Raw genomic sequence first — 123,029 nt, 5'->3', positions numbered from 1 at the left:
GACATATCAGATAAAGGGCTAGTGTCCAGAATCTATAAAGAACTTAGCAAACTCAACACCCAAAGAACAAATAATCCAAACAAGAAATGGGCAGAAGACATGAACAGACATTTCTGCAAAGAAGACATCCAGATGGCCAACAGACACATGAAAAAGTGCTCCATATCACTCGGCATCAGGGAAATACAAATCAAAACCACAATGAGATACCACCTCACACCAGTCAGAATGGCTAAAATTAACAAGTCCGGAAATGACAGATGCTGGCGAGGATGTGGAGAAAGGGGAACCCTCCTACACTGTTGGTGGGAATGCAAGCTTGTGCAACCACTCTGGAAAACAGCATGGAGGGCCCTCAAAGTGTTGAAAATAGAACTACCCTATGACCCAGCAATTGCACTGCTGGGTATTTACCCTAAAGATACAAACGTAGTGATCCGAAGGGGCACGTGCACCCGAATGTTTATAGCGTCAATGTCTACAATAGCCAAACTATGGAAAGAACCTAGATGTCCATCACCAGATGAATGGATAAAGAAGATGTGGTATATATACACAATGGAATACTATGCAGCCATCAAAAGAAATGAAATCTTGCCATTTGTGACGACGTGGATGGAACTAGAGGGTATCATGCTTAGCGAAATAAGTCAATCAGAGAAAGACAACTATCATATGATCTCCCTGATATGAGGGAGAGGAGATGCAACATGGGGGGGTTAAGGGGGTAGGAGAAGAGTAAATGAAGCAAGATGGGATTGGGAGGGAGATAAACCATAAGTGACTCTTAATCTCACAAAACAAACTGAGGGTTGCTGGGGGAGGGGGGTTGGGAGAGGGGGGTTGGGGTTATGGACATTGGGTAGGGTATGTGCTATGGTGAGTGCTGTGAAGTGTGTAAACCTGGCGACTCACAGACCTGTACCCCTGGGGAAAAAATATATTATTTGTTTATAAAAAATAAAATTGAAAAAAAAAATGTACTATGACAAATGTAGCTTGTATGATGGTTCTAGCCAGGAGTCCAAACCTGAAGGTGACTAGCTAAATGGGTTTAAAAAAAGAAGGTGTCATTAGGTGCAATTTGTTGTAACCAATGGACTTGTTCCTTGATTTTGTGTAATTGAATTTCTACCTCTCCAGAGGCATTTATCCAGGTGCAACAGGTGGGATTTGCTTTACATAAACATCTTATTTAGCAAGTAGGTACTCAAGGGCAATACAGCTGTCTAAGACCACTTTAGCCAATGAGTCAAGTGATCAATTTTCGGCTGCTACTGCTTTGGCTGTGGAATCAGCTAGCACACTTAATGTTAGGGAGAGATTTCTGATCATCTTTCATTGGCACTTCAATATAGGGGAGAAAGTTTCTCCTGGTGGAAGCAAACCCACAGCCATGTATACTTCCTGGAACTTCCTGTTTAAGACATCTATGAAGGGTTAATGAGGGAAACCAACTGGAGACTTCTGATTTATTATGGATGTTGACAGGGGCAGTTAAACATCCCAATAAATATTGACCTTCAGCTCACCAGCTATCTAAATATTCATATGCCCACAACTTAAAGCAGGTAGAGTGCAGAGAACTCCCACTAAGGTTGGTTATTGATATATCCATTAGCTGGAATTTCCTGATTGAGTTTTTCAAGCCACAGATTAGAGAAATTTGGATGATATTCTGTGAGGTGCCATTCCATCCAAAACGGGTCTCTGAAAAATCTTGCAATGAGAAGTTAGCCCGTTTGTATTTCCCTTGGGTACAGGGAACAGATCATGGGAAAAATTGGTTCCAAATAAGGCTAAGGAATCTTTGGCATGAACAGAACAGAATTTCTGGTGACAAGTCTAATAGTCAGAAAAGTCACCCCCCTTAACAGTGGCCAGGGAAACATGGATAATGATGTTCTCTTCCCAGGCCAATCCAAGAGTAAAAGATGTAAAGAAAAGAATAAAAGAGTTTGTGTTTAGTTAAAGTAGGAAGTCCTGATCCTTCGAATTGGGAGGAAGCAGTCTACCTTGATGTCAGGTTATTGTCTTCTTCATCGATTTGATTTGGAGGCCACTGGCATTTGCACAGGAGGGAGAGGATATCAGGCAGAACCTTCTTCGGGTGTGAGATGTGTAGTCAAGGCTCAAGTCCCTGAAGTTCGGCTGCCATTTCAGTAATGAACAAGACCTGTTATTGTGCCCTCCAAGACTTAGGAGCAGTCTTTGTTCTTACTGATTCCAAGTCAGAAGAGTGGGACAAACCTGGAAACATTAGTTTGGAGAGTTGTAGCCAGATATATGAGGAAACTAGAAGAGTTCAGGATCCAGTCCAGTTTACTGGTATATAACAAAACCTCAAAGACAAGTAACAGGACTAGAATCTAATAGAGACAAAGGTGCAAACACAATTTTTCTCTCTGTAACTATGCCCATATTTTGCCAAAGATAATCATAGTAAAACTCACGTGTTTGCATTAAATTTGCCCAGGTTATTCACATAGTTGTACTGAAAATAATGACTGACCATGTAAGTTCTTTTTAAGACTGTTTTGCTGGAACTTTTCATAAGGAGTCTCGGACTAAACTATCATAGGCACTGAGGCCAAGAAGTCACACCAAGGACTGGCCATCAGATTTACCTGTAACTACATTCCAGTCAAAGCCTTGGCAATATAGCCAGTGTCTCTGATTGTGTCCTGTTATAAGGAGAACATATTTTTATTGAACTTACACAAGTAACAATAATGTCATGAAAAAAAATACTCAAGAGTTTCCAAATTCCAGAAGGACCAGGGAGGGAGAAAAAAATAAATGTTTTCATCTTTCTTTACAAAGGTATACTTTATCGAATTGCTGTAAATCATAGATAACTTAAGAAAAAGTGCTCCTTAATCTGAAAAAACCAAAGCATCAAGGAAGGAGCAGTATTTCAAAGAGTCATAGTAATTATGATCACCCTCCTTAGTTCATTTAGTCCCCTATAATTAGTACTTGTTTTGCCTGAATCTAGTTTGTCCACTAGTTCTGGAAAATTCTTATCAAGTCCAGTTTTATCATCTTAAAGTTATCAGAAACCTGTATTTGTCCAAAAAAAAAAAAAAAAAAAAAAAAAAGAAGTCCTCTCCACGAATCTCCTTAAAGATCAGGTACTTTTTCAGGAAAACATGTAAAAGCTTCAGAGAAAAGCAGTAACTATCTGTAAAAAGACTTAAAGATGCTTATTTTTAAACATCTGATGAGAGTTCATTATAATGGAATTGACAAGTAAATTTGCTTATTTCTGTAACATGCAACATTTGAAGATAATAATTAGAATTTATGACTGATAACATTATACTGGAACATACCAGATTTCCAACATTTCACACAATTTCAGAAATGCTTATAATGTATACCTACACAAATAAAACATAAAGAAGGCTTAGTATTACTTCTCATTCAACAGCACTTCCTACATAGTTTAACATAACAAATTAACATAATTAGTTTAACATCTTCCTTTTTATAAGAAGAGAGAACAAATCTTTTGAGAAGCTCCATGGACTCTCTGGAAAATCCAAATGTCAGTTTGACTAGAAAAGACAGTATTTAGAATTTTATTTGAAGGAAGCTATAAAAAATATCAAAAAGGTTTAAAACATTTGATCAAATAGCATCACAGGTCACTGTGAAACAATACTTAGTTACACATTTAAACCATAGGGACAACTAAAGACTTCATGAACAATTATCGAAGATTACATAGTTCTGAGCAGAACTTAGCTCTTTTAATATAGTGAGTTCTACTAGATTTAAGACAATTAAAGACCTGATTCAGACAACAAATACAGAAAACTATTTTGATATAAAGATCACTCAAAAGGTAAGGAAAACCCTGTTTACAATTTCTTATTAAAAGTTGACCAACAGGATCACCTGGGAGGTTCAGTCAGTTAAGCCACTGCCTTTGGCTCAGGTCATGATCCCGGGGTCCTGGGATGGAGCCCCGCACTGAGCTCCCTCCTCATCAGGAAGCTTGCTTCTCCCGCTCCCTCTCCCCCTGCCCCAACTCGTTCCCTCTCTCTCTCTCTCAAATAAATAAATTTTTTTAAACAGTGACCAGCAATTCAAGAAAACTTGTCCTTTCAGTAGATGAAAGAAAATTAAGGTTTGGTTTTACATAAGTACACTATCGATACCAAAGGTTTTTTCTTTTTTTAAACCTTGAAGTTCATTTAGCTTGACCATGCATGAAATTTCTTTCCCAAGATTCCTTTCCACGAACCTTCTACAAGTTTTTTCATCTTTTTGTTTTGTTTTGTTTTTTACATTCAGGTTTTGATATATGTTTTTCCCCTCTAAATAGTCTCACTTTAGCACAAAAATACTTCTTTTTCCTTCAACAAGAATGCATCTCTATTCTTCATACCTTCTCTTACTGAAAACACACATCCTGCTTTCCTTGCATAAGATGTTTTCCCTATTATTTCCAGTAGACTTAATTACATTTATTAGAATTTTTTTGTACCTCACAGTTGCATTTATTCACACCAGAAAGGAAACAACATGTCTACAGGCACAGAGCAATGCTCTGTGTTGCCATCTAACAGAGCTTACTGAGATTTATAACAGGCTGATGGTCCATCTGATGTGCACTCTAAGTAAAGATGGTTAATGATGACTACAAGCAGGTGCAGGACTCAAAGCTTTCAAAGCTTTACTTCTTTTATCAGCACTTCTGATGTTATAAATGATGACACCCATCAACCCCATTCCTACACAAAGCTGGTAAATTTGAGTATAGTAGGGCTTCATGGGAATCCAAACTTTTTTAACAAGGCTTTGGAGCATCTTGACCCAGAACCCCCAGATCAGGCTGCCCCAACCTGCATTGCCAATGACTTGCAAAGGTCACCAAGTGCCTATCATTTATTAGAATTATTAACCCTTTGAAAGCTTAATTTCTAGTGAAAACTAAGAAGTAAGCAATGTTACATCGGCCTTCTTTAGACTGGCAAATTTATTAACACATTTTATAATTTCTTAAAGTATATGCTTTTTTAAATTTCATAACACAGCACTAACACATCTAAATATCTTTTAGTTTCTTTGTCATAAGAAACCAAAAGTAGATAAAACTCTGTTCGTAATTAATGTTCCAGTATTTTATTTTGTTTGGAAATGATCTAGATATTTAGTTACTATCCATCATCTAATTTAACTTAGCAAAATTCTAAGGTTTTAAGTTACCAAAAAGACTTGGATAATCTATTTAAGTAGACATGAGTATTGCTGAAAAGTTCATTTGTAAACTTCTTCTTGCATCTTTTTAATAATAAATATTCTTAATATTACATTAAGATTAGTCATGAAAATCTCATGGGATATTAAACAGCTAACCATAACCTTAAATTATCTTTTTTGCTGACAAATTTTTAATACCTAACATGAATACATTTAACCTTTAGTAAGTCTGAGATAATTAAAAGTATTTTATTTACTATTGAAAAGTCTAAAAAGTGCCTATTTTAATTAAAGCAACAAGCTTAAAGTAGCTTAAATAGTGAATTTTTTCCTAAATCACATGAACCTGAAATTCATTTGGATTAAGTTTCTATTATATTTCTAAGAACTTAATTTATTTAAGTGCTTAGTTTTCTTTATGTTAATTAAATAGATCTCTTTTATTTATTTATTTATTTATTTTTAATTTTATTTTTTATAAACATATATTTTTATTCCCAGGGGTACAGGTCTGTGAGTTGCCAGGTTTACACACTTCACAGCACTCCCCATAGCACATACTCTCCCCAATGTCCATAACCCCACCCTCCTCTCCCAACCCCCTCCCCCCAGCAACCCTCAGTTTGTTTTGTGAGATTAAGAGTCACTTATGGTTTATCTCCCTCCCAATCCCATCTTGCTTCATTTACTCTTCTCCTACCCCCTTAACCCCCCATGTTGCATCTCCACTTCCTCATATCAGGGACATCATATGATACTTGTCTTTCTCTGATTGACTTATTTCGCTAAGCATGATACCCTCTAGTTCCATCCACGTCGTCACAAATGGCAAGATTTCATTTTTTTTGATGGCTGCATAGTATTCCATTGTGTATATATACCACATCTTCTTTATCCATTCATCTGGTGATGGACATCTAGGTTCTTTCCATAGTTTGGCTATTGTAGACATTGCTGCTATAAACATTCAGGTGCACGTGCCCCTTTGGATCACTACGTTTGTGTCTTTAGGGTAAATACCCAGCAGTGCAATCGCTGGGTCATAGGGTAGTTCTATTTTCAACATTTTGCGGACCCTCCATGCTGTTTTCCAGAGTGGTTGCACCAGCTTGCATTCCCACCAACAGTGTAGGAGGGTTCCCCTTTCTCTGCATCCTCGCCTGCATCTGTCATTTCCTGACTTGTTAATTTTAGCCTTTCTGACTGGTGTGAGGTGATATCTCATTGTGGTTTTGATTTGTATTTCCCTGATGCCGAGTGATATGTAAATAGATCTCTTTTAAATATTAACTTTGGCAATACCATCTGGAGGTAAAAAACACCACATATCTACACATCTACATATATAGACACACATGAACATACAAGAGAGATGCAAACAGAGACCTTAAAGTTCCCATGTTAAAATTACTGTCATGAATTAATTAAAATAATACAAAGCTCACTAGTTATAAAAGAAATCAAGTCTATTCAAATAACCTTTCCTCCTTTCCCTAGCCTTCTGATAAAAGTTGCCTCCTTGAAGTTTGCATATCAAAGAGATTGTCCAGATAAGAGCTCTGGAGAAGACCCTGGGTAGAATCTTGACATCTCAAAAGCACATGGGGAAAAAATGCAAGATTTTGGTTTCCTTGGGACAATATGTACAAGCTTTTTGGGATGAATGATAGAGGTTTGGGGATTGATAAATGGGATTGGTGGGCTTCAATTTGTTTTTGGAGTCCCACCTCTGGTCTTGCAAAGACTAAATTTGTACAAGCACAGCCTTTTTAATTCATGGAAGAATTCAGTTGCCATCTAAGTGATATCAAAGGATTGACACATCCATCCACCATTCACCTGTTAGCATGCTTTTTTTTTCCCTCTGAGTACATTTACCTTAGAGAAGAAAATCTAAAAACAAAATTCTATCAGGCTCTGAATACCAGCTTCCAATCTGACCAAATTTCTGATCACAAAGTTATTAAATCCTTCCAAACGTCTTGCCAGGTTGTACCTGGGGACAAACTGTACATATTTCTGACAACATTAAACAACTCTATGGACCCAAGAAACATCCTCAAGGAGAATATAAAGATATTATTGTCACAAGATTGATAGTCACTCCCAAAGATTACCAAAAGGACTGACAACCTGCACATCCCAGTCAGGCAGAAAGCCAAGCCAAGTTTGTAAACTGAGGCAAACAAGGAGGCCATAGTCATCCCTGCCTGGGAGAGAGAGTATCAATAATGAATTTTTCTGGATTTGGAAAGGAAGGAAGAATGTGAAATTTTATTTTCCTCTCAAGATGAGGTGCAGTAGGTAATCAGTTTACAAAAACTTTCAAGAATCCTCCCTCGTTTAAGAGATTCTTTAACTATGGCTCCTAGTTTGGCATTTGACCAAGGATTGCAAAATATCTGAAGAGAATCACCCATAGCATTGGGTGGTCTTATTTCAAAAGGTAACCGTTTAATTATCTCTTCAGAATAGAAAGGCAATTCTAGACAATACTTAGTACTAGACTGAGTACTCAAATAAAGAAAGTAAAGGGGAATTACATCAGTCTTATAGGTCAGTCTTATAATCTTTTGTGTGAGATACCTTTTATCTCTTTACTTTTTCATGAGCCTTTTGCCATGAATCTTTCAATGAAACTATTCTGAAATTTTGAAATCTTTTGGAGGTTTCTGTATGCCAATTAAAATAGGTATCTCATTCTCTTTGTCTTTCAATTTTGGAGATGCAGCTTTCTAATTTGCTTTTGAGAAAAACAAGTTTGACAAGATAGAAATTTCCCAGGGTGCTTGGGTGGCTTAGTTGATCATGACTCAGGTCATGATCCCAGGGTCCGGGAATTGCGTCCTATGTCAGCAGGGAGCCTGCTTCTCCCTCTGCTCCTCCCCCGTGCTCTCGCTTTGCTTTCTCTCACACACTCTCTCTCAAATACACGAAATCTTTAAAAAAAAAAAAAAAGAAAGAAAGAAAGAAAGTCCCCCATAATGACCATTGAAAATTTAAATTATTTCTCGTTAAATTGGACCATTTGGTTAAAAATATACCTGAGAAAGGACCGCAGTTTTTAAACATAAAACCAACAGGAACCCTTGAAGTGGATGTGGGGGACTCTCCACAAAGTATTTAGAGGATTGAGATCCCATTACTCAAAACCAGAGGTTCACAAAAACAAACAAGTACTCCCCAGAAAGGACAAAGCCCTCATGAAAACAAAGAGGACAAAGCCTTTGAACAGATTCCTAAATACAGTCTACAGAGCTCAAAACACAAAGAGAGTACAGCTTGAATACAGGAGAAAACATACCCTCAAATTCCAGGGTCAGGGACAAAGCAGGGAGTTCAATGGCCTCAATGGGTACTGGCAAGTGTTTGATCACCAGCCTTGGAGTGGTTATGGTCTTCTGTGGATATTATTTCTCTGACACCAAGTAATGTCAACCTTAAAAATAGAACAGCCCATTATTTTACCAGCCAAATGGGTTTATTATTATTAAAAGGTAACCGTTTATTATCTCTTCAGATATTGAAGAGATATCTGAAGAGATAAAAAGGAATTGCAATCCAGGATGTGCAAGCTGTGGCAAACCACAGAAGAGATATCTGAAGAGATAAAAAGGAATTGCAATCCAGGATGTGCAAGCTGTGTCAAACCACAGACAAGTCTGAAGATCAAAAAAGAGGTGAGAAAGGAAGAGAGTTGGGAAGAGTTGCATCCCACATAAAACTGAGTAGTGTTATTTAAGAGTGGACTCAGATTAATCAAAACTATGTATTGTGAACTCTAGAGCAACCATTAAAATTTTTTAAGAAGTATAATTGACACACTAAGAGGTGATAAAATAGAATTATATAAAATGTTCAATTAAATCAAAGATTGCAGAAAAGGATGGAAGGAAACAAAAACAAATGACAAATCAACAAATAGAAAATGCTTTATTCATCTACATAAATAATCACTTCAGATGTGAATAGATAAATACACCAATTAAAAGACAGAGATTTTCAAGGTGGATTAAAAAAGAATACAGCACAGGATTCAACAATATATTACTATAAATATACTTCAACTATAAAGACTCAGGATAAAATAAAGGGATAGAGAAAGATATATTATACTAACACTAATCAAAAGGAAGCTGGCGTAGCTATATTAATTTCTGACAAAGCAGACCTCAGAACAAGGAGGTTTACCAGGGATAAAAAGAAGCACTACTTAATGATAAAGGGGTCAATTCTCTTTGAAGATGTAACAGTCTTAAATATGTATGCATCTAACAACAGAGAACCAAAATACGGAAGGCAAAAACTGATAGAACTGAATGGAAAAATAGACAAATCCACTATTATAGTTAGGGCTTCAATAGCCTTTCATCAGTAAGTGTATAGATAAAGTAAATGGTAAATCAGTACAGATACAGATCACCTGGAGAGCACTATCAATTGATCTAATTGGCATTATAAAATACACCATCCAACAACAGGAAAATATATTTTCTTCTTAAGTTCATCTCCATCTTGGAACAACCACCAAGACAGACCACATCCTGGACTCTCACACACATCATAATGAATTTATAAGAATTAAAAACATTAAAGTATGTACCCTAACCAAATGGAATTAAGCTAGAACTCAATAACAGAAAAATATCTGCAATGTTCCCAAATATTTGAAAATTAAACAACACACTTCTAAAGAAGCCATGAGTCAAAGAAGTCTGAAAAGAAACTTGAAAATATTTTTAACTAAATGAAAATGAAAATACAATTTACCAAAATGGATGGAATGTAGCAAAAGTCGTGCTTAATGGGAAATTTACATCATTACATGTATCCATTAAGAAAAAGAAGAAAGTATTTTCAAGTCAATAATCTGAGCTTCCACCTTAGGAAACCAAAAAAGAGAAGAAAATCTTAAACCTAAAGGTTAAAGAAGATAAAATGGAATCATAAAATGCTTGCAATGAGAAAAGAAAGTAAAAGAAATCAGCAAAATTGAGAAGATTGTAGTTGTCCTCATATCTCATAGAAAAGTCCCAGATGCATTTTTTTTTTAAGGTTGGCAGATTCTCATGGAACTTAGACCTTAATTCCCCCATTAAAGTTTTAGAGGCAGTATATAAAAGTTCATTTAAAAATCTAACTGGATTTTATTTTTATATTGAGCAACCAACCCATTTATTGAGTGGTGTGAAGGCTAGGAGTTTTAAGTCGTCCAGAATAAGAAAGGGCTCTCCAGCAGAGTGGTAGAAAGATGGGTTTCTTAATTAATGGCATTGGAACAACAGGAAAACAAATAAGATACCTTACACTATAGTAGAACAAACTGCAAATAAATAAAAGATTTAAGTGTACTAGAAGAAAAATATGAGAAAATTCAATTTATTAAGAAAAAGATGAGAAAATTTAACTAAAAATACATAAAGGTACTAGAAGAAAAACATGAGAAAATTCAAAGAGAGTCTTAGAGCAGGGAAAGCCATTCTAATTAAGATTAAAATCTGATTAAGACTAAAAGGCTAGTGAGTCCCAGTAGATAAATATAAAAAACTTCTTTATAGTGAAAAAAGTTTTATATTCATTTTAAAAGGAATGTATATAAAGCTTTTGAATAAGTAAATAGTTCATATACTTCAATATTTACCATTCAGTGAATGTGAAATCTTTTGGCATATAAAATTTATCAAGTGAAGAAAGTTTTCTTACATTCCTAATTTATCAGAAGTTTCTTTTACTAAGATCATAAATAAGTGTGTTTTTTCAGTTTTCTAAAATAACTTGCATTAAACCAGAATTAGCTCTTCCTTGAAAATTCTATAAACTGTACTTATAAAACTGAATGGGCTGGTGGGTTTTGAGAGGGAGGATATTGGCATCATTTCCATATATTTAGTTCTTACTGGTTGATCCAAGTTCCCTATTTCCTCTTTTTTTTTTTTTTAAAGATCTTATTTATTTGAGAGAGAGACACAGCAAGAGAAGGAACACAAGCAGGGGGAGTGGGAGAGGGAGAAGTATTCTCCCCACTGACACAGCAAGAGAAGGAACACAAGCAGGGGGAGTGGGAGAGGGAGAAGCAGGCTCCCCACTGAGCAGGGAGCCTGATGTGGGGCTCATCCCAGGACCCCAATCATGACCTGAGCAAAAGGCAGTTCAGATTAAAGATTTAAGCCACGCTTAAAGATTGAGCCACCCAGGAGCCCCTCCTTATTTCCTCTTGGATCAATTTCGTCTTTGTATTTCTTTCTAGGAATGCTGTCATTTCATTCAAGTTTTCCATGCTCATAAAACATATATCATTGGTAATACTTATATTAATTCTAAATCTCTTCATGTCTACAATCATTTTTCCTTCTTCTGTATTATAAATGATACTGAATCCAGCTCTTTCTTCTACACTCTTATTATCTTTATTAGGAGTTGATGCTTTTCTATTTACCATCTACACAAATTTTTTTTTAGAAAAATATCAGTAGAGTTTGGGATTGGCCAAAGAGGCTACCTTTAATAGAAGTGTTCCTTGTAGAAGTTTCCAAGGCAAGTTGCACGGCCAAGCCATGAGGCTTGTTTGAAGCTGGGCTGAGGGTAGAAACTGGAGTGAGAACAATTTGAAATTCAGAAAGGAGGAGTGAGATTAAAAGATCAGGCAGCTAGAGGTTGTTATTGTACGATTTTATTACTTCATGTGTCAGATGATGTAGTATGTCACTTGAGGCCATCCTCTGAGTATGAGAACCTCATTCTGTCTCTGCCTTTACCCAAGCAACGCAAAAGTTAATATGAACATTACAAAGGAAAGCCATCACTCATTGATGATTTTTCCCTAAATTCTGTCCGAAGAAAATGGGCCCTTCTTTAAAACCCAAATTTTATACACACACACACCAATTCTGGATTTTAGCTAAATTAATCAGAAAGTGTTGTGTAATGTGCTTTGGCAAAATTCTTCCATGTGCATGTACACTTTATCTTGGCCCACTGCTTATGTATTTGTGTTATCTGCCATCCTAGGTAAACATTTGAATTATACCTAGTTAATATAGTATATAATATACCTAGTTAATAATAAATATACCTAGTTAATATACCTAGTATAATAGGTCTGTGAATATGGTCCCTTTGCACTCATTACAGACTTGTCACCTGAGAATAAAAGGTTTTCTGGGCACAGACCCACCAGGTCATGCCCCTTATGCACCTACCAGTGCAGTATCCATCTTCTCTGCTCACACCTGACCAGCAATAGTTATCAACCTATAACAAGCCCTAGCCAAACCCTGAATTTTGAAAATATCCTATGAAATCAGAGCTTGCTATTGCTCTTACATTTAACTTTTCATTGTGATGAGAAATGTCTAAATGTATTGCATTAAAATTTATGTTTCTAAAACTCTTATAAGTGAAAAGTGCTCCTAACAACTGATCCAAGGCTACAAAAAACAGGGTAACAAATTGTGTATAATCCAAATGATATAAAATTTAAAATCATTTGGAGAAGACCTTAGGGGTGGACATGTACCAAAAATATCTTAGGCGTTGCCTCCATGGGTAATATGACTGAGGGTGATTTTTTTGGTGGTTGTTGCTTTTTACTTCTTTTTCCTGTATCTTTCAAATTATGAGAATGTCACACTTGCTGTGGGTGATGGCTCAGATCTCGCTTACTCCCTATACACCATCCCAACTGCTGTAAGTCATTACTAACAGCTTGAACCTGTGACCTTCTCTCCGGACACCATTTGTTGAAGAGACAGTCTTTTTTCCATTGGACATTCTTTCTTGCTTTGTCAAAGATTAGTTGACCATAGAGTTGAGGGTCTATTTCTGGGCTCTCTATTCTGTTCCACTGATCTATTTGTCTGCTTTTGTGCCAGTACCATACTGTCTTGATGATGACAGCTTTCTAATAGAGCTTGAAGTCAGGAATTGTGATGCCACCAACTTTGGCTTTCTTTTTCCAACATTCCTCTGGTTCCATATAATTTTAGGATTATTTGTTCCATTTCTTTGAAAAAAATGGATGGTATTTTGATAGGGACTGCATTAAATGTGTAGATTGCTTTAGGTAGCAAAGACATTTTCAAAATATTTGTTTTTCTAATCCATGAGCATGGAACATTTTTCCATTTCTTTCTGTCTTCCTCAATTTCTTTCATGAGTACTTTATAGTTTTCTGAGTAAAGATTCTTTGCCTCATTGTTTTGGTTTATTCCTAGCTATCTTATGGTTTTGGGTGCATTTGTAAATGGAATTGACTCCTTAATTTCTCTTTCTTCTGTCTTGTTGGTGTAGAGAAATGCAACTGATTTCTGTGCATTGATTTTACATCCTGACACTTTACTAAATCCCTGTACAAGTTCTAGCAGTTTTGAAGTGGAGTCTTTTGGGTTTTCCACATATAGTATCATATCATCTGCGACGAGTGATAGTTTGACTTCTTTGCAGATTTGGATGCCTTTAATTTCTTTCTGTTGTCTGATTGCTGAGGCTAGGCCTTCTAGTACTATGTTGAATAGCAGTGATGATAATGGACATCCCTGCCGTGTTCCTGACGTTAGCAGAAAAGCTCTCAGTTTTTCTCCATTGATGATGATATTCGTGGTGGGATTTTCATAGATGGCTTTGATGACATTGAGGTATGTGCCCTCTATCCCTACACTGTGAAGAGTTTTGATCAAGAAAGGATGCTAAACTTTGTCAAATGCTTTTTTAACATTTATTGAGAGTATCACATGGTTCTTGTTCTTTCTTTTATTAATGTGTTGTATCATATTGATTGATTTGTGGATGTTGAACCAACCTTGCAGCCCTGGAATAAATCCCACTTGGTCGTGGTGAATAATCCTTTTAATGTACTGTTGGATCCTATTGGCTAGTAATTTGGTGAGAATTTTCACATCTGTGTTCATCAAGGATATTGGTCTGTAATTCTCTTAGTTGATGGGGTCTTTGTGTGGTTTTGGGATTGAGGTAATGCTGGCCTCAAAAAATGAGTTTGGAAGTTTTCCCTCCATTTCTATTTTTTGGAACAGTTTCAGGAGAACAGGAATTAATTCTGCTTTAAATGTTTGGTAGAATTCCCTTGGGAAGCCATCTGGCCCTGGACTCTTGTTTGTTGGGAGATTGTTGATGACTGCTTCAATCTCCTTACTGGTTATGGGTCTGTTCAGGTTTTCTATTTCATCCTGGTTCAGTTTTGGTAGTTTATATGTCTCTAGGAATGCATCCATTTCTTCCAGATTGTCAAATTTGCTGGCGTATAGTTGCTCATATAATTGTTTGTATTTCTTTGGTATTGGTTGTGATCTCTCCTCTTTCATTCATGATTTTATTTATTTGGGTCCTTTCTTTTTTCTTTTTGATAAGTCTAGCCAGGGATTTATCAATATTATTCTTTCAAAGAACCAGCTCCTAGGTTCATTGATTTGTTCTATTGTGTTTTGTTTTGTTTTGTTTTGTTTTTGGTTTCTATTTCATTGATTTCTGCTCTTATTTTTATTATTTCTCTTCTCCTGCTGGGTTTAGGCTTTCTTTGATGTTCTTTCTCCAGCTCCTTTAGGTGCAGGGTTAGGTTATGTATTTGAGACCCTTCTTGTTTCTTAAGAAAGGCTTGTGTCACTATATATTTTCTTCTCAGGACTACCTTTACTATGTCCCACAGATTTTGAACCATTGTGTTTTCATTGTCATTTGTTTCCATGAATTTTTTCAATTCTTCTTTAATTTCCTGGTTGACCTATTCATTCTTTAGAAGGATGCCGTTTAGTCTCCATGTATTTGGGTTCTTTCCAAATGTCATCTTGTAATTGAGTTCTAGCTTTAGAGCATTGTGGCCTGAAAATATGCAGGGAATGATCCCATTCTTTTGGTACCAGTTGAGACCTGATTTGTCACCCAGGGTGTGATCTATTCTGGAGAATGTTCCATGTGCACTAGAGAAGATTGTGTATTCTGTTGTTTGGGGAAGGAATGTTCTGAATATATCTGTGATGTCCATCTGGTCCAGTGTGTCATTTAAGGTGTTTGTTAATCTTTTGCTTAGATGATCTGTCCATTTCAGTGGGGGGTGGATATTAAAGTCCCCTACTATTATTGTATTATTGTCGATATGTTTCTTTGATTTTGTTATTAATTGGTTTATGTAGTTGGCTGCTTCCATGTTAGGGGCATAGATATTTAAAATTGTCCAATCTTCTTGTTGGACAGACCCTTTAAGTATGATATAGTGTCCTTCCTCATCTTTTATTATAGTCTTTGGCTTAACATCTGATGTATCTGATATAAGGATTGCCACCCCAGCTTTCTTTTTACGTCCATTAGCATGGTAAATTGTTTTCCATCCCCTCATTTTAAATCTGGAGGTGTCTTTGGGTCTAAAATGAGTTTGTTGTAGACAGCATATTGGTGGGTTTTGTTTTTTTATCCATTCTGATACCCTGTGTCTTTTGATTGGGGCATTTATACAATTGACATTCAGGGTAACTATTGAGAGATATGAAGTTAGTGCCATTGTATTGCCTGTAAGGTGACTGTTACTGTATATTGTCTCTGTTCCTTTCCAGTCTACTACTTTTAGGCTCTCTCTTTGCTTAGAGGATCCCTTTCAACATTTCCTGTAGAGCTGGTTTGGTGTTTACAAACTCTTTTAGATTTTATTTGTCCTGGAAGGTTTTTATCTCTCCTTCTATTTTCAGTGATAACCTAGCTGGATATAGTATTCATGACTGCATATGTTTCTCATTTAGTGCTCTGAATATATCATGCCAGTTCTTTCTGACCTACCAGGTGTCTGTGGATAAGACTGCTACCAATCTAATATTTTTACTATTGTATGTTACAGTCCCGGGCTGCTTTCAGGATTTTCTCTTTGTCACTAAGACTTGTAAGTTTTACTATTAGATGATGGGGTGTAGACCTATTCTTATTCATTTTGAGGGGGGTTCTTTGTTCTGGATTTTGATGTTTGTTCCCTTTGCCATATTAGGAAAATTCTCTACAAAAATTTGCTCTAATATACATTCTGCCCCCTCTCTCTTTCTTCTTCTTCTGGAATCCCAATTATTCTAATATTGTTTTGTCTTATGGTATCACTTATCTCTCCAATTCTCCCCTCATGGTCCAGGAAGTTATTTGTCTCTCTTTTGCTCAGCTTCTTTATTCTCTGTCATTTGGTCTTCTATATCACTAATTCTCTCTTCTGTCTCATTTATCCTAGCAGTAAGAGCTTCCATTTTTTTATTGCATCTCATCAATAGCTTTTTAAATTTCAACTTGGTTAGATTTTAGTTCTTTTATTTCTCCAGAAAGGGCTTTTATTTCCCCAGACAGGGTTTCTCTAATATCTTCCATGCCTTTTTGACCCCAGCTAGTACCTTGAGAATTGTCATTCTGACCTCTAGATCTGACATATTACCAACGTCCATATTGATTAGGTCCCTAGCTTTTGGTACTGCTTCTTGTTTTTTGTTTGTTTGGTTGGTTGGTTGGTTTTCTTTGTGGCAAGTTTTTCCACCTGGTCATTTTATCCAGATGAGAATATATGAATGAGAGAATAAAAACCTAAAAGGGTGCAATGACCCCAGTATAATGTGCATTAACCAAATCAAAAGAGACCCCAAATCATGGGGAGAAGATAGAGGGTAAAAAGAAGTTACAATAAATAAATAAGAAAAAGAAAATATATATTAGACTGGTGACTAGAACAGAGCCACCCACTTGGTTTTGGGAGTATTTCAGTCTCTTAGAAGAAGTTACCTCCCAAAATTTTAAGTAAGAAAAGAATATATATATATATACATACACACAAAAATAAGGGTAAACACGATGAAGGGATGGAATATGACTGTAAAGATAATTTTTTTTTAATTCTAAAAAAGGAGTTGATAAGATAGGTTGGTTGGAAAAAGAAAGAAAAGAAAGTGGAGAGAAATTTGCTCAGGGCGGAGACTAGAACAAACTCTGAGCTAGATTTAGGGTATAGTTTGATCTCTTAGAAGTTGTGTCCCAAAATTTTTTAGAAGAAAAAAACCCTATGTGTATACAAAAGATAAGGTTAGATACAATGAAGGATAAAATATGACTATAATAATAAAGATTCAAAAAGAGTTTTTAAGAAAGTTACTGTTAAGATAAACTAGTTATAAAACGTTAAAAGAGGAAAGAGTAAAAGTTAAAAAAATTAGAATAAGAAAAAAATAAAATTAAAACAACTTAATTAACTTTGTAAGACTAAAGAATCATGGTGAGAAAGCCATGAATCCCATGCTTTGCTTTCCCCTACTCTGGAATTCCCCTGTTCTCCTTGATCAGTGAGCTTGGTCTTGGCTGGATGTTCTTGCTGATCTTCTGGGGGAGGGGCCTGTTGTAATGATTCTCAAGTGTCTTTGCCTGAGGAGGAATTGCACCTCCCTTGCCAGGGTCCCAGCTAAGTAATCTGCTCTGGTTCATTCTCAGAAGCTTTGGTTCCCTGAACGCTTTCTGTAGAGCTCTGGAGGATGGGAATGAAAATGGTGGCCTCCCAATCTCCGGCCCAGAGGAGCCAAGAGTTAGGGGCCCCACTCCTCAGTGTGCCCTTGAGAAAAGCACTCAATGACTCCCGTCTCCCTGACCTCTGGCTGTGCTCTGAGCTCACCTGGCCTATGACTGACTATCTCTGTCTCACCCACAGAGTCCCACCTGGAGTCTCCAAACCCAGCAGATCCCTACCACTCTTCCAGGGGGTTATTCCCAGATCTGCCACTTGTGAGGTCCCTGCTCAAAGAGCAGTGGTCTGAGTGTGCCACGGATCACAGTTTAAGGTAACCCTAAGCTGAGAGCTCACTCCTGTGCTCCATCTCTGTAGCCAGCTTCCCCACTCTGATAGCTGCAAGCTATGCTACACTCAGACACCCCCAATACTTCCGTGACCCTGCGGGACCTGAGACCACACTGTTCCCACAAGGGCTCCACCCCTGCTTAACCTCTGGAGTGATGTCCCTCAGTGGTGCAGACTTTTAAAAGTTCTGATTTTGTGCTCCATTTCTCCACTGCTTGCTGGGAGCCGGCACCTCCCCCCACAGTCTATCTTCCCATCGCTTTGGATTCACTTTTCCACATGTCCTACCTTTCAGAAAGTGGTCGATTTTCTATTTCTAGAATTGCTGCTCTTCTTCTCTTTGATATCCTGTTGGGTTTGTAGGTGTTCAGAGTGGTTTGATAACTATCTAGCTGAACGCCTGCTACCTGATGTCATCTCAGCCTGCTACCCCTCTGCCATCTTAGGAAATTGAGCCTTTTTTTAAAACATTTTTAAAGATTTTATTTATTTGACACAGAGAGAGAAGGAGAGAGCACAAGCAGGGAGGGGTGACAAGCAGAGGGAGAGGGAGAAGTAGGCTCCCCACTGAGCAAGGAGCCCAATGCTGGACTCAATCCCAGGACCCCAGGATCATGACCTGAGCTGAAGGCAGATGCTTAACTGACTGAGCCACCCAGATGCCCCGAAACTGGTATTATTAAAGCCCCAAGTTTATCTAATATGCAGCCAGGATGATGACTTACTGACAGTATTTAAGGTTGAGCTGCTCTAAGAAGTAACTATACAAGTATGATGCGCCTTACCTCCATTCCATAATATTCCCTATCTAGAATGTAGCTCTGCTGTGATATTTGCTGAGCTAATACCTCTTAAGACTTGGCTTAGCTAATGTTGATAACCCAGGAGGCTCTCCCACACTCCCTTCTGCAGACTGGGTTTGGTCCACTTTCTCTGGGATCCTGTAACACCAAATACATTTTTCTAACATTGTAATAACTATCTTTGTGTACACAATATAATTGTTTCTCTTTATCTCTTCCAAGTAATGTTGAGCTCTTTAAAGGTAAAGACCGTAATTCATGTATCTCTGCCTCCTTTGAGGTTAGTGGTGTCTGGAGTGTGTTGGTACTGAATAAATAATTGTTGACTGAATAAATGAGTGAATGAAAAAAAGAATGGCTTACTCTCCTTGAATCATAGTTGGAGTAGCATGAAGTTAGAATATTGGAAAGAAGACAATATTTGAGAGTGTAGCTGTGAATTACCAGGAGATGAGTGGAAGAATTGAATTTTGCGAATATATTAAAGCGTGGGAATCAATTTCTTTATTGTATTTAAAATATTGGCTTAACCATGCAATGCTCTCTATGTGCAAGGTACTGCAGGTGCCATACAACTGTATGAATATAATTAGGAAAGACCCAAAGAGGATTTAGTTGTTGTTGTAATGGGTTGTCAGCCCTTTACACCTTAGTGTAAATAAAAGCTTTAAAGGGAGAAGGGTGCCATCTACTGAGAAAATGGAGCATAACAGAGAAGCAAAAGCTTCAGAGATTTCTCATTTATAAATTGTTCCTAGAAATTGTCTTATGTAAATCCTTGCTCTGTCCATCACATATTTTATCAAGAATTTTTCTAGGTCATTTTAAACAGATTCATATTTAGGAAAACTTCATATCTCCTCAATAAATATTCCATACCCATTTTTTAAAAAAGAATTGTTATTTCTTTATTTGAGAGAGAGAGAGCAGGAGTGGAGGAGAGGGGCAGAGGGAAAAGCAGACTCCCCACTGAGCAGGGAGTGCAGAGGTGGGGCTCAAACCCAGGACCCTAGGATCATGACCTGATCCAAAGGCAGATGCTTAATGAACTCAGCCACCCAGGCACCCAAAGTGTGATGTATTTAAAAATGGGTATGGAGGGGCACCTCGGCGGCTCAGTAAGTTAAGCATCTGCCTTCAGCTCAGGTCATGATCCTGGGCCCCTGGGATAAAGTCCCTTATTGGGGAGTCCCTGCTCAGCAGGGAGTTTGCTTCTCTCTCTCCTTCTGCCCCTCTCCCTGCTCCTGCTCTCTCTCTCTCTCAAATAAAGAAATAAAATCTTTTTAAAAAAACATCACACTTTGTTCATGTTTTCCTTAAAACATAGTGTTTTTTTTCCTAAATACCTTTAATTAAGATTTTAAAGAATAAAAATTAGCAGCTAGCGCACCTCCAATGCCCAAGCGGTTATTCATTAACAAATAAAAAACACTGCCACCTGTTCTGTGAATAAATTCAGGGGAGGGGAAGCATTTTTGACACAAGGCAAGGACCGGGTATATTCCCATTTATTGAATACAAAAGGCAAATGATGCTCAACTAAATGCATCATCGGAGTCTTTGCAAGAGGGTATCTGGGACATTGTACAGTGCAAGGATAATAGCAGAGGGAATCACCTGGATCACACTGGAAGGAAGGGCCATGTGAAACCCTGGTTTTTTGGTTCCGAGGGGCAGAGTATGGCTCATACGCTGTTAGTTGCAAAAGATTTTCTCAGGATCCTTCCTTATTCACAGGAGACTTGGTTATTATTCAGACAGGACGCTGAACCGAACAGAGTCAATTCTGTGGCATCCCTGGTCTCATCCAGTAAGTAACCCAGTAGCCGAAATTCCAAGGCCAGTCTCTTTGACCCTCAGACCTAACTTTTCCCCACATGCTGAGCCTGCATTGCAAGGGGAAAGGAGACAGTCTCCCCAAGAAAAAATAGCTGTTGGGCAGCATTAAAGAGAAACTAATTCTTAGCCTGGGGATACAGAGTTGAGCGAACCCCCATTAATTTGAATTGTTTGTCCTTTCTGTGGGGAAGTGTTTCTCAAAAGGCTTGATGGTAAAATTCATCATTCTCAGGGTCTCCAGGAAAAAAGGACACTGCGAGTTCAATTGAATTTGGGAACTGCTGCAACCCATATCCTCCCTTGAAGAGTCAAAATGTTCATTTTATAGTAAGAGATCCGAGAGGTAAAGAACTCTGTTTAAATTGATGTATCTGGGGTGCCTGGGTGGCTCAGTGGGTTAAAGCCTCTGACTTCAGCTTAGGCCATGATCCCAGTGTCCTGGGATTGAGCCCCACATCGGGCTTGGGCTCTCTGCTCAGCGGGGAGCCTGCTTCCCTTCTGCTCTCTGCCTGCCTCTGGGCCTGCTTGTGATCTCTGTCTGTCAAATAAATAAATAAAATCTTTAAATTGATGTATCTAAGGCTTTGTGCAGATTTTTTTCTTGTAGCACATCTAACACGCAGTGAAAGGAGTTAGAAAGTATGTCCTAGCCAGTCATTGTGAGGTGTCATTATTGGGTTTTAAGCAGGACATTGACGTGGTCTTATTTGCATCCTGACACAAGGACTCTGGCAGGTGGGTTTGGGACTGGGAGGGACTGATTATGAAGAGCAGCCACAACCTGAAATAAAATATCTGGGGGAATAGGTATAGACAGAGAGAGAAAAAAAAGTGGAAAAATATTTAGGAAGTAAAATCAATAGGACTTGGAGAAAGATTTGATATGGGAAAGTAATAAATAGTGAAATAATCTGCAGATTTCTAGCTTGGGGGGCTGAGTGGATGTTGTAGAGAAATTGGTCTAAGTTTTAAATTCAGTGCTTTCCAAATGTGTTTAAATCTAGCCTTTTTATTTGTTATTATTATTATCATCATCATCATCATTATTATTTGGGTATCCAATGGAACTGATGTTCTAACAAACACACTTTCAGAAGCACCGCTAGGGGGCGCCGAGGTGGCTCAGTGGGTTACACCCTCTGCCTTCAGCTCAGGTCATGATCCTGGGGTTCTGGGATCAGCCCCACATTGGGCTCTCTGCCCAGCAGGGAGCCTGCTTCCCCTCCTCTCTCTCTGCCTGCCTCTCTGCCCACCTGTGATCTCTCTCTGTTAAATGAATAAAAACAAAAACAAAAAGGGGCGGGGGGGGGGAGGTTGAGGGAACAAAGTGGTGGGTATTAGAGAGGGCACGGATTGCATGGAGCGCTGGGTGTGGTGCAAAAACAATGAATACTGTTACGCTGAAAAAAAATTTAAAAAAATTAAAAAAAAAAAAAAAAAAAGAAGCACTGCTAGGGGAGGTTTATGCCTCAGAAAGGCAACTGGGCCAGAAAATCTCCTTGACATCATCCAAATTTTGCAAAGGAAATCCTGAGAAAAATCTTGTTGAAACAAACAAATTTTGCAGTATAAGTTAATGGTGCAAAAATAATTTAAAGCGACCTGTAAATCTAACTGAAGAGAAAAATGATCATCTTTTCTGCCACTCTGAGATCTAGAGCAAAGGGTCCGCAAACTAGAGCTCTCGGGTCAAATCCAGACCATCACCCATTTTGTAAATAAAGTTTTTTTGGAACATAGCTGTACTCCTCTATTTATATATCGTCAGTGGCCACTTTCATGTACCAGTGGGAGCACTGAGTAGGTGTCACAGAGACTGAATGAGCTGCAGCGTTTAAAACACTTACTATGTGCCCCTTAACAGAAAAGTTTGTGAAACCTTGAGACAGGGAACTGTGAAGCACATCAGAGATATTTGTAAAAAAAACAAACAAACAAAAACCCAGGAAATTGACATATTGAAATCCAAGAGTAGGAACACCAATACATTTGCAGCCCATTTCCTCAGGTTATACTGGCTGATGAGTACAAAGAAATCACCACGAAGAAATCCCCAAAGTGGAGTTCTCTGGTCCAACTTCCTACCCTGCTTGCAGAAACTCAGGAGCACACACCTACCAAGGCTTATACACACTTGGTATTTGCCGGCTTCCCCACCACCATTCTTGTCATTGCTCCCCACATCCCTGGTTCCCACTCCCCCTAGCAGGCTGTCCCAGGTAGCTACTAATAAACATCACCTTGGTGCTTCCTGGAGCCTCCATCAGTTAGGAATGCATTCCGCAGCAAATAGGAGATTCCTTCTATACAAAGGTGTCAAAAAAAAAAAAAAAACCCACAAAGGTTTATAGGCATTTATACATTTAAAAAAAAAAAAATCTAGCCATAAGCATCCAGGGCTGGTTCCAACGAGGAAAAAGAAAGGAGGAAGAATGGCAAAGGGCTGAGGGAACATTCCAGCCCAAATTGTCTTTTGCAAGGACTTTTCTGGTAGCCCAACCTAATGGCTTCCACTAACACCTCATGCTCAGAAATAGCTCACATGAGAACCTCTTCCTGCAAGGGAATCTGTAAAGATGAGTGGGTAAGCTTTCCAATCCATATAGTAGAGGAAGGGAAAGGACACTGAGAATGGCTTTGGGAGTTCCCAAACTACAACATCTGGCTCAGTGCCTTTGCTTTGTTCCAGTTTTCAACACTTCTCACTATTGTTGGTCCAAGTGAAGACAGTGTCTCCCACTTCTGTTGGTGCCCCCACATCGATATGGGCCCCACAGAGTGATGTGGGCCCCACAGAGTTCTGTGGGTCATACTCAGCAGCTTACAGAGATGTAGGGGCTGTGGGCTTGTGTTTGCCATTGGCCTTGACTTTGCCATTATCTCCCTTCCTTTCTCATTCTAAAGCTTGAAAGAATCTCATATGTGTACCAGGTCTCTTCAAGAAAACTCTTTCTGACATCCTCCCTACTATCTCGTGTTAGTTTATCTCTGGAAGGTCTTCCAAATATCTCCAAAACAAGGCTGAATCTACCGGTCGTTTACAGCTTGGGATCTCCCCCTGTGATCCTCATAAATCAAAAGTGGATGTATTAATAGTACTGATTAATTAATCAGCACTCAGGGCTTAGGTGAGGCTATGGAAGCAAGTATTTATTAAATGCCTACCATTTGCACAATTTTAAGGCCTACATTTTAATGATAAAATGTTGAATATTTAATATAAAGTAAATTATTGAAGTCTGTATTTTAATTACAGACATTTCGTCTTTTTAAAAACCAGACCAAACAGAAATTCTTGGAAACGTGGTGACTAGTATAATGTCATGTTCTTAAATTTAATAAGAATCCGTACTTTGAGGGTGCATGAATGGTTGGTTGGTTGACCAATATGTTTGGTTAAAGTCTATACTAAAAAAAAAATACAAAATATGTACAATTTATTGCATATTCTACAAAAATAATCTGCTTCAAATCAATCAGATAGCGTTTTTATTCTTTAAATTAAAGAAGTTGTACTCAACTCAAAAGCATCACAAAAGAAACATTTACACCTTTACTAAATACATTGCTTTGGTCACATGTGACACTAACTAGGAATCTAACATTATAACATAATAATAAATTTCGGTATAGAATATTCAAATTCAATTTATATGCCTTATCTCACTTGATTTTCACAATTATTAAGTCACTCCACTTTCTCCAGAGTACATCATGGCTGATCTCAGAAACATGGCTCCAAATTTAAGGGGCACTAGTTAACAGCTCCCTACCTCTCCCCAATACTGCAACCTACTCACTATACTTGACACATTTTCATAAGAGATAAATCTTTCATTCCACAATTAGAAAGAAGACCAAGCAAAATGTCCACAGAACTGGTAATAGTCTATTCAATTTCACACAAGCTGTGAAGACTAAGCACAGATGAAGGGTTCGGGCTCTAGACAGGCCAATGATCCAACATGAGCTCAACCATTTTTATGTTTTCTCATCTGTAAAGTGGGATGATAATTCTCTGTATTTCATGAGTTCTTTTTCCACGATTAAATAAAATAATATTACAAATCACTTAGTGAGCCTGGTAGCTAGGAAGGACTCCATAAATGCTTAGTGTTCTTATTCTTGAACTGATGGGGAAAGGAGAGACAGTACAAAGGCCACCAAGGTATCTAAGGGGAGAAGACATTTATTCCACAACGGAGAACAGAACACCAGAAGAGCAGAGAAGTTGCTGTGGCACGTAACAGAAAACAGGCCAAACTTGCCGATTTTTACACTTCTGGCAGTGCGCCAGCCAAGGGCTCAGGGGCAGTGGAGTGTGACTCACTAGAGGAGGCAGTGCAGCAATCCACCACCAGATGGCAGCATAGAGCCACTACCATTTTCACCCTCCGGTAGCATTGCAATTTCATTCTGCTGAGCTGTATATGACGTTCCAAAAAATTGGGTTCACAGCAGTGCAAATCAGAATTATCCCAGCCAGACTCTCTAATGCACCATCTAAGCACTGGGTACTAGTGTTCCTGAAATCCTATTTCCAGCCACTTTCCCTTCCTCTACCTTTTCTTCTTGCTGTTCTTGGGAAGAAAGAATGGCCAGTAAATCTGATTTATTCAAACAAGAATCGATCTACATCCAAAGTAAAGAATTGTAGGGTCCACTCAGCAGTAAGCATTTTAGCTATTCTTTCTAACCCCATATACTTAAGCTATGGCTAAAACTTTTATTAAAACAAATCACCCTTGGGGCACCTAGGTGGCTCAGTCATTAAGTGTCTGCCCTAAGGCTCAGGTCATGATCCTAGGGTCCTGGGATCAAGCCCCGTGTTGGGGGGGGGGGGTCCGTGCTCAGCGGGAGGCCTCCTTCTCCCTCTCCCACTCCCCCTGCTTGTGTTCCCTCTCTCACTGTCTCTCTCTCTGTCAAACAAATAAATAAATAATAAAACAAACCTCCCTTTGCCATGCATAATGCACCCCCAGGGACAGGCAACCCACATTCCAACAAGAGCAGTTCAAAAACAAAGATGCCACAGAAACCCAATTGCTTTTTTGTAGGAAACTCAAGCATTATTCCATCAACATCTTTTAAGACCAATTTTCTTATACTAAGTAGCTTCTAAATGGATCCCTACAGATAAAGTATATTTCATCCCCAAAACCAAAATCTTTATGAATTTTTGTTGTTGATCCAGAAAAACAGGTCCTTTTCCTTTCTAGCCACAGTTAGGAATAACACTGTGATCTATCCACCTGCAGAGAGTCTATCAAAATATTGTAGGGCCGAGGTGCCTGGGTGGCTCAGTGAGTTAAAGCCTCTACCTTCGGCTCAGGTCATGATCCCACGGTCCTGGGCTTGAGACCTGCATAGGGCTCTCTGCTCAGCGGGGAGCCTGCTTCCCCACCCCTCTCTCTGCCTGCCTCTCTGCCTACTTGTGATCTCTGTCTGTCAAATAAATAAATAAAATCTTAAAAAAAATATATTGTAGGGCCATCATACTAAATCTGTTTATTTTTAATTGGGACCAAGGAGGTCATTCAAGGAGAAGTTCACAGATATACATAATATACCCTGAATGCTATAATTTACATTTGGTGCTTAGATTTAGTCAACAGATGTGAAAAATATATGTATCCAAATCATTCCCTAGAAACTCTACACATACAGAAGCTGAAAACATTATTCCTGCTTAGGTCAACACTCCCTTAGACTTGAAACTTTCCCCTTATCTGAATTTTCACCATGATAGTACTATTCTAGTACTGTGTTATATTCCCATTTCTGTAGGCATGCCCAACCTGAATGTGGATTAGATGTGAGTTCGTGTCAATTTAAAAAGAAATCCACTATTTGAAATACGTGTTCTTACCCTAAAGTTAATATGTAAAGTTAATATCACCAGTAATTAACTTTTTTAGCAATAATAACAAGCCACAAAATGTTTCCCCTAATACAATGCCTGAAGTAGGCTGCACGTGATCTCAGGTGGGACTTCTTGCAAAAAAAAAATGACCTGAATCCGGTCATAAGAAAATCATGGGTAAACCCCAACTGAGAAATATTCTACAAATAATCAGGCAGTACCCTTTAAAAATATAACGCATGGAAGGCAAAAGAAGGAGGAAAAACTGATCCAGCTCAAAGAAAACCAAAGAGATATGAAAACGAAATGTAACATATGATTCTAGATTGGATCTCAAACTAGAAGAAAAGAATTGCAGGCTAGGACACTCCTGGGATCATAATGTGAAATTCACACAAGGTTTATGAATTGGATATTAATCGTGTATCGGATAAAGTTTCCTGATTTGGAGAACTGGACATGGTTGTATAGTGGATCTCCTGTTCTTGGGAAATACACACTTAGAGCATTTAGGAGTAAAAGGCTATGAACTCTCCAATAACTCAGAAAGAATATATAATTTTTATGGATATAAAACACATAAGAGAAAGAAAGTGCAAACATTGCAAGTGTTAACAATTGGTGGATCTAAGTGAAGAGTATATCAAAGTCCTTTGTACTATTTCTGCAATTTTCTCAATTTATCTGAAATTGTCTCAAATAAAAGGTAATCCATTTTTTAAAGTAGCCAGAAAGTCATTCCAGATTCAGACCTAATAAAGCAATTTTGACTTTATTCTTTTCTTAATAAGACAACATGTACCAAGGCAGGAAAAAAGGAAAATTTTAAAAGAAAATAAGATCACCCACAACCCACGTCCCTACCCTGCAGGTGCTCCCCTGTCTCCAGGGTTCTCCCCCCATTTTTGCTGCCATGCACCTTTTGTACCCTCTGTGTGGTTGCTCCAAGCCTCCACCCAAGCCTCCATCATCTCTTGACTCTTAAGATTGGGCTCTCTGCCTCCGCCTGTCCCCTCCCATCTATTCTCACCAGAGCAGCCAACGTGTGTCCTTTTGTGTTCAGCACTTTCAGTGAAGTTGGACACATTTGCCAAAAACAAACAAAACTCACTGAAGTAGAGATTTTGGCAAAATATGTAATCAAGTGTCTGGATAAGCATTTTGGCATTTGAAGACATCCAACTTCGTTTATGATCAGTAAACTCCCTTCTACTCTCTCTCATCCCTGAAGTTCACCTTCTGCCAAATGCCCTTGACTCTAATTTCATCCTCCTCTCTCCACCCTGTCTTCAGTGGGCTGACCGGATTCTACCTTATGTTGTGACTTGCTCTGCTTGGGCATTTCTGAAGCCAGGCAGCTGTGTCTTCATCTCTCCAATCAGGTCAGACTGGGCTCTGCCGTCTGGTGGAGCCAGAGCCTCCTGGGTCTCCCTGAAATTTGCAGGTCATGGGTTAGGCACCCAATATTGAGTGTAACTCTGTCACTAACCAGCTAAAAGCCTTTGGCAAACTGTATGATCTTTCCTGTTCTCAAATTTCAATTAAGTAAAACAGAGAATTAAATAATTCCTAAAATCACTTTTAGTTCTAAAAGACTATAATTCTATGATTCTACAGCAAGGAAAAACAGAAATAATCAGAAAATCAGGAGCAGAAAAATTTTGAAATGCAACAGAATGAAAGATGATCACAAGCATGATGGGTTTATTTTAGGGCTTTGAGGCAGAGGATAAAAGAGTAAGACTCCCATCCCACAAGCTGGTAGAACAGAATTAGGTGATTAGAGACTAGTCATTACAGAATGAGATAATAAATGACTTAGTAAAAATGGCTGACCATCACTCTGACCAGCGATGGATGAATGATACATCTCCAAATGTTGTAATTAAATCTCTCTGAAACCAAATTCTAGCAGTTAGTAAGCTTTTCTTCCTTTATACTTTCAACAGCTTGAGAAGTACAGTCAGTTTTTAGATTAGGTTCTCAAAGCATCATCTGCGAGTCTAGACTAGAGATCAGAGCATTTCCGTGAGGAGGGAAGTGTTGATGAACAGCAAGTCTAACCTTTTATTAAGTAGATGAGGAACATAAAGACAAGACTCGTTGAATGACTTGTTGAAGGTCACACAGAGTGGGGGCTCACTCCCAGAATGTCTGACTGGTTGTCTCACTGTCATGTCCTCATCTGTGAAACACTTCGAAACGGTCAGTATTAGGCTGGTCTCGATGATTTTACCGAAGCCAAGGCCATGCTTGACTTCAGGCATTGATTCACACATTTCAGCTCTGTCCAAGCCTCTGGGACTGCATGTCAGCCTGGTTACATCTGTACAAGACCATCTTTTGTGGTGTTGGAGTTACGTCACCCCTCCGGGATGGGGTCAAACATGCATCCCCCTGCCTCCCTGCTGTGGGTCCCTATCTAAAGTGGACCTAGTGAATACAATCGCAGGCAACTCTTCATCTGCAACCACCCAGGTGTTTTCTTTTTTTGCAATGGCAGTAAGACACTAGGGTTACTTATTGCCCCAGGAGCTTATCTCTCCATCAGAGTGCCTCTAGAAATTTGGAATGTTGGAAAGCCTTTGCGCTATAGCACCCTGTGCATATGCTGAGTTCACACACACATGTCAAAGTAGAAAAACCAATTCCCTCAGAGGAATCCTCAACAACATCTCTTCCCGGGGTTTGTCTTGAAAGACAAGATCAAGTTAAGGGGAACTCCATGAGAGAAGATAATTCCCTTCATTTCAGCTATTGGCGATAATAAAGATAGCCTTCGTCACCTGATGGAGTGATGGTCACTTCCATTTTACCATGTGAGAGAACAAAACAGATAGGCATCATGACTGGTGTTGGCTCTGCAGTGAGCCTTCTCCAGCACCTCTTGAGTTAATCCCTAGACACTGCCAAGGCTGAATGAGAGCTATACCTTTGTATCTCCTCCTGCTCTGTGCCGGGACCACTTCATCCAAAGCCCTAGGACCCAGCAGAACTTGCTATCACATATCCTCTTGTAATATTTTCTCATGAAAACAAATAAAACATTTTTTTTTATCAGGTAGGAAGCATCTTCAAAACAAACAAGAATGTAATTCCTTGAACCTCAAGGTCTCATGTCTTGACACTTAATAAAAACCTCCCCAATCGTCTAGAAGTTTTGGGGTTTTGTTTTGTTTCTGTTATTTTTAATTGTGACTCTACACCTGGCAGGTCTCTCAAGCTCTTTTGTAATCCATTGCATTCCAGAAGAATGAAAGCGATTCTTTATCAGTTCAAAACTTTGAGAATTCCTAACCTAGGATTTTGGATTTAGGACAGAAGGTCTGAGGTCCCTGTTCTAGAGAATCTAGATGCACAATTTAATTTGTGAGATTGTTCACAGAAGGGGGAGTGTTACAATCAGGAGATTGAATTTCTCTTTGTTGGAAATCAGATTTGAATCCAAATACATATTCCTTACTTACTAGCCATGGGAACGTGGGCAAATCACTTCACCTCTTCAAATCTCATTTAGATCTTTGGTAAAAACAAGTCTGATGACAAGCTGGATAATGACACACTTCAGTTATTATTATTATGGTTTTTAGCAGCTGCGGAGAAAGCAATGTTGCATAGAATTTAGGCTTGTGGCCTCTGAAATCACTTTGCCTACATTAAAATCCTGCCTCTATCCCATAGTAATTAGATGACTATGTGCAAGTCATTTTAACTCCAAGTCGTAGGTGTTTCTTCTATAATGTAAAGTTGAAGGTTGTCATGAAGAATAAGTGAGAAAGAAAAGCCATGTATCCACAGAAATTGCATGGTGCAGTGCTTCATGCAGAGTAAGCATTTAAAAATATTACTGTGATTACTAACAGAAATGCAGCATCAGCAACAGCAGCAGCAATGGTAATAATATTGCTTTATTATGGAGACAACTTGTAGTTATTTGAGCAGTGGAATATCTTCCCCAAAAATATTTTTGGCAGAATGAATGTTTCCGTCTTTGACTAGAGCTCATTACAAATACCGATCTTCTCTGAATGGTACAAGGACCGTTGAAAGAACATTCTAGAGGAACCAGAAGAATATGTTATTCAGTAATATTCTAGACAAGGAAACATTTTTCCCTCCTGAGCCGATCTGTGTGTTCTGATTTTACTAAAAATCCTTCTTGTGTCACTTTAATAGGACACCGATAAAAGCAATAAAAATTCCTGCCAGTATTTCTAATAATAACAATTTTCACTGGTCTAATATTATTAGTATTTTAAGTATTTACCTGCAGTCAACTGATTCTCAAGGAGCACAATTATATAATAGATGTGCACGGGATTTGAAGCAGAAACAAAACCAGACACATTGTATATTAACTGCACCTCCATCTACCATCTTGGACAGAATGCTGTGGCTCTAGACTATTGCTAAATATATATATATATTTTTTAATCTAGTTCCTCTGCTATGAAAATAGGAACCTTAGGAGCTGCCCTGCCTGTCTTCTAAGGTTGTTATTGGAGATCAGATGAGGGAAAACTTGGATTGAACTGCAATTGAAGTCCTGGTACAAATTTAATTTGTTCTTATTTCAAAATGTGAGCTCACTCACCCACAGAAACACGAATTCTTGGATTTTTGTTTGTACTCACTGAAAAACAGCTTCTTTGGTTAGTACATTTACCCCATCGTCTGCGCCTGGATTTGGCTCTGGAAAAGGAGGGACAGGCGGCTGAGGAATACGCTCTCCGGTATTCAGAGGCAGATCTATCTTCTCTGGGAACAGGGAGGCCTGCTCCTGCCCCAAGAGCTTTTCAAAGACTCCTTTAAGGAATTTTACCAGGCCTTCTCAGAGCTGTGCACATGCCAAAACATATATTGACATGATAAACCACAATGGACTTAAGTGTTTAAAGTCAAAAATACACTGTTAAAAATAAGTACTTTAGTTAGCTGATGGAGCAATCATACCTGGATGCCGAATTGAATTTGTTTAGCATAAACCACAGAGTAAACTTTTTCTCAACATGTTGCATGGAAGCAGGGAAAACAGAAGGCGAAAAACACAATCCGTGAACCTTTTCCTCATTGCTACATTATGGAACAATCGCAACTCGTAGCAGAGTAACACAGCTAAGCCAATAAACTCTGACATCTCTGTGAAAATGTTTAGGTTCAAATTAAAATTAAATATGCTTCCCGTGCCCCTGGCTCTGTCTGCTTACTTCTGTCTCACACTTGTCCCTGATGCTTCCTGTTCTCCTCTTTCTGACGTCCAGAATATCTGCTACAAAGAATCCCTCAAACTTGGAAAAAAAAAAAATTGGTGTAAACGCCAGGTGCCTATTTTTCACCTGTGTTCTGCGTTTGCCTGTTAGTGTTACGAATGGAGTCATCCAGACTCTTTTCTTTTCCTTTGTTATATACAGTGCCTATTATACGTTCTAGTTGTCTCTATTGTTTCATTTATTTTTTTTTAATTTTGAGGGCGTGGAGTTGGGGCTAGAAGTTTGCCTGCTTTGAGTTTTGGACCCATTATTCAGCCTCTCTATGCCTCAGTTTCCTCATTTGTGACATGGGAGTTTTTTGGGGTTTTTTGCTATTTTTAAATTTTTTAAATTTTTTATAAACATATAATGTATTGTTTGTTTCAGGGGTACAAGTCTATGAATCATCAGTCTGACATAATTCACAACACTCCCCATAGCACATACCCTCCCCAATATCCATCGCCCAGACACCTCATTCCTCCCATCCCCCTCCACTCCAGCACTCAGTTTGTTTCCTGAGATTAAGAGTCTCTTATGGTTTGTCTCCCTCTCTGGTTTCCTCTGGTATCCTCTCTTCCTCTCTTCCCCTATGATCTCCCGCCTTGTTTCTCAAATTCCACGTATCACGGAGATCATATGATAATTGTCTCCATTGTTTTAATTTGGCTGTAATATTGCAAAAGATTTTGACCTGAGCAACTTCTTGTGTGGGTGCAGTATCTCGGGTGTTCTGAAGGGTACAGGTGATTTTGTCGCATTCATTCAGTTCATTCGGGGAAACAGCTCTGCCTCCAGCATAGTCTAAGAAGCAATAAATTATTGTATTATTTTGCAAGATTTCAAGCACGAGCATGAAGGATCAGAGGAGAGAAACTTTGTTTAAGTAGATAAGTAGCTCAGAAAACTCTAGCTCCTATCATGTCCCAATTCAAAGACATTTACACTGCAGGTTACCCCGAGAAGATCTCAGCATTTGCCACAAGGGCCCTGGCTCTTCCACTTCTCCTGAACTGGTTTTCTGGTCCAGGGTTGGGAACTGAAGAGAAGTACTCCAGTATGGCCTGAATATACAGCAGCAGATCAGAAGTTGTCAAATTCTCCCTGTGACTTACAGGGACCGTCCACATACTGAGATGTGGATTTATTAGTTTTGCTCACTTTGTCAGAGACACAGGTCAAATACACAATGTGTTAAGCCTGGCAGGGCCCCTGGCAGCCAGGACAATGGACAGCATGTTTCCAAAAAGAGGGAAAAGTGTTTCTTCCTCCTACCTGAGGTTATATGACTCCAAGCTCAAATTAGTATCTTCATTATTTTATACTCACCTTCTGATACAGTTCCAAGCTTGACTCTGAGTACACCCATGCAATGTCATGAAGAAAAGTGAGAAACTGGGTCAGCCATCTAGGTACTTGACAAGATAGCCATGGACAACTAACTGAATTTTTCACCTTGGATCTTAGGATCCCCTATGGGAAGAGTTTTTTCGGAGTTATGTAGCATTCTCTAGATTCAAAATTGAAAGTGTTTTTGAATTCAAAAACTTCATGCACGGTCTTCGCTTATTTTATTTTTTGAACTTCATGAGCTTTTTTTTTTTTTTGATATTACAAAACAAAAATCCATTTCCCAGAATTTGACTCTAAACAAGAACAATAGTATACATTAATCAATAAGAGTATCCAAAAAGATTATAATGGGATATTGATTTGATATGTCTATGCTCATTTTATATATGACAACAGCACCCACTCACCCCTTGCTGCTCATAAGTTTAGGATTCACTCCACTAACCCATGGTCCTGCTCCCACTGTTGTCCTTTGATGCCTGAATCCTGGAAAACGTTGACACTACTTTTCACTGGTGCATTTTCATTTCCTCCATCAATAGGATTTTCAAGTTCTTTATATGACTATTCCTGCTCTTACCAAGACATTCATATGACCTCTTTTACTTCCACATCCTAAAACCCAGCAGATGTTCATTAGAAAAGTAAAGTCACCCATTTGGGTGGTGCCCTGAACCCCCATCAGGGAGGACTGAGCTGTGTTGTCCGGGCCCCTTACCATACCCAATACATCCTCCAACCCCGCCCCCCTCCCCCGACATCCCATTGCTCCTCCCCCTTCTCTTGCCTTTGTCACAGCACTTACGACTTCCTAATATGCTATCTTTTTCATTTATTTATTTATTGTGTTTATTGCTAAATCTCCTTCTCTCTCTCTAATCAGATCAGCCCCAGGAGAGGTCTTTGCCTATTTTGCGCAGTAATAAATCTCATTTGCTTCAAATCTCTAAGGACAGTGTAGTAGCTATAGTAGAAACTCAATAAATATTTGCTGTACAAAAGAACAAATGCCAAGAGATAGGTACTTCTCTAACGCTCAAGTCATGAAACCTTCCTTATTGACCGCTCAAGCTTTTCCTTGCTTACTTTCCTCCTCTCTGAGTGCTGAACTCTGGCAAAATTTTAAACTCTGTTCATGTCTTTCTTCTACAACCCCCTATGGCCCAGAACTTTAATCTAAAAACACCCATTTCTTTGATCCATTTCGACCCATATTCTTCAAAGTGCCTTATGTTTCAATATATATATAATTCATTCACCCATGGTTATTCACCCTTTCTAAGTAAATCCATCCCATCATTTGTTTTCTTGTTTAGGGAGATATTCAGAACCCTAGAGCCATAAGCATTTCAGGAAAAAGTCTCTATTCAGATTAACATAATGCTCTATTTTTGTAAATATGCTATTGTCTTCTTGAAGATTATTAAGTTGCCAAACCATACAATTTTATGTATCTGACTCTCCCCTTAGAGATATCCAGATAGTAAAATTACTATAATTAGTTTGGTAATCACTCAGCACTAAAAAACTCTTACTCAAGAGTTCTATTTGAGAATATGAGGAGTCCAACTACATGGAAGTAGATAGTATTGACCTACTATCCCAGCAAATGAAAGACAAAGTATAAGATCCCTGATTTTCAAAGTTTAAACCCCATTATTCGATGGAGATTTCATAAGGTTTTTGTTTGTTTGTTTACTTTTTCTTCTCCTGAAAAGGTAGGAATAGAGAATAAAAATAAATAATATCTATTGGGGCTTTCTATGTTTCAGTCACTGTGCTAAAGTTTTTTACAGATATCGTCTTATTCAATTCAACCACCCTCTGAAGTTGGAATTTTACAGTCACAGAATTGGATACTTCTACAGTGAGCACTTTGCCCAAGGCTCAGGGCTTAGGATAGTTAGAAAGAAGTGGGGATATACATCTAGCCAGTGCAAAGCCAAGCACATAACTTCAACCACCGGCTGCACATGTCCTATTACCGTACCTCGTTTCTGCAGCTTTTCACGTCTTCTCTCCACTCCTCCATACCAAAATTAAAAATAAAGGATTTTTTAAAAGAGATAGAGGTAAGTGACCCTCACAGTACTCTAAACCATCTTGTGCTAGATCTGAGGGGTCAAAAGGCTGTGAAGGGCTGGGACCGTGGACCCTATGGTTGACAGGAAGCAGAAGAAATTAACCAGTCTGGGTTTTGTTTCCGTGTTGTCATTGTTCGGTTTTGTTTTCCCAAGAGGTAAAGAAATGTAGTCTATTGAGGTTGTGCAAGACATTCTTCAAAAGTGGGAATTATATACAGAAGCTGTCAAGGGTTTGGAATGCTGTTCTACAAGATGACATATACATCTGAAATGAAAGAAACAGAGAGACAAGATGACACTCCAGTTGCCAAGTATAGGAACTATAAATTGAAAACACCCCCACCCCAATCCACAATTCTCTGAGTCTTTAAGGAGCCTATGTATGTGTCAGGAAGCTCTTCAGTACAATAAAATGACAAAACCAGCCTTTTTATCGGGGGTGGGGGGGTGGGGGGGGGAAATCCCCTCTGCAGATCACCCGGATCTTTTGTGTTCCTTTCCCTTGCTATTTCAAAACAAAGAGCACTGTCCTCTCTCACTAATGTCACATCTCACTATCACTTCAAGAGCAGAAACGGAGACAGGGTTGACAGAGCACACAGAATCAAACATTTTGAAAGAACTCCTTAGAGTCAATAAAAGGTTTGGGAGAGAACCCGCTCTACAGTCAATGATGCTGATTAATTTGTAAATTTCCTCCTAGAGTATAAATTTTCTCATTCACTTTTACATCCCCTACAGAAGCCTTTTATCTGTGTGCAGACTCAGTAAGTGCTAAATGGCAAAATGAACAGTAATCTGAATAATAGCCTCGGTCAGGAGCCACAAAGAAACTGAAAGGACTGGGGAGGCAGAGTCCACCACGGGGGGGGGGGGGGGGGGACGGGAGTGCACGTGGAGGGCAGGCGACGTGACAACTGCGCTCAGTCGCAGGTTCCTTAATCCACAAGGGTCTCTGTCTCCTGTCTGCAAGCCAAGGAGAATGCTGATTTCACAGCACTGGGGTGGGTTTTAAATCCGATCTTGTTTCTGACAATATCTTGCGAACCGCAGGGTGCTGCGCAAAGTGTGAAGGACCATAACGGTCTCTGCTTTTGCAATTCAGTGCAGGAAATGACTGATACCACCTACGTGTACAATGCAGGGACAAAATGACAGGCACCAACATATAATCCGGGACACAGTCAGAGTCCCACAAGGGCGCCAAGGCACAGGGAAGGTGCAAAGAGGGGAAGCTGCGTGTGAGGTTGGAGAGTTACCTGGGGAATAGGAGTGTGGCATAAAGCTGACATACACGAAGATTTCAGGATGTCAGAAGAACAAGAGGAGGTCCCTAAAGGGAACGGAGGACAGTTTTTGAAGGGAATGGAAAGGAGAGGGCTCTTGTTCCCGGGTTGAGGGACAATCTAGCCCGGTAGTCAGTTTTATTCATACGTCTGTCATGCCCTGAACATTGATGGAAAAGATTTTCTTCTGAGTGATGTGGTAAATGTTTCCAGTTCTTTCTATAATCTCCCTCTTCCAAAATGAATTTTCCTGTTCTTGCTTTTTGGAGGCTTCAGGTGTATATGAAGCATCTAGGGTAGTGTCATGGGCGTGAGTGAGAAAAAAAAAATTATAAGGAGAGAACATTCTGAACTAAATTACATTATGAAACTATTAAAGTGAAGGAGTGAAACAAAACAACAATCAATTTGGCTTTTCATACTCGCTTCTAGAACAGATGGAGTTTGGGGCATTATTCTGGGGGAGCTTCCGAAAGAGGGGATCAAGTTGAGAAGATTATAGTAATTGAGGTTATATAGCTTTACCTAAGTAGACCAAGAATTAGCTAGGCTTTCACATCTTACAAATAAATTCAGTCTATTTCTTATAAGTGTGTTTCAAATATTAATATCTACTTTCACGACACATGTGAAATCTTCTTTGGGCTTCACAGTGACCTGTAAGACAGAGCATTAAAAAATACATATCCGTGGGGCGCCTAGGAGGCTCAGTCAGTTAAGCATCTGCCTTCCACTCAGGTTGTGATCCCAGGGTCCTGGGATGGAGTCCAATAGGGCTCCCTGCTCAGTGGCAAGCCTGCTTCTCCCTCTGCCTCTGCCTGCCACTCCCCCAGCTTGTGCTATCAAATAAATAAGTAAAATCTTAAAAAAATACATATTCACAATAGGAAAGACACTAAAAGCTGAAACGATTTACTGTACAGGCAGTAAGTGGCAGAGCCAGAACTCAAACCCAGATATTTTGACTCCAGACACAATGCTGTTTCCAATCGTATCATGTTTTACTTCTGTGTATTAAGGGGGACTTTTTGTTACAGATTCTGGCATTGGAAGCTTTATTTTCATCATTACTAATCTTTTATTTCTTATTCTTTGGTGTTCATTGCCAGTGCCAGCTCCCTGCACCCATGCGAGCACTCCCAACTTTTCTCTCAGCTCCTCGTCAGCTCTGTCAGGTCGTCTTCTCCCCCTGCCAAAATGTCCCTGCAACCTGCCTTCTCCCCCTCCTCCTGCCGACACCAGAGTACGATACTGTGAAATGATTTTTGCTTTCTTTTCCTTTCTCTGGAGGGCTATCAATATCGCTGGAGGAACTGGAGTTGGTCCCAAGCCGATTGATTTGTGGACTCTAAATGTAGTGATATGAGAAACCAAAAAATCAAGCCCCTGCACCTGGGTGATGTTGCTGTGTCGCCCGGTGACAGTTTTTGTAGACAGATTTTTACATGTAAATTTACAAGCTTCCCTGGAAGAAAGCAGGTGCTGTGAAGCAGATGTTGCATTTCAGTGTGCAAGAGCTTCACCCAGTTGACAGAGGCAAAGCTCAGCACCCTCCAAGAGGTCCGGCGGGCCTGCGGAGTCTAAAGGCGGGTGAGAGGTGGACCTCACACTGACCACTGCACGCTCAACCACCCACAGCAGAAACCGCTCATCATCTTCAACCTGTCAAGGGAAATTGTTCCTGTGTTCGCAGCTGAAAAGCAAACCAAGCCCACGTCTTTGTAGGTCCTTTTCAGAATAAAGCATTGGACGCTTGGGCCACATTTCTCATTTTCTTATTCTGCAAAATAAAAACAGAGAGTGAGAAATTAAAAGAACATCTAGGTGACTTTGTTTGCCTAATGTCACCACATCCGATGACGTCCGCAGCTAGCCAGGGAATACATGGCAAGTGTCACCCTAGAGATGGGAGGGGGATGAAGAGGGGGCATTCATTCTGACTGGTGGTGCTGGCAAGGGGTACTAGAGACGATCCACGTAAGTGGAACCTGAAAGCAGGACTTAACTGCAGCATTTGAGAGATGGACACTCAAGTTGAGAAAATTGGGTGTGTTCGGGCAATGGAGAAGGTGGCAGCAAGACATCCCACAGGGAAAGGATACAGTCTAATATTTCCATGTCTGCCTCCCTCGCTGAGATGGAAGGTCCTTGAAGACACAGGTTTGGTCTTATGTTTCCAAAAGCAGACCCATTCCCCACTTCCTCAAGTCTGCACCCTTTCACAAATGTCCTCAGATCTTAGAGGACCCTGTGAACCAAGGGAAGGAATTTGGACATGTGTCCTGAGGCAATGGTTTTGGAATTTTCAGAACTGTATTTGCATTTTGGAAAGAATCTCTGGCCTGCTGCATAGCAAAGGAATTGGAGTCAGGCAAGAATGTATGGAGGAAGACAGTGAGACAGTTGCAGTGATCTAGGATCATTGTAAAATCCTATCTCAGCACCTCCTGAATTTTTCTTCCAAACACAAACTGATTGTGTTTAACCCTCTCCATCACACTTCAGTAGCTTTCCTTTAGATACTGAACAAGGTTTAAAGTCCCAAGCATAGAATTCAAGGCCCCTCGTAATGTAAACCTATTCTACCTGTTCTACATTTCTTCCTTCACATACTCTGGTCTCAGTCAGTAGAGACTAATCCCCGATACCCCAAAAGCATGTGTCCCTTTTTTATTAAGGTATTTATCCTCTTAGAAGTTTGCTCTTGCTCCTACTGAGGTACTCACTTCCTCCTCCCGGCTTCTTCCTCCCACACAGCACAGTGAAGTGTTTTGAGGGCCAGATGGTGACTTACTCATGCATGCTCCTCCACCCCCTTTAGCCTAGCACTTTGCACATTATAGACACTTGGCAAATATTTGTTGAGCAGAATTGAACTGTAATAGCAGTACTTGTAGTTGGATTCATTTCATATTTATTGAGCACCAGAAAACATAAACAAAAAGGTCGGTCCATCTAATTACATTAAAATGTAAATCACTGTGCAGAAATTTTAAGTCGAGAGACGAAAGATACAGAATATAAACAGCAAAGAGGTAGTTTCTTTACAAAATCAAGACTTCCCCAGATCATTCACACTAATAATCTAAAAAAAAAAAAAATGGACAAAGGAATTAAGTACACCCATTCCATTTTTCATTTGACAGTTAAGGATGAAAGGGTTTTCAGGTACCCATTTGGGGGGCACATGGGTAGCGTAGTCTGTTAAGAGTCAGACTCTTGGGTTTTGGCTCAGAGTCTTGAGATCCAGCCCTGTACTGGGCTCCACACTCCCTCAGCGTGGAGTCTGCTTTAAGTTTCTCTCCTGCTCTCCCTCTGCCCCTCCCTCTGTCTCTCTAATAAACAAATAAATAGATCTTAAAAAAATATATTGCACCAGTAGGACTGAGGATGTGAGGAAAAAACACTCACAAGCTTTGTTCACTGGAGTAGAAACTGGTGTGTTCCTTCAGGGAGGGCGGCTTGTCAATACCCACAATATTTAACATGCAGGAGCCTTTAATCTAGAAATTCTATTCTTAGCAATGTATTATAGAGATGAAAACAGAACAGGCAAAGAACCATACACAGTAATGGAGGTTGCAACCTTGTCTCTAACAGCGAACCCATCAGCGGGAGGCTGGTTCAGTGACAATACAACTACATAAAGGAAAACTGCAGTCATTGAAAGAAATGGAGTAAATCTAGGATTACAGGTGGAGCATTATTCCCAATTGTATCAATAACAGAAAAAAGCAAGGTACCCCCGGCTTATACAATAGGTTGTTCCTTTTGTGAAAAACAAACATACAGATATCCTTTATATGCATAAGAACCTTGACATGGAAACTTGATGAAAACTTGACATGGGCTGCTTCTGGGCGGATTTATCTTCTTTTGCATTATTTGGACCTTTGAACATCGTGTACCCTTTTGTGGTGTTTGAGCATGTTTTTCAATGTGTTCAATTTTAAAAACCACCCCCATCCCCCACACATACACATTTGTTGATCAATTACACACACTAGACGCTTACCTGGTATTGGGGATATAACCATGCATGATATAGCTTATATCCACCAGGAGCTTTCAAGTAGGTAATGATCCTCAAAAGGATTGCTTCTACATACTACCTCACAGCATCTCTCCCACGGCATGGAGAATCTGCAGTGAGATACTTTCTCTGAGAGATGTGGGTAAACACAGTAAAATATTTGATAGTTGGTATCAAAGGCTTGTCTGAAAATTTTCTCACTGCACCAATACACATCCTGATACAAATGATTTATCACGTTAATTAGCTTCACTTTTCCTGTAGTGTCTTAGAATGAGAATGACAATACTGGCAAATGTGACAGTGGGGATGGGACTCTGCCCCTCCAAAGTAGTACAGCAAAGTCTTACATAATCTGGGTATAAGACGAGTATGCTGAAGTTATCAGGGTATGGTGTAAAGAGGCAAACAAGGAATTGGGGAATTAGTGAAGAAAAATTTAGAACTGAACATCCTTGCCTAAGTAGAGACACATTATGATTACACACATTAATGATTTGCTGGTCAAAAGTCCCCAATTAGTTTGTCACCAAGAATACTTCACAGAAAACACACTTACAGAAACCATTCATCAAAGAGCTATGCCATTACTACAAAGCTACAATAATCAAGAGAGTGTGACTTAAGACAGACATATAGATCAATGGAATAGAATTCAAAATCCAGAAATAAACTCTGACATACATAATCGATTTGCAGTAGGAGTATCAAGACAATCCAATAGGAGAAAGCACAGCCTTTTCAACCAAAGGTGCTAGCTAGGACCTGGACAGCCACATGCAAAAAAAAAAAAAAAAAAAAAAAAGGAAGAAGAAGAAGAAGACAAAGACGAAGAAGACAAAGACGACGACAAAGAAGACGACGAAGACGAAGAAGAAGTTGGATTCCTATCTCATACCACATACAAAAATTAACTCAATGGATCAAAGACCTAAATATAAGAATTAAAACTGCAAAACTCTTAGAAGATAGTTGTAAGTCTTTTTGACCTGGAATTAAGCAATGCTTTCTTAGAAGAGTCACTGAAAGTAACAAAAGAAAAAAGAAATAGGACTTCATAAAAATTTAAAACTTTTGTGTTTCAAAGGATAATATAAAGTGAAAATACAACCCACTGAAGGGAAGAAAACCTCTGCAGACCTCTATCTGATCAGGGACTTGTATTTAATATATATAAAGAACTCTCACAATTAAGTAATAAAGATACATTACTCAACTTAAAAATAGGCAAAGGATCTAAATGAACATTTCTCCAAGGAAGACATATGACTGGTCAGTAAGCACATAAAAAGATACTCAACACGAGTAGCCTTCGGGAAAACGCAAATCATAACCACACTGAGATACCAGCTCACACCCATTTGGATGACTGTAATCAAAGGCAGATAATAAGTGTCAATGAGATTGTGAAAAAATTGGAACTCTTATACATGGTAAAATGGTGCTGCCACTTTGGAAATGTTTCTCAGTGCTCTCAAAGTTTAAACATAGTTACCATATGACCAAGCAATTCAACTCCTAGGGATATATTCAAAAAGAAATGAATAACCACACAAACACTTGTACACAAATATTCCAGAAACAGCATGACTCATAATAGCTTCCAAGTGGAAACAACCAAAATGCCCATCTACTGATGAATGGATACAAAAAATATGGTAGATCCATACAATGGAATGCCTTTCAGCAACAAAAAACAATGAAGGGCTGATACACGTAACATGAATGGGTCTTGAAAACATTAGACCAAGTAAAAGAAGCCAGTCACAAAAGACCACATACTATACGATTCCATTCCTATAAATGACCAGAATAGCCCATTCTAGAGATAGAAAATAGTTGTTGGAGAGGTGAAGAGAAAGGGAGGTGTTAAGAAGAGATGAATGTGTGCTTACGGTTTCTTTCTGGAGTGAAGGGCTCTAGAATCAATTGTGGTGGTGGCTGCACAACTTTGTCAATATACTAAAAATCACTGTATTGTATACTTTAAGTGGATGATTTATATGGTATCTGAATTTTATCTCAATAAACTTGCTATTTTTTTTTTTTAAAGGGCTAGGCCAAGACAAATAGCTCCTGGATAAATGTTGATATTGGTAGGTACATTTAAAGAGGTGACAGTAAAATTCCAAATCCTTGACCAGCATGCTTAAAATACTGAAATGCTTGTCACACAAGTATTAGTTTCTTGTCAGGTCCTATTTTAAACCATCATTTTTAGAGCAATCAATACAAATCAAGGCATTTCTCAAACAATCCAACTTTTATTCAAATAGAATCACATTTAACAATCAGGGTCATATGGCTTAAAAACATCTGACCTGAGTTTTGGACTAGACCAATGAGATGGATAGTTTGTGGTCAGCAGCCTTTAAAATAACACTCTTGATCCAGCACCAGATAAAGAGAAGGGACATGAGCTATTTGTTTTCATTGATTTTTTTAGTATGCATTAAATTTTATTAAATAATAGGTTCTAAAACTGGCCTATAAATGAAATAAATTGGATTTAAAAACATGGTAGCTATGAGAGCTGCCACACAACCTACCCCAATCACCATACTGAATATTTGTGTGTTTATAGCACAAAATGAAGTGGAGCTCTAGTCTCATCCCAGTGTGTTCATACTTTTCCTTGCCCACCTCTTCCTGTGAATAGAAATCCCCCTTCTAAGAAAATCTTTTTCTCTCCCATTACTGTGCTTCAAGAGTATAGGCCTTCAGGTTATCCAGTATGTATGGATTTTAGTCACAGAATATTTTAACTAAAGCCTTTCCCTAAAGAAAGAAAAAAAAAGAGAAAGAAAACCAGTTTTTTTGCAGGCCATTTATTCGACAACCCTCCCACACCGCTTCTTCCCTGCCCAGTTAATGTACTACTCTGATTTAAACAAAGACAACGGAGTGAAATGAGCATGGAGGTCTTACTTTGCTGAGCCTGAGATCTGAGGCCCACTGCTCATCCCCCGTGAACTTACCTTCCCAGTCTCTGTTCTGCCACTCCACCAACCACCTTAAACTCTATGTGAAACAGCCTATAGACCACTCTCCAAAGTTAGCTTGAGCTTTCTTTCCACCATGTTGTTGCTCGCGTCATTTCCCATCCTTGGAAACCACCTTCCTTTCACTGCCAGTAAGTGTTTACTTGTTACCTTTGCTTGTTAGCCAGGTGAAAGGCTCCACTCCTCCCATCACCTTTCCTAATGCTCCCTTACCTTTGGCAAGTCATGTGAACTCAGCGGCATGGCACAGTCAGCACTGGCAGACTATCTCACGGCACTGAGGGCAAAAACAAAGGACGCAAGGCTAAATTAACTCTATCTGCCCTTGTAGAATTTAAGATCTGTCTGGGTAAGGCCTAAAAGGGGTTAAAAGATTACAGTAATCTTTGTTGAAAGTATTCATCTGCTTCTAAATTAAATAAACAATTTTAATGCAAACAGTCAGTAAGGCATCTTTCCCATCGCCCCCAGGATCTCATCTCTTTCTGCTGCTGTAGGCATAGACGGTGTCACTCCATTCTGTCTTCTCTGGACCATGATAGAATTCTGCACGTAAGTATAAAAGAAGAAATCCAAATCAGTCATATATCAATTGCTACTCATTTGCCAGTTATTGGCCACTACTTCCTCAAAGAGGAAATTCTAAAAACCAAGTGTAAAGAGGAACCAAAAAACTAATTCTAGGACTTCAGATTATATTTTCAAACTAATTAAATAGAAGTGACCATTCCAACTACGTTGATGGTAATTGGGATGGGAATATACATTACTGAAGTACAGGAGCACAAGAGTCCAGTCTGTCCAGAGGATCTACTAAATAATTACTACATGAAAGCAATAGTTAACTTAGAAGATCTGGAAAGGAAGTAGCTAGATCTAGTGCTCAGATACAGAAGTCACACACCAATGTCTCAGGAAAAATGGGATCATTTTAACAACCATGAGAGGTGGTGGGAAAGGAGAAGGCAGAAATGGAAACATAAAATGCATTATGACAAAGCAAGCTCTCCATTCTGTTCATCCCCAGAACTAAAATTAAAATAAGGTTATTGTGTTAGGGCTGCAGCTCTTAAACACTCATAGGAAGACCCACCCATAGGAGACCTGCATTCTTCCAGCCTGGAGAAGGAGGAGGCAGCCACTAAAAGCTCGCAAGGATCCTTCAGGAAACACAGAGGAGAGTGAAAAACTTGTTTCCCCAGGCATCACCAAGAAGGGACTGTGGGTATATACTAATTTGGGGCTTCAGTTTCAAGCCCAAGAGAGGAGTTTTAACACAAAGCTAACCAAGCTAGGCTTACCCAGAATTTCCGGCAGTTTTTATACTTCAAGAAGTAAGTGGAACACTGTTCCCTGTCGTAGTTATTTTCATCCATACATCGGGTAGAAGCATCAGATTCCTTTAATATGTAAGAAAGGCATCATTTAAAGAGGGAGGAATGGGATCTAAAAAAAAAACAACAAAAAACCCCCAAACTTCTGAAGCCACTTCCCTCCAGAACAGATAATACGAACTCATTCCCTTTTGCTCCTTTTAACGAGCATGTAATGAACAGAAACTGAATAATCTTCCCAACCATCCCAACACTCATTCTGCTCAGGGCAGACATCTTCCTTTTCATAGTCTGGGTCAGTTTTCTGAATATCTGATCATGGGAACTTGAGCCAGAGTGCAGACTGAGATCATTTACCCCAGTTACCGTTTAACAAAGAAGCAGAGGCAAGGTGCAAGGTGCTGAAAATCACTACTGCACAGCGAGAATCAAAACCCAATCTCCCAACGCAGATTGCAGCTGTCCTGCTTTTCCAAGTTCTCACTTTGACTTGACTGTTTCAAGATCCTAAGTAAGTCGCTAATAACTGGTCTACATCAAGGCAACGTAAATTAACACCACTCATCTCAATGTATTTTTGGCTATCATTCCCTCCATTATGCAAGTACATATACTATTATGCATGAAGTTTTAATAGATATCATTAATACCACTTCAAAACCTAAGTGAGCAACACAGGGCTGTGAGTTCAAAGGTAGGAACCATTTGGGAATTAAAATTAAGCTGTCTAAACTGGAAGTAGATTGGATAACAAACTTCAAAGTGAAAAGTATGATTCTGAGAAGTCATCTAAAGGAAAGCTTTAACTCAAGGGGTAGGTAATTTGCTTCACGGATCTAAGAAACACGGTCTATCTAAAGAAACTTAATAAAGCTGTTCAAAACAGATCAAATATACAAAACAAAGCTAAAATTCTATGCGAAATATTTAATGAATGTGTGCACTTGAAAAATGCCATTTGGCTCAGGGAATGGCACCAGTCTGATGAATGCGTTACTCCAGGGTGACAAAGCCACAAGTCAGTATTGCTAGTCATACCAAACAGATGCCAGTAAGACTTTATTGTTACAACAAAACATTCTGTGTACGTGATACCCTTGTGGGAAGCTTTAGGCTTTAAATAGGCAAATTCCATTATAGGCCCTATTCGTCGCCAAGCTGTCTCAAGGACAGGATGAAATTATTGCTATTAAAACAAATTTCAGTGGCAGTTGAAAAATATACTTTGCCACTTTCCACTTTTGGATTACAGACTTTCCCTGGTGTTACATATTCCGTCTGGTGTTACAGTGGCAAATATATGCTTGCACATTATACAAATGGAAACTTTGAGGGGATGGATCTTTGTTACCTAAATTATGAATACCTAAAACTGCTCTGGTGAAAGAAGGATACGCTGGCCAGGAATATTTTTGTATAGAAATAACTTTATTCAAGAACTTTAGAAAATGGATGTCCATAAGAACACAACAAGTCTCTTTTTCCAAGTTAATACTTGTGAAAATTAAAAGCAAATCACCTTACCAACAAGCAAGGGTTTATGTCAGGATCTCTCAGCCTCCGTGCTACCATGGGCATCCTAATAGTTTTCTTACTGCAGGGAGATGTTAGAAAAAAGAGTTACACAGTGAATGACAGAAAATAAATCAATACATCTCATTAGACCCCTGAGTACTTGAAAAATTAATATTGGGATGCTTATCCAGTAAGGAACTTTGTATGCTCTCTCGATTATGAGAATAAATATTTGGTTGGGTTTTTCCTTTGAATTGCCATGGTGCCTCAGGGCCGTATTTAAATTCATCCACTGAAATTTGATTATAATGTCCAGGAAGAAAGTTCAGTTATAGTTCAGTTTTAGTTTATCTTTACTTCTAAAAGTTAAGCTATAAACACATTTAAAAAAAAAACTAAGAATACAGCATGCATTCTTTTTCAAAAAAATATTTATTCATTTATTTGAGAGAGAGAGAGAGAGAGAGAGAGAGCAAGCCAATATCACAAGTGTGGGGAGGCAGGAAGTGCAGAGGGAGACAAGTATACTCCTGGCTGAGTGGGGAGTGTGCTTCCCTTCCAGGCTTAATCCCAGGCCTCTGAGATCATGACCAGAGCTGAAATCAAGGGTCCAATCCCTAAATGACTGAGCCACCTAAGGCTTCCCAAATATAACATGCATTCTAATGATTACTTCCTTATTATACATTTGATCATTATACAAAATAAGTGTGGAACAAATAGTACAACCCAACATTAGCAAAAACATTTGTTTACTAAACCTAACTGCATACTCTGTAGCCAGCACCAGGGTGGTCAATATACTAAAAAACAAAGTTATTGCTTAGTTGGCATTTTGAAAAGCTAAAAAAGAAAAACTGAAACTTTACTCCCAATGGTACCTTCTATTTAACTGATACTTCCCTGGGTTAAAGGAAGTCACAAAATGCTACTGTGGTTCATTAATCTTCCAACTCAAGCCTTACACATGGAGAGCTCTGCAGAAGTCCTCACCAATTAAAGATGATCACAGTTCCCTAAGAGCCACCTAGTGATTCCAAGTCAAGTCACACAGTACTCATATATGTTCCAGGAAAACTGATCTCTATAACGGAGTTCATCTGAAACTGGTATGCCTATTATCTTTGAAAACATGTCATAGAAAGGAACTAAAAGAAAATTAAAAAAACAATAATCAACAAACTATTTAATATTTCAAAGTGATTTTTTCATTCCACTATACCAGTATACTATTGATGAGCTACCCACAAACATTTTTAAATGCTCTTCACTAAGTTTAAGGAGCTGAGCTAATATGTACTCTCGAATTCTCTTCTAGCTTAACCATCTCCCACCTAAAACTGGAAGGAGAAACAAGTGGCAACGCAATATGACCTACGCAACACCACCCAAAAAAAAACTGCATCAGTCAGTATAACCAGACAAAGGTCAGAATTTTTGTATGAAATGGTTTCTACTTTTCTTGCCCTAGATGACACGGTCAAAAAATATCAGTCATGGTAGAAGAAATAAGGTACATTCAGGAAAATCAATCAAACCCCATCAGCTCCTAAAAAGTGGAGATATTTGTAATCAAGAGTCACCCAGTTCAGAGACCAAGGTGTCCAGGCTAAAAGAGAAAAGTTTAGTCATTCCAGTATCCTTTCACTTTTAGGAATCCTCTAAGTAATCCTTACATTTCATGATTTTCGCTGAACAATACATGAATACACCTAGCTAACAAAAGCATCTAGGTAAAAACGAAATTCAAGGTGCCATTCAATTTTATCTAGAAGCTTCTTCCTCTCCTGAACACAATTCTTTTGCTCGCTTGACTTCTCACTAAGAGGTAACAAACAGTACTAAGTAAATCCACATCCTTCTTTTACATCCATCCTATGATGTAAGAACCCAGAATTCTACTTAGCTGTTTATATTCCTTATATATAATCTCAACAATAATGAGACATACACAAAACTCTGATTGCGTGCCTTATATGAAAATGCACTTTCACTGCATTTTATTATCATTATCAGTCAAGAATTCTTTTAAAATAACATCTAGGTAACATTATATATACACAAATCAGGTTTGAAGGATTAATTTATTAAGATTTCCTTTCCTTTCCTTTCCCTTCCGGATTCTACATACGAGTCAATGTAAGTTTGGATTTGTAAATGTCACCTTCTTTGCCTGAATCCTCACGTATCGACTGGAAATGAAGAGGAAATGCCTGTTTACAAGGAGGAGAAGGGCTAAAGGGAAGATCTAGTATTCTGCCAGAGATGGCTTGCCTGCTTACTTTCTGAAGGTACTAAACAAATATTACAGAGCTCTACATGCAAAGGACAGCCAGAAAGAAAACCAAAGATTTGAGGGAGGGGCCGCAAAAGCACAGCACAGTTGAGGAATAACTCTAACACCTTCTCCAAAAGGCAAATTGCTTTAAAAAGTATGTGTTGATTTTCCATCCAGTTCATATCACCACAGTTCACATCCCCAGAGAAGAAAACGTTACTGAACACGTCCATGCTCACATGCTGGTCAGAGCCAAGGCAGGGGTCTGTGGCTCTGATAAAACGCAGATGCGACTAGCAGGAAACTGAAATATGTTATGCGAGAACCTAAAGCCCTTACCCCACTGCTGAGTGCAGAAAGGCAGGGTCAGGAAGTCGGCATAGCATGGCGGGGAGGGGTGGGGAAGTCGAATCAAGAAACTGGAGGTGCGAGTCGGCAGTCTCGCGACCTTCCGCGATGCTGCCTGTCGGTCTAACGGTGGACGACGGGCACAGAACACACCTTACTTTGACCTTCGATGGAGCCGAGTAGGGTAGAGGGACAGGAAAACGCAGGAAACTGGGGGGCGAGGGGTGGCAATTACGCCCCAAAGGTTAAGAAGCAGGGTAAAGGAAGAGCTGGGGTGCCCAGGCAGAGCGAGGGTCACTTTCCTCGTCTCCAGCCCGAACAAACCGGTGTCGTGGAAAGGAGAAGCGACAGGAAAGGGCCTGCGCTGAGGCAGGGCCTGGTGGCAGCGGCTTCACGCCGAAAGAAAGGATTCGGGCCCGCGGTGACCCAGGTGCACATTCCTCTCTTTTCGCATCCCCGCAGCCGCCGCGAAAGGAGGGGCGGAGGACCACTCACCTCGGACAGCCACCCTGCCAGCGACCAGGCCTTCTCCAGCTCCAAACACGTCAATGGCTCACGCAGCAGGACCTTAAGTAGCGCGCATCCCAACATGCTGCCCCCGCTCCCCGGCGGCCGCCGGCCCAATCAACGCGCGCCGCCGCCAGATTGACAGCCCTCCCGGGCCCTGCTGGGCGGGGGCGGGCGGGTCTCGCCCCGCCTCCAGCTGGCGGGAGGAGGGCCGAGGTGGGAGGAGTGGGCGGGGCTGGGCGCCCGGCCACGCCCCTATCCCCCGCCCCGCCGCGCCCCCCACGCCGCGGCCCGCCTCTTAACACTTTGGTTTGATGGGCGGCACCAAAGCCCAATCGGCAAGCCCGTCCCTGGCGGCGGCGACGCCTAGTGGCCGGCCCCGGGGCGGAGCCCGCCCGGGGGGCGGGCACAGCGGCGGGCGGGGACCGGGGGCGGGCCGGCGGGAGGCGGGGGCGGCGGCCGAGGAGGCCGGGGGAGGCGGCGGTGGGCGCGACGTCGGCGGCGGCGGCGGCGGCGGCGGCAGCGGCAGCTGCAAGTTGGGCTGCAGGGGCAGCGCATACACTACAATGGCTGCTGGAAAGAGGCGTAAGGAAACAATTTCCAGGCCCGCCGCGTCCAGCCCGAAATATGAGAAAAAAATTATTAGAAATTCCGCGGGCGGTGTAAAGGCGGCGGACGGGCCGGAGGGAGGATGTTAAAGCCCCGCGGTGAGTTCTCCCGGGGTCCGGGGCGGCGGAGAGGCGTTTAGCGGGAGAAATATCAGGGTTATTTAAATTATGGGACTAGCCGAGGGGGCAGAGGAGCAGCAGCGGCGGCAGGAGGAGGAAAAGTTTGTGCTACTCTCAGCCCCTGCTCAGGACCCCAGAGAGAAAAATAATAATAAAAAATAAAATAAAATAATTAAGCGGGGGTGTGGGGACTCCCGAAGTCGCTTCTGACAGGGCAGGGGGCGATGCTGCTGGAGACCCAAAGGTGAGGTCGGTGGGAAAAAAAAAAAACCCTTTATTCAGGGTCTGGAAAGTTTGAAAAGTTTTCCTCCTCCTCCTCCTCCTCCTCTCTGGTGCTGTGAATATTGTGACAGCGGCAGCGGCAGCAGCGAGAGCGGAAGACATTAGAGACCCGAAAAATAAGGGAAAAATTAATATAAATTCAGTTTTGAGAGTAAACTCTCCGCATTTTCCACCAAAACATCCCGGGGGAAGGTCGCTTCCCAAAGGGCCTGGCGGAAACCCGCAGTCGGCAATATTTGGGGGGCACTTTGAGTGACTTGGGGTAACTTTGCCCCTTTTTCAAAAGAGGTTTTTCTTTTTTGGAGAAATGAATTTGTTTTTGCCCTTTCCTCAGGTGGGCGAGTCGGGGTCGGGGTGCGGGGTCTGCGGGGAGGTGTGAGCCCTGGATGTGTGGCTGCGAGGGCGGGGGTAGGGGGAGGGGGTGCTAAATGAAAGCAGGAGATCTGCACAGAGCAGGGACAGCTTGTTGTCAGTATCATAAACAACCAAAATGGAGGGAGAACTCAGGCATATAACCAAATAAAAATTTTTTAAAAATCGCAAAAAATCCCTAAAAATCCGGGATGCTCCCCCTTTTCTCGCTAAAGGTAGAAGTGTGAACCGCCTTTCCCCTGAAGTCCATTTTGACTTTGCAGGGACCAAGGAGTTAATATTTATTTATTTTTTAAAACTTTCGAAGGGCAAAAGCCTTTTATAACTCAACCGACAATGAGAAAACGTGAAAATCCGATGCAAGAGAAGGAGGGGGAGGGAGGGGGGAGGTGGTAGTGCAGAAACTGCTAAACTTATTGGTAATGTGGACTGATCTGAGATAAGATAAACACTATATTTGCTATTTTATAACTCTCTTTTAATGATCTTTGCGGGGTGGGTTTTTTTTTTTTGGTGGAAAAAAAAGTGATGCCATTTTCTTAATAGAGTTAATATGTGTGATTGGAAGAATAAACCTTTCCGGCTTTAGATTGCATTTTCGTCGCATTTATGTTTCAGGTTTTGTTAGTGGCTCCCTCTCTTTAAACTGGGCTCTACAGAGGAGGGGTAGAGAGGTGATGTTGCACAGAGAGACTGGAGTGCAGGACTGGAGCACCTTTTGGGGAGGGGTGGGGCGTTGCTTGGTTTCTCCCTTCCTGACCCGTTTGCTTCACCTGTTCATCCTCTGTAAAGAATATTAAGCTGAAGTTTTCTGGTTTTACGTATATAAAAGGATGGTGCCTCTTGAATCACATTTTAAGTTAATGGGAAAGTGCTGCTGATGTTGGTTCCACGTGGGATATGGGACAGAGCAGGGCATTTTAAAGAGACAGCTTCTCTTTTCTTATGATTTTCATCACCTGCACAGAATCACTGTCTGAAGACCAAAGGCAGAGGTGCTGGGAGGGTGTGGTGGTTTAAGAGCCATCTCTTTCCATTACTCAAATGCACCCACCTTTAGGAGTGATGGAGGGAAAGGAGAGATAAACAGGCTCAATAGAAGATGGATATTGTGTAGATTAGTTTGTATCCAAGCTGTTCTTTTGTGTAACAAGCCTCCCAGGAACTTTTCATGTTACCTTTCTTTGCTTTGGAAGCTGATTTTGGAAGGATTTGTGGAAAAATGGAAATAGTTTAAGGTGTGTGGTGTAATGGTATAGCATTATTGAACAGTTATGAATTCTGTGCAGTAAGATCAAAGAGCTGTGTATGCCCATAATGTGATTTTACAGCCATTTTATAAAAGCTGTAAAATACCTAATATTCTATTTGGCTTAAGGTACATTGAAGACTTCTGGTTGAAAACTGCAGACAGAATGGTGGAGATTCTTTTACACTGTAAGCAGTAGGCATTTCCTTAAGGGGAGAAAAAAGCACATACACCAACACCATGGAAAAGTTTACGCATACCCATTTTTAAAGCCCATCCTATACATGTGCTGTAACTCTGCTACTTTGAAATTAAAAGGTTTTAAAATCCTGAGACCTGTCAGTTTGCATCTTTTAAGTTGAATTTATTTGTGTTATTTAACAGGAAATGTTTACTGATCATATATTACTGTTGACTTTAATGGTTGACATTTTCACAATATTTTCAAAATTTAAAATATGTTGTTAGCTGAATTGTTTGAGATTAAGGTTCATCTCAGATAGAATTGACTTGTGCTCCATTTTCCACAGGTATATGGAGTTTTGAAATAAATGCCTATTTTCCTTTTTTTTTATGAGTTATAGAAATAGATTAAAATTAGAGCTGGGTTTTTGTACATCTTATACAGACTATTTTTTCTTTCCCTACTGTACAAACAGATTATTGTTTTGAATCCCATTTTATGTTAACATGTGTTCACAACTGAGCTCCTATCTGCACCTTTCTGTAAATACCTCCCAAACAACGTTACATCGGCATAGTGTTTGAGTACATCATCTTGTGGTTTCTGATTTTGGAAGTAATTACACCTTTCTAAGAACTCATTAAAAATTATTCCCATGAACCACTGTTAAATCAAAACTGATTGAAAAGTGATTAAACTATCAATGGGAAAGGGAAACTTCCCCTTCCCCCAAATAATCATCTGTCCAGAGGTTTCAGAATGCCATTATTATTTATACAACCTTTGAAATTTCTCTTACATTTTTATTGTACTTTGGCTGAAGAAAGTTACATTAACTATAAGTAGTCAGAATTAGGCTCTCTGTTTAAAATAAATGAGACTTTTGGATCTTAATAGTTGCCACTTCGACAGACTAGATACTAATAACAAATAAATTCAGTTTCTGTAAAAGTGAAGGAAAAATATTTCTTCCAATTACATTAGACCATTGAGTTATTCAGTTTGTTTGGACACTTCAAGTTATGATTAGTTTATTGTCAACCTAAGTAAAAGTGCTGTCATTGGGATTTTTTTCCTCTCTCACAAAGGGTAGTATAAAAGTTTCTTCGTGTTTGGGTTTTACACAACTGGCTGATTATCTGAATTAGAAAATGCATTGAGAGTGCACAAAGTATAAAAACTTGAATTCGTTGGAGAGTCTTATTTAGGTAGAGCATAGCATAATATCTAATTTGAATTGGTTGTATTGGGCTTTTTTAATGTCTCAGATATAATGTCTGTTGAACATACTTTTTCTAAAAGCTACCACTAAATTACACCTATTTAAAGAAATAATCCAAGGATATTGTGTACTCAAAATCTTTATTTCAATTAGAGTTAGCAAAACCTCCTACTTTGAGATTCTTACTTGAAATTTATATGCCTTATTCTGCTATTTGAAATTCTATAAGGAGTTTAGCTGTTATGGAAGATAATTTATAGATAAATAATCCAAGGATATTGTATATTCAAAATCTTCATTCCAGTTACAGTTAGCGAAACCTCCTACTTTGAGATTATTACTTGAAATTTATATGCCTAATTCTGCCATTTGAAATTCTATAAGGAGTTTAGTTCTTGTGGAAGATAATTTATAGATATAGGCTAGTACTGAAAAAATCCCATGTCTGTATGTTTATTATAACCAAAATATTTTAATAAACAGATATCTACAGCTAAATAAATTAGTGAATTTGCCTTTATCAATATAATTTTAAATTTTTAAGGGTACTCTTTGTATTTTAATATACTACAAAGGTGGGATTTTTTTTCCTTTATTTTTAACATAATGCTGGTTGTTGCCATACACATTTTGGTTGGTATTCTGGAAATTTTCCTTTCTAAGGATTAAATTGTTGTTTGCTAAATGAAATGTAATGCTCCTGTCTTAGATATTTGAAAAGCCAGATAACTTTAAGCTGTATCTGTAACCATCTTTAAAGTTTTGTTTCAATAATCATTTGCCCCTTGAGTTGTGTAATCAAAATAGTGGTTCCTTCTAGGAATGTTTTAATATTTTTTATTTAGAATTCTGTTCTTTGGGAAATTAAGATGTACAAAAAATTACCTGTTACACACACATTTACGTACACACACACACACACACACACACCCAGGAAAAAAGTTTTGCTGAAAGTTTACTCAAACTACGTGGAATACTCGTTCTTTTTGATGTGTTTCCAAATGCATAAGGAATAAATATAAATTTTTTCTCTGTGTTGATAACATCTTAGATTCTTTAGTTATTTGAGTAAGGGAAGAGTTTCAGAAGAAGGAAAAAACAACTGAATGTGTTCAACAAAATCCAAGATAGTGAATATGTTAAAGGTAAAAGGGCTATAAATTGTCCCTTGAGCCATGTTTTAAATGTTTTAAGGACCTGATAAACACCTTTTCTGAAACATCAAATACTTCGATATATATCAACCACTGTGAAAAAACAAAAGTGGACCTTTAATTTCTTTAATTTTTACAGGAATTAATGTAGGCAACATATTTAACCAATTAGTAAATGTTTAGGTAGCCTTGTGAAAGTATTTACAAATAAGTTAAATATGAGGGCAGGTTACATCAGATTGATAAACTGTAAAGTTAACTATGATTTTAGGATTCATGTGTGGGAATTCTTTCCCATTTTATGATAAGATCACTTTGGAGGTAGCTAATTTTTACTTTTTGCCTATATTTCAGTGTCTAATTTTTTTGAAATGCCTGAACCTGACATCTATTCTTTTACTGCTTTTCATTTATAATAGGACAAGTTTTATATTTTATTAACAAATTTAATTTTCAAGTTTAATTAAGAGAAATTAAATGAAAAAGTATAGGTCATAATATTTTATAAAAGTGTTAGTGTATAGTTATTAACATTTGATGTTGTAAGAAATATACATGTACGAAAGCCTTCTGGAAATTATGACAGAGACATAAGTTGGTTTTTACTTTTAAATCACTTGGCCTGCTGTCCAGTGGTTTGCATTCTACTCAGTTTGTACACCTGTCCCTGCCTCCTCTTTCCAGAGTGGTATTGACAAGGTTAGGGTGCTGGGGAACTACCAAGGGTGGTTTGGTATTTTTGTTTTCTGTATGTTTGGTATTTTTGTTTTGTGTATGTATTGTTGTTTGTAGTCCTTAGGGTGTTAAGACTTTTGCCTTTTTTTTTTTTAATGCTTATCAGAAAACAGAAATCCATTTTTATAAAACAAATAATTTCTCATTTTGAAAAAGTGAAGTGGTGTGATACTGCATTAAAATTGTTAGTGTTTAAAAGTCCCTGGATGTCTTGTAAATAGAGTTACTGCAGGATCATGGTATTAAAACTAACCACAGTGTGTGTTGGGAATTTGAGAGGACTACCTAAGAAATGTGTGTGAATATGTAAAGTGAGTGAATTTAGGCAATTAGGTCCTAGATTAATAGGATAAACAGTTTGCTTGAAATGTTTCCTTGCATTTTTTTAAAAGTGGAATTTTTTTCCTAATCTAAAAACAGAAAACCTAGAACTATGAAGGTGTTAGAAAGTTTATTTGATGCCTTTTAAAAATAAGAGTTTAAAGAATGAAAGTGTGTAATGAGAATATAAGAATGGACTAAAATGTCCAAAATTAATAGGAAAGAAATAGGGAGATGAGAATTTCAGAATAAAATAAAAATCATGGCAAATTTAAAAATTGACTTACGTTGAGTAAAGAATAACTACATACAAAGCAAAAATAATAAATTTAGCCCCTGAAAGGGAAGAGATAATTGGGGGAATCTATAAGAGAGTATTTCCAATACAAATTGCTGACTTTATAATAACCTTTTAAAAATACATTTCCCCAAAGCCTTTCTTCCGTATCTTCTTAGGTTTGAATTAAACTAAATTAAATTCTAAGAATAATTTGTAGTGGTTATTTTCAATTCTTTATTTTTAAGTAAGGAAAAGTGATTTTTTCATATTTTAAAAATATTTTAAAGATTATTTTAAATGTGTACCTAAGGGAAATGTTCTGAAAAATCTTAGAAAATATTGAAAATTATCGTCTCCATTCTTCATCAGAAAGTTTAAAGCTTTGTTAGGTTAATGAAATGGATTTTAAAAACTTAATCTAAGAACAAGGTACTTTGTGGGCTTTTTTAGGGCAACTTATATCATTTCCTACACACTTAATAACATTTAAAAAGCTTTTCAAAAGGTAAAGATAAGAACAGTCAACAAAATTCTTAATTTCTGGATTGTTTTTAGGTGTATGCTGACAGTTAAAGGAAATTTTTCTTTCCAATTTATTAATTAGCAATTGACTTTCTGAAGGAGGATCTAGACTTCTTATAGTGTTATGTTCTGGTGTGGAAGTTTCCTTTAGTTTAAGAAAATATTTTGAGGGTAGAGGAGGCATCTTTTCCTAAAGGGTAACCAAATCCCCTACAGATTGTGAATGATGATCTGCCCTTGCAGTCTTGAATTCTACCTTTTTTGGGAATAAGAGGCTCATTTTAGACTTGGAGTTATCAAACACTTGAATTATTGTCTCAAACCTATACTGAAATTGCATGTATGCATATTGATTACTTATGATAGCCTATCTTTTGGTTTCTGAATATGGAAATATTCTCAGATTAAATGTTACAGCTAAAGGGCTGCCATCAGTTTTTTTTTAATTTCTATGATTTTAATCAATAATTAGATATTAGAGCCTTTAATTATGAGATACATTTTTGGAGACTGTTAAACTAGAAATCGATCAGAGAATGAGGGATTTAGCTTCTTTGGCTAGAAGGCAAGCTGAGAAAATGTTTTAATCAGTTTTGTTCACTTGAAGGTGTATTAATAAAAAGCTGAATGAATCGTTCTCCATCAGGAGAATTTTAAGAAACTGAACCTGGCAGATTAAGGTCGTTCAAACGTTCAGGTTAAAAATGACACCAGCTGAATTTTAGTCTGCTACATTTTCTAAGTAATTTGATTTTATTTTCTTGTATTGTCTTAAAGCTGGAATTACGTAGTGCCCACATCACTTTTCATCATACCCTAAAAGAGTTAGAATAACAGGGTTGTTTTTTTAAATCAACTTTAGCAAATGAAATGAAAATACAGTTTTATTTAAGAATATATTGCCTTTCTTAAGCTTTTTGTATTTCCTAAATATAATTCCTATACCTGTTCTGTTCCAAAGAAGAGAAATTAGCTCCCTTACTTTAAAATTGAATTTGTTCTAAATTTGCAGTTTTTGAGAGTTGTGTCTTTATATAGCTAAGATCTATTTTAACCTTAAAATTAATATGACCAGCATATCTGATTAGAGACTATATCTCAAACATGAATTTACTTTCCTTGTATTTCTAAACTTATTTTCTAAGTAAATCTGAGAAAATGTTTTTCATGTGTTTTTCTAATTTGTTATTGTCTGAGGCCATTTAATTGGATAAAATTTCAACCTTGGTTATGTTACTTTTCTAATATTAGTATTTTGTTTGCAAATCACTATTCAAATGCTAAGGGTTTCAGCTCTAAAATAGAATTAGACATATAAGAAAATAGGTAGGTAAATTATACCAGGGGTTGTGGAAGCAGCTCTAGTAGTTCTTATTTGAAAGAGTTTAAAATGTTTCAAAGAAGGAAAATGCCTACAAATACAGGGTACTCTTCTAACAGCAGTTGGTGATATTTTATGTTTTTCTTTTAATGCTTCATAAAATTTGAGCATCCTCAGAGCTCCTGTCATATAAACAAATAACTGATTTAACTATGCCCAGTGTAAAGTGTGTATATATCAGGCTTAACTTTTAAGGTAATTTGCTTCAGTTTCTTTTTAAGAACAAAGAATAAGACAAATATTCCTTAGCAATAATTTCACATACAGTATATTTTAAAAGGTAATACATGTAAAATATTTAATTATAAATCAAAATAGAAATAACTGTCATGTAACAGATATAATTAGATATAGAATGAAGGTTTTAAATATTTGGATAACTTGATGTACTACTGAAATGAGGGAATTTTAATTGAAAGCTTTCTGTACCTGAATTTATTTTTATATGCCTAGAAGTTTGTAAACAGAGTGAACACATATAATTATCTAACAGTTCGTAGAATTTCATAAACATCTATCTTTTCACACAATGAGAATATGTTTTTCAAATACAGGCACAAAATTACTTAGAGAATCAAATAATATTTGGTTATTGTAGTTATTTTTGAAGGAAGAATGTGATAATGTGTTAGAACTGTTTTTATCTATGTCACTTGAATATCCACTGCATTTGAAATTTTTAATCATTAAGCATTTTAGACTCTTAGGGGTATCTTAGTTCATTTTAAGTAGCATTACAGATGTTTTCCTTAAAAGTCTCTCTTTTTGAACATTATAACATAATAAAGACAATTACTTTAAAACTTGAGCTGCTTGTATTTAATAATAGCAGTTTTGTTCCCAAGATCATATTCTTAAAACAAGTTTCTACTTTGGAGCACTTTTAATCATAGCTCAGGTAATCTTTTTAAATATGCACTAGACTTCTCTTGTTTTTTGAGGTAGGCATTTATCGCTATGAACTTCCCTCTTAGAACTGCTTTTGCTGCATCCCATAAACTTTGGTAGGTTACATTTACATTTTCATTTGTCTCTTTTATTTCTCTTTTGATTTCTTCTTTGACCAGTTGGTTGTTCAGTAGCATGCTGCTTAATTGCCACATGTTTGTGAATTTTCCAGTTGTCTTCATGTAATTAATTTCTAATTTCATACCACTGTGGTTGGAAAAGATGCCTGATATGATTTTAATCCTCTGAAGACTTTTTTGTGGTCTAGCGTATGATCTATCTTGGAAAACGTTCCATGTGCACTTGAGAAGAATGTGTATTCTGTTCCTTTTGGTGGAATGTTCTGTGAATGTCTGTTAAGTCTGTCTGGTCTAATATATTATTTAAGCCAGTGTTAACTTATTGGTTTTCTGTCTGGATTATCTCTCCATTGGTGTTAGAGAGGTATTAACGTCCCTTATTGTTGTATGGCTGTTTATTTCTTCCTTTATGTCTGTTAATATTTGTTTTATATATTTAGGTGCTCCTGTTTGGGTGCATAAATATTTACAAATGCTGTATCTTCTTGTTCAAATGAACAACCTAGCTTTACACCTCAAGGAGCTAGAAAAAGAACAAATAAAGCCCATAGCTAGTAGAGGGAAGGAAATAACATATATTAAAGCAGAAATAAATAGAAATTAAAAAGACAATAGGAAAGATCAGTGAAACTAAGAACTGATTCTTTGAAAAGATAAAATTGACAAACCATTACTAGACTCACCAAGAAAAAAAGAGAGAAGACTCAGAATGAGAAGTGAAGAAAGGAGATGTTAAAACTGATACTGCAGGGGCACCTGGGTGGCTCAGTGGGTTAAAGCCTCTGCCTTCAGCTCAGGTCATGATCCCAGGGTCCTGAGATCGAGCCCCACATTAGGATCTCTGCTCAGCAGGGAGCCTGCTACCTCCTCTCTCTCTGCCTGCCTCTCTGCCTACTTGTGATCTCTGTCTGTCAAATAAATAAATAAAATCTTTAACAACAACAACAAAAAAACTGATACTGCAGAAATAGAAAGGATCATGAGAGACTACCATGAACAATAATATACCAACAAATTGAATAACCGAGAAAAAAACAGATAAATTCCTAGAAACATACAATCTACCAAAACTGTTTCATGATGAAATAGAAAATCTGAACAGACCCATTACTAACAGACCAATTACTCGTGTGGGGATTGAGTCACTAATCAAAAATTTTCCAGTGAACAAAAGTCCAGGACCAGATGGCTCCACTGGTGAATTCTACCAAACATTAAAAGAAGAATTAATACTAATCTTTCTCAAACTCTTCCAGAAAATAGAAGAGGAGAGAATTCTTCCAAATTCACCATATGAAGCCAGCATTACCCTGCTACCAAAACCAAATAAGTTGTCACAAGAAAAGAAAATTACAGGTTAATATCTTTGATGAACATGATATAAAAATCTCCAACAAAATGTTAGCAAACTGAATTCAATAATACATTAAAGAAATCATACTGTGCTCAAGTGGGATTTATTCCAGGGATGTAAGACTGGCTCAATATCCACACATCAGTCAAAATAATAACCACATTAACAAAATTAGGTATAAAAGTCATATGATCATCTCAATAGATGCAGAAAGAGCATTTGAAAAAATTCAATATCCATTTATGATAAAAACTCTCAATGCAGTGGGTATAGAGGTACCGTGCTTCAATATAATAAAAGCTATATAGGACAAACCCATAGCTAACATCATACTTAATGGTGAAAAGCTGAAAAATTTACCTCTAACATCAGGAACAAGACAAGGATTCCTGTTCTTGCTGCTTTTATACAATATAGTACTGGAAGTTTTAGCCAGAGAAATTAGGCAAAAAAAAAAAAAAAAGGAGAGAAATAAAAGGCATTAAAATTGGAAAGGAAGAAATGAAACTGCCCACTATTTGCTGATGATATTATATATGTGGAAACCCTTAAAGACTCTGTCAAAAAGCTGTTAAATTTAATAACCTAATTCAATGAAGTTGTAGGATACAAAATCAATATACAGAAATCTGTTGCATTTCTATATGCTAATAATGAACTATCAAAAAGAAAAAAAAAATTACCATTTACAATTGCATCAAAAAGAATACCTAGGAATAAATTTAACCAGGGAAGTGAAAGACATGTATATTGAAAGCTAGAAAACGTGAAAGAAATTGAAGAAGATATAAATAAATAGAAAGATACTCCATGTTCATGGATTAGAAAAATTAATATTCAAATGTCCATACTGCCCAAGTAATCTACATATTCAGTGCAGTCCCTTTGAAAATTTCAGTGGCATTTCTCACAAATGGAACAAACAATCCTAAAATTTGTATGGAACCACAAAAGACATGAGATAGGTGAAACGGTCTTGAGAAGAACAAAGCTGGAGGCATCACATTCTCTGATTTCAAGCTATATTACAAAGCTGTAGTAATAAAAGCAGTATGGGGTTGGCCTAAAAACAGACACATAGATCAGTGGAACAGAATACAGAGCCGTGAAATAAACCCACACATATATAACCAATTAATTTATGATGGAGGAGCCAAGAATATACAATGAGGAAAACACACTCATTGTAGAATTGAATATAAGACCTGAAACCAGGTTTAGAAGAAAACATAGGCAGTAAGTTCCTTGACATAGGTCTTTGGTGATGATTTTTAAAATTTGACACCAAAAGCCATGCACACACACAAATAAATAAACAAGTGGGACTACATCAAACTAAAAAGCTTATGCACAGCAAGAAAACCATCAACAAAATGAAAAAACAACCTCCTGAATGGGAGGAAATATTTACAAATGATTTATCTGGTAAAGGGTCTAATGTCCAAAATATATAAATTCATACAACTCAGTTGCAAAAAACAAACAATTCAAGTAAAAAATGGGTAAAAGATCTGAATAGACATTTTTTTCAAAGAAGACATACAAATGGCCAACAGACACACGAAAAGATGTTCAACATCATTCATCATCAGAGAAATGCAAATCAAAACTACCATGAGATAATCACCTCACACCTGTTGGGTGGCTATTTCAAAAAGCCTAGAAATCACGTGTTGACAAGGCTGTGGAGAAAAGAGAACGCTGTGCACTGTTGGTACAAATATAAATTAGTACAGATGCTGTGGGAAATAGTGTGGAGGTTCTTCAAAAAATTAAAAATAGAACTACGATATGATCCAGCTATTTCACTTCTGGGTATTTATCCAAAGGAAATGAAAATACTAACTTTGAAAGGATATGTACACCCCCATATTCATCACAGCATTATTTGTAATAACCAGCATATGGGAACAACCTAAGTGCCCATGGATGGATGCATAGATAAAATGTGGCATTTATATATAATATTGTATATAATATAATATATAGTATTATAAAACTTTATATTATATATAATGGAATATTATTCAGCTATAGAAAAGAATGAAATCTCACCATTTGTGACAGTGTGGATGGACTTTGATGCTATTATGCTAAGTGAAGTAAGACTGAGAAAGAAAAATACTGTATGATCTTTTTTATATGTTAAATTAATTTAAATATCTCAAAACAAAAATAAAACCAAGCTCATACATACAGAGAACAGATTGGTAGTTGCCAGGGGCAGAGGGTGGGGTGAGGGTGGGAGAAATAGGTGAACTATTTTTGTTTTTAGTTTAAATAAATTGGGGGGGAAGAAAACCCACAAAACAACAACAACAACAACAACAAAATGGGTGTATGTGTGTATACACACACACTTGAGATACAGTTGCTCTGCTTAAACACTGAGTATGATGTGGTGCTTAAATTTAATCCTACTCAGTTTACCTTTTATCAATGCAGGAAGAGGAAGAGAAAGCAGTTTGTTTTTAGAAAAATGCAATTGATCACTTTCAGAGGCTGACTCATGAGAGCTTTTCTAAAATGCAGAATACCTCTGCCAGAATTAAAAGGAATTTCTTAATTAAAACCAAAATCCCCGTGTGTCTAAGAAGCGTTTTCATAATCAGATTCCAGGCACACTTGGGAGGCTGCATTGGCCATTCAGGCGTTCTGCCGTCAGTCTGGATTTCCTTCTCAGTGCTGCCACCCTGTGTATGGCAGTGCCTCTGTACTGTGTGCACTCCTTTTCCGTGCTTTGTGTCAAGCCATGACGTCCAAAACCACTTCTGAAAAATAAGCACACATATTACTATAGATTTTAAAGATCTTTTTGTATACCTGCTTCTGTGTCTGAGGCTGTACTAAATCTAGATTTTTGAAGTTAAACAGTTCAGAAGGATGGTGTTCAGCTGCCAAAAATGAAATTTGGGAATTTTTAAAGGTAAACACCTTTATCATCGGCTTCATCAGTTACTTCACTAAAATAAGGTCGAATTGTACGAGTATTTTTCAGAGAGCTTGAAACTGATCAAGTACGAAAGCGGAGGTTTTGATCCTTTAAAGATGAGAGCTATGAGAAGCATTTTTTTTTTTTTTTAGCCGAGTTTTAGTGAAAAGTTCTTCCCGGTAAAAGCAAAACCAAAATGAGCATAAAAAGAGACTGTTTCTGTTTAAAAGAAAAAGAAACTTAACTGGATTGGTTAAAGTACTCCCCGAATCATTAGCCAACATGACTTTTAAATTATATCACCCAAAATATTTTGAGTATTAATGCCATGCATCTATTATAAAGGACTTTGGCTGGATTAGCAGTCTTTGCTCTTACCTGTATTCTCTTATTTCATTCTTACCGCAGTCTTGTGAGATAGAAAGTGTAGGCATTATGTGTATTCAAGGAGCAATCATTATTTCAGAAACTGGAATTCTGTGACTTTGTATAAGTAAGTCTTTAGGATGGGCAGGCCATGTAAGCTAGTTATTGATACATTAATTTGCTAGCATAAGCCTAAATTATATCCAGATTGGAATTTTTATATTTATTTAAAAAAATAATTTGTAAAAATAAAATTTTCAGTCATAAAGTTGACACTAACTCAAGTTAGAACATGTTACATGTCCACTTACTTTTTTTTAAGATTTTATTTATCAGAGAGAGAGATTGATAGCACAAGCAGGGGGATCGGCTGGCAGAGGCAGAGGGAGAAGCAGACTTCCTGCTGAGCATGGTGCCTAAATCAGGACTCGATTCCAGGACTCTGGGATCATGACCGGAGCCTAAGGCAGATGCTTAACCAACCGAGCCACCCAGGCATCCCTGTCTATTTATTTTTAAGCCATGTATTAGGAATTGGGGGGAAATTATATATGCTAAGTTTAAGGAGATTTTTAAAAGTATAAACCTAAGCTTTGTTTTATAGGATTTAATGATCTCAGTAAGAATAGTTTTGTCAGTTTTTGCTTCAAAATACATTTACAACAAAACCATTTCCCCTCAGAATGAGTGTCTCTTTTTGAATGGTTTTCATTCAGTAAACAATATAATTCTTTTTATGACAAAAGAAAATAGTATTTAGTTAATTTCAGATATTAGGCTTCTAAGATGGAAATGTCACTGGCGCTCTTAGCATTCAGGAGAATTGAAAGAATTTAATGCAGTATACAGGATCATCCCAAGTTCTCCAAAATTCCAAGTTAAGTTCCAGATCCAGATTTAGAGGATTAGTGACATACCCCACATTGACTGTGCATGTTTTTTACTTTGGCCAGTCCCTGCAAAGCTTTCCTCTCATACCTGTCTGCATCTGGTCCAGTGAGTCCCGTCGCAAACCATCTTCTTTTTGAAGTTTCTTTATTCTCCAAATGGGAGCCAGAAGTAGGAAGAGTACATCCTGCCCCTCGTGGGGTACTTATATTTGCCGTCTACCTCTTCCTTGTCTTTCTTCTATGCCTCGTGGATGATAGGTTGGTATATGAAAGAGAACACAAAGCAGCGTATCTTAAAATGCAAAATGAATGGTACGGTAAACATGACAGGTGTTCCAGGGAGGGAGAGGGGGAACTTGAGGTGGGCTTTGAACATGTGTGTGTTAAGAATGGGCAGAAAGAAGGGAGGGCCTTCAGGTCACATGAATGGTTGTAACAGAGGTGAGCAGGCAGAAATGTGCTTATTGTCCTCGGCCACCAGGAATACCAATCTGACCCAAAGGGAGGGTTTGTTGGGGGCAGCACAAGGTGAGAATAGAAAGGTATGCTGAGGCCTGATTCTAAATAGTCTTGATTGCCAGCCCAAGGAGTTTGCACTCCACGCTGTAGAAGGCACTCTAGCTTTTTGAACAGAGGAGGATGAGTTAGGAAAGTAAAGTCGACTCAGAATCCAGAATAAATGGAGCCCATGGGTGTGAGACGAGAGTTACAGAAATGTTACTATAATCCAGAACTGAAGTAGTGGTCCTCTGTCGTGTATATAACTCCAGTCCTTATCACTGCTAGTCCCTTCCTCACTGGCAAGTTCTTGATGTACATTTTCAAGGGCCTCTTTTGACATGGTTGTCTGAACAGAAGGCTGGCATCTCAAACTCTCAACATCCCTAAAACTAGCAGTTCAGACTTCAGAAATTTTATTAATGACCCTACCATTCCTTCAGGCCCCTAGGCACAAAGCCAGCCTGTCTACATTCACTTGGAATTTCTGATGTGGATCTAGTACTTCCATTCTAGAGACATGAAACAGAGGAGACATATAGAGGAAGAAGTAGTTTGATAGCAGTAGGTTATTCTCGCCACAGAGGTGGTCCTAGAGCAGTATTTGGGAGGGGTGACCCTTCTGGGCATGTGGCACATGCTGGGCCCTCACCTGGAACTGGAGTCTAGGTGTCAGGGGTGAACAGAATGATGGCAGGTGAGACTGGAAAGGGGGACTGGGACCAGGATGTATCAGATCATGAGGGATTTTCATGGTATCGGGAATGAGAACCACCCTGACCCCTGACCCCTGACCCCTGAGATTCACACTTGGGTCTTTAGTGATACAGAGCCAGTCTTTTAGTGTATCTCTTCTTCCTTCCTTTGGTCAGACCTCTCCTCACTGATTCGCAGCCCTCACGCCCTTGTTCCCCCATCCTCATACCCAGTGGCCTGCCCAGTCCACAGAGAAGACAGGAGCCATCAACACAGCCCCCTGCCTGGCTCCTCTTTTCCTCTTGCTCTTCCAGAATAGTGGCCTACCTCCTGTGGGTTGGACAAGCTTCAGAGGAGCCTAAGGAGTCTGTCTAGGGGAGGTTGGGCCTCATGGCCTTGGGAGGCATGCATCAGTTGGTTGGAGCCAACTGGGTTACTCCTCACCCCTCCCATTCTGGTATTTTCCATCTCTTCCTGTCCACCTGCAAATATGCTTCAGTCTTCCTCTGTCAGAAACAAAATACTGTAGACCTTTGCCTTCATTCCACCGACTGCGTATCTTCTCTTTCTTCCCATCAGTGCCAAGCTCCCTGAAAGGGTGGTTTCAGTCCAGTCTGTTTCCTTCATCCCTTTCTGTTTACCCGGTCCTGCCCCACTCTTTGCAGTCTGTGTTCAAAGAGAACATCCATCAATAGCCCATCAATAGTAGCATGTTTCAATTGTGTTCTCTCTGGGGTTTTCTGCACGACTTGATAGGCTGAAATCTCCCTCCTCTCCCACTCTTCTGGCCCTGCTGCTCCTGCTCTGACACCTCTTAGGGACTTCCCTTTGAGGGTGCCCATTCTTCCAACATTTGGCCATTTCCTAGGGTTCCTGGGTCCTCCTCTTCCCTCAGTATATACCCTTCCTGAGCACCGGCTCCCACTCTCCACCTTACCTGTGCCTGGCAGCTTTGTGCTAAGAAAGCCTCAGTCTCTACCCGCCTCCTGGGCCTCTGTGCCTGTTTTTCTGTTTACACAAACATTTCCATGTCTGTGTACAGGTCACTTTATCTCACATCTCTTACTCCATGAGAAGACATGATGGAGGGCCTCCCCTGGGCCAGACACTAAGCCAGAAATGAAGGAGACAGTGGACAGAATTCCCTCAGCTTGTGGCAGGTGGTATAAAGGAAATAAAGAATATAGGGATGAAGAGTTGGGGACCTGGGGGAGAAGGGACCCTTAGAGACAGTGATTAAAGAGGATGTGTTGATGAGGGAACCTTTGTGTAGAGGCCTAACTGATGAGAACAAACCAGGAACAGCCTGGGAGGGGCAGTTCCAGAGAGGATCCTGATGGAGGGGGATCCCAGCCAGGCAGAGGCAGCAAGGTAAGGGATGAGGCTAGAGAGCCACTCTGCAGGACCATCACATACCCTCTTTGGGGACAGCTGGCCCACACTCTGCTTAGAACTCCGGAGCACCACATGGGTTGCCCTTTGCCAGCTGGCTCCCTCCTTGGGCCTCATCTTCATTCATGACTACCCTTTCCTTGTAGCCAGAGGGCCTGAGGTGTGGTGGTCACCCCCTCCCTCATGTCCTTGAGAGTGCAACTCCCTGGGACCAGTGACACCCCCACCCCCACCCCAGCTCACACCTTCCTCACCTCCTCCCTTCCCTGCTCTGCTGTAACTTGGTTGCTGGGTTTGTCCCAGAGCATGTCTCCAACCTGCCTGTCTTGCAGTTGGGATGACACCTCTGTGCTGGCACAGCCGATTCCATTCCCTGCTCTCAGCATCGTCCCATCCTGCACTTGTCCAGCTTCCTCACTAGACTGAGCCCCGACCCCCTCCCTCTTTCTCCCTCTGGAACCAGGCACACAGTAAATACCTGGGGATGTACGCTCTGCCCACAGAGCCAGACTAAAGGGTTGGCTACGGTGAAGGGAAGCTGAGGAAGCTTGGAGCAGTGGCTAGGTGCTGTGTGATGAGAATCCTCCCGGTGGGTGTCCCAGTACAGCATCAAGGAGAAGAATGGCAGCAGCACTGGGCCCATAGAAAAGTCAACAGGAAAAGACCTGGGTGTTGACCTCAAGAGTGGCAGCCAGTGTCTTGTTAACTGTGAAGTGCAGGGCAGCGAGTTTGGGAGGCAAGGAGGTAGCTTGTTTCATCTCTGCTGCCCCCCACCCACCCTTGATACCCCTCCCTGCTCAACCTGAGCCCTCCCCACAACAGGTAGAAGGCCATTCCTTGCCCTCAACAAGCCTTTCAGTGGGGTATGGAGCCAAGTACACACATCCCAAAGAAAGACAGACAGACATGCTTATGGTGGGAGAGGACACAACATACCCAGAGTCCCAGAGAGAGAGACTCAGAGACACACAGACTGAGCACACAGTGGGGAGAAGAGACCTGTATACCCAGGGATGCTATGTCTATGTATAGATGTGTGAGTTATTGTTCACACTTAAGGGAGGGAAGAGAGAGAGAGCACAGCACACTCAGCTCATACCCAGAGAGGGGAGAGATACAGAAACTCTGTGTCTGTCTTGCCCCAGACTTGGGGACACCGATAACTGGATGAAGGGGAGAGAGTTGCACACGTCCAGAAGGTAAAAGAAGGTGGAAGGGGTGGAGACAGAGAGACAGATTCCAGGATGGGTGGGAGGGGGGAGACATATTCATACAAGCATGGGATGTGGACACTGACCTTGGGGGGGACAGGAAAGATACACACACTTCCAGAAGGTGGGAGAGAGAATTACACTCCTACCAGTATGTGAAGGGAGATAATTTGTACACACATACCCAGAAGGTTGAGAGAGGCACACTCCCACTAGGCACACTCATACTGGGATGGGGAGGGGAAGGTACCCTCATGTCCAGAAGGAGCTAGACACACAACAGGCATCCAGAGAGTAGGAGGGAAATCCCCCAGAATCAGAGGAGAGACACCACATACACATACCTTCAGTAGGAGAGAGAAACGGACTCCCAGAGGCCAGAGAAGGACACGCGCGCGCACACACACACACACACACACACACACACAAACCCCCTTAGGGATGTGCAAATACACATACCCAGAGTGAGGGAGAGGAGAGAGATCTATATATCCCGAACTGGGAAAGGAGAACAACAGAGAAATTCAGAAGAGAGTTGACACACTTGTGCACACACATGCATGTGTGCTCACACACCCACAGGTACCCATAGAGGAAGCCACATATACACATACCAGGAGCACAGAGAGGCCAACATGCAGAAGGAGGGAGGGGGGTCTGCACATGGGTGGTACACAGGGCAGTGTGAGGAGACACGACTGGGGAGACACACAGCTCACCCACACTATTGGTGTTTGCACGACCACATCAGAGACTCAGGATAGGGAAGTACTCACTGTGTCTCTGAGTCCTGGGAAGTAATGTGTTCTGAGATCTGCACTGGGTTTTCCCAGAGGGTGACTCTGTAAATGAGCATAATCACTTGACTGCTGAGGGTACCCTAAACTCCAGTCTGTCACACATCTCCAGAAAGGTCACACCTTATTCCTTTCACTCCAGTTAAAACACTAAAAAGGTACTGGACATTCTTATAGACATTTTTTTTTTTTTCAGAGTATAACACACCTATTAATCACAGCCATTGTAGGACTCCTTTTTAAGAGTCCCGCCATCTTCAGTAGACTTCAGGATCGTTTGGTTCAGCCCGTACCATAGGTGGTTACCTGAAGCACCACCTGGAATCCACCATGCCCTTGGCTCCTTCAAGTCCTTCAGCTTGGGATTCTCTTTTCCCACTTCTCACTAGACAGTGTCTTTTCAGACCTGACTCAGTGGTTCTTCTGTGCCCCCAGAGTCCTGTGTTAGTGCTTGTTTTCTAGTCCCTAGCACACCGCTTGCTCTGACTTCCAGTCAGGGATATCCTTCCCCTACTCATAAAGCTAGGTCTTCCTTCTCCAGAAAGCTTCCTACAGCAAGCACTGGGCAAGTTTCGTGAGGCTTGAGCTGTTGTAACATTTAGAAGTGGAGTCTTGGATCCCGTGTTCTCACCTAATCCAGAGCTCTTGAGGGTTGCCACCCCCCACGCCGACCTGTTTGCACTGTTCCTTGTCCCCCCGTAGGAAGTCAGGTACTCTAAACTTCAGGACCGCTTGCTTCCTTGGAATCAGCCTGAGAGGGCTAGGGGCAAGGGAGCCTGTATCTGCTTTCCCTGGCTGCTGGCAATGACTCTGGGCCTCCTCGAGATTGTCACTCACTTCACTCATCCGTAGACTTTGAAGCCGGACCTCATCATGGCTGTGCCACCACCCTACGACCAGCCACCCCCCACCCCCAGTCACCTCTCTCCCTGTACATGCTCACCCCTGGACTGCTCTGGCCTCATGGCAGTAGGCCCCTGGCAGGCTGGTTAGCTACATGGGGAATGCAGGGGCAGCTAGGCGGCCCTGCTACAGACCTGGTGAATTGGGAAGGTAGCTCACTTGGAGCAACAGTAACCCCTGACACTAGGAAGTGCTTACTCTGTGCTGAATGTCCAGCACACTTGTACCTAGGGACTTTTTTCATGCCCATAACAACTTCGTAAGATACGTACTGTGCTTATCCCTCATACACAGAGGAAGATAGTGAGGCTCAGAGAAGCGAAGTAAGTATTAAATGAGATGATGCATGAATAAAATTCTCAACATGATACTTGGTTCATGTAAGTGCTCAAATGGCTTTGGTTGTCTAAGCAACCTTTTCCACACTCTTCTATGACTTTAAAGCTAATAATGATGACAATGATAATAGTTCTTATAGAAAAACAAATACTGAGTTATGTACCATAAGCAAGAAGAATAACATCATTACACATGTAATAATCTAATAATCATTCATAGACTAATAATAAACCTATTAATCTTTTCTTTTTATATTCTAGTATTTAACAAAATAAAAATAACATTTTATGTTCTAATGATTAATACTGATCTATTAATAGTTAATAGTCTGAGATTCTAATTGGAATCTATAGGAGACATTAGGCAAGTGCTCAGGTTCACTGAGGAAATTGGGTCTATCGGATATGCCTTACCTACTAACTGTTCCCTTACCACAAACCTATTCCTTTCTTTTCTTGGCTACAGGGAAGCTTTTCTCCTGCCCAAGGCTCACTATCTCCTTCCTTGTCCCACGGAATATGGAAATGTGTATGCTGCATTGACTATTTTTCTTCAGCCAATAGACATGTTCAAGGCTGTCCAGACCAAAGCAGCTTGAAGCCCTCACTTGACTCTACCACTGTGTCTGGACTTCCTCTTTCTTCCTCAGACCGTCACATCTTTGCCTCCTTTCCCAGACCTTGCCAACCTGGTTTCCGTGCACGTGCACGCACACACACCCCTGGCCAGCAGATGCCTTCCCCTGGTGCCTGGTCTGTCTGCTCCATGACCCTTCCCCAGTGGCGTGCTATTGCCTCCATGAGGCCCCATATTCATCCACCCCCCCCCCAGCCTGACATAGTTCTCTGATCCTGCTAGACCAACCTGTTCTCCACCCTTGTGAGAGTTAAAGTTACCCACTCATTGTGTGATGAGTACTTGAAAGCCCAAATGTTAACCCTCTCCCAGAATACTTATTTCTAAAAAAGTAATTTATTTGATTGAAAGGCCATGACTACTAAAGATAGTTGTTTCCCTGTTCCTTTCATATGCAAGTACAGAGAACTACTTGGCTTCAGTAGAGTAGCATCCATCAGTGGATTGGCCTGTAACCTTTGTGGCAGGGTTAGGGCTTCAGAAATGGTCATGTGCATTCCTTAGTTCACACAAGTTGTGTCATAAACTACGTGTAAATAATTTCTGACTTTGTCACTGTCCACCAGTTTGCACCCATGGTTTGTAATACGCCACATATAGCAGTTATGTGTAGTTCTGCCTTGAGAGATTTTTAAGGAACTTTTTATTTTAGAATATTTCAGAGAAACACGAAAGCACAGAGAGTCCTAGAAGGATTTTCATATACCTGTAACCAGTTTCAGTAGTTACCACCTTAGTAGCCATTCGTATTTTGGCTGTTCCCCTACCCATGTGCATCTTTTCTGCAGACTATTTTGATGCAAGATTATTTCTTATCATTACATATTTTTGGTGGTATTTCTAAAACATACAGACCCTTTCTAGAGATATAATCACAATATGAAATATGATCATCACATCTCAAAAACAAGAATGTCTTAGTATCACCAAATATTTAGTTAATGTTCAAATATCTACAATTGTCTCAGTGTTTTTAACAGTTTGCGGGACCCGTAAGGCTGTATCTACAGGTAGTTGATAATATCTCTTAAATCTTTTCTGATCTACTGGTTACCCCTTCTCTTTGTTCCCCCTTAAAATTTGTTTAAGATGTGGGGTCTTTTGGGGTGCCTGGGTGGCTCAGTCAGCTAAGCAAGAAGTGGGGTCTTTTTGGTGATTTAGAGTTTCCCACAAGTCTGTTTCTTGCTGGTTGCATCCTGTAAAATTGTTTGACAGGCTTCTGTCCCCCTCATTTGATGGGAGATTCACATTCGGCTCTTACCTCCAAACTTTTTGGAGTCTCCTAGAAAGAAAAGTTGGAAAGAAAGATTGAATTTTTGGAAAAACAAATACTGAGTTATGTACCATAAGCAAGAAGAATAACATCATTACACATGTAGTAAATATAGATATATGATATTATATTTCTGCTATAATATTAAAGTTCATATAATCAAAATGACATTAAATACAAATAGGCATTTTTTTTTTCTTTAAAGTGCTTAGGTAAGGAACCTAGAGACCATCATGCCAAGTGAAATAAGTCAGAAAAAGGCAGTTATATGATTTCACTCATACGTGGAATTTAAGAAACAAAGCAAAGGATCATAGGGGAAGGGAGGGAAAAATAAAATGAGACAAAATCAGAGAGGGAGACAAATCACAAGACACTCTTAACTGTAGGGAACAAACAGGGTTGCTGGAGGGGAGATGGGTGGAGGGCTGGGTGATGGGCATTAAGGAGGGTCCATGAAGTAATGAGCACTGGGTATTATATGCAACTGATGAATTACTGACCTCTACCTCTGAAACTAATAATACACTATATATTAATAGAATTTAAAAATTAAATTTTAAAAAATAAACTACCTAGGTAATATTTTTGTAAACCGAATTGAGATCTTTGTTTTCTGTCCTACTTTTTGAAAAACTAACATTGTGTTAATGTTGTTTCCCATGTACTTTTTTTTTTTTTAAGATTTTATTTATTTGATGGAGAGAGAGAGAGCGAGAGAGGGAACACAAGCAGGGGGAGTGGGAGAGGAAGAAGCAGGCTTCCTGCTGAGCAGGGAGCACGATGTGGGGCTCAATCCCAGGACCCTGGGACCATGACCTGAGCTGAAGGTAGACACTTAACCACTGAGCCACCCAGGCGCCCCTCCCCTGTACTTTTATGTTACTTCTACTTATTCTTTAAAAGCTAGACTATTTGTGACTGAGCGCCACGATGTATTTAGCCTTCTCCTGTCATTGGCTGTGTAGCTTATTTGTGGTCTTTACATAAGCAGTGATGAATGGCCTGGTGCATAAATCTTTATGTACATCTTGGCTTCTTTGCAGCAGATAAATTTTTAGGTGTGAAATGGGTGGAGAAAATGATAAATGCTTCCTCTGGCTTGGTAGTTGTGTGGCCACTTTGACCCTTGGGAGGACTTGAGTCACTAGGCTTACATGGGCGTGCCCATTTCCTTAACCGTCCCGAATGTGGGCCACGACCACTTTAAAGAACCCTTGCTGCTGTCTATGCGTTTTGATTTTTCCTGAACATATTTCTCTTTCATGTTTTCCCTTCTGAGTTGTCCCCTCCTGCTGCCATCATTACGTTTGCCCTTGACACCTGAGGCTGCTCATTTCGCTGCGCCAGAACTCTCAGCCTCCTTCTGCCTGAGAGATTGGCACTAAATGAAGGAGGACACACAGTGCTGCCTCTGTCAGAAAGTGCATGAAGTGTGTGGATTTATAACCTCTGGTTCAGCTGTTCAGACCCTTGTTCCTCCTTTCTCTTTTTTCCTCCCTGTGTCAGATCATTGATGTTGCAGGACAAGTGAAAGATGGCTGTAGAGTCACACTCCCAAGTTCATGTTATTGTGACGGGAAAACACTCACCTGCCACGTTCTGAACTACTCAGAATTTTCGAAGCAAATCAATTAAGGAAGTAATTATTCACATTGCCTCATTCCTTTAAAAAAAAAAAGATTCAAATTGGCACCTCTTTTGGTACCTTTGAGTATTAAACAGGGGGATGTCAGTTGAGAAATCTAACAATTAGGAAGGGTCAACTATCACGATCAAGATTCTCTGACACCATCATACAAACTAAAAGTACCTCGTGTTTGCATTCTGCTTTCCAGAGCGTCATCGTCACTTCAGCCTGCTCGGAACCCCAGAGTGAGCCCTGCCAGCCACAGCTTGTATCCTTCCACTCCACTTGGCCGTGCTCTGCTGGACCTGGTGGTCTCACACTATTAACACTCTCAGCCTCTCCTTTTCCCTTGGCGTGTCTTCACGCGCTCTCCGCCTCCCCAGCTTGCTCTTGCTAGTGCTCCAAAATATTCCATTGCATCAACTGCCCTCTTTCCCACCTCACTACTCCCAACCCTGGAAGAATCCTTGCTTTTTCTTTCCTTGGGCTTCCAGGTGCCTGGGACAGCCACATCACCAGATGCTTTAGAAACAGCATGTGTAGGGGCGCCAGGGTGGCTCAGATCATTGAACGTCTGCCTTCGGCTTAGGTCATCATCTCCAGGTTCTGGGATCGAGCCCCATGTCAGGCTTCTAGCTCAGTGAGGAGTCTGCTTCTCCCTCTCCCTCTGGTGCTCCCCCTGCTTGTGCTCTCTCTCTCTTGCTCTCTCTTTCTCTCTCTCTCATGAATAAATAACATTTTCAAAAAAAAAAAAAAAAGAAAGAAAGAAAGAAACAACATGTGTAAAGTGGTCCTGAAAGGACAGCTTGAGTACACGGCCTGTCGTGATTTGGTCCCAGGTCACACCCTCTGGCTCCCTTCCCATTTACACCCCCACAGCACCAACCTGAAGTTCCTCAGGCTCATCAGTCTGGGGTTCATATGCCTGCCCTGACTTATGCCATTTCCTCTGGTGGAATGTTCTTACCTCCTTTGCCCACTTGACCAGTGCCAGTTCACCCTTGAAAATTGTGCTCGGGTGTCCCCTCCTATGTGAGGCCATGTTCATTTTTGTCTTCTCTGTCCTCTGCCTGTGTGTTTACAGTCTTTGGTCAGCATCCGCACACAGCCTGTCCTCCTGTACCTGCTCTTGTGTGCTGGGTCCCGTCCCTGCTAATCCATTATCCTTTCTCCACCTGACCTGTCAGCATGTAAACATGCCAAGCCTCTGCCGTCTTAAGAACAAACACAGGGACAGAAAACTCTTTTCTGTAGCTTCCCCTTCAGCGGATACCATTTCTCCAAAGAGTTTTGAGCCTCAGATTTCTCCCATGGCACTCCTTCCTCAACCTCAGCATTCCAAGCTGGTTCTTCTGTCCCCTGACATAGTTCTTTCCAGGATTACAATTTTTTGCTTTCCAGACATTTTGCTTCAGACATTTTGCTTTGCATGTCTCCAAAGCAAAAGGGAGTAGAATTTAGTTCTTACCATGACCACTGTCTCCTTGAAATTCTCTCTTCCTTTTGCTTTTCTGACAGTACAGTGACATGGTTTTCCCCCCCTGTTCCATGGCCTACCTTCTCCCCTTACACTGGCCCATCTGTTTTGTCCATTCTGCAAGTGGTAGGGTTCCTACTTTTGCCCCCCTCCATACTCCTTTCCCTAAACACCTGTGTGTCATGAGCAGTCTTGGTCCTATGTCACGGCCACTGTCCCCTCTCATCCTTCCACTGCTCTTCAGAGCCTGTGCCAGTTCTCCCTTATCTGTTAAAGACACTGCCAGGTTCTTTGTGTTACTGGTTCCTCAGCATTTAGTAAAACTCTCGAGTGCCACTGGCTGTGGCTTATGCTTTGCATGTGATAGCAGATGCCATCTATCCCTTGTAGCAACCTCTGGGATTTAATGATCTCCCTTTTGATCTGAAGAAACCCAGTCTGCAAAAAGGTAAATGATTTTTTTTATCCACAGCATCACAGCTGGTCTGCTTGGCCCCTGTTATGCCCACACAAAATTGCCTCCACAGGCACAAGTGAGTCTGACATCGCCCATAAAAGTGCTTTTTTCCTTGGTACTCAGCTTCCTTCAGCTTCCTGGTCCCTCTCAGCCTTTACTCAGCACTAAATACCATCGGCTCTAGGCAAGGAAGAAATAACTGCACCTGCCCTCGTCCCTGCTCCACAAACTGGGGCTGCACACCATTCCCAGCCCTCCGCCACAGGTCCATGGCTTCTCTCTCTCCACTCACCATTCACTTGGCTCTTCCTTCCCAAACTTTCACCCTCAAAGCTTGAATGAATCTTTTATCTCTAGGAATTCCCATTATTCTTAATCTACACTATTTGGGGGCATTTTCTACCTTCTATTTTGTTACCAGTAATTATAAATATTCTTTTGCTGTATCTTCCCTTCTAAATTACATGCTTCTTGGTGGTGGGACCAGTAACTGATTCATCTTTTTGTTTTCCATGATAGTTGAATTAAATAATGGAGAACTATTCATCCAAAACTTTAGTCTTAGAGCCCATTCATTCCAAGAGCCTCTGTGCCCGTAGGGAGACCCTAATGGTATATTGAGGAAGACGAACTTGCTAGACATGACCACAAGATGGCACAGTGACTGCAGTGTCCTGGTATCTGTTGAGGTTGGGCCAAGAGAAGAAAGAGAACAAGGTGTTCTTGATTGCTGGGTACTCAAGGGAAATCCAAGAGAATTTTCAAATTTAAAGTATTCAGTCAATTCCTAATCATTCACAAAGATAGTCAGGTAGGTTGGGCAGCTGTTTTCTTCCCCAGATCCATTCGGCCAATAGAATGAAAACCTTCCCTCCCTCCCTCCCTCCCTCCCTCTCTTCTCTTCCCGTCCTATTCCTTCAAAAAATATTTGAGGACCTCCATCTGCATCCACTGTTCTAGATATTAGGGTCACAAAAATGGACAGTAAAAAGCAAGATCTCTGCTGTGATGGAACTGATTCTAGAGTCTTCGCTGAGATTTAGTGGACGATATTATAGACAGATCGGAGTTTCCTTGCTGTTTTTTTGGTTTTGGGTTTTTGGTTTTTCTGTTACTCCTGAGGTCACTTTTCCCCTTCGTGCCCAGCACAGATTGACCTGTAGCTTTGTGTTATTCAAATGAGCTTCAGTTTAAAATGCAGAAGAAGCACCAGTCAGTGTATTATTATGACCAATTTTGTTTTAGCCATGATTTTCTCTGGCCTTCTATCTTATTAAGGTGTCCCAGTTAATCAAGAATTGACTGTGTTCTCTTTGCAATTAGAGATACTGAGGCTCAGGAAGGTCAAAACATGCATATTGCATAGGTAAATATGTGGAAAAATACATCTCAGGTCTCTGTATCATTCATTACCTCATGATCAAGATCAATGCCAGTCAGTTTCTTCAAAGCAAAAGAAGACAAGCAAGTGTCTGTATCCTGGCAGGTACCTATAGGTAAATTTGACATAAACTGTGTTGCCAAAGGTAAAATTTGCCAAGGTGGACTCAATGTAACTTTATTTAGTTGAAATTGCATCTAGTGTGTAGAAGCATTTCTTCTGCAAGGGGAAAGCAAGAGTGTGAAATAACACAAGTTGATCATTTGGAAATCTCAGAAATCACACACTGCTTGTTTTAAAACTGAGAGAAGTGCTATCTACTAGAGCACCCTCCTTTGTGGTGTGTTGTAGTTGAGCACTGATTTTTTTCCCCATTATTGGATCTCTATCGCCTCCCTGTGCCTTCCCTCCGCCAGCCTGGCTCTGCAAGATGGGATTCATTTTCACACTCTTCTTGCCACCCCTTGCTTCAGTTTCAGGAGGATGAGGGTAGGGGATTAATCTGAGATGGAATGTGAAAGAGATATGCCCATGTTGTAGAAGTCAGTGTGGAATTTGAGGTGTACTTGTCAAGTACTTCAGTGGAGTACGTTTTTATCCCTAATATGTAGCTGTTTTCTCTGATTTTTAATAATCTTAATATTTTTGGAGATGCAATATAATCTTTTCCTGCAGTTAAGCCACAGGCAGGGGTCAGTCCATCCCTGGGTGGTCATAATCACATAATACCAAATTATCGTTCAGTTCAACACGCAAAATGACTGTTGGCTCCACATGGATGGATTTTGTTTTAGCTGTGATTTGGCGTTATCTGCCACTCTGACCACCATAAAATTTATGTTACACATACCACCTGTGTCACAGAGATGAGAAGATCAAAGGTACATTCACCAAGCATCACTCTTAATATTCATGTAGCATCACACATGTGTGCAGTCTTCTTACATGGAGTATTGCCATTGTTTGTCCTTCAAAGATTCTACTGGCTGTGATTCTGTAGGAGCCTGTGCCAGGAAAAAAAAAAATCCAAGCCCCTTACTTTTAAGTGCACATCAAGCCATTTGGGGCTGGCACTTACTTCTGAGTAACACACTAAGTATAACAGCTTTGCATTTTGAACCTTCAGAACTATGCCAGAGACTGGACATACATGGCTCCCATTTACTTTTCACCACAAGGTAAGTATCTTTTCCTGTCTTGCAGAGGAAAATGCCGAACAGAGATTAAATTGTCCAAAGTTGTGCTTACAGTAAGGCTCAGGTGGGATTCAGACACTTATCTCATTCCCAAAAGGCAAGCCCATTGCCTCTACACACTATTGTCTGTAGTGCTAGAGGCTCTGATTTGGTGAAAGTGTTTGTGGGGTGAGGCCCTCTCCCAAGTCCGAGTCACAAAGGAGCAGTGTAAAGACAGTTGCCAGAACTGTACCCATTAGGATTATGGACGGACAGCCTTTCTGTAATACATGTCCCTCTCAGAGTGGGCCAGGGGAGCAAGCGGGGGTGAGTCCTGTAGAGGAGAATGGGCTGCACCAGGTCCAGGTTGAGCTTCAAGAAAGAGGACCCTGGGGGCGCCTGGGTGCCTCAGTGGGTTAAAGCCTCTGCCTTCGGCTCAGGTCATGATCCCAGGTTCCTGGGATCAAGCCCCATGTCGGGCTCTCTGCTCAGCAGGGAGCCTGCTTCCTCCTCTCTCTCTCTCTGCCTGCCTCTCTGCCTACTTGTGATCTCTGTCAAATAAATAAATAAAATCTTAAAAAAAGAAATAAAAATAAATAAAAAAAAGAAAGAGGACCCTGAGGCCTCACAGTGACAGATTTAAACCACCTTTTGTTAATTACCTGTCAGCAAACACTGCAAAGGCCTAAGTGAGTTTATAGTTCCAGGTCAGATTTTGTTGAAAAAAATGTTACCCTAAATAAAAACTGGAAGAATCCCCACTTAATTCTGTTTCAGAAAGCAACAAAAGCACACAAAAATTGGTTGTTTTCTGAATTATCTCAAAACATGGCTGGGAATGAGAGTGGACGGAGCAAATTGTACAGGTACCTACATTTAAGATAATTTGTAAATTATCAGTACAATAGCCCTTGGTAAAAGGACTTATATAAGGCCCCTCCACCCATTGCGCGTCTCTTAGCTCCAGTCTGTCTTTTGCTGTGGCTCCAAAAATAACAAATCACCTCAAGTTACCCAGACCCACTCCAGTTTCTGACTCCCTCTACCTGAATACCTGCCCAAGGTTGGCTGGTACTTGTTCCTTTGTTATCTTGGCTGGAGTGTAACCTCGTTTATTTTATTTTTTTTTAATTAATCAAAGGCAGGCCTACCAATTAGCAAGGCACTTCTTTCTTTTTAAGGCTACTGCTAATTAACATATTTAAAAGGTCTATACAGAGGCTGCATTGAGTTGCTTCTGTGGGTACTTACTTTGGTATTTGATAAATGGAACTTATCCCAGTACTATGTATTATTTGTGGGTCTCAGTTCCAGCTAGAGTGTATTCCTGGAGCCTTTAAATCATCTAGTACGATGTGCTAGTCTATAAAGCGACAGGTGAACTGCACTGGCTTCCTCCACGGGCAACAGCTGAGAATGTGACTCTAAGCACTGCCGAGACGTAGCCTTTCTAGTAAGGACTGAATGTGATTCTTACAATTAAGCCAAGATTCCCCTTTTTCTCCAACCCCCCCCCCCTAGATTGGGAAAGAAAGATTTTCGTCATTTCGAGTAATTGCCCTTATAAAGGATTTTAGTTTATCAGTTCACAGAAAGTGGTTTGGGTTTTTGGCTTTTGTTTTTTTGGTTTTTGTCTTTTGTTTTTTGGCATACTTCAGTAAATTCATTTGAAGATATTTTTGTCATCCTCATTAATTTTGTTTCTCTCAATATGAAAACATGGGCTTTTTTTCTAGCCTTATTTAGGTACAATTGATACTTAATAAATGGCACACAATTAAAGGTTAGAATTTGCAAAGTTGTGACATATGTCCACATCCCTAAAACCTTCACCACAACCAACATACTGAACATAACCATCATTCCCAGAAGTTTACTCATGTCCTTTGGTGAGCTCTCCTTCCCAATCCCCCCTCCTGTTCCCAGATAACCACTGAGCTGCTTCCTGTCACTGTAGATCAGTTTGCATTTCCTAGAATTCTATATAAATGGAATCATTTAATATTTACTTTTTCTGTCTGACTTCTTTCAGCGTAATTATTTCGAGGTCCCTCCATGTTGCTGTGTGTGTGAGTAGTTCATTCCTTTTTACTGCAAGTTAGCAAAGTCCATTACATGAATCTACTACAACTTGTTCACCCATTCACATACGGATTGGCATTTGGGTTGTGTCTGGTTTTTTTACTGTTACAAATGAAGCTGGCATGAATGTTCATGTACAAGCCTTTGTGTAGATATGTGTGTTCACATCTCCTGGGTAAACCATAGGTGTGAAATGGCTGTGTCATATGGTAGACACATGTTTTACATTTTAAGAAACTGCCCGACTTCTAAAAAATGATGTAATTATTGTTACCTTTCTTGCCAGTGGTAGGAGTTCCATTTGCTTTACATCCTCACCAGTACTTGATCCAGTCAGATGGTCAGTGCTTTTCATTTTAGTCTTTGTAGGAAGTAGATGGCGGTATCTCACTGTGGTATTCATTTGCATTTCTGTGATGACCTGTGATGTTGAGCATCTTTTAATGTGCTTGTTTGCCATTTGTGTATCTTCATTGCCAAAATGTCTGTTCAGATATTTTCCCATTTTTCAGTTGGGTTGTTTTCTTACTGTTGAGTTTTGGCAGTCTTAATATATTGTAGGTGTAAGTTCTTTATCAAATCTATGCTTTGCAAAGATTTCCTTCCAGTGGCTTGTCTTTTCATTTTTTTAAATGTGGTCCTTTGTAGAGCAGTTTTGGATTTTGATGAAATCCATTTTATCAGTTTGTTGCTTTATGGGTTGTGCTTTCAGTGTTGTAGCCAGGGAGTTTTTGACTAACTGAGTGTCACAAGATTTTTGTCTGTTTTCTTCTAGAATTTTTATAGTTTCAGGTTTTACATTTGTGTCTCTGATCCATTTGGAGTTAAGTATTGTTTATTTTGTGAGGTAGGGATTCAAGTTTTTTTTGTTGTTGTTAATGGGTAACAAACTTTTAGAGCACCATTATTTGAGAAACCACTCTTTTTGGTGAAATATTTTTTAATATAAAAATAGGACATTTGTAAAATACAGAAAAATATAAAGCCTACATCGTGCTAATCTTTAAAAATAACTTACCTAGATATATTAAAGGGTATTGTAGGGATAGTTCTAATTGTGTATTTTACAAAATTGGAGTGATGGTATATTCTGTCTTGCTTTTTAAAATTTTAGCATTTTATCCGTGTTTTCCTGTGATTTAATATTCTTTAAATGCAAGGTTTTTAATGGCTACGTAGTTTATTCTGTCTTAGACGTATACTTTACCCCTTTTATTAGACATTACCAATTTTTATTCTTAAAACATACTTTGAACATGCTTATACTGAAATCTTTGTTTCAAGTGCAGTGTGGTTTATAGACATTGTAAATATTCAAATGAGAAAAGTGCACTGAATCCCACGTGGCCGGGATGTTATACACTCACATACTAATGACAAGAAGTGGGGCAATTCTGAAGCACTGACAACAAGCACTTAGGGCAGTGACAGGGGTGGGGGTGTTTTAAAATTTTTGTTTAAATTTGAATATTTGAATATTTACAATGTCTGTAAACCACACTGCACTCCAGCCAGAGCATCATCTTTAAAACAAAAATTTTTGTTTCCCACCTTGCTTGCTTTCTTTTTCTTCTTTTTTTTTTTTGCTTACATTTAGAAATTTACCAGGTCAACATATCAGCATACATGAACATTTAAAGGGCTTTGATTACATATTTCCACAATGTAGTCCAGAACATTTTAACGGTTTACACTCCCACCAACAACTACTAACAAACTTTAATTCTTATGGCAAATTTTGTTTGTTTCTTTGAAAGCATCAGGGATGCTCCGGGACACCCTCTCTTGTTCTCCTCAGCGTCTTTCTAACATTCACTCTGGCCAAGTGCCTTGCTCCCCCTCATTCTCCTCATATGACCCTTCTACTTGCCACTGGCAGGGTTAAGCAAACTCCTTGCATCTCTTGCCTCTTTTACGAAAACGTTTATGGGGTTGAATATACATTTCTCCCAGCTCAGTAAAGAAGCCCCTCTTCGCATCTGAGATGAAAAGTTCTCCCTTTTCTCAGGCTCCCATTGTGTCCAGTCTCCCAGAATGCTCCATTTCTCTTCCCTGCTTCTTTACCCTCACTAAGCACAGAAGCTTTCCCAGGTCTTCCCCACTGGCATCTTGAGTTGCCCCTCAGCTACCAGCCTGTCATTTTCTTCTCTTCCAGTGCAAAGCTCTTTGGAAGAAAGCATCCTTTTGTTGGAAGTCGCTTCCTTCTTGCTCAACTGGCAATTCACATGAGAGTGTTTCTCCCTCCTCCTCCTTCCCCATTCTTGCCCTCCCTCCCACCCCACCCCATAGTCTTTTTTGCTGAAGTGTGGTGTCTTCATGCCTAAGTGGTGAGCTCTAGGCAAGAATTTCAGGGTGGTTCTAGAACTCATCATAGCTTTGTCTTTTTGTGGGGCTCGCCATCTTTTTCTTCCTTCTCTTTGAAGCTCTGTCTCTGCCCATCCCCTCTTTAAATCAGATTGGCTATCACTAGACACCACCGTGACTTAACCATTAACTTGCTTTGAGTCTGTCTGTGTAGGAGTGAGTTGTACAGCCCTGTCTACCTTCTTTGCATCTCCTTAGTCACTGGTCAGGCACTTAAGGACCTGTCTGTAGGAAGTGCCCGTTTGTGCTGCTTTTCAGCTCTCTGCTTTAGATACTCCAGCACCCAACTTCTGTATCTCATTTGAATAAGCACACCCTATACCTTCTTCCCTCCCCCCCACACCCCCACCCCTGTCACTGCCCTAAGTGCTTGTTGTCAGTGCTTCAGAATTGCCCCACTTCTTGTCATTAGTATGTGAGTGTATAACATCCCGGCCACGTGGGATTCAGTGCACTTTTCTCATTTGAATATTTACAATGTCTATAAACCACACTGCACTCCAGCCAGAGCATCATCTTAGAATCTGTAATAATCTGTGGTGCTTGTCTCTGAGTTCTTCTGGCATGCCCCCCACACACTCTCATGTCCTCTTTCCTTTAATGTACTTTCTTCAAGGTAAAAATCACCAAAACTCCATTGTATTCTTTCCCTTTTCTGACCTTCTGATGTACTTGTTTATACCATAATATTGTTTTTTATTGTTGCTTTGTCCTTCTGATACTGCCTTATAAGGGCAACTTTTATTTTAAATAACAGGCATATTGCTTCACTTGGCATAAGGTGTCTATGCCATGGCTACGGCTGTCTTGGAGACTCCTAGAGAATAGGGGTCATGCCTGTTTGCATCCCAGTAATTTCAGATTGGTGCCGTACGTACTAGGTGTTGGTAATATTTATTACATCGGTGTCAGCTACTTATCTTAATGGAGCAGGAGCCACATACAGTGGAGCGTTGACTCTGGTCTGCAGAAATGAAGTAGACGACTTCTGCACAGACTTCCCAGCAATCCCTTTTCTCTCTTGCTCTACTACCCCTGGTGTTAGGCCTTCCTTACTTGTACCAGCAGACGAAGCTGTGAATAATCCAAAACCTTGAGTACTTTGGGGGTACATGTTGGTGTTTCTTTGAGTGTTGCTGAAGATGGTCTTGCCACCTGTGAATGCACTTTAAAATGAATGGTAGTCTCATTGTAAAGACACACTCAGGAGCTGAGCAATTGTCTTTCTCCTTACTCTGCCTCTACTCTGGGACATTTCTGGTTTGCACCCTTGCCTGCGAACACATGACCTGAGGGAATCTGAGAGGGTTTCTCCAAGCTGTTGTTTAGAACAAGATCTACACCTCAAAAGTTTTTCCAAAAACTGTTATAGAGAAACTGTTAGAGATGTGTTTCAAATGTAAATGAGGGAAATAAGCAGCAATTTTGAGGAATGACAGTAAACTGGGAGTAATATTTGAATAAAAATATGAACAATCTAGATAACTTGATTCGGTGGGGAGATATTTAAATCTAGCGGTATTGATTTATTTACTTTTCACTTTTCAGTGTACTGTAAATATTGTATGTGTTTCACATTTGTTTCTAACAGGAACTGAGCTAGATTTTCCGATAAAGTATAAAAACATGATAATGAATAAAAACCAGTTTGGCTCATACGCCATTAACCAGATTGGATCACACTTTTGGAATTTCAAACTAATTCTTCTTTTCTTTTTAGGTTGCCTCTTGGTGCTGCATTGGCCGTATTTGGCACCCAGAAATGCTTCATTCTGTGATGGTCTATTAATAAGGTTACCTTGTAGAGTTTGGAGCAGGGCCTCAGGTAGGTGGCTTTTATCATTATATGGCATGGCTTTCAAAGTGATCCACTATTTCAGTTTCAGAATAATTTAAGATACCGTATTAAAAGCTTTGAAAAGCATGCCACATAATAAGCATGCCACTTACTATTTTAAGGTCTATCAATATGGATTGTGTTCAGCAGGACTTTATTAATAGTTATAGTCTAATGGAAGGATTGAAATACTGGCAGTGAGCAGTCTTCCTTACTTTGTGCACAAAATGCATAACTGCCGTAAAAGCTTATTTGTTCATGTTCCCCAAATATCCCGCAGATGAACTTTTAAGATCCTCTTTCTCCTCTTGCTCAGAGTGATAGACTATCCCATGTTACCACTATGTCTTCTTCCTGTCTACTGAGAGGGATCCGATAAACTCCCGGCAGGTGAGGAAGGCTGCTCGCTCTGCTTGCTGGGATGGGGCAGATGCTAGAGTAAGGAACTCCGTGGGGCAAGAGCAGTTTGCTAGCCTGGTTGCGAAGGGGACACACCCCAGCATCTGGGCTTCCCAGCCTATAGGTGCAGCTCAGTGGCACAGAATTGATAGTGATACTTGGAAGTCCAGGCATCCGTGGATGTGGGACCAGGTAAGTCTGTCAACAGGACCTCACGCACAGGATCAAGGTTTAGAGGCCAGGACCCTCAGCCCTAGGGAAGTAAGAATGGTATGAATAAAGATGGCTATGCCAAGTTCCAGAGGATAGGCTCAAGGTCATAAACTCCACTGAGGGCAGGCAGGGGGTGGGCCCTGGGGAAAGGAGGACACAGCCTGAGAGCCAGGCAGGGTCCCCCACTGTGCATGAACAGAGTTTTACAGTCAAACAAAATGTACATAAACTAATCTGGCTAAAATTTCTGATCACAGTATTCTCTGAAAATTAAGCATTAAAATCTAGTTAGCATAAATGTTTAGTCATTTGCATATTTGTATAGTCAGTTTTTTAAAGATGTTAACGGTTTTCAGTGTTGCAGATTATGGGGTTTTTTTTTTTTCTTTTTCTACTTCATTGTCATTTTTGAACCACTTTTTGATGAAACTGTTTTAGCAGCTCGAAAAAAGAAAAAACTTTTCCAGTCCTTTTATGGAGCCAACAACATTTATGTAGATTTTCTCCTTTTTTATTTTTCTTGTATCAGTAATCCCTCAGACATTTTTTCTGAAATTTTCAACATCATCCTCACATTTTAATTTCCCATGAAGAACATCCTCTTCCAAGATTTTGAATATTCCTTTTTCTTTCCTATAAAACTTCATTGGCTATTTCCAAACGATAAGTCGGAAGGGATGCAGGCTGCACGCGCACAAGGAGCTGTGGGACAGAACATGTGAAAGCAGATATGTTCTGAAAATCTGGGCTGATGGAGCGCACCCCAGCTATGTCTCCCTGCCTGTCGGGCCGCCTGCAGGCCCCTGCTAGTATGTGTCCACATGTTCCTAGCTTTCAGCACCCCCTGACAGAAACTATTGGGACCCCCCACCCAGGTGGTTGTGATGCTCCCCACGTTTCTCCTCTGCCATCCGAGCAAACAAACAGCCTCCTCCTGCAGGGTTTGTCTTCTGAGCCTGCTTTACGCTGATGTGAAATTGCAGAAACACCAAAACATGGTGACCTGCTGTTCTGATTTCTGAAATCCCTTATCCAGGCTATAGTTATGGTCAAAAAATATTTATCAAGTGTCTGCTACATGCCAGGATGCTGACCAGGTGCTGGGGGGTGGAAAGATGAATAATAGTCTCCCTGCAGCTGAATTTAGAATCCCCAGGGGTGGGGAGACAGGTCATCTCAAGGAGAGTGTCACAGTCTGTATTAGAGGTAAAAGGCACCCCGAGGCATAACATTGTTAAGTTCTTTCTCGTTCAAGTTAAATCAGTCTAGGAATGTAATTACCAAATCTCTTCTGACTGGGATGGCCTGGGCAGTGTACATGTCCTCTGGAGGTGGAGGAGGGAGTGGCCACCCCGACTTGACATTTTTGCCTAGAGTTAATCCTTTTTATTCAACTATAGGAATACGTAGAGGTGGTGGTTTCCAGAGCTGGTTGTGACCTGCACGGTTACACGGGCATAACTTAAGGACAGGGTAATGGCAAATATAGAGCCTTCCCTGAACTGGGCTATTTTTCATGATACAGCTTAATGCTGCTCAAGATTTTGTGTGTGTGTGCATGTACACACACACACACACACACACACACACTTATATCTCCTCGTATAGCACAGTGCTAGCCTGTATTTCAAGTGCACTTTATTTTGAGATGGTTTAAAACTAATTCCCTGCATGAGCTTTTGTAACTACATAAAATCTTTTCTCCTCATCACTTTTGTTGGAACATGCGCTGTTTCTGCCTAGCCATTTGCATTTGTAGACAGACACAGTAGGAGTGCTTGGAGAGTTCAAACATGGAACCTAGATGATGCTGTGTTCGTCATTTTAGTAGTATCAGTCAGTTAACCCTAAATGAATGGAGACATGTTCTCCAGGTGTTTGTGGTCCATCCGTGTGAACATTTTTAGAGTTGATGTCTGGCATTTTTGTTGTCACCCCAGGAATATAAGAAGTCAGTGGTCATAAAAACAGCCCCTCACAATTTGGGAAATAGGCAATTTTCAAATTGGGCTAACCTGTGAATCACTTACTTTATACCTAGCCAGAGCACCAGTATTTTGGAAATGTTTCATACCAAAAAACAAAGCCAAGAAAAGCTCTAAAAGCCATTAAAGTCTTGATAAAGCAATCTTACTTGGTATTCACATATCATTGATTTCTTTGCTCTCTCCCAAGCACCATTGTTTCCCTTGTAAATAGTTCCCCTCACACATCCTGTTTGCAAATACTAAGATCACCCTATGTGATGAAAATGGAAATACTTGATATGCTACCCATGTGTATGTTTTTAGCTTTTTATTTTGATAAGACTATATAATCTTAGGGGGAAGAATCCTCCATGTACTTTTTTAAAGGAAATGCTGACTTCTAAGTCATGGATCATTAAAAAAGAGAAGAAAAAAAAATTTTACTTAACATGACATTTATGTTCTATAAAAAAACAATGAAAATATTTCAGAATTGGAAAACAAAATTCGATTGTCTCTCCTTTCTCTCTGGGTACTCTAGAAAATGTAATAACACAGCCATACCCAGGTTCCAGGTGGCCCACAAGGAACATCCTAATTGTACAGAGAGAACTGATGTTGGGATTTGTGGGTTCCACTTTGGAATCCATTGTCTTTTTCCTCTTGGTTCTTAAAAACAAACAGGTCTGCTTTTTCCCTTCACTTGTCTGTTAGGTTTTATTATTTGTACATTAAACATAAGGCTTTCTACATATGAGTATGGCTAAATTTTATGCTAAGTGTCAAAAGGGGTGTGCTAGAACTACATTTTAATGAACTGCTCAGAAGTTGAAAATATCAAGTACAGTCATTCAAAGCAGGCAGAGTTATTTTTACTAATTTTAGTTAACTATGACTTCTATAGGAAAACAAGTACTGTAGTTGTTAGTATTTGGGGTATAAAATGTGTTAATCAGGTACCTGCTTACAGCTTTGGTGGATCAGGCACGATCCCAGCTCTTTGCCCTGTCTCCTGCTTCTTTCTGTCCTCTTGAGGCCTCAGCAGCCCCATCTCACCATCTGACCATCCTGCTATATCCTTCCTACTCTGTATCAGGCATGGGTGCAGGTACCAGGCATATTTTCACTTTAGCAGTTTTTATTAGGAATGGGGACTGGATTGATATTACCTACTTGTACTGATTCCTTAGCAACGGATCAGTCTGAGAAGGCTTGTTTTCTGAAACAAAACAAATATTTTAGACTTTACAACAGTTGCTGCTGTTTTAATCTAAGCCTTTACAAATAGCTGGTACGTTTCAAAAATACCTTGTTAGTGGCTTAGTTTGTTGGACCAAATTGTATCCATACCGTTACTATGTTTTACTTGAACATAGATATGTATATTCTGTCCTGTGTCTGTTATGGTGATTGAGCAAGCCTGTAGTTATTTTTGATGCTGGAAAGCACATGCTCTGCTTTAATTACTTTCATTCATTCAAAATAAATAAGTAAGTAAAACTTTACTTTTATGGGAAAGAGCAGTGAATAAATAAAACTGACAGAGATACTGCCCCAATGCCGCCTACAGTCTTTTAATAGTCTTGCAAGATATACTTCTCCTCCTATTTTCCATTAATAAGGGATTCTACACACCTACAGAAATGGAATGCAGTAAAAATTGCCACATAACATTCCTGATCAAAAAAGTGTGCTGACTATGCCATTGCCCTTACTTTAGTATTGGTCTGCTGTTATCTTGTTAATTTCTTTCACTTCTTATCTGAAGCTCTGTTATGTTTTGTACGTGTGAGTTAAAGTACTGACTATTGGTAAGTTTCCTTTTGTAAGCTACCTATTTATATGAAAAACATGTTTTAAGCAAATGTTGACATTTTCTGCATTGTTTACTCATGGTGTTTTATGATTAGCATATGGGAGCATAAATAAAGCTTTGATTATCGATGGCATTTGCCCTTAATCATCAAAGTGTATGTTTGACTTTTAACCTAAATACGAACAAATTATTGATGCAGGTAAGTGTCCTAAGAATTCACAGCTGTTAGATGAGTGACAGAGCTGTGGAATTGCAAGTATAGAAACAGTACAGGGCTGTACTTAACACCAACACCTCATAGGAATTTGTTTTAGTAGACCCTCTGATGTATAATTCATTTTTGCTTGTTATGTTTCTGTATGAGTCACTGTTCTAGAATGTAAAACGTAGGATGATGAACACATGTGTGTGCACGCACACACAATGTTCCCTTTACTTCCTGTTTTTATGTATGCGAAGTTGCCCTAGAAAATAAATGTGTGTTTCCGTACCAGCAAAAACTGGAAGGGCATCCTGAAGTGTTGTGACTTTCTCAGGGCCAGTTGAAATGGGTATATGGGTATATTGCTTCACAATTCTTAGATTAAGGCAAAGAATTTGAATCGTTTGAAAAGCATAATAACGGCTATTTGACACATAAAAAAGAAAGGTAGGAGAAGACGTTTTGTTGTAGACTTTTCAGAAAATAGTAGTTACTTTTTAGAAGTTTTTCTTACTTCTATAAAAAAGAACACAGATCAGTTTAGTTGACATTTTAGTTAGGATTACATAAATGCAAATGGTATACTTTTCAATGTTTATTTTATCAAGCCATATAATAATGAACTCTAACTGGATCCTGGTTTCCTTTGTTTGGGGAAATAATTAGCAGCCCTTTGAAATTATTGGGTCACTCATAAGAACTCAAAATAGTTAGATTGAAGTTAGGGAAATTAACTGTGACTTTGGAATTACGTTCTGCGATAAAATGAATGAAAATCTTGGCTTTATTTATTGTTTTATTTCAGGCTAAAAGATGTAATGGGTAATTTTGTAGACTATACTAGTATTTCAAATCAAGATAGAAATTTTAAACTATATTGAAATGCTTCAACTCTAAAGTTTTTATTATAAGTGCCATTGAAGAATAAGCATCACTGAAATTTTTATGAATTATTTGAGATGCAATAAAATTTATTTGGTCAGGAAAAATACAAAAATGTATTGTTTACTAGTCAGCTTCTATATTTGTTTCTGCCCAAATCACTGTCCACTCAGATAGATATGCTAGTTATTTTAACTGTTATATAAATTACTTAAAATTTACTTTGCAAACTGTCTTTATTAAAAGAAGCAAAGTCTTATATTTGTTTCCTTTTGCGGATCATATTGGCAGTTCCAACAGAGAAAATAGGCACTATTCCGTGTTCTTGTCTTTTAAATGTAATATGGGACTTATCCACTTGCGTAATGGTTTGCCAACCCACCCTTCTCCTAGAATGCAGCCCTGTAAGAGTGGAAAAAGGAATTTTTAAGGCTTATGCCCATTCTTGACCACATACATGCTGTCAGGATAGTCAGCTTCTATGAGTCTCTCACATTAAAATGGCAGTGATGATAAATGCACCTACCTCTCAGGTCCATTGAATTTTCCAGGGAGGCCATAGAGATGAAAACACTCTATACTTGCAAGGTATTTATATTATTAAAATAACACAGTACACAAAGCAGGCTTTCATGTTCTTAACTACCAACCAAAACCTCAGTATGTGCCCTGGGCAAGTAAGTATTTACAAAGTTAATTTTATTATTTTACAATTTTGATGTGCGGAATTCAGTTCTTCCATTTATGCATGTCCTGTGCTTTACAAACGAATGGAGCTTTTGCTTTAACTTTTTAAATATCTTTTATGAGTCTGAATTTGTATTCAACTATGAGAATAATGCTGCTTTCAAATATACCTCTATTATTTTTGTAATGATGCTTGAATGTTCTCTAGTAAATATTTTATTTACACATCAAATTCTTAAAAGTATGTGAAAATTTGATATTAGGAGAAATTAATTAGATTTGTGTTTGGAACATTATGTAAAATTGTTTCCACTTAGCTTGTCATTGGTGAATCCTTTTATTATTGTACTTTAACCATTTGATTTATATTATCCCCCTCATGCTCTTACAGTCATGAGTTCTGAACATTCAACTTTAAAATATTCAGAGCTTATTTCTTTGTGCCCTGTAGTCTCTACAATTGATAATACTATAGTTGTTTTTTCTGCCTTTTGACCATTCTTTTCACATTTACTTGTACAATCGGGAATTATTAACAGATTTTTTTTTCTCTATGCATGTTCTTAGTTAACTGAAGATCATGCCAATAGGCATTATTTACAGATATTTTAAGATTTTTCAATAGTGATCTTTTAAAACCAAGTGATGCTTTGTTCTTGATACCTCTGCAGCAAACCCGTATATAGTTTCCCTTGCATGGTTTTGAAATCTAAAGAGTGCAGAGTTATTGCTCCATTTTAGCAATCCTTGCAGCATTCTGGGAAATAGATCAGCAGGTGTTGCAGGTAGCAAAAAGTGCAGCTCAGAGAGACCCTCCTTGCACAGGTATGTGTCCTGTAGGCAGATGAGGTGCTTTCTTCAGGAGTCTGCTCTTTTGATAAGGTTCCAGATGCACTGACTTTGTCTATTCCATAATATTATTAAACTTAATGAAATTTTGATCAATTTCATTTAAAGATAGTAACCCTAATATCCATTTCTCTCAGTAGGCAAGTTAGATTTTAAAAAATTAAAAAATTGAATTTGGGAAAGAAGCGGGAGTCATTCAGCATCACAAAATGCCATTTATATAGGTAATACTACTTTATTTTTTGTTTCTGCATTCATTTGGTCATGTAAGTGTGCTTAGAACTAATAAAAATTTGCAACTGGTGAAAATTAATGCATGACTTGTCAGCAGAGTATGGAATGTAAGCATGTGCCATGAAATTGCAATTCTTTTATCCTTTATTTTCCATCATTTACATACTGATTCCATTTAGAGTGTAGTCCATTCTTATTCTTTGTTTCACAGATTGGCCAAAATGGGAAGGACTGGATTCCGCTCTCTTCCACGAAGAGTCAATGGGACTGGCTAAGATCAAGGTCTGAGGCTTTTTCCATCTGTCATCAGGTATGTATTGAACAAGAATCACTACAGTTCTCTGCATGTTTCTTTAAAGTATTTGATATGCATATTATGAATGTGGACTTTTATTCAGTGTTGAGTTCACAACCTTATATTATCCTGTAGTTTTAAATACACCTGTAACTAATTTGAGTTCTGTAATATATTGAGATGAAAAGCTATTATTAGCCATGAAAAAATTTCAGCTGGTCTTAGAAAAGTGTAATATTTGAAATCTGCAGTTGTCTTCATTGCTCAGTATGTACATCCAAAGATAACAGAATTTACTTGTTACTCCGTATTATCACCAACTTTAATATAATCAAATGTTTGTCTATGGTTTCATGGTGTACTTTCAGGACTTTTTTTCATTGACTTAGAAGTTACATTTTTTCCCCCAACTGGAATTCTCTGCCCCTTATGCTTGGAACTCATAATACAATAATGACAAATATGACCAGTCTTTGAAATATTTTCAGATACTCGTTATATACAGGGACTTAGATATTTTGCATTCCGTGCTGATTTTACAGTTGACAAGTTTATCAGCTTATTTCCCACAGTGCTCTAAATAGGTGCATAAAAGCATCATGTTAGGAAATCAAAGAGTCAGAATTACTGGGTTTTTTCCTGCCTTGGCAGAGTGGTTTCTGCCAATTTACAGTGCCATTGCTCGTCACAACAGAATAGTTCTGGGAGAGCTAGAGAAGCTGTCTCTTGAATGAGAATATAACAGGAAAAGAACACGTCCCTGAGAGTTAGGAACTCTAAAACTGGGGGAGCATATTGTGTTAGCATTAGTAATAACCGTTGTGTTAACTGTGTTAATGTCACTTTTAAACTGCAGAGGAGATATAGACAATTCGCACAACTTGAAGGGAAGGCCTTGTCTGTGTCTCCCTTCTGATAAAGAAAGGGTACACAAAGCAGACACTGGTTAACTTAACCCACAAGCCTTCCATTTCAATCAAGTGAGTGGATAACAGCCCTATTTTGCCTGTTTAGTGACAGCCTCTACGTTAAAACACAGAGGGATGCACTGTAATATACACTTAGTCTTATAGAAGTTAGGTTAAACAGAGAGCCCCTGCGAAAGTGTAACTGGAATCGGCAGGACTCAGCAGGACACATCTATCTCTTAAAGGCAAACTAGGGTCAGTCTGATGCCAAAACAAGGGCTATAAAGAGACTGGTTTTTGTTTGTTTCTAAGTAAATAATGGGTGGAAAAGTCCAACTGAGTAGTGGTTGATTAATCATCATTTAGCCACGTGCAGTTTTCACTTCAAAAAGCAGATCTTTTTCAAGAGAGGCTGTAGGTCTCCTCATTTCTGTGTCTCTTAGAAGTACTTTGCCAGATTGGCAGTCATGAAACTTGAGTCTCTTTAACTCTTTTGTATCAGGTGGATCTTTGGGAAGGTGGTTTCTCACTCTTAGAAATGCAGTTAATAATATTTATTATCTCTTGTCCATGAATTTCCAAAGGTTCCCATCAGTTCAAACATTTCTGTGTAAGTAGACATACTCTTTGCCGTGTGATCCGTACATGTCCTTCTTCCTCAGAGCAGCCATAGTGCATTGAAGCTCTGATACGCCTTTTACCTGAAACGCCTCCGTAATGATGCGTCCTCGCACAGGTATTGGGCTCCAAGCCAAAAGTCACTCTGGTGTACTGCACATGGGTTACAGGTGTGCCCAAGACTGATACCCTCAGCTCTTCGGGAGGCCCGAGGACTCTGGCTCATGCACTAACCTCAGTGTGCCCAATGAACAGAATCATTTTCTGTGATGTGCAAAAAGGTGAAGAAACTTACCCTGACCAAGTCTTTTTCCCCTGAGGGATAAGGAGCCATGATCCTCACCTCAAATAACTTGACAAGGTGTTACCATTTCAAGAATGTTACGAAAAGAAGTCATTTCCACTCTTGACTCAGAAATCCCTCTGTATGTGCTAACACTGGTCTCAAGAGCAAATTTCCATTCTGGGTGGTGCCTTCAACTCTTTCAGGCCTCCCGTGGCTGCATTAAACACTTCTTCCTTGGACTGAATGGTTCACAGGGTGCCTAAAAGAGTTTCTAGTTGCTTCTCTGTATTTCTCTATAACACAGAGTCCAATTAGAGTTTACTTACACAAGTTAAGATGTTTTTTCTACCTTAAAATATTTGCAGAAACATTTTTCTGTTTTTAGTCAGATTTCTGTTGTCTAATCCTACCTTGTCAAAATTGAAGCTTCATAGTGCCACTTTGAGTGTCATGTTTTGATGCTTCCTGAGAGTTCCTGCGATCACTACTGCTTTCCCTAAGTACATTTGTCAGGTGGAATTTCTGGGGGTGTGTGAACTGTTCATTCTGAGCAATGCGTTAATATGTATTTTGGCAAATGTAAAGAGACCTACAGATATTACATTAGACCAGCTGAATCCATTTTATGGTTTCTTTTTGAATTCAAAAGCATCACATAGCAAATAAAAATTTTAAAAATTAAATTTAGTTACAAACTAGTTGTTTCTTATTTTTTTTTCCAGTCCCTTTTTGCTTTCTTTTACGACCACATGAAACTTGAGAAGCCACCTAAAGCTAAATCATTTAGTGGAGTTGGGCAGTTCCCAAGTGTCCAACAAGAAGGCCTGCTTTAGGCTGCGATGGCCACTGTCATTCCTGGTGATTTGTCAGAAGTAAGAGATACCCAGAAAGTCCCTTCAGGGAAACGTAAGCGTGGTGAAACCAAACCAAGAAAAAACTTTCCTTGCCAACTGTGTGACAAGGCCTTTAACAGTGTTGAGAAATTAAAGGTTCACTCCTACTCTCACACAGGAGAGAGGCCCTACAAGTGCATACAACAAGACTGCACCAAGGCCTTTGTTTCTAAGTACAAATTACAAAGGTATTAAACTCTATTTGTCTTTCAGATTATATTTTCTATTATGTTGGCCATGTGAAGCCGTTGTAAACGTATTTATATTTGTATACACATTCTTGAGCTGCTTTGCAGAGAGGAAATGTTAACGTAGATTAGATGTTGGCTAGCTTTAGTATGCTAAGTCACATACTTTGTTGTGTTAGTGTCTTTGGATTTTTTTTTTTAATGAAATGCTTAATAAGAGTAGAATTTCCGTTTGTGCAAAGAGATTACAAGGAGAGGGTATGGACGTTTACGTGAGTATGTTCAGCCTCACTCATTGGCTTTTGTAGTAATAGCTACGAACCAGAGAATCCTGAAGTGGCAACTTCAGCGGCTCAAGTTCTGCAGTGTTTAGGGATATTGACTGTCCTTGTAGCACATGTTAAGTTAAAGCGTGTCCATTAGCAGGGAGCCAGCCGGTTTTAGCATAGCAGCTTAGCTTCCGTTTGAAAAGTGACTCCCTGCCATTTGTGTCGTGATACTGACAGAATATGTCTGTGTTTCAAGGCACATGGCTACCCATTCTCCTGAGAAAACCCACAAGTGTAATTATTGTGAGAAAATGTTTCACCGGAAAGATCACCTGAAGAATCACCTCCATACGCATGACCCCAACAAAGAGACGTTTAAGTGTGAAGAGTGTGGCAAGAACTACAACACCAAGCTCGGCTTCAAGCGTCACCTGGCCTTGCATGCCGCAACGAGCGGCGACCTCACCTGCAAGGTCTGCCTGCAGACTTTCGAGAGCACGGGAGTGCTGCTGGAGCACCTTAAATCACACGCCGGCAAGTCGTCCGGCGGGGTGAAAGAGAAAAAGCACCAGTGCGAGCATTGCGATCGCCGCTTCTACACCCGGAAGGATGTCCGGAGACACATGGTGGTGCACACGGGAAGGAAGGACTTCCTCTGTCAGTATTGTGCACAGAGATTTGGGCGGAAGGATCACCTGACTCGACACATGAAGAAGAGTCACAATCAAGAACTTCTGAAGGTCAAAACCGAACCAGTGGACTTTCTGGATCCATTCACCTGCAACGTTTCTGTGCCTATAAAAGATGAGCTCCTCCCGGTGATGTCCTTACCTTCCAGCGAACTGTTGTCAAAGCCATTCACAAACACTCTGCAGTTAAACCTCTATAACACTCCGTTTCAGTCCATGCAGAGCTCGGGACCTGCCCACCAAATGATCACAACTTTACCTTTGGGAATGACGTGCCCAATAGAGATGGACGCTGTCCATCCTTCTCACCACCTTTCTTTCAAATACCCATTCAGTTCTACCTCATACGCCATTTCTATTCCTGAAAAAGAACAGCCACTAAAGGGGGAGATTGAGAGTTATCTGATGGAGCTGCAAGGTGGCGGGCCTTCCTCATCCCAGGATTCCCAAGCATCATCATCTAAACTAGGGTTGGATCCTCAGGTCGGGTCCCTGGATGATGGTGCAGGGGACCTCTCCCTGTCAAAAAGCTCTATTTCTATCAGTGACCCCCTAAATACGCCTGCCTTGGATTTTTCCCAGTTGTTTAATTTCATACCCCTCAATGGCCCTCCCTATAATCCTATCTCAGTGGGGAGCCTCGGAATGAGCTATTCCCAAGAGGAAGCACATTCTTCTGTGTCTCAGCTGCCCCCGCAGACACAGGATCTTCAGGATCCTGCAAACACTCTAGGTCTCGGCTCCCTGCACTCCCTGTCAGCAGCGTTCACCAGTAGTTTCAGCACGAGCACCACACTGCCACGTTTCCATCAAGCTTTTCAGTAGGAGTCCCAGACGTGGACTGATCACAGAAACCTATGTGTAGCCCTGCCTTAGAGGACCATTTTTATTTTAGTGCCTACTTTAAAACTGCATAAAAACTTCTGCTTTTGTACAGTACCAATTTTCATTAAGCCAGTATGAAATAGAAACAAGCTTTATAAATGAGCTTTGGAACCATTTGCGTTCAGTTATGTTTACCTGGGTATTTTGTCCACACTCACTGCCAATTGTCATATTTTAAGATGCTTTTTCCTCTAGGAAAGCCATTATTAGCAGTAAAGTCTTACGAGTCCCGCATTCAAATTGCTTTGAGATCTTAAAATTTCCAGTTCTGTTCAATAACAGTGGCTCTAGCTTTTGACATTTGTCTCATTAAAGATGTTTGCAACAGAATGTACATTTTCTAAAATGTATACGAATAACCTGAGAGTTTTTACATTTTTACTACTCTCTAAATGGATTCATAAGCAAATGTTTTCAGATGAATTCAGAATCCAGTTGGGGAGATAATAGATGTTTCTTAGATATACCATAATTTCTGGTCAGTATATTTTGAAGACTTTGCTGTTGTCTGGCTCAAATATTTGCCGTCTATATTATGCACATACAAGGAAAACAAAACCTAAACACAAAGCACCAGTATTTATAGCAAAAAAGAGACTCCTGGTGAGGTGACACGCATTCCATGTTACTCCGTAGTTGGCCTTAAACTTGTATGCAGGATATTTTGCCACATTGCAAAGTCGCTCTTTCCAGTTTAATAGTGCTCATTGTGTTACAGCATCCGAGTCTTCAGAGTCAGTGTATGGCTAGATCTCTTTAATCATTTACGCCTTTCATGGCCAAAGGGTGGGTCAGGTGCAGCCAGCAATTCTGTTTTAGTTGTCAGTCCACAGTCCAGAATCAAAAGCCATTGTGGAACCACAGATGTCAGGGGTGTTTATCCCAGAGTGGACTGTCTCTTCTTCTGTGGCGTGATAGTCTCCTAAGAAGATAGATGTGAACACTTGGTTCAGCTTGGGAACTTGTCTAGGGACCCTGTCCCTTGTTGCCAGGGTTGGAAACTAGACTCTTGAGGAGTAAAGGAAAACTATATCGCTCACATCACTTCTTGCTGAATTTAATACAGTTTTCTTTCCCATAAGAGCCAAAAGCAGGAAACAAAACAGCCCTACCCCCATGGTATCTTTCTTATTCAGTGTTGATTTATCTTTCCTTGCTATTTTCAGATGGAGACTTTAAAATTAAATGCATTAGAAAGCTATTTGAGGAATGACCACAAAGTTTTAAGCAACTAAAAATATATACAGTAAAACCCCACTTTTACACGTCTCTGGGAAATTGGGGGAGAGTTGCAAATCTATTAAATATGTAGAGTGGGGAGAAAACTAAAGCAGAACAAGCACTGTCTTAGGTAATGTGAAAGTAACAATCAAGAATATTGTGTTCACTGAATAAAGTAGTTATTGTGGGTTTTCCTCATATTAGACAACCACCATAACCTTTTTGAAGGTCAAATTATGCTTTTCTAAATATTGGTTGGGACATCAGCCTACAAAACAGATCTATTAAGCACTTGTTAACACCTTATTTTGGGACCCTGTCTTTTGGGGTGGGTATGAAGGGGAAGGTTTATAAAAGAGTATATATCTCTTAAAAAAAAAAAAAAAAGAAAAAAAATATTTGAGCACTCATTAGCCCTATACGGAAGCTTCTTTTTTCATTTGTAGGGCCAATTATCACTGCAGATTGTGATGTTTACCAAGAATTTCTAAAAATGAGTGCAGATTACTGAATATAATACATTATTTAAAATATTTGGGAGTAGTATAATTTGTGGAGAAATGTAAATTGTAATAATGTAAATGGGGGTTTCACTATATATATTATACACACACACACACACACACACATATATCGCACTTCATAGAATCAGAGTTGCTCTCTTAAGGGAGCTTTGGCTCCTGATATTTTATCATGCTCCTATTTTTTTTTTTTAAATTCTAGGAGCAGTAGTTTTTATACTTATGTATTTAAATTTTATTATAAAAAATACATTTTATTAAAAAAAGTGTGTTCCAAAGGCATTAAAATTATATATGTTTTAATAAGGAAATACATTTAAAAATTTTCAAACTGCTCCTAAGCTTTTGATTAGGAGAATATTTGCTCTGAAAGTAGGCTTTTAGCTCTGCTTTATTACTGCTTCCTTTAGTTTCTATGAAACAGATTGCTTACTTAAATCATTAGTTGAATGATTAGTGTTCAATATTGCTTTAATCACCATTTTTTAAAAAAGGAAAAAAATTGGTGACAGAGCACAAATAGAAAATGTACTTTTACACAGAAGTCACAAATACAAGTGTGGAAGCACTACTTTGTCTAAAATTTGCTTAAGGAAAAGTCAAATTAATGACCTGAGACGTTGGCCTTAGCAGGCTGTATTTTACTGCTAAAAAACAACTAAAAAAGGGAGTACCAGGATTTATTCAGTAAGACATTTTGGAAATGGGGAATGGCGCCATATATGTATGTATATTTTTAGGCTAATTCTCGCCCTGCATGGAATTCAGATACATGGAGGCACGTCTTTCAGAGCACCAGGGCTAACATTGTAGTCTTAATTTTCATGTGAACACCTCTTTGCCTGTTGCCGCCTCATAGACTTGAAACACATGCGAGGAAGAGGGAATTCAGCTTTTGTTTTTCACGTTGACTATACTGGTCACTAAGCCCTTTTTGAGATTATTTCTGTTAAACATGAGGCATATTCATTTATTTTAATTGCGCAGTGGTTTAACAAGGATGTAACTCAGAACTGGCTCTTTTTTTTCTAGAAAAAAATTGACATTTGTTTTTACATCAACTGGATGGGATTAAAAATAATTACTGCCAATGCTGTTTTCATTCTCCCCGTGGCCAGAATCATCATCCTTGAAATTTCTAGTAGTGCCTTCACTTGGTTTAAAAAAAAAAAAAAGGGATTATCATTAAGTAAAAATATTTCAGTTTAGAATTTGGACCTCAGACAAGATATTGAACCTCATTCAGTTGAACTTCCACACGTGTGTACAAATTCAATCACCAGACACAGAAGCATGAGTGTGGAAGGGTCTCAGCATTGTAAGCAATATTATCCGCTGATGTATGCAAATATCATCTTTATAGTTACTGGTCACTGTTAAAACTCACATTTTAAAATCCTATTACCAAGTACAGTTTTCAGAAACTTCAGTTGTCCTGGCTGATCACACCCCACTCTTTGTGCAACTTTTTAATTTCACTTAGTGTTTTTTCCAAGCTATGTATTTTTGCCTATTTGTTGCTTGTGCTTTATTATTCTTAGTCATTTGTGGAATATAGTGATATATTGTGTTAATTTGGACAGTAGCGGTTTTTAAAAACCATATACTGACTGAAACATGAGCCAGAGCTGATTGCTTTATTAAGCTAATAATGAATGTTAAAGAGTACATATTTCAGGATCATTCATCTAGTAAGCAATACACATATATAGGCCAATATTTTTTTAAAAAATAAAGCTTGGTCAACCTCTATACTACACATATTACAAGATATAGCACTTTCAAAACGAATCTAAACCTTTACAGAAACTTTCTTATAGGTTATGCCTTTTATTTTAAGATTTATTATAATTTGTTTCAAGTGCCATTAGATGATATATATGTAGGCCTTTGATATATAATGCTTTGTGTTCAAAAATGGTAGATGTATTTTAAACAGGTACATTTTTACAGTGTTTTCTTATCAATTTGCTATATTGCACAGAATCAGTGTGTGTCTTTTCATAAGGTTTTACAATGGTTTATTTTTTTACAAGGTTTACGTGTTTCAAAACACACTGTCTTCCCAGTATGTAAATTAAAAAATACCAGTTCACCCAAGTTGCTTCTAGCCTACTGAGATCCATGTGACATTGGAGGAGGTCTTTTAAATGTCGAGTATTCCTCATTAGCAATAGCGGACTGTTATCTCTGCCAAATAGTGCCTAAGTTTACCTTGTCTTATTTGTTCTCACACTGTGTCAGCAGCCGTGTCTACAACATAAATAGTCTGTCGCGATTCCATAGATCCATGAAAGTCGCCTTGTATAGTTTTGTGCTAGAAACCCATACGGAGTGCCTTTTGGATCACATAAACTGATACCACCCGCATTGGTAAAGGCACACATAGATCATCACCCTTAGGCCCTTCTCAGTTACCAATCCTTTGAGGATGGAAAGGCAGTGTCTTTTGATAAGTTTATCTTGCTCTAGAAATGACAGAACTATTGCTAATGTTTGAAACACTTCCTTGTATAAGCTTCAGTGGTACAGATGAACCAGAATGAATGTTTATCTTCTCAGAAACACTCCTTCAATATTATGTTGGATCATGCTGCTAATGTAACTTGGGATACAACTCTTCATGGTGCTACAAACGTCTCTGTCTTGTTCAGTCGTATTTTTTTAGCCATAGGAAAAAAAGGACTCCATTAGGCATAAAGGTGTACAATATATTTTTATACTGTGACTTAATCTGTCATTAACAGACTTTTAACACCATCCACCACAATGTATTCACGTGCACTTGCAAAAGGAAATCTTGGACGTGCAAATGTTATCAGAACAAACCCAGCTTTTGTCCACAAGGTGACTCTAACTCAGAATGAAAAGTGGGCTTTGTAATATGGTGTGGAGTGAAGAACATGCTGTATGTTACTAACAGCCCGTTGAATTTAACAAAAACTGGGAATCCATTAGGAAATGGATTGCATCATGCCTGAACATAAGCTGGACTGCTGAAATTGTATTTTTAGCTGACGAAAAAGTGTTTGGACTAGTACTCTAAAAAACGTTTGAATGATAAAGTTTTGAGTCAAAATAGAAAAGAAAAATCTGCATTCCAGGCTGAATTTTGTATATTTTTATTGCATTTAAAATCGCTCTTCTGTGATATTGGGAGATCAAGTGGCTTATCATGTATATCATGTACTTAAAATGTATTCACAAACTACTGTTGTATTTGTATAAAATATAGACAAAGATCGTATTTTTTGTGTGTGTATAAGCTCTGTAAAATAGCAATCACATTCTGAAGCTGCAGTGATTCTACATTTTCAACATCCACATCCAAAGGAGCAAGCTATTTATTGTCCAGTTACCCAGATATAAAATATTAATTTGCTGCTAACAAAACAATAGTACTGCAGCTTCTTGTGGCCTACAGTGTTATGTTTGCTGTAAGAAAAAGATATGTGAACTCCACAAAATATATGAATAAAATTATAGAATGGCTTTAGATAATGTAGATCTTCCTGAAATTTTAATAGATGATACATTTCTATTGGATATAACTTTTTCTTTTCACTTTGAATTTTAAATATCTTCTCATTGGGTAAATACACAATTCTAGTAGCTGACTCGAGGACAATACTTTGTTGTTGAAACGAAATGTAAAATTCCAGGGTGTCCTTTGTTTTATTTTAAAACTTCTGTACCTTTAAAGGAAGGATAGAAACTGTAAAAGAAAAAAAGTCAGAAGATCCTGTATCAAAACTGTAATCCAGATGAGCATCCAAAAAAGGCAATTAGAATGTATAAATCAATAACGTCTCTTGTTCGTGTGAGAAAAGATTGCCATTAAGCATTCCTTTAACACCTGCTGTCTGCTGGTACTATCAGTTGTCCTTTTAGAGGTTTCCTTTGGGCTCTATGTCTAAAATTTTGCTGAAAACCCTCCCTTGGCAGCTCTCTGGACCAAAGCACGCACACCACTTCTAAGGCTCATCAGTGAAACAGGAATGCAGACGTTATCTGACGATTCAGTTAATAATCTGAGCAGGAATCAGCTGTAGAAAACATGTTTTATGTATCTGATAACCTCTTTTGGGGTGATAGGAAAATTCCCTCTTTACCTTTGGCTTTCCTGTTTTAAGGATCCCCCACTTTCAGAGAGAAAAAGACTGAAGAGCAATTTGCAGTGTCAGCAGCCCCTCTTTTCACCAGCTTGCTTCTGGAAAATCAAAAAGCATGGCTTTGTTAATTCTTAACACTAAATACATTTTTATTTAAATTCAGGCACTTGAAATATTTCAAGGACTAGTTATCAAAACATGATGCTTTTCTTAGTTAAAATACTTTGAAAAAGTACATTTGGAATTAATTCACTTAAGGCATAATCTCCCTTATGGAAAAGTAATTTGAAAAGCAGTTTGCTCATTTTTCGTTTGTGTCACTCTTAAGAAGTTCATACCAATGGTTTACCATTGAGGGGAGATGGAATTTCAAGTCTGACTATACATAGCTTGAGTTTGGCTGTCACTCTTCCTTAATCAGGCATTTCTTCAGCAAAAGGCATCACTTTGTGCTAAGTCCTAGGGGTATTACAAAGAAATCAGCTTTATAAAAAAGGTTGTTTTCTGATCAGGCATCTACATGATGATGGCAGCGTCATTGCAACTGCTGGAAAGCCTAAATACCATATTGAGCCATACCCAGTTATCCTTTTTTGCAGATCAAAAATGGTCAAATATTGGGAGTTTCAGCCTAACTAAAACAAAACGATAAAACCCAGAATGTCTTGACTTCACCTGCATTCTATTCAACACAGAGGTCAAAAATAAATTTTTCTACTCTGAAGATGTTTGACTCTTGGCTAGTGTGATGGTTAATTTTGTGCGTCAACTTGGCTAGGCTGGGGTACCCAGAGAAAATGTTGCTGCGGAGGTGTTCTTTTTAGATGTGCTTAACATTTGTAATCTGTTGACTTTATGGGGCGCCTGGATGGCTCAGTCGGATAAGTGTCCGACTCTTGGTTTCGGCTCAGATCATGATCTCGGGTCATGAGATTGAGCCCAGGGTGGGGCTCTAGGCTCAGTGGGGAATCTGCTTGAAGATTCTTGCCCTCTGCCCCTACCCACCCCCCAAATAAATAAATAAATCTTCAGAACACTACCCTCCATAGTGCAGGTGGGCCTTATCCAAGCAGTTGAAGGCCTTAAGACGAAAAGACTTAGGTTCCCCAGCAAGAGGGAAGTCTGCCCCCAGACTGTCTTTGTACTCAGAATGCAAAATTAACTCTTCTCTGGATCTCCAGCCTGCCGGCCTGCCTTACAGATTTTGGATTTGGTCAACCTCCATGATTACATTAGCTAATTTCATATATATACACACACACACACACACATAATATACATGCACACACACATTCATTTATATATTTATACACACATCTGATTGTTTTCTCTGGAGAAACCTGTTTCATATGACTAGATTCAACTTTCATTCTTTAGTTGTGCTGGTATTACCTTGAAAGAAGTAGAAATATTTTCTTCTCTGATATGCTGTTATGCCAGAGAATGTAAATTCCCAGGTTCTGACTGCTTTAGAAAAGAAACACACACACACACACACACACACACACACACACACACACACAAGAGCTCAGTGCTTAGTGGAGATTGTGTCCATAAAGGAGTCCTCAGAATCTCCTTTTCTGTACTGTTATCTTGGCTCCCATTATTGCAGATGATGAAGGGTTTTCTCCTTATGAACAAGTTTTTAAAAAATGAGAACAGAGGGTGCCTGGGTGGCTCAGCTGCTAAGCGGCTGCCTTTGGCTCAGGTCATGATCCCAGGGTCCTGGGGTTGAGTCCTGCATTGGGCTCCTTGCTCAGTGGGAAGCCTGCTTCTCCCTTTCCCACTCCCTGCGCTATGTTCCCTTTCTCGCTCGCTCTCTGTCAAATAAGTAAATAAAATCTTTTTAAAAAATGAGAACAGACTAACCTTCCTTTACTCAGTAGAAGCATACTTGAAATGTAGACCAGTATTTATTACACATGCACACGTGGAAATGTAAATTGAATCTTTTTTGAAAATAGGCAGATAGTCGATTTATAATACCACTTATAATAAGGCTTGGGGTTCTGAGGGGATGAGAGTCAGAAGTATAATGGATCCTCACATAAGCTGTGGAATTTTGTGTTTTGTGATATTAGAATTGTTGCAAAGATTTAACTTTTGGTTTATTCTATTTGTAATTAGAGAACTTTAAATCTTTTTATGGGGTGGGGATGGGGGAGACCTTTCAAAGTGTTGTTGGTGCATTTGGTAGTCTTATTGGAATGATGTTGGTAAACTGTCCCGCTTCTAAAAATACATAATTGATCTGTTATTATCATTCGCACACCCCTAATGACATTTCTAAGAAGGCTCCTGTAACCAGATTTTCATGCCCTGGGAACGTTCATTGTGTAAGTAGGTTAATAGCCTAAGCCATGCCCTATTTAAGATTTCAAGGTATGTCAGTTTTTCCCACCCCAGAATCTGTGGTGCTCAGTGGTTGTCACAGATACACACCCTTTTAAAGGTCTCAAAGACCATATTGTTTAAAGACTTCGGACAGATGAGTTCAGTTCATCCAATTTTCAGAATTCAATTACCTTTTGCAGGAGTAAAGTGCTACCTACTATTGTATCTTCTGTTATAAATTCTTTCATATGCTATTTCCATATTTGCCTCTAAACTGTACCTTGATAAAGAGAGTGTGAAGTCAGTACCAGACGAAAGTTCTCATCTATTCTTAGCAGTCTGCCCATTGCCTCCTCTTCCTTTCTCTGATTTTCGTGTGATGTTAACTCACTGTTCTCTGTGCTTATCTATCCCTTTGCCTACACTTGTCCCTGTAATGCTTCCTTTCTATGGTCCTGCTTATGAATCCACATAGCAAAATCTCACCATCTTCCACTCCCTTTTTAAATGACGGCTCTTCCATTCCATACCTTCTCTGGTCTCACCCGCTGAAAGGTAACTTACTTTCCCTCTGAATATTTATTACAGCATTTGAGATCTTCTCAAGGATGTGTATATTTTTAACTCTTGTAAGTACTTGAGGGCAAAACCCTGTTCACACAGTTCCCTGCACCTGGCAAATAACACATATTTGTTGGCTGAAGTGTAATCAACCATCAACCATCTTACCATTAAAAGAAAGTTTTGTGAGTAATAATTTTATCACTTGGATTACCTTTGTTCTATAGAAAAGTTTATCTGATACACCAAAGATTGTGTCAAAACTTCCATTTTATTCTGCCCTTTTGCACCAAAATGAGCAAATTCCACAAGAACGTATGATTTCTTCAGAAGTAAACCACTCTAAATGCTTTCCCTACGATGGACCAAAACTAAGAACCTGTGAGAACTCTAGTTCTTATCAATTTGGACTTCAAAATCTCAGACCATGGAGTCTTTAGCTCTATTTAAAATTTCTGGAGTGTGACTAGTTAACAGGCATCAGTAGGTAGGGTTCTTAGATTTTATTTCATCAAGTTCTTGTAACAGAAGTTCTCCCTTTGAAATTTCCCTCGATCTTATCTAAACTTTAATTTGCCCTTTCTCCTCTGCAATTAGACCACTGACTAAGAAGCCACTGAAGGAGAACCCATTTGTTTGCTTACTCTACATAGTGAAAATCAATTTGTCCTTAAAAAAAAAAAAAAAATCCAAACTCCAAAACTAAAGCAGACCTTGGAAGTTCTCCCCTCGCCTTTACAGACTAGTCCTGGGGCCATGCAACTAGACAAGGCAGGGCCCTGGGGTCTCCTCACGTAGCCCAGAGCTCCTTCTGCTTTCATTTCAGGTAGGCTGACTTTCCCCCAGCCGAGCCAACCCTGACTGGGAGATACGCCACTACCACGTGCAAGGCTACAAAGCAGAAATCTCTTAAAAGTCTCATGCTTTGCCTTTAAAATTCAAATTCTGGGAAGATAATGAAAACGTCTCTGCTGCCCTTGTCAGTACTTCTTACTATCTTCATTTTACATGAGGAAGTGAAGGCTCGGAGAGCTGGTGACCTGAAGTGGTAGGGTTTAAACCAGGTTATTTGACCCCAGGGCCTGCACCCTTAACCACGATAGTTTAAGGAGAGCCAATACGCAGGCATCCAGGAGAGAGAAAGGTGAGGATTGAGTACTGGGGAGACAGTACTCCAAAAATATGATGAGAATCCCACCCACCCACCCACTGGCACCAAGCTGAAAGAAGATCCAACACGTGAGATCAACACGTGCAGGAGATTACCAAAAAAGACCTGTTCCACCAAGTCAAGAAAATTGGACTGAGCATTTTCACACCAAACTAACAACAAAATACATGGAACAATATTTTAGAAATGCTAGGAGGCTTTGATCAAGCCACAGTCTTAAGAAAATATGGGGAATTATGAGAATAAATGAAAAACAAACACAAAAAGTATCCATCCCAGATAACCTACAATTTGAAAGAAAATCAGAACTGACATCATACTTACCCGAAATAGTGATAGAAGCCAGCAAAGCCAAACGAGTTGTCAAACAGACGTTCAAAAAAAATATAACTTCTGGCACATAAACATTTAGAAAGTAAATTACTCATTATTAAAAAAAAAAAAAATAGCTGCAAATAACCCAGAGAAGCAATAATGGGATCAACATGGACATCTCAAGAAAGCAGAAGATACTTAAGTGGTGAACAATAATAATAATTTGGTTAAATTTAAAGTTACGATCATTTGCTAGTGAATAAGCATTTTTGAAAGAGAAATTCAACTGTAATGCAGATGTCCTCACCTGGGTGTGTGGCTAGGGCTTACATATCAAGGTGTGATCACACATGAAAACTCTGGAGACTTCCACATGAAACCATATAACATGGTACTATGGAGTGAGATTTGGAGCAATCTAGTTTGGTCGGAAGCAATTTAGCACAAAAAGAATACTGGAGAAACTCAACTTTTTGAAGAAATGTAAAAAGACCCCCAAATTCTCACTATTAGGAAGAGGAAGGACCAATGATGACTACCCCTCGGGCATCAAAATTCAATAAATCTCAGGGTTGGAACCCCATACAGTGATTCAGTTTGGGGGGACTGGATTTGCTCTAAGTATGGTCAGCACCTCCTGCCCAAGTTTGATTCCTGATGAACAGAATCCATTCATTCTACAAATGTTGATTAAGCATCTACTATGCACCAGGCTCCACGTGCTGGGACTACAGTATTGGACAAGACAAAGTTCTATTCCCATGGAGCCCACATTCATTGGAGTTAGTTCCCAAGGAGTGAAAGCCAGGGTTCCCTGTTCCTGGTCACAATGCTCCCCAAATACACTCCAGATCCTGTTAAGAAACTATACCTCCTTGTTTGCATCCAGTATGTGGTCCTGGGTCTCAAAAGTGGACAGTTGTGTCAACCAAGGCATACTTCAGTGTTCCCCAACACCCTACCAATGCTGCTTCAGAGTATGCATACCCACTTTGAATGTTTGAAAAGGAGACACTGTGATTGTGAAGAAGAGATAACACTCATGATGAACGAAAACTGGGGGACGACCTGGACTACCCCACTTCTCCATACCCCTGCTTCCCTGGTGCCCATCCAACCTGAAGCACAATATCTTGATGGGGTTCCAGCTTCCAAACTCCTGATTTTTTTGGTGCAAGTGCAGCTTGGAGAGAGACTACTAATGCGCCCAGCATGGCCAGCAAGCCCAGGGTGTCAATGTCAAGAGCAAACAAGGCAGTGCGTGTGGAGGGACAGTGGCAGAGGTACCCTCAAGGAGGGAGGCAGCATGCACATCAGGGAATTAGGAACCTGTGAATGTCAAATGTGTATTTTTAAAACTTTTATTGGACTTCAAAATTGATCATGTATTGAGTCACTAAAAACAAACAATGCATCCCCACCCCTCCCATAGTAGGATATTTCAACAGGCCTTGCAGAATTTTGAGTTCTCCCAAACTTCTTAAATTCTGATAAATATTGCCAGAGTGCTCTCCAAAACAGTAACACCAATTTACGTGTGTTTACTTTTTTCTAACTGTTGGATGAAGGTGAGCATTTTTATATGTATTTGTTCTTCTCTAAGTTGCTGTTTATATGTGCTTATTTTTCCAGATGGATGTTACTACCATAATGTCACTTTCTTCATTATTAGGATCTGGGAATATCCCAAGGAATTTGGGGGCGTAAGAGGAATGCATTGGTGCATTGGTGCAAGTTTTCACCTAGCTATAAAATTTGTAAGTATAATTAACAAAATCTTCCAAACAAACATTACTAATGCAACTCATCAAAACTTATCAATTGTATCTAATACATTAACATTAAGCATTGCCTACAAATATATTTAAATGAATTTGCTTAGGTGTTTTATAAGAATACAAATGATGGGCAATCTTTTTGTTTCCTCATCTTGAACACTTATGAACCATGCTTTAGTAAGCATTCATGATCATATTTCCTTATTAATTGATCCATGGGACAAACTCTCAGAAGGGGTTGAAGAGTATTTGAAATCTTAATTTTAAAGGATGTTGCCAGATTGCTTTCCAAAAACGTTTTATTTTTCAGTTGCTATAACACTTCTTGTTCCTACAGCAATACCTAAAAATGCCATCGCTCACTTTCCCCAACCAGTAAGTAACAGGCATTAGGTTTCCTTATGGTTTCTCCTGTCTGATGGGAGTAAAGAGATATTTTAATTTTTACTTTAATTTACATTTCCCTGGCTTACTAGTAAATTTGAACATCTTTTCATTCATTTGGGTTTTTGCCTCTGCTCTTGCTATCCATACACCCTTTGCTCATTTTCACAAGATGTTTGTTGTTGGTCAATCTGTAAGTTTGCTTTGTATAATAGAGAAATTAACATTTTCCCATCTGCATTATAAGCTTTTTCCAGCAATATTGTTTTTTCATGCCTTTGGTACCAAAAGATGTCATAGATACCATTTTTAAAGTTTTAAATTTTTATATTGTCAGACGTGACTAAATTTTCTTCTGTGGCTTTAGATTTCCAGGCTTTAGTATACAGGATAGGTTCTAAGGAATAGAATAACTGGATTGAAGAGTATCTGTATCACCCTTACTTCCCAGATTTTCTTATAAGATTTTTTTTACTGATTTCATTTTTATATTTACATTTCAATCTGTTTGTTTTTATATCATGGGTAAGATGCTGGTAGAATTTTACTATCTCGCAGAAGAGGAGATGGCTGTGCTGGTATCACCATTGACCGGCCTGTCCTCATCTGAACTTCCACACTTGTCATATATTGACCTCTCGTGTAAATTGGGATCTAAGTGTAGATTCTCCATTCCACTGATTTATTTGTCCATTAGTACACTAAGACTATTTGCTTAAGGTGACTTTAGCATAGGTTCTGATAACTAATATGGCAAATCTCCCCTCTATTGTCTTTTCTTTAAAAAAAAAATTTATTTTAAAGAAAGAGAACAAGCTGTGAGAGAGACAGACAGAAGGAAAAGCAGGCTCACCTCTGAACAGGAAGCCCCACCCAGGGCTCAATCCCCAGGATCATGACCTGAGCCAAAGGCAGACACTCCAAAGGCAGACACTTAACCAACTGAGCCACCCAGGCGCCCTTCCTGGTTCTCTTAGCTATCCTCATAGGCATCTGTTCAGTATAAAAAGTCTAAGAATGTTTTTTTTAATTATGAAAAAAAAAAAACCTGTTGATTCTTTTTTTTTAACATTTTTTAAATTAAATTAAATTTTTTTCAGTGTTCTAAAATTCATTGTTTATGCACCACAACCTGTTGATTCTAATTGAAAATTAGACATCCAGAACATGGGAGACATCTCCATTTTTTAAGATTTTGTTTATTTTTCACGGTGGCCAAGACACTTCACAGCATGAGATACTTCGATAGAGCTGCCTTGTTTGTGGAGGCCTGTCTCAAGTATGGCGTGGTCGGGGTCACTGAGGACACGGAGAAACTCATCTCTGCTATATACGCAGATTATGCCCGAAGTTTGAAGAACCCCGGTTTTAAACAGGGAGCGGTTCTTTTTGCTTCAAAAGCTGGAGCAGCTGGCAGAGATTTATTGAGTGAGCTGGGGTCTTTTAATATAATAGGCTTTTAATATTGGCCCTCAGTCTGTCTTGTTAAAATTTTTCCTATGTAATTTAAAATTTGTCTTCCCATTTCACATCTAGATTTTAACAACTAGAACATTAAAAACTGGTTGGTTTATTTTAATATTTATTTCATCTCTATTTAACCACATTTGCACAATTATTCTAACTGGTTGGGTTTTTTTTTTCCTCCACTGTTCTCTTGGGCTTACTAAAGTATACATTCATACCATCAACAGAAAAGATACTTTTACATATTTTCTATGTTCATGCCAGTCATTTCATGTTCTTGTTTTATCATATTTACCAAAACCTCTGAGAAGATATTCAATAATAATAATGACAGGCATTGCTTTCTCCTGCAATGGCTTTAGTGTTCGGAATTTAAAACATTTGCTGATAGTTTTGGAGAACTCTAAGCATTGCTTGATCAGTTACACCTGACCTTCTTGTCTTCACTGGGACAAATGCTCACTTCAAATCCTCCAGGCATTCTTGGATGAGTTCTGGTAGTTGGACTTGCCACAAAATCATTCACTTCCTTCAGGTTTGGGCTTGCTTGCTTTGGTTCTCTCATGATGTTTTTATCTCCACTGAAAGTCCCTTAAGTCTGCCATCCTCCCTTCCATCCTCTACCCCACCAAGTTGACCCATCAAAAACCATCACAGTTCATTTGGGATGTCAAACTTTTTTGTTTGCTTTAATTTTGTGTGTGTGTGTGTGACAACTTCACAGTTGGCTCTTAATTTTTCACTTAATCTAACAGTCTTTGTCTGGTTCAGTCTTTGGTTCTTCATATTTTGGACTGTTTTATTTTATTCCCTTCTATCATATTCTATACTTAGTATATTTAATATTATATAATATTATAATATCATCACAAACATTGTACATTGTAATGTATAATATTGTAATATTATGTTATCATCATTTATATTATTTTAGGACTATTTGTCTTTTTCTTCTACTTTATTTTTGTGAGTTTGATAGAGCTGTTATATATTTCACTTCTTTCTCTTGTTAATTTTTATCTTCTTTGGTATGTTTTCATCCCATTCATCTTTAGTGTCCTGTTTTCCCTGCTTTATTAGTCCATCACACACAACTCTCCTTTTATCTGTAGACAAAAATACCAACTATGTTCCTTCCCTGAAACACGCCCCACAATGCACTAATTCTTCCCTACTCACCTGTTGTATCCTAGCCCTCAAGAAAGGATCCTTTTACCTCCCTACCTGCACAACCCCCAGCACAATATCCTGGTATTTTGCAACATAGTTTAGCATTTATTATTTTCTGTAGCTCTATGTGACCATCTAATGAAATGGTTCATTCCAATAGTGTATTTTTAAGTTCTATAATTTTCATTTGGTTCTTTTCTCTAATTTCTCTTTTTCTGTGGCAATTTCTTATTTGTTTGTTTAAGGTGTATATTTACTCTTATTCCTTTGAACACAGATTTTAATGTCTTTCCTGCTAATTCTAGTCATGACTCCTTCTTAGGGTCAGCCTCCGGGAATCATTTTTTTTCTTATGTATGGCTCACATGTTTTTCTTTGTATTTCTAGTAATTTTGTGATTTTGGTATGTTTCTCTGAAGAGTATTGGGTTTGTTTGAGATTTGGCTCCTCTCCAGTGGGCTGCAACTGATACAAAGTTTCTTTTAGCTTAAATGGGGACTGTTTGGAGTCTTCCCAGTAAATAGATGGCTATTTCAAGGGCTAGGAATCCTGACCAGTTTATACACAGAATTTGCCTTTTGCTCAATGCCACTCTTTCTGGGATTCTCCCCCTTCACCTTTCCAGCTGCTGTTTTCCCTTCAAACTCTGTAACTGGTTTATCAAGGCAGTAAGACTGCAGAGTTCTAGTTGCCCTTGGGAATGTAATAAACTTGGAAAGTGAATTTGATTTGCCTTGGTTTATAATACTGCATGTGAAAAAGCTATGAAATCTGTTAAACCCTAGAAAAGTTTCCTCGATTTTATGTGTGTTTCCTTGATTTATTGTGTATGGCCTTTGCCTACAACATAAAGGGTTTTTTTTTTTTTCTGGGTAGCTGCCTGGATAGCAAATATTCTATGATTGCTAGATCATATGATAAGTATATGATTAACATAGTAACAAAGTTTTATACCATCTTCCAAAATGGCTGTAGCATATTTTTCATTTCCTTGAATAATGAATGAGAGGTCCTGTTTTCTCATATCTTCCCAGTGTTTTGGTATTATAGGATGTTTGGATTTTAACTGGAATCTTATGGTTGTTTTGATTTGCATTTCCCAATGATAATGATGTTGGGAACATTTTCATATGTTTATTGGCATCTATCATTTTTAATAAAATATCAGTTCAGAGCCTTTGCCCATTTTTTAAACTGGACCTTTTGGTTTTTACTAGATTCATTATTTTCTTATTATTGAATCCTAAGTGTTCTATATATATTTTGGACAGAAATCCTTTATCAGATAGGTATTTTGCATATATTTTCTCTCAGTCTGTGACTATATTTTAATCATTTTAAGTGTGTCTTTGAAAGGGAGAAAGTTTTCAACTTCTATAAAATCCAGATTAGGTATTTGTTCCTTTGTGGATTGTTGCATCCTGCAGATTTTCTCCTAGATTTCTTTTAAAAGTTGTGTATTGTTATGTTTTACATGGAGGTTTATGGTCCATTTCTATATAATTTTTGTATAAGATGTGAGGTGTGTACTGAGATCCTTTTCTTCTCTTTTATTTTGTTTGGCATATGGACATCCAATTATTCCAGCATTACTTGGTTATCTCTGGCCTCTGTTCTGTTCTGTTGACCGCTCTCTTTTTACCAGCATCATAGTGTTATAATTCCTTGAAAAGTCTCAAAATCAGGAAAAGTGAGTCTTCCAAGTATATTTTTCCTTTTCAGTGTTATCTTGGCTATTCATTTTGTTTTTGTATACATTGTGTAGATTGTGTACATTTTAGAATTGGCTTATTAATATCTACTAAAGAGCTTGTTTGGATTTGATTATGATTATATTGAATATATAAATCAAATTAACAAGAATAGACATCTTTCAAATACTGAGTCTTATAATGTATGAACCAGGGTATAGATCTAATCATCCAGATCATCTTTTGGGGTTTTTTTTATTGCTACTTTGTAGTTTTCTGCATACAAATTCTGCACATTTTTTTGTCACTACTTTTTTCTACTATTATAAATGGTATTTTTTTAAATTTCAAAATCCAGTTAGTCATTGGTGATGTATAAGAATACACAAAACTTTAACTTTTTTTCCTGTGACCTTGCTAAACTCACTTATTAAGTTCCAGGGGATTTTGTGTGTGTGTAGATTTGGGGGGATTTTCTATAATCATCTATGAATAAAGACAGTTTTATTTCTTGCTTTCCAGTCACTATGTCTTTTCTTTTTCTTGTACAAACTAGGATTTCCAGTATGTTTGAATAGAGGAAGTAATTGAGAACATCTTTGCCTTGTTCTATATCTTAGGGAGAAAGCATTCAGTCTCTCATCATCAAATATAATGTTAGTTGCAGGGTTTTCTTGAAGACCTTTTATTAGGTTAAGGAAGCTCTATTTCTAGTTTGTATGATTTTTTAAAAAATTATGAATAGATGCTATGTTGAATGCCTGTTTTGCATTTACTGATAAGATGATGTTTTTACTTATTTAGTATAGTACTATGGGGAGTTATAGTGAGTAATCTTTTTTTTTTTAATTTTATTTTTTATAAACATATATATTTTTTTCCCCCCAGGGGTACAGGTCTGTGAATCGCCAGGTTTACACACTTCACAGCACTCACCATAGCACATACCCTACCCAATGTCCATAACCAACCCCCCCTCTCCCAACCCCCCTCCCCCCAGCAACCCTCAGTTTGTTTTGTGAGATTAAGAGTCACTTATAGTTTGTCTCCCTCCCAATCCCAACTTGTTTCATTTACTTTTCTCCTACCCCATTAACCCCCCATGTTGCATCTCCTCTCCCTCATATCAGGGAGATCATATGATAGTTGTCTTTCTCTGATTGACTTATTTCGCTAAGCATGATACCCTCTAGTTCCATCCACGTTGTCACAAATGGCAAGATTTCATTTCTTTTGATGGCTGCATAGTATTCCATTGTATATATATACCACCTCTTCTTTATCCATTCGTCTGTTGATGGACATCTAGGTTCTTTCCATAGTTTGACTATTGTAGACATTGCTGCTATAAACATTTGGGTGCACGTGCCCCTTTGGATCACTACATTTGTGTCTTTAGGGTAAATACCCAGCAGTGCAATTGCTGGGTCATAGAGTAGTTCTATTTTCAACATTTTGAGGAACCTCCATGCTGTTTTCCAGAGTGGTTGCACCAGCTTGCATTCCCACCAACGGTGTAGGAGGGTTCCCCTTTCTCCGCATCTTCGCCAGCATCTGTCATTTCCATTAATTTTAGCCTTTCTCACTGGTGTGAGGTGGTATCTCATTGTGGTTTTGATTTGTATTTCCCTGATGCCGAGTGATATGGAACACTTTTTCATGTGTCTGTTGGCCATCTGGATGTCTTCTTTGCAGAAATGTCTGTTCATGTCTTCTGCCCATTTCTTGATTGGATTATTTGTTCTTTGGGTGTTGAGTTTGCTAAGTTCTTTATAGATTCTGGACACTAGCCCTTTATCTGATATGTCGTTTGCAAATATCTTCTCCCATTCTGTCAGTTGTCGTTTGGTTTTGTGAACTGTTTCCTTTGCTGTGCAAAAGCTTTTGATCTTGATAAAATCCCAATAGTTCATTTTTGCCCTTGCTTCCCTTGCCTTTGGCGATGTTCCTAGGAAGATGTTGCTGCGGCTGAGGTCGAAGAGGTTGCTGCCTGTGTTCTCCTCGAGGATTTTGATGGATTCCTTTCTCACATTGAGGTCCTTCATCCATTTTGAGTCTATTTTCATGTGTGGTGTAAGGAAATGATCCAATTTCATTTTTCTGCATGTGGCTGTCCAATGTTCCCAACACCATTTATTGAAGAGGCTGTCTTTTTTCCATTGGACATTCTTTCCTGCTTTGTCGAAGATTAGTTGACCATAGAGTTGAGGGTCTATTTCTGGGCTCTCTATTCTGTTCCATTGATCTATGTGTCTGTTTTTGTGACAGTACCATGCTGTCTTGATGATGACAGCTTTGGAATAGAGCTTGAAGTCCGGAATTGTGATGCCACCAACTTTGGCTTTCTTTTTCAATATTCCTTTGGCTATTCGCGGTCTTTTCTGGTTCCATATAAATTTTAGGATTATTTGTTCCATTTCTTTGAAAAAAATGGATGGTACTTTGATAGGAATTGCATTAAATGTGTAGATTGCTTTAGGTAGCATAGACATTTTCACAATATTTATTCTTCCAATCCAGGAGCACGGAACATTTTTCCATTTCTTTGTGTCTTCGTCAATTTCTTTCATGAGTACTTTATAGTTTTCTGAGTATAGATTCTTTACCTCTTTGGTTAGGTTTATTCCTAGGTCTCTTAAGGATTTGGGTGCAACTGTAAATGGGATTGACTCCTTAATTTCTCTTTCTTCTCTTGTTGTTGGTGTAGAGAAATGCACTGATTTTGTGCATTGATTTTATATCCTGACACTTTACTGAATTCCTGTACAAGTTCTAGCAGTTTTGGAGTGGAGTCTTTTGGGTTTTCCACATAGAGTATCATATCATCTGCGAAGAGTGATAGTTTGACTTCTTCTTTGCCGATTTGGATGCCTTTAATTTCCTTTTGTTGTCTGATTGCTGAGGCTAGGACTTCTAGTACTATGTTGAATAGCAGTGGTGATAACGGACATCCCTGCCGTGTTCCTGACCTTAGTGGAAAAGCTTTCAGTTTTTCTCCATTAAGAATGATATTTGCGATGGGTTTTTCATAGATGGCTTTGATAATATTGAGGTATGTGCCCTCTATCCCTACACTTTGAAGAGTTTTGATCAGGAAGGGATGCTGTACTTTGTCAAATGCTTTTTCAGCATCTATTGAGAGTATCATATGGTTCCTGTTCTTTCTTTTATTAATGTGTTTTATCACATTGATTGATTTGCGGATGTTGAACCAACCTTGCAGCCCTGGAATAAATCCCACTTGGTCGTGGTGAATAATCCTTTTAATGTACTGTTGAATCCTATTGGCTAGTATTTTGGTGAGAAATTTTGCATCTGTGTTCATCAAGGATATTGGTCTGTAGTTCTCTTTTTTGATGGGATCCTTTTCTGGTTTGGGGATCAAGGTGATGCTGGCCTCATAAAATGAGTTTGGAAGTTTTCCTTCCATTTCTATTTTTTGGAACAGTCTCAGGAGAATAGGAATTAGTTCTTCTTTAAATGTTTGGTAGAATTCCCCCGGGAAGCCGTCTGGCCCTGGGCTTTTGTTTGTTTGGAGATTTTTGATGACTGTTTCAATCTCCTTACTGGTTATGGGTCTGATCAGGATTTCTATTTCTTCCTGGTTCAGTTGTGGTAGTTTATATGTCTCTAGGAATGCATCCATTTCTTCCAGATTGTCAAATTTGTTGGCATAGAGTTGCTCATAATATGTTCTTATAATTGTATTTCTTTGGTGTTAGTTGTGATCTCTCCTCTTTCATTCATGATTTTATTTATTTGGGTCCTTTCTCTTTTCTTTTTGATAAGTCTGGCCAGGGGTTTATCAATCTTATTAATTCTTTCAAAGAACCAGCTCCTAGTTTCGTTGATTTGTTCTATTGTTTTTTGGTTTCTATTTCATTGATTTCTGCTCTGATCTTTATGATTTCTCTTCTTCTGCTGGGTTTAGGGTTTCTTTCTTGTTCTTTCTCCAGCTCCTTTAGGTGTAGTGTTAGGTCGTGTACCTGAGACCTTTCTTGTTTCCTGAGAAAGGCTTGTACCGCTATAGATTTTCCTCTCAGGACTGCCTTTGTTGTGTCCCACAGATTTTGAACCGTTGTATTTTCATTATTATTTGTTTCCATGAATTTTTTCAATTCTTCTTTAATTTCCTGGTTGACCCATTCATCTTTAGAAGGATGCTGTTTAGTCGCCATGTATTTGGGTTCTTTCCAAATTTCCTCTTGTGATTGAGTTCTAGCTTCAGAGCATTGTGGTCTGAAAATATGCAGGGAATGATCCCAATCTTTTGATACCGGTTGAGACCTGATTTAGAACCAAGGATGTGATCTATTCTGGAGAATGTTCCATGGGCACTAGAGAAGAATGTGTATTCTGTTGCTTTGGGATGAAATGTTCTGAATATATCTGTGATGTCATCTGGTCCAGTGTGTCATTTAAGGCCTTTATTTCCTTGTTGATCTTTTGCTTGGATGATCTGTCCATTTCAGTGAGGGGAGTGTTAAAGTCCCCTACTATTATTGTATTATTGTTGATGTGTTTCTTTGATTTTGTTATTAATTGGTTTATGTAGTTGGCTGCCCCCACTAGGGGCATAGATATTTACAATTGTTAGATCTTTTTGTTGGACAGATCCTTTGAGTATGATATAGTGTCCTTCTTCATCTCTTATTATAGTCTTTGGTTTAAAATCTAATTGATCTGATATAAGGATCGCCACTCCTACTTTCTTCTGATGTCCATTAGCATGGTAAATTCTTTTCCACCCCCTCACTTTAAATCTGAAGGTGTCTTCGGGTTTAAAATGAGTTTCTTGTAGGCAACATATAGATGGGTTCTGTTTTTTTATCCATTCTGGTACCCTGTGTCTTTTGATTGGGGCATTTAGCCCATTAACATTCAGGGTAACTAATGAGAGATATGAATTTAGTGCCATTGTATTGCCTGTAAGGTGACTGTTATTGTATATTGTTTCTGTTCCTTTCTGATCTACTACTTTTAGTCTCTCTCTTTGCTTAGAGGACCCCTTTCAATATTTCCTGTAGAGCTGGCTTGGTGTTTGCAAATTCTTTCAGTTTTTGTTTGTCCTGGAAGCTTTTAATCTCTCCTTCTATTTTCAATGATAGTCTAGCTGGATATAGTATTCTTGGCTGCATGTTTTTCTCGTTTAGTACTCTGAATATATCATGCCAGTTCTTTCTGGCTTTCCAGGTCTCTGTGGATAAGTCTGCTGCCAATCTAATATTTTTACCATTGTATGTTACAGACTTCTTCTCCCGGGCTGCTTTCAGGATTTTCTCTTTGTCACTAAGACTTGTAAGTTTTACTATTAGGTGACGGGGTGTGGACCTATTCTTATTGATTTTGAGGGGGGTTCTCTGAACCTCCTGGATTTTGATGCTTGTTCCCTTTGCCATATTGGGGAAATTCTCTCCAATAATTCTCTCCAATATACCTTCTGCTCCCCTCTCTCTTTCTTCTTCTTCTGGAATCCCAATTATTCTAATGTTGTTTCGTCTTATGGTGTCACTTATCTCTCAAATTCTGCCCTCGTGGTCCAGTAGCTGTTTGTCCCTCTTTTGCTCAGCTTCTTTATTCTCTGTCATTTGGTCTTCTATATCGCTAATTCTTTCTTCTGCCTCACTTATCCTAGCAGTGAGAGCCTCCATTTTTGATTGCACCTCCTTAATAGCTTTTTTGATTTCAACTTGATTAGATTTTAGTTCTTTTATTTCTCCAGAAAGGGCTTTTATATCTCCTGAGAGGGTTTCTCTAATATCTTCCATGCCTTTTTCGAGCCCAGCTAGAACCTTGAGAATCATCATTCTGAACTCTAGATCTGACATATTACCAATGTCTGTATTGATTAGGTCTCTAGCCTTTGGTACTGCCTCTTGTTCTTTTTTTTGTGGTGAATTTTTCTGCCTTGTCATTTTGTCCTGATAAGAGTATATGAAGGAGCAAGTAAAATACTAAAAGGGTGGCAACAACCCCAGGGAAATATGCTTTAGCCACATCAGAAGAGATCCCAAATCGTGAGGGGCGGGGGGAGACAGGGATAAAAAGAGGTTCAGAAAGAAAAAAGAAAAAAGAAAAAAGGAACAAATAAAAAAAGAAAACCAATAATAAAAAATATTAAAAGGAAAAATATATATATATATTAGATAAACTAGTAAAAAAACGTTAAAAAAGAAAAGGGTAAAAGTTAAAAAAATTTAGCAGAAGAAGAGAAAAAAAATTGAAAAAGAAAAAAAAAATTAAATTAACTGCAAGGCTAAAGAATCATGGGGAGAAAGCCATGAGTTCCGTGCTTTGCTTTCTCCTCCTCTGGAATTCCTCGGCTCTCCTTGGTATTGAAACTGCACTCCTCGTAAGTGAACTTGGTCCTGGCTGGATTTCTTGTTGATCTTCTGGGGGAGGGGGCCTGTTGTAGTGATTCTCAAGTGTCTTTGCCCCAGGTGGAGTTGCACCGCCCTTACCAGGGGCCGGGCTGAGTAATCCGCTCGGGTTTGCTTTCGGGAGCTTTTGTTCCCTGAGCACTTTCCGTAGAGTTCCGGAGGACGGGAATGAAGATGGCGGCCTCCCAGTCTCCGGCCCGGAGGAGCCGAGAGCTCGGGGCCCCACTCCTCAGTGCGCCCTCAGAGAACAGCGCCCAATTACTCCCGTCTGCCTGGCCTCCGGCCGTGCTCCGAGCTCACCGAGCCTACGACGGGTTCAAGGTAAGCCCGAGCTGTGAGCTCACTCCTCGGCTCCGTCTCTGTAGCCAGCTTCCCCGTTCTGATACCTGCAAGTTCTGCAACACTCAGACACCCTGATCCTTCTGTGACCCTGCGGGACCTGAGGCCACACTGACCCCGCGTGGGCTTCACCCCGGTTAAGTCTCTGGAGCGATGTCCCTCAGCGGAACAGATTTTTAAAAGTCCTGATTTTGTGCTCCGTTGCTCCGCCGCTTGCCGGGAGCCGGCCCCTCCCCCCGGGGTCTATCTTCCCTCCCTTTGGATTCACTTCTCCGCCATTCCTACCTTTCAGAAAGTGGTTGATTTTCTGTTTCTAGAATTGCTGTTCTTCTTCTCTTCGGTCTCCTGTTGGATTTGTAGGTGTTTGCAATCTTTAGATAAGCTATCTAGCTGATCTCCCGCAACCTGAAGTAGTCTCAGCCTGCTACTTCTCTGCCATCTTGACTCCCCCCCTATAGTGATTAATCTTGAATGTCAAACCAGCCTTGTATTCCTAGGATGAACCATACTTGATTGTGAGGTGGTATCCTTTTTTATATATTACTGGATTTGATTTGCTAATATTTTGTTAGGGATTTCTGTGTCTGTGTTCATGAGAGATATTGGCCTAAAGTTTTCTTTCCTCTGGATATATGAGAAAGTGTGTGTGTGTGTGTGTGTGTGTGTGTGTGTATGTAGATAGATAGATATTTTCCATCAGCTTACAGTTATTATGCATCCAAAAATTTCAACCCAACAACTCAGAATTCAGTCTAGCATTTTTCATGTATTAACTGCTTTCTCCAACAGTGAAAAACCAGGCTCTCATTATCCACAATATATTTACTTATCCAGTTAAGGAATACATATAAAGTAGTTTCATAATTGCTCACCCACACTTACTAACTAGAGCACAATATTTGTTTACAGTTCCTGTGGTCTTTAGCCTGTGGGCATATATTCAAAATACTGTGTTCAAAGTTATCCCTCATGCCCTTTCAGTGTGGTCATGTTATCCATTTAGAATATATTGAAGTTCATTTGTTTCTGTGTTCTGTTTATTATTTCCCACCCTTGTTAATATTTTCTTTAAGTATGTGAAACATTAACATAGTTCTAAAATTCAGAACATATTAAAAAGTAAATCAAAGAAATGCCCCTTTGTCATCACTTCTATTCCAGTGCCCTCATGCTTTCCACCCAATTTCCACCCATTAGCCTTAGAAAACAGTCTCATTAGTCTCTGGGCTATTATCCCTAAGTTTCTTTTCTCTCTCTTTTTTTTTTTTCATGAATAAGCAGACACATGCATATTTCCCTATCTCCCTTTCTTCACATAAATGGTATATTATAGATATATACTGATCTGCATTTTACTTTTTCAATGAACAATATATCTGGGATATCACTGCCTATCGGTTGATAGAAATCACCCTTATTATTTATTTTACTACATAGTATTTGTGTGGATGTGGTGTAGCTTATTTAACCTCTCTCCTATATGTGGGTACTTAGCTTGTTTCCCATATTTTACAATTACAAATGATCATGAAGTTATTACATTTTCGTGTTGTCAAGGTATATCTGTCAAAGTAAATTCTAGAATTTGGATTGATGGGCCAAATGTAAGTGCATGTGTAGTTTTGTTGATTCTGTAAATTCCTCTCCAAAATAGTTGTATCTATGTGTATTCCCATTTATGTTGCTTCTAAGAAGATATTTTTATACTTTTCTCCAATATCTATAGTTGTTTTCATAGAAAGGTTGGTCTGAAAGAAGTATTTCATCATTATAGAAAACAAGAAATCCCTTGTAAATGACTCTTAAATATGGCATGACAGTCAGTGACCATTGGACATTTCAGGCAACTCCCCACATGGAAGACAGAGTGACCAAAATGGCAAAAAAAAAAAAAAAAAAAGGAAAAGAAAAAGAAAGAAATAAAGAAAGAAAATAAAAAGAAAAAAAAAAGGAAAGAAAACTCAGGTGAAAAAAGGCAATGAGGAACAGAAAATAATTTTTAATCCCTTAATTAATATTCTCAGGGGTATATATTGTTCCTAAAAGACATAAAACATCAGTGTGCATGTACATGAGTAATATAAAGACATATATGTGCAAATAAATACACACACACACACACACACACACGTATACATGTATTTCCTAACTCTGCCTCTGAGAAGGTTTAGAAGCAGTGAGCATACTAATAACCAGATCTTGATATCTAAGTACCATTCTCCACTAACCAGTCCAAAGCTCTTTGGCCTTCTTCTAGGACTTGAAGCAAGGAAAGTACAAGACAGTCCTAGAACATCTTGTACCAGAAAGTAAGGTAAGGGTCAAAGGATAATATGGAATATATGAAAATGACATAGGAGCCACCCTGAAGTGGCACCCACTGGTTTAATTTGGGAAAATTGGAGCAAAAGTAAATAAACAAACACACACAGAGTAACAGATTGGAACCCATGGAATAAGAGAACATAAAAGGTCATGATGGTAAAAATTAAATGAATAAATATAAATAAGTAGAGAAGTGGGATTCCACCTAATAACTAGAGAAAAAGAATGATGAAATTCAAAAACTATTAACTGGCAACTACCATAGTGATAAGTACTTCACAAGAGAAACATCAACAGGTATAAACTAGTAAGCTAC

General features: G+C 39.1%; 3 protein-coding genes across 8 annotated transcripts; 1 reads left to right on the top strand and 2 right to left on the bottom strand.

The window, feature by feature from the left end:
* Positions 1-4,638: 4,638 nt before the first annotated feature.
* LOC116882353 (ATP synthase subunit ATP5MPL, mitochondrial-like) lies at positions 4,639-4,818 on the bottom strand. Its single transcript, XM_032882660.1, has one exon. The coding sequence runs from the start codon at positions 4,816-4,818 to the stop codon at positions 4,639-4,641; it is 180 nt and encodes a 59-aa protein (XP_032738551.1).
* A 37,958-nt stretch (positions 4,819-42,776) lies between these two features.
* CHCHD7 (coiled-coil-helix-coiled-coil-helix domain containing 7) lies at positions 42,777-49,622 on the bottom strand. 2 transcript variants are annotated; one of them, XM_032882590.1, is made up of 4 exons: positions 49,505-49,622; positions 46,393-46,462; positions 44,836-44,934; positions 42,777-44,080 (listed from the first exon to the last, which is right to left on the bottom strand). In XM_032882590.1, the coding sequence occupies exons 2-4, from the start codon at positions 46,444-46,446 to the stop codon at positions 43,976-43,978; spliced, it is 258 nt and encodes an 85-aa protein (XP_032738481.1). In that variant the 5' UTR covers positions 46,447-46,462; positions 49,505-49,622; the 3' UTR covers positions 42,777-43,975. The 2 variants fall into 2 exon arrangements, with proteins under 2 accessions (XP_032738481.1, XP_032738482.1); XM_032882591.1 differs by having other exon boundaries at positions 46,393-46,472; positions 49,505-49,545.
* A 446-nt stretch (positions 49,623-50,068) lies between these two features.
* PLAG1 (PLAG1 zinc finger) lies at positions 50,069-98,542 on the top strand. Of its 5 annotated transcripts, XM_032882585.1 has the most exons (5): positions 50,069-50,223; positions 84,548-84,652; positions 92,125-92,223; positions 94,743-95,101; positions 95,627-98,542. In XM_032882585.1, the coding sequence occupies exons 4-5, from the start codon at positions 94,860-94,862 to the stop codon at positions 96,882-96,884; spliced, it is 1,500 nt and encodes a 499-aa protein (XP_032738476.1). In that variant the 5' UTR covers positions 50,069-50,223; positions 84,548-84,652; positions 92,125-92,223; positions 94,743-94,859; the 3' UTR covers positions 96,885-98,542. The 5 variants fall into 5 exon arrangements, with proteins under 5 accessions (XP_032738476.1, XP_032738477.1, XP_032738479.1 ...); XM_032882586.1 differs by lacking the exon at positions 84,548-84,652; XM_032882588.1 differs by lacking the exon at positions 94,743-95,101.
* The last annotated feature ends 24,487 nt before the right edge of the window (positions 98,543-123,029 follow it).

Source organism: Lontra canadensis, unplaced genomic scaffold, assembly GCF_010015895.1.
Source record: "Lontra canadensis isolate GAN:19392208 unplaced genomic scaffold, GSC_riverotter_1.0 scaffold83, whole genome shotgun sequence".
Classification (NCBI taxonomy): domain Eukaryota; kingdom Metazoa; phylum Chordata; class Mammalia; order Carnivora; family Mustelidae; genus Lontra; species Lontra canadensis.
The sequence above is the reverse complement of the archived record's forward strand: the minus strand, read 5'-3'. Positions and strand labels throughout refer to the sequence as shown.

Excerpts from the sequence above, each read along its gene's own strand:
- CHCHD7 (XM_032882590.1), bottom strand. The coding sequence starts at position 46,446 with ATGCCCATGGTAGCACGGAGGCTGAGAGATCCTGACATAAACCCTTGC. Across the intron at positions 44,935-46,392 it reads ACATAAACCCTTGCTTGTTG|GAATCTGATGCTTCTACCCG; the intron begins GTAAGGTGATTT and ends TACATATTAAAG. Across the intron at positions 44,081-44,835 it reads AAAACTGCCGGAAATTCTGG|AATTCTATCATGGTCCAGAG; the intron begins GTAAGCCTAGCT and ends ACTTACGTGCAG.
- LOC116882353 (XM_032882660.1), bottom strand. The coding sequence starts at position 4,818 with ATGCTCCAAAGCCTTGTTAAAAAAGTTTGGATTCCCATGAAGCCCTAC.
- PLAG1 (XM_032882586.1), top strand. The coding sequence starts at position 94,860 with ATGGCCACTGTCATTCCTGGTGATTTGTCAGAAGTAAGAGATACCCAG. Across the intron at positions 95,102-95,626 it reads TCTAAGTACAAATTACAAAG|GCACATGGCTACCCATTCTC; the intron begins GTATTAAACTCT and ends CTGTGTTTCAAG.